This window comes from Dreissena polymorpha, chromosome 7 (assembly GCF_020536995.1).
Source record: "Dreissena polymorpha isolate Duluth1 chromosome 7, UMN_Dpol_1.0, whole genome shotgun sequence".
In the NCBI taxonomy this organism is placed as follows: domain Eukaryota; kingdom Metazoa; phylum Mollusca; class Bivalvia; order Myida; family Dreissenidae; genus Dreissena; species Dreissena polymorpha.
Window position 1 is genome coordinate 78,750,551 of NC_068361.1, and position 119,321 is coordinate 78,869,871.

Below are 119,321 nucleotides of genomic sequence, written 5' to 3' on the forward strand. Positions count from 1 at the left end.
GGTGGGCAAGGTAAGGTATCAACTGACATGCCTTTCAACATAAGTGGTGGGGATATATATGTGGTAGCTTTAGACTCATTAGCAATGAAAAAAGACGTTCGCGTGGACAAATATATGTGGGTAAATAACGGTCGCAGACGCTTTCCAAAGAAAAAACCAACGATGTTTAAGTCATTTTTCAAATTAAATTAGTCGAAAACCAACATTCACAATCTTTTCAAAAGCATATATACGAACGCTTAGAAAATGGAAAATTTGCAATTATACATTACCTTGGAGACCCCCACCATATATACACCACTAGCACATGGGAATTCTAAGAGTAAGGAAACGGTGTTTATAAGAACAAATCCTTCTGTTATTGAACATATCAAGTCACGTGCTGATGATGAAACCGTTAGTGCTAATTTTATAGACAAAGAATTGAAATGCAAAGCTGAGAAAGGTACAGATTTTGGTGTAAAAACAGCAAAAAACGTTCGCCAGGTAAAAAATCATTTATACAAAGTAGAAGTGAAAAACGTTATAGCAACGACGAAATATATAATCTCTGTGAAATTTCAATAGATTTAGAAAATTTTAACAAACAAATTGACGTCTTTCCATCCCTGGTGTGCATATCGGGGTTGGAAGAAATACTGACAGAATTCAATGAATTACTAATGTTCGACTCCGATACACCCCTAAAAATGTTTTATGACACAACTTATAAATGGGGCACTTGTTTGTTAGTGTTCTGTCATATCAACATATTGTTGTTTGAAGGCAATAAATAGTGCCCGTAGCATTCATGATGCACGAACGGCGAGACGCAAAATTCCATGAAAGGTTTTTCAGTGTTTTAAAGGAACATATTCCAAATTTAAAAAGAACACATTTTCCGCTAATTTGTGATCGCGAGGCCGGAATAAAATTAGCAATTCAGAATTCGCTACCCAACATACAAATTATTCACTGCTGGAATCACATACGAACAGACGTAACTACTTGGCTTAAGAAAACTAATGCAAAAAGTGATGATTTCTCCGTGTACACTAAACATGTGCAAGACTTAATGAAATGTGCAACTGAAGACGATTACACTGACCATAAATCTAAAATAGAACAAGAGTGGAGCCAGGAATTTAAGAACTATTTTGACAGACATTTGCATCAAACCATTTTGAATAATTCTGGTCGTTGGGTGTTAGAAAAATTAGGCATATACAATCCCTACTCAGGAATAACCAGTAACCCCGCCGAATCAATTAATAATATGATAAAAGCAATACAACACAGGAAAGAGCTACCGGTAGATTTAATATGTTTAAACTTACTAATGTGTCAAAAATCAGTTTATGCAGACATACAATGTGGTCGAGCAGGATTTGGTAATTTTAAATTAAGAAAAGACTGTGAATACGCCAGATTAGACAGAAGTGAAATTAATGTACCCCACATATCCGGTACACCGGATGATATTTTAAGACAAGCGAAAGAAGCACTAGAGCATTTCCAAAAATCAGGTGAAATTACTGATAAACCGATTGAAACCAATTTAATAACAAGAGAAAATGTCATCGACGGAGAAAAAATAATTTGGAAATATTTAAAGATAAAAACATTACTTGTATTGACGATAAGGAATTAGGGGAAAGGAAGGGTATTGAAAAGAATATGTCCCAAAAAAGCTTTGGCGGAATTTATTATAAATAATGATAAAATAAAATTAATCCCATCCATGAAAACCTTTATTGTTGAGGGAATACATGGCTCCAAACGTTTGGTGACAATCATGCCAAAAGAAACATGTAGTTGTCCGTCAACTGGACTTTGTTATCACCTACTAGCGGTTAAAATGACTCTGAATATTGATGGAATCTGTGATAAACGCACGGTTAAAAATCTCACGCTTCTTCGAAAAAATAGCAAACCGCGTGTTGCCAAAAAAACGGGACAAAAGAAACCGAAAAAAGCCGACTTCGAAATTAACCCAGCACCCGATTCAATACTCATGACACCAACTGGAAAATCATGCGACACATCGCTGAAACAAAAGCTCGCCAATTTAATAGCATCAACCCCAAAAACACCAACGTCTAAAAAAAGAAGCCGGAACACCAACAATTCATTCACTTCTTGTAAACAAATAAAGTTTGACAACAATTTAAGTTCAATTGCAGAAGACGTTCTCGAAGAAGAAAACCATTTAAATATAAGCAGCGATGATTCATTTACCAGTGAACAGACGTGTTTTAATCAAATGATCATTGATGACGCGGAAGACGATAATGTAGAAATTGCAAATATATCTACAATAGATTTAGAGCTAGTTAAAAATCCATCCGGGTGGCTGAACGACCCAATAATAAACAAATGTCAGCAAATGCTAAAAGAACAATTCGCGCTTGACAGTGGGATGCAGAACACACTTCTTGCTCCGTACTTTAATCATGATTTAGGTACCTGGGATATAAATAAACGTTTAACGAAACAAAATCCCCCGTCCGCCCAAATACATTACAACGCCAGTAATCACTGGGTATTATCATACCAATCACAGAAAGATCGACATGTTATTGTGGTGGACAGTTTAAAATCTCCAAGAACTCTAAACAGTAGTATTTCAATTCAAATCGCTCAAATCTATGAAAATGGAGAGCGCAGTGTACAAGTACAAATACCCGACGTACAACGTCAACCTAATTACACAGATTGTGGTGTTTTTGCTATTGCCAATCTTACTGAGGTGTTACACAACAATTATGATGTAGATTTTTCAATTATCAGATATGATATACCAAGAATGAGAGCACATTTATTAGAATGTATTACTAAACAACAGTTTACAACATTTCCAAAAATAGAAAAAATGCCAAAAATGCCGTGTAAAGTAGCAAAAAGTTGTTCTATTAAGATTTTTTGCGCTTGTAAGTTGCCTGATATAGTTGGCGATATGGTGGAATGTGACAATAAAAGATGCAAAATGAATAGATGGTTTCACAAAAGATGTGTTGGGTACACAATGACAAACCAAGATGAAAAATGGTTGTGTCCATACTGCACATGGTAATTTGAGATGAACAAGCACTGAGATAAAGGTATGTGATTATGGTACAACAATTATATCTTAATGTTTATAAATATGATATCTATTTAGATATAATGTAATGATATCCTCCAGTACAGTTACTTTTATGGTGTCATTTCCATTATAACAAATTAATCTATCTCGTCCAATAAAATGCAATTTATGCCTTCGACATCCAGCCCCGGAAAAAGGGGGGGGGGATAACTTCCTATATACGGGTATATAGGGATGTGCCGAAAATACGGGGTGAGTTTTTCGACTAAAATTACTGATATGGGTATGGTTTTGAGAATCTAAGTATAGATATGTGTATTGAAATCCGAACTTTGCTTGTATTTAAATGCATATATATTTGAAAGTATTTTAAGTATCAAAATGGGTTTGATAAATTTCATACTGGATTTACAAATAGACAGATAATTCAATAAGTATACTGGACAAATCGTCATTGATTGCATTGGACTCCGAATATACAACGAAAAAAAGTCTAAAGGTATATTTACAATGATATGCACAACCATTTTTGTACTTCAGTCACTTTTTCGCAATTTAATTTAAACCACACCATTATTGATAACGTTTGTTTCGAACGCTAACCATTCTGACCATTTTTTTACAAACCCGCGATCACGTAGAAGCGAGTTATTTTATGCCTATGGAAGTTTTCTAGTATGCATGACAAACACAAGATCCAAAATGCGTTTTGGGCTCGTTCGAATTTTTAACAAATATTTTACTGTTAACTAAAATGCCACGTCCGACTTGTCATTAAAATCCAGAGAGTCAAACGAAATGCACATCCACATTATGCTCTCTTTCAATTTATCTTACATTTTTTTAACCACATACACATGTCTGCTCTTTTTTTAATCTTATCGAAGTTTACAATAATGCATGACAAACAAACAATCCTAAATACGTTTTGCATTTGATGATGCTTTGAATAAATAATTAACTGTTAAAAACAAACCACGTTCATATGTCGTCGCTAATTCTATCGAAAATGCGTTTAAACTATGTGTCGTATTCTGAGAAAACTGGGCATAATGCATGTGCGTACAGTGTCGTCCCAGATTAGCCTGTGCAGTTCGCACAGGCTTATGAGGGACGACACTTTCCGCCTTAATGGTATCTTTGCTAAGAAGAGACTTCATTTAAACGAAAAATGTCATAACAGCGAAGAGTGTCGACCCTGTTTAGCCTGTGTGGACTGTATGTTAAATATTTTGAGGTTAAACTAGTTTTTTTCGTCACTGAAATGACCACACACGATATACGTCACAAATCTCCTAATTTAAATGTAAAGCTACAAGGCAATGCAAAATTAATAAAACATTATCTTATGAAAATGAATGAAGATGTTTCGATTAAAGATTTATAAATTTACGGAAAAAGATTTTATGTTAGTCAATTGTGTTTTGCTATGAGCAGGGATGTGCGAATAACTGTAAACTTTTGCTGAGCAAGTCATTCATGCTATAATACAGAATTGCAGTTTACCTACATATTTTTCAAAAGGTCAGATAGCTTAATTGGTAGAGCAACCCAGGCCGGTATCATTAGATGGCTCATGGGTGGGTTCGGGTTCGAATCCCGATCTGAACTTCGTAGGTAAACTTGTGGTTGCAAGGCTGGAAACGGATAGTGTGACAATTTGTTTTCGGCGGGGTTTTGGGCTAACCGTTCAGTTCATCAGTTCGTCTAGTCACATGAAACCGTTTAATATGGCCTGTTTGTTGTTTAATTGCTGATTAACATATTTGACACAAATCGTGCAGTCCCGCTTTAACTCCTTATTTATGTTGGCTATATTGCACTTTACCGGTACGCTGCCATCATGGATTCCGAAATTTGCGCAACTTAACACTAATTATAAGGGCTTGGGTTATAGTGCGTACCGGTAAAGTGCAATTGCCCCGGACTGTTTAGTTGCTCTTATCCGCAGATGGTATTCGAACCATATATACTTCAGATGAGTGCAGACATAAGGTGATTTTATCTATTTTACAAACAGCAGCTTTTGTGCGATTTTAAAACAAAAAAGTTACTTAGTTACAAGGACTGTTATGTTGCTCTTATCTGCAGTTGGTTTTCGATCCATAAATGTTTCTTCCCGATTTGTGCAAAATAAGGGTTTATATGAACTACACGGTCGGCAAATTATCACCATTTTACAAACGGAAGCTTTTGTGGGCTTTTCAAACATTGCCTCGTGTGACCTTTTAAACTGCAAATATATCGTTCTAAATCATAAAACAATTTCAATGAAATGTACATGTAATTCTTTGGAAACGTTTTTCTAAGCAAGTTAATCATGCTATTCAACAGCATTGCAGTTTACCCATATATTTTTCAAAAGGTCAGAATAGCTTAATTGGTAGAGCAACCCAGGCCGGAATCATATCTTATTTAGATGGCTAATGGGTGGTTTCGGGTTCGAATCCCGATCTGACCTTCGTAGGTAAATTGTGGTTGCAAGGATGGCAACGAATAGGATGACAATCTGTTTTGGGCGGGGTTTTTGGGCTAACAGTTCAGTTCATTAGGTCACATGAAACCCTTTAATATGGCCCGTTTGTTGTTGAATTGCTGATTAAAGTAATAATTGAAAGTTCATTTCCTTACTTTTTAATAAAAGTCTTTACGAACTCCAGGTTCTTCTGCTAGAAGTGCCTTTAATGATTTAATTCAAATATTTTCTGTATATAAGTTGTGAGTTAGTTTCTTCACGGTGCGTATATTGTATATTGTCATCTAGATTTGCGTGTGTAAAAAAAACCGTTAAAACAGGCCGACTTTGTCCGCGATTTACAGGCCGACTACGACCCTGCCATACAATATTTTGATATGGTTAGAATCTGTAGAGGATCTTCTTTACAACGGTACCATTATAATTAATATCGGACGAATAATAATGCATTTATAACCATTTATATCGGTTCCGGGTTTTCTTTACGGCATTAGCGTGTGTAAAAAAAAACCGTTAAAACAGGCCGACTTTGTCCGCGATTTACAGGCCGACTACGATCCTGCCATAAAATATTTTCATATGGTTAGAAAATGTAGAGGATCTTCTTTACAACGGTACCATTATAATTAATATCGGACGAATAATAATGCATTTATAACCATTTATATCGGTTCCGGGTTTTCTTTACGGCATTTGCGTGTGTAAAAAAACCGTTAAAACAGGCCGACTTTGTCCGCGATTTACAGGCCGACTACGACCCTGCCATACAATATTTTGATATGGTTAGAATCTGTAGAGGATCTTCTTTACAACGGTACCATTATAATTAATATCGGACGAATAATAATGCATTTATAACCATTTATATCGGTTCCGGGTTTTCTTCTCGGCATTTGCGTGTGTAAAAAAAACCGTTAAAACAGGCCGACTTTGTCCGCGATTTACAGGCCGACTACGACCCTGCCATACAATATTTTGATATGGTTAGAATCTGTAGAGGATCTTCTTTACAACGGTACCATTATAATTAATATCGGACGAATAATAATGAAGTCATAACCATTTATATCGGTTCCGGGTTTTCTTCTCGGCATTTGCGTGTGTAAAAAAAAACGTTAAAACAGGCCGACTTTGTCCGCGATTTACAGGCCGACTACGACCCTGCCATAAAATATTTTGATATGGTTAGAATTTGTAGAGGATCTTCTTTACAACGGTACCATTATAATTAATATCGGACGAATAATAATGAAGTTATAACCATTTATATCGGTTCCGGGTTTTCTTTTCGGCATTTGCGTGTGTAAAAAAAAACGTTAAAACAGGCCGACTTTGTCCGCGATTTACAGGCCGACTACGACCCTGCCATAAAATATTTTGATATGGTTAGAATCTGTAGAGGATCTTCTTTACAACGGTACCATTATAATTAATATCGGACGAATAATAATGAAGTTATAACCATTTATATCGGATCCGGGTTTTCTTTTCGGCATTTGCGTGTGTAAAAAAAAAACGTTAAAACAGGCCGACTTTGTCCGCGATTTACAGGCCGACTACGACCCTGCCATAAAATATTTTGATATGGTTAGAATCTGTAGAGGATCTTCTTTACAACGGTACCATTATAATTAATATCGGACGAATAATAATGAAGTTATAACCATTTATATCGGATCCGGGTTTTCTTTTCGGCATTTGCGTGTGTAAAAAAAAACGTTAAAACAGGCCGACTTTGTCCGCGATTTACAGGCCGACTACGACCCTGCCATAAAATATTTTGATATGGTTAGAATCTGTAGAGGATCTTCTTTACAACGGTACCATTATAATTAATATCGGACGAATAATAATGAAGTTATAACCATTTATATCGGATCCGGGTTTTACCATAAAGATTTCCGGATAGTTCCGGGTTTTATACCTCCCCGCATTGGTATACTAGTTCATTCTATACATAGATGGTGACGTCACTACGTTATTGTCAGTAAGAACGGTGTGACACAATGAGTTGGGATCCCATTCATAATTTCTGACTAAAAATAACTCATTTCGCGTCTGAGACGCTTTATAATTTTCAGGTTTTCAAATCGTCAAAAGTTGCATTTAATGGAGATTTTAGAGCATGGAAACAATTTGGTATTTTTTTTATCGTGTAAGTACCTATTATCGAACAGAACCTGATATCGGACGGTTTGTTTTGGTTCTATATGCGCATGCGCAAAGTGCGCATGACGTCACATCCATAAACAAATGGTCATTTATGAAGTCCGTGACCTACTTGTCCACTAAGCTTGCAACAAATGCGCCGAAAACAGGTAAAAGAAATGCATTTATTGTTATTTACACGGTTTTATGTATTTTTTGCTATTACTTTTTGAATGCATTTATCAAAACGTGCATTTACACACCAAAAAGCGTATTTCCATTTGCAATTTTGGTTGCAGCAGACGTAGATTTTTTCGTCGAGTCCGGGTCACGTGACAGTCATGTGATAGTCATGTGACTTTGTTTTATTATCGCTCTTAGAGCTACAGCACAGTTCCGAAAAAATATTCCAGCTTTTCTTTCTTGACAATTGATCATCATAAAGTTAAGTTTGTTTTTCTTTTTTTTCAGTCTAATCCTAAGAAGATAATTAAACACAGAGGTCTTTACTCACCAACAGCTCTTCACAATGCATACCTTAAAGTAAAAGACAGTGGCTTGCCAGTAAGAACTGTTGCAAAACAGTATGGTGTTCCTCATACTACACTATGGGACCGTGTGAAAGGGGTTATTGACCCTGAATGCCTCAAACCCGGACCAGCTCCACTCTTCTCTCAGGAAGAAGAGGTCAAACTAGTTGACCATGTCAAGACAATGGCTGCCCTTGGGTATGGTTATACCATCAGTGAAGTTGTAGCAAGTGCTACAAACTATGCAGTGTTCCTTGGTAAAAGGCCAAATGATAAACCTTTGTCTGTGAAATGGTTTAAGGGTTTCCAGCAGCGATGGCCTGAGTTGCGAGTTGTTCGTCCGAGGGCACTGTCCAACTACAGAGCTGAAGCCACATCAGAGGCCAATGTTCATGAATATTTCAACAATTTGATGAGCGTTGTTGAAAAACATGACCTCCACAACAAACCTGAGTGTGTCTATAACATTGACGAAAAAGGTATCCAAACAGAGCATACCCCACCATTCATAATAAGTGGCACATTGAAGGCACCAGCAGTTACTTCGTCAAGGTCCTGCGTTACAACAATAATTGGATGTGGAAACGCATTAGGCACACAGCTTCCACCATTCTTTGTTTTCAAAGGGAAACGCCTGAATGCAGATCTGTTACAAGGGTCTACACAAGGGTCATCAGGGTGTATGTCTGACAGTGGCTGGTCAAATTCAGCTGTGTTTTTACACTACATGGACACCCATTTCCTCAGATATGTGCAAAGAGTGGACAAGTCACAGCCTATCCTTGTTCTGCTTGATGGTCATAAAAGCCACATAAATGTTCCAGTGCTGGATTGGGCAAAGAAGAATAACATTATTCTATTCATCTTACCGGCCCACACAAGCCATGTCCTTCAACCCCTTGATGTGGGTTGTTTTGGACCCCTTCAAAAAATCTACAACTCCATGTGTCACAGATTTATCAGAGAAAATCCCTCTACAAAAATAACAAGGTACAATGTTGCTCCTCTTGGATCTGCTGCATACGTAGCAGCATTGTCTGTGGAAAATCTTCGATCTGCCTTCAAGAAATCAGGTGTTTTTCCTGTTGACGAGTCAGCTGTTAGCAAGGAGCATTTTACCACTTCGCTACCATATGTTGCTGAACCATCTGTTCCTGAAATCAACAAAAACATGCATGAAAGAAATCCTGATGTTTTCTTCTATGAAGCAGAAGTTGTCATTAACAAAAAGAAAGAATTCAACAATGCAAAGAAAAAGAATAACATTCTTGAATTTACATCTGGCAAAGAAATAACAGATCCGATAATTGAACAGAAACTCAGGGAAAGAGCTGAAACAACAAATGAACAGAAAAACAAGCAACAAACTGAACAATCCAACAAACATTCGAAGCTTATGCCCACAAAAGAAACAGCTTCACAAACAAGGAACAAACAACTGAAAAAAAAACAATCAACAAAACAACACACTTACCCAGAGCCTGGACCCTCCCATCTAAACACTGATGTTGAATCCTCTGAAGATGAAGATGATGATGAAACTTGTTGTGTATGCAGCCTCTTTCAGCCAAAAGAACTTGCTAACTGCGTATCATTGATATTTGTAAAGTGGGCCAAGTGTGACTTTGATAACTGTAGCCACTGGGTGCACTTGCAGTTTTGCACAGCCACAAATGTTGTTAGGAGAAATGACCCGTTCTATTGTCCTTGCCACAATATTGCAGAGGAATAGACTTGTGTTTTTGTGTTCAAAGCTACATGCTTTTCTAATTTTGTTAATTTTCATGTTTCAAAAAAAAATGTTCAGTTTCATGTTTGTTTATATTCACTGGAGTAGTATTTATGAACTGTTCGGTAATAGGTCATGTTTACATCGGCCGCCATTTTGTTTTGTCTGCTAGAGGTGACAATAAACAAGGAATCATTGTTATGAATTCTTGACGGATATTTGCTTGAAAATTTTACAGATAAGTTATTTAATGATTGAACTGTTAGTTATTTGTTAAAACAAATTGTTTTTGTTATTTTAAGTGTTTGCAAATTTAACTTAATTTCTTAGGTGTTCGATAACTGGTTCGTCCACCATAAATACAAATATCATGTTTTCAATGAAAATTTGCAAATCCGAAACATTTTTATTCAATTTTGTCAATTTATCAAAGTGTGAACAAATCCCTTTAACAAAGATACCTGAACTTCTTCCAACCATAGCATTGTTAGGAGTGGTAGGTTTTGTATGTTTAGTGCAAGAAAATGAATATATGGATTCAATACGAAAATATAGATGTCTAGACGGGTTGTCTGGGGTTGTTTTGGAGATGCTCAATATGTAATCAGCCTGAGCGTTCAGCTTTGACGATGTATAGAAGATTAATGTGTAATGTATCATTAAATTTCAGGAATTTATCAAAGATTGCTGTGGAGTCTTAAGATATTGGTAATATGTTAAACCATACCATGACTTAATATAGGCATTAATAGGTATGCGAAATTATATTGGTATCTGCTGTTTTCCATCAGTTATACTGTTAATGTCATGACAAAAAGACATTTCTATGAAATGTAAAATGTTTTTTTACATGTTAGCAATCCACTTTGTAAATGTATTTACCTTTAAAAAGATTATATTTGATTGTTTTGGGGGTAATTTATTATAATAATTTATCAAAAAATGTGAAAATAGCAAAATACTTATTTTTACGAGCGCTTTTGCAAATACACATTTGCAAAGTTTCTCATTTTACTAACAATATATATACGGTATTACTAAGAGCAAACACATTTCCCTTTTTTATTTAATACTTTTGTTTATTAATTCGTGTTTGTATTTTTCTTGAAATGTTTCTTCAGACATGTTATCCGCGTACTGTTTTGTCATATAGTCCTAGTACAGATCAACTTTCCAGTGGCGTGCTGGATATAATTGCATACTTATAATAAGGATTTATACCTTACAATTCTGAATATACCGAGATGTTTATTATCGTTTCTGTTATCATTTTGAAATAAATCGGCAAACGTATAATAATAAAATGAATACTTTACATGGCGATCTCATGATCTATTCGTTCTTGTTGGCATAATTTAGAAATATGATTCGTTTGGATTGTCTTATAAATATAATATGTAAGCACGTTCAGCTGTGAACAACACATGTGTTACTAAGAACGCTATTTACCATATCAGCACAAACAAGCCACTATCGGACACACAACCAAGTCAATAAAGTATATGAGATCAGACGCGTTAATACAATACTTGAAGAAACGATGATTTCAAATTTCTCACGCCAGATGGGTCTTATAATAGTTCTTTTTCAGCATTCCATATCAATGACCATGACGAAACAATCAGCCAGAAAAACGTGCGTTGTCTACGCCCTTAACATTACCTATCTTTCAGCCTAGTGTCATGACTTATATTTTACATAACTTTGCAGATATAATTTGCATTTTGTTCAAACTGGTATATTTCAAACTCCGAAATATATATACGGAATATTACGCTAGTCAATTGTTTCAAAAGTTTGTATTCAGTCGAGTGGCTTGTGTGATGACGTATCACACGAGAGGCGGAGCCTCGAGTGTGATGCAAAATAACACAAGCCACGAGACTGAATACAAACTCTTGGAACAATGACTAGCGTAATATTCCTTTTATAATATACACAACTAACGAAAACAGTTAACAATTGTATTTTTGCTTTAACAAAACTGACAAAACAATGACTTCAACGGTACGCCATAGTTTATTTAAGACGCGTATGAATACAGTATATGTAAATTACCGTGTAAACATTTGAACCGGGAAAACACAGGATTCCGACACGCTTACCTTAATGACATCGTTAATCCAATGTTTATAACAACTAAGTTGATAACTTTGATTCGATGTTTATAACAAAAGCGTTGAAACGATATGCACTTCCACTTCTATTCTTCCATGTCTCTATCGACACTATCTTATTGTATTCCAATCGAAATTTATATTGATGCATGATAAACACACACTCTGAAAAACGTTCTGCATTCGTTCGTTTTAAACAAATAGTTTACTCTGATTATACTCCTTTAATTGACGTTTCGGCATAATGCATTTATCAAAACATTGGAAATTATATGTTAACTACATTTTTACGTCTTTTGACTGCACAATTTAAATAACCTTATTTAAATTGTGCAGTCAAAAGACGTAAAAATGTAGTTAACATATAATTTCCAATGTTTTGATAAAGACATTATGCCGAAACGTCAATTAAAGGAGTATAATCAGAGAGTTATAATTATTTAATATCCCTTCGGATAATTCAACTGAGCTTAAATAGTTTACTGTTAAAAACACCACGTCCGACTGTCCTTAAATTCCAGAGATTTAAATAAAACTATTGTATTTCGTCACAGAAATGACGTAACACGATGTTCTACGTAATATATAGCGTAATATGGGGGGGGGGGGGTTTCCTATTTTCGGTGAGCATTATGTGACGTCATTAAATGGATCGAAGAAAGTAGTCCGGCTAGTATGGTAATACGGAATTGGAAACGGCGAGAGGCGTAATACGGGATTTTTTATTTCAACGATTGATACAACCTGTATTTTGTTAAAAGCATTAAACAGGTATATAATAAATCTGTTTATCATAGCATCAATAACATCAATTATAACATGACCTACGCTCCAGGAGTGAAATAACGTAATGCTCAATTTTGTTTATGACACGGGTGTTATTACACTTGTTATATAACTGTGAAATGACGACATTTTTGTGACGAAATGACGTCATTTTTCCAACGAATTTCTTCAGTCAAACTCTTTAACAATGTGAATAAACGGTGAAAAAAAAACATAAAAGAAAATATGTTGGTCATGTTATAAATAGAATCTTAGATTCGTGGTCATTTTGTAATGAATTTATTAAACTCATCATCTAAATAAAGACAAAAACTCGGCAAGCCTCGTTTTTTTCTTGATTTAGATGACTCGTAAAAAATTCAATACAAAACGACCACTCATGCAAGATCCTATATATATCGAAAGCAAGAATTGATAATATTTTTTGAAATAATGGGACAATTGGTCGGCCAATTTCTTTTACCAAAAATATCAGATATACATCTTTCAGATATAAAGGGTGTTAAATAAGAAGCCGGTTTTTGAAAATCCCCATACCTTGACTATTGATTTTTATTTGTAACATCAAAAACAAACAAACACATCTGTACAGTTTCCTCTACTATTGCACATCGCACTGATGTTATGGAGACACACATATTTAACAATATAAAAATTGTACTATTTTTTTCAAGACACGGTCGACCTAAACAGTTTATACGATGTTGTTACAACAATTTTAAGACAACTGCTACTATATACTGTTGCATCTCAATAATTTCATCGCGTGTTGGTTTTTTCTGGACACAAAAATGTTAATCCCAAAACGTCGACCGTTATTGCTTTAATTAATGTCATATCATCAAACGGCATAGCAATTAAAGTCGACTATACACTCCATGCGTTAGAATAAAGCTGTAATGAAACAATATAATGATAGTAACTCGTGTTACAATAAGTTATTTTAATTCGGTAGAGGAATATCATCAAACAGAACGTTAGTTAAATTATTAAAGATTGAACCAACGCCTTGGAACGAATCATTGGCGGACTTCAACCGATTGTATTGCTAGCCTTACCTCAAACGTATCGGCAAGCCTCGCTTTTAGTTTTTCTAAGCCTCACCTGGTATATTACAAAATAAAAGGGCAGTGACGTGTTATTGTATATGTATCAACACATTATGCCATATATATTATAATATCATCATCTGGCAATAAACATGTCCGAAAAGATCTCTAATGTTTTTATCATAACGTTACTTATATTTTTTTAATAAAGGTCAGAGTCATATAAAGGTTTGTGGGAGCTATACTAAAATGAGTAACGTATTCAAATGGTTGATTAACAACTGAAAATAATCAATGCATTGAATAGAAATTTTAACTCTGTCGACAACAAACGTGACATTTTATTCATGTGTGTTTACTATTCGAATGATTGAGTTAAACGCGGCAGAAACCACTGGTTAATGGAATAAAAAAACAATATAATTAAACGCATTGGCAATCATTCGGCTGTAACCATTTTTCACATTTTCGCAATCTTAGGTTGGACAGTCCAGGCTTATCAGGGACGACACTTTACGCTTTTATGATATTTGTCGTATAAAGAAAGTATCTTCTTAGCAAATATCCAGTTTAGGCGGAAAGTGTCTCCATTATTTGCCTATGCGGATTGCACAGGCTTATCTGGGACGACACTTTACGAAAAGCATTAAACCCCTTTTTTCAGAGCGAGGCCTTTTTATGATAGAACACATTATGAAAACGATAAAAACTGGAATCACATTCCATATACGGGTAAAGTAAAATGGGCATGATAAGACACTAGTCAAATAACATATTAAAATATGTAATGCAAATAATCAAATACTTAAGTAAACATATTCACATATTTGCTAGTTTGAGTTTAGCACATAAGAACCATTTCTGACCGGACGTGGAATGTTAATTATCTACTCGAGATTTACGACAATTGGCAAGGATGCAGATGATGATTGCGATGATGACAAGGAGTACAAAGACAATCACTAAATACCAGTACCAAGCAAATTCCGAGCAATCGTCGGATGCTCTACAATATAGAAAAATAATCCGAAATAAAACATTTGTATCTCATTTATTCATTCACTACGTTTCAGTAATACCAGTACACGAACAATATAAAAATCGTTCCGTTGCATGAGGATAACTTTAGTTAATAGTTTTAAGGTTGTTTGAATAACGTCTTCTTGTTTCATCTTTCTAGACCCTGTCTAAACCATAATACGCGACACCAGTGTGCCTACGAGAGCAACCATCGTGCACAGAGGTTTCGAAGCAACTGTATAACGCAAAACATAATCACATGGTCAACGGAACTGTTAAGGGTCAAAGCAAACAATGACACCTATATGACATTTAGAATTTGACATTTCGACATGGGTAATATATAATTATGCGTAGTAATAGTAAGAAAGCAGGAACATAATACACGTGCGTTATACCGAAACTAGCGCGTAACCCATTTATGCCTAGTGGACTCTCCCATCCTTCTAAATTGGATCAATTTATTTCCAAAATTAGGGATGTCTAATACATTTATTTCTATATTTAGAATATTTCTTACAGAAATGACTTTAAGCAAACAGCGCAGACCCTGATGAGACGCCGCATCATGAATATAGACATACGATATGAAGTCGACATTGAAATTTGGCGATGAATTCCCATTTTCCGTAAACTAGTACCTTTTTCTGCCAAAACACCTAGCGCGTCTACGCAACATAAATACTTTCGAATGATATGTTACGGGTACCGTATAGCGAGACGCTCACAGGTGTCGACCTCAAATAAATAAAAACAATGAGCCACTATTCGGATTCTGTACGTACCCCATTGTGTACACACCGGTCTTACTGACAATAACGTAGTGACGTCACCATCTATGTATAGAATGGTACGTACCCAGCATTAATTCTCACTGTAATCCGTCTACTTGATCTAGAACACTAGAATACAGTCAGAAGTACATTAGAAGAAATCAGAAAAATCGAATGCACATTCATCTTACACAATAATCACAGTACTTGTGTAAAATTAAACAAAGCGCCAATTTGCAATAAGTGCCATGTACAAGTCATAGGCGCTCGATGTCAATCACAATGTTTTTTTTTCAAATTTATTCATTTAATTTTTAGTTACCCGTTGTTTATTATAATGCATACACATACTAAATTAATAAAAATCTTCCGACAAAACGTCTTCTTAAAAAAAGATAGTTCGACTATGCATGTATAGATATTGACAAGGTAAATCACTCGCCATTTTCTAAAGCAACGGAAGTGCGTCATTATGCATAATTAAGTCGCTGTTACCCCCGCTCGCTTATTGAAATGCGCGCGCAGGCCGGGAACCTCGCTCTTTATACACAATAACAGCCACTAAACACTATGAGCGCCAGATTTGATTTTTGACGTGCTGATTTTTTTTCTGGAAATCACCATGGCAGACGAAATCAAGTTAAATAATTGGTAAGGAATAATTCATGTGTATGCAATTTACAATATCTTTTGTTGATTGCCCCCATTAATTGAGTGAAACAATAGTTTCTGTTGAAACTGAAAGTAGATAGAGAATGAGCGAGGTTCCCGGCATGTGCGCGCATTTCAATAAGCGAGCGGGGTGACAGCGATTTAATTATGCATAATGACGCACTTCCGTTGCTTAAGAAAATGGCGAGTGATTTACCTTGTCAATATCTATGTACATAGTCGAACTATCTTTTTTTAAGTGGAAGTTTTGTCGGAAGATTTTTATTAATTTAGTATGTGTATGCATTATAATAAACAACGGATAACTAAAAAAACATATAAATAAATAAATAAAACAACAACATTGTCATTGACATCGAGCGCCTATGGTACAAGTTTAAATTTCATAGTGACATGTGTTTTTAATATTTTATTCATCAGTCAGTGGATTGAGTTTTTTCGGGGAAAAACGCCCGCAACATTTTGAATTCATTATAACATATGTCATTTTGAAATTAGTTTTAATATTATGTAATCATTATGTTAAGGCCTTATAAGTTAGTAGGTATTGGCGAGAGCACATATTAATTAAGCTTCTACCAATATACAAAGTTGGAGCATATACATTTTCGTTGATGTATCCTTGATCGATACATAGAAAACTATTTTGAGTTACACTGGAAACATTTAAGTTCCAGCTTCACTTCAAAGGCACCAACGTTTGCACAAATGAAAATGCCATGACCATGATGAAATTGGGAATTTAAGATGTTGCATAAATTTATTAAATATATCGTATTTATATACAATCTATCATAAACTGCTTACACGCATGAATAACCCGTACTGCTTCATAAAATCTATATCATTGAACACATCACGATACGAGCTTCATTGCTATGTTATTAAAATATCACAGTATTAGCTTCCTTTCTATAGCATTGAACACATCACGATACGAGCTTCATTGCTATGTCATTGAAATATCACAGTGTTAGCTTCCTTTCTATAGCATTGAACACATCTAGATACGATCTTCATTGCTATGTCATTGAAATATCACAGTATTAGCTTCCTATCTACATGTATATTATTGAACACATCACAGTGTCATCGTCCTTCCTGTATAATCGAACACATCACGGAGTAAATCTTCCTGCTATTTCATTGAAACAGAATTTAGCAATTACTCAAAATTGAACTTCGCGATCGAATGCTGTACTTCACATTAAAAAAAACTAGTATTTCCTCGGTCAGATAGTCCAAGGACAGGAATGAATATGCGAAACCTTTTATATTTCTCCTCGTACCCTTATTTGCAAAGGTCTTCACCAACACCTGCCTCGAAAGATCTTCTTGATCCGCGGGCTAGATTAGATCACCAACGAAGAAATATTGGAAAGTGATAGGCCACACCCGTCGCAGGCCTGCATCTAAAACGACAAGGAAATCTCTCAAGTGGAACCCCCAAGGGGAATGGAAGAGAGGGCGACGTAGAAACACATGGCGCCACAAATTGGATGCAGATGCTTAGCACTGGACGCAGTTGACGAGACTCGCCCAGAACCGACACTTTTTGCGGAGGCTGGTTGGCGGCCTATGTTCCGTTCCAGCAGGGACCATAGGCAAAGAGGATGCGATGAGGGACCCTTATTTGTACGTGCAGAACGGTGACATCACACTTGTACCGGGTCGATTAGTGACGGATACATGGTTTTAATGCGTGTGTATATTCCGTTCCAGCAGGGACCATAGGCAAAGAGGATGCGATGAGGGACCCTTATTTGTACGTGCAGAACGGTGACATCACACTTGTACCGGGTCGATTAGTGACGGATACATGGTTTTAATGCGTGTGTATATAAATACTTCAAAACCTCAATGTGTGATATATGAAATATATATGAGCACAGAGAAAGAGGTTTAATGCATGTTCATTAAGTTTCGTCCAAAATTGGCCCCAGCAGTGCGCGTAGGCCAATGAGGACTACACTTTCCGCATAAACTAGGTTTTCGCTAAGAAGAGAAAATTTCCAGAAAAGCGAAGTGTCCTTCCTGCGGACATTACCCCATGCGGACTACAAAGGCTAATCTGGGACGACACTACGCACATTTACGATCAGGCCCGTCACTTTCATTTTAGTGTGATGCCGCCAGATAAATGTTAACTGTCATTCAAATTCTTCTTCTTCTTCTTATTATTATTAGTTCAAAATAGCCGTTTCTGACAAATTATCCTTTTATGATACCCCTCTTCGGCTGCGATGTATCAGTGTATACAATAGAAAAACACACACGATAATACAGTTTATCCTGCCTCTATTGCAAACATTGACCAAATAAAGCAGGGTCGAATACATTTTCCTATCTCCGTTCAACAGGAAGTAGTGCTTTCCTACGCACGCTGTGACGATTAACATGTTCTAATATTTTAAACACTTTATTGGAGACGAGAACAGTTGAACTTGAAAACGAAGAAATGTTAGTGATTTGTTAACTTTAGGATGTGTTTTTCTGATTCAAATGGACACTATGCTGATGTGTTAAGCTAATACATAAACATTTGCGAACTGTAAACAGTGCTGTTTTTGTGGGCTTAATTGCTGCAATAATGGTATCGAAAAACTCTTGAAAAATCTCAATCATGAATAAATCCTCAGGGCCTGACCAAATTAGACCAATAGTTCTTAAAAATCTTAGTAAAGAACTTGTCCCAATCCTGTTAGAGTTATTAACAAAATCACTGCAGCATGGCTCCCTCCCTGAAATATGGAAAATGGCAAATGTGGCCCAAGTTTACAAAAAAGGCTCCAGGTCAGACCCAGCTAACTGACATCTCTCTAACCTGTATCCTGTGTAAAACCCTGGAACACAAAGTATCATCTAGCATCACTAAGCACTTCACAAAATCTAATCTTTTCTATGAACTGCAGCACGGGTTTCGAGAAAAGAGGTCATGTCTATCCCGACTCCTAACACTCAGTAATGATATTCTTAAGGCTGTAAACCTATGAAGCCAAGTTGACCTCATATTGCTTGACTCCTCGAAGGCGTTCGATATGGTTAATCATGAAAAACTACTTAATAAGCTGCACTACCATAGAATAAGGGGCCATATCCCTGTCTCCTTCGGTGTACCCCAGTGCTCGGTCCTCGGACCTCTCCTATTCCTTATCTATATAAATGACCTTCCTAAATATGCCCGCTCCTCTAAAGTAAGACTCTTTGCTGATGATACTTCCATCTATCTCTCCCTAACCGTTGCTTCTCACTCTAGCCTACTCCAACAAGATCTACAACAACTCGAACAATGGGAAACAATGTGGGACATGGAATTCAATCCATCAAAATGTAAAGTCATCCAAATCACAAAAATCGCAAAACAGTCTTACCAACACAATATCTCTTACATAACACCATTCAAGAATCTGTCCCTTCTGCTCAATACCTCGACGTCACTATATCTCATGACTTTGCTTTCAATACACACATCGACAACATCACAAAAAAGCAAATCAAACACAAGGTTTTCTAAGACGCAACCCCAAAGTACATTCACCAGAACTCAAATCCACCGCATACAAGACACTGGTCAGAACCTAGCTGGAGTACAGTTTCTCCGTGTGGTCCCCGCATACCGCGACTCGCATTGAAGCTTGCGTCAGTTCAGCGTAGGGCTGCCCGTTTGGCCAAACAGGACTTCAGTAGGCTGTCCAGTGTCACAGACATGCTTACTTCCTTAAACTGGCGACGCCTTGACCTCCGCCATATTGACCAGCGCCTGGTTATTTTTCACAACATCTTGCATAACCAGGTAGCCATTCCGATACCTGACTACTTCAAACCAATCACTAGACCATCAAGAACCTCCCATACAAAAGCATTCCAGAACATCCAAACCACAACCGATTATCATAAGTTTTCCTTCTTTTCCAGAACAACCATCCACTGGAAAGCTCTACCTCCTGACATTGTCACCCTACTTGGACCTGAGTTCAGCCTGGCTGTTAGCCGGGTTGAACATTCCTCTATATTTTATATCCTTTTTTCAGTCTTACAAACTTTCTTGTCGGTTGACGCGCGACATGTCTTTGTCCCCAGACAATTGGACGATTTTGCAACGTCACGACGTCATTGACGTCATTGGCGTCATTGACGTTACTGTCGTTAGAAACGCATTAAGCAATACAAGAGAACGGACGCAACGACACATCAAGAAATATTTAAATAAACGCAAATGTACGATATAGCATTGAATCAAGAGACGCGCAATTTATTCCAGCCTACCCCAGTTGGAAGGTATTTCGTATCTCAAGGGGGTTATCCAGCTTTCGTGAACGACGTGATTATGCCCATGATAGCGAAACTTGCAGTCGAACTTCACGAAGCACGAGTAGCATGCAGTGAGATGTACCCAATAGTTCGACGGCGAGTGCAGAACTACGTACTCGAAGAGGCTACAAAAGAAGGATTTCTATGCGCCAGGCCGCGTCGCAGAATAAGGCGTACGTTTTATCGTAGATCTTTGATTAAATGTTATATAATTCCGCTCTTACACGTCAAATATAATGCAAATTTATCGTCTTAATCGATGTTCATTTGATATCATTTCATAAAGTATTTTAAAAATAAATATCCTTATTTAATGTCTCTATGAGGCCCCGAAAATCATCTGTAGTTCTTAATTCTAAATTGTATTGCACTGTTGCAAGTTTGTTCGTGTCCTCTTTACCAGATAATGTTCTGAATGGGAAATAACGACTTACTCACCGTTTGTTAAAATCCTATAACTTCGTTATTTCGAAAACCGTTAATCCGAATTTCTGATTATTTCGAACTTCGAAGTAATGCTTTGTGAATTGTATCTTTCGTTAGTTAATTAGAAAATTTAATGCTTAAGTCGAACTCCGGTTTTCCTTATTATCGCGTTTTCAAACCCGGTCCTATCTCGAGTTATCATGGCTCGATTGCTCATTCTCGGCATAGGTATTACTTAAAAACTACCCCGGATACTTATAATTATATTGCAAAGAACCCAGTGTATGGAACATAAACTAAAAAGTACCCCGGAGTATGACCGGGTGCTTCTCAACGTAGTTTCCATACACGGTTATCAATTTAAGAGAACCAGATGTACTTTAAAGTAGTGCCCGAGACAACAACCAATGGAGACTTAAAAGGCTTAATTTTCAAATGAAAAAGAATTCAGTTGTTCCTCTGTTTTCTACAATTATTTTTCAAATGATAACTCGTCCAGTTCCAAGTCTATTTTTCACACCTTTTGATACAAACACACGCCTTCCTCTTGATTTCACAGATCAGAACAGAAAAGAACAGGGCTGCACAGATGACAAGCGCTGCGCAGATGGCAAAAGCTGCGCAGATGACAAAGGCTGTGCAGATTTCAAAGGCAGCTCAAATGACAAGGGCTGCACTAATGACAAGGGCTGCGGAGATGACAAAAGCTGCACAGATGACAAAGGCTGCGCAGATGACAAAGACTTCGCAGATGACAAGGGCTCCACAGATGACACGGGCTGCGCAGATGAAAATGGCTGCGCAGATGACAATGGCTGCGCAGAAGACAAAAGCTGCGCAGATGACAAAGGCTGCGCAGATGACAAAGGCAGTGCAGATGACGAGGCATGCACAGATGACAAAGGCTGTGCAGATGACAAAGGCTGCGCAGATGAAAAAGGCTGCGCAGATGAGAAAGGCTGCGCAGATGACAAGGGTCTCAGAGATGACAAGGGATGCACAGATAACACGGGTTGCGCAGATGACAAAGGCGACGCAGATGACAAAGGCTGCGAATATGACAAAGGCTGTGCAGATGACAAAGGCTGCGCAGATGACAAAAGCAGTGCAGATGACAAAGGCTGCGCATTTGACAAAGGCAGTGCAGATGACAGTGCAGATGACAAAGGCTGCGTAGTTGACAAAGGCAGTGTAGATGACAAAGGCTGTGCAGATGACAAAGGCTGCGCAGATGACAAATGCAGTGAAGGTGACAATGGCTGCGCATATGACAAAAACTGCGCATATGACAAATGCTACGCCGATGACAAAGGCTGCGAAGATGACAAAGGCTGTGCAGATGACAATGGCAGTGCAGATGACAAAGGCTGCGAAGATGACAAAGGCTGCGAAGATGACATAGACTGCGCAGATGATAAAAGCTGTGCAGATGACAAAGGCTGCGCAGATGACAATGGTTGTACAGATAACACGGGCTGCGCAGATGACAAAGGCTACGCAGATGGCAAAGGCTGCGAAGATGACAAAGACTGCGCAGATGACAAAGGCTGTGCAGATGACAAAGGTTGGGCAGATTACAATGGCTGCACAGATAACACGGGCTGCGAAGAAGACAAAGGCTACGCAGATGAAAATGGCTGCGAAGATGACAAAGGCTGCGCAGATGACAATTGCTGCGAAGATGACAAAGCCCGCGAAGATGACAAAGGCTGCGCAGATGACAATGGCTACACAGGTGACAAAGGCTGCGAATATGACAAAGGCTGCGAAGATGACAAAGGCTGCGAAGATGACAAAGGCTTCGCAGATGGCAAAAACTGTGCAGATGACAAAGGCTGCGCAGATGACAAATGCTGCACAGATAACACGGGCTGCGCAGATGACAAAGGCTACGCAGATGACAAAGGCTGCGAAGATGACAAAGACTGCGCAGATGACAAAGGCTGCGCAGATGACAAAGGCTGTGCAGATGACAAAGGCTGCGCAGATGACGAAGGTAGTGCAGATGACAAAGGCTGCGCAGATGACAAAGGCTGCGCAGATGACAAAGCCTGTGCAGATGGCAAAGGCTGTGCATACGACAAAGGCTGCGCAGATGACAAAGGGTGCGCAGATGACAAAGGCTGCGCAGATGACAAAGGCTGTGCAGATGACAACGCATGCACAGATGACAAAGACTGTGCAGATGACAAAGGCTGCGCAGATGATAAAGGCTGCGCAGATGACAATGGCTGCGCAGATGACACGGGCTGCGCAGATGACAATGGCTGCGCATATGACAAAGACTGCGCAGATGACAAAGGCTACGCATATGACAAAGGCTGCGAAGATGACAAAGGCTGCGAAGATGACAAAGGCTGCGAAGATGACAAAGGCTTCGCAGATGGCAAAAACTGCGCAGATGACAAAGGCTGCGCAGATGACAATTGCTGCACAGATAACACGGGATGCGCAGATGACAAAGGCTACGCAGATGACAAGGGCTGTGAAGATGACAAAGACTGCGCAGATGACAAAGGCTGCGCAGATGACAAAGGCTGTGCAGATGACAAAGGCTGCGCAGATGACGATGGTAGTGCAGATGACAAAGGCTGCGCAGATGACAAAGGCTGCGCAGATGACAAAGCCTGTGCAGATGGCAAAGGCTGTGCAGATGACAAAGGCTGCGCAGATGACAAAGGCTGCGCAGATGACAAAGGCAGTGCAGATTACAACGCATGCACAGATGACAAAGGCTGTGCAGATGGCAAAGGCTGCGCAGATGATAAAGGCTGCGCAGATGACAATGACTGCGCAGATGACACGGGCTGCGCAGATGACAATGTCTGCGCATATGACAAAGACTGCGCAGATGACAAAGGCTACGCAGATGACAAAGGCTGCGAAGATGACAAAGGCTGCGCAGATGACAAAGGCTTTGCAGAAGACAAAGGCTGCGCAGATGACAAAGGCTGTGCAGATGGCAAAGGCTGTGCATATGACAAATGCTGTGCAGATGACAAAGGCTGCGCAGATGACAAAGGCTGCGCAGATGACAAAGGCAGTGCAGATGACAAGGGCCTCGCATATGACAAAGGCTGCGCAGATGACAATGGCTGCAATGATGATGACAACGGGATTGAGGATTGCGTGCTCCTGGGTGATGACAAGAACCGCTCTGACGAAAAGAACCCGCAGCCATATAAGGACGACGCCAATAGTGGCTTAGCAAAGAAGAAAGCGTCGGGCACAGGACGGCAACTCCTAAAACGAATCCATGGAGTATTAAAACGATTGTGTTGCATTCAGAAAATCAAATACTAACTTGACAAAAAAATTGTTCACTTCCATTTATTATAATTTTTTATAGTTATTTCATTTGAATAAAGTTTGACCAACATATTTATCTTCATAAAATTTCTTATATTATTTAATTAACCAAATATGAATTATATGCAACCATGCAAGTGAATTTACATGAATCGCAGAAACACAGGTTTGTTCCTTCGAAATGTAATTCATGTTATAAGTATGCGATGTTAAAATACATAAAAAAACACAACAATACCAACAGCCTATTGCCGTCGTAATAAACCCGCCTGTATTTTTAAATTTAACGTAATATTTTCGGTCTTATGATGACATGTACCGGTAAACGTGCTTACAAAGGAACCGATACCATATAAATACTTCTTTGCCAGTTAATTGAAATACTAGCAACCTCGTTGTTTATTTATTCCTTATTTAATCGCTTGCCAATGTGAGATATAGGTGGTGATGTTCAGATTTATTGACGTTTCTTAACCTCAGATCAGTACTTAACTGATTGATTGATTCATAGACGGAAAAAGGGTGTATACTGCGTATTTTTATGTGATGTCGGATTTTTAGCTTTCTATACCCGTTATTAAATTCTAAACATATTCATACAAATTGACATTGCTGTAAAACGTGAATGCAGTAAAGCTGTATTAAATGCGTTGACTTCGTTTAGGTAGAATAGTTGTGATTAGCGCTAATTGTTAACAACTTCATTACCCACAGTGCGAGTGTGTTTTTGAGTGGTATTTTTGCAGATAATACAGTCATCACAGGACCGTACGCAGGAAATGTTTGACTGGGGGAGCCCAACAAGGGAGGGTGCAGCAGGGATCTCCGCTCCCGAATTTTAACATTGTTGAATTCGGTATTTTTCAATGTGAATTTTAATGCTTAAAATATTTTGTGATATAAATTTATGGAATATAATAAGTAGATGTATTGTAAAGTGATCAAACAAGATTCAATGCGACTGAAACGTTGTACAATTCATTTTCGCATCGCTATGAGTGTTGCTATTTGGCAATATTCTGCATGTTTCTCGATAAGCTGTAATGATTCAAGTAATATCAATTAATTGTCGGATATGTGTTTACGTCAGTGTCGTTATTGTACATGTGCATAACTTAATTGGACAAGTGAGTAGAAAGTTGTTGTTCAATTCCTATTTCAAATACCATGACTCGTTATGACCAAACTACAGCTGAAAAATATCAACACATTTCAATGCATGGTTAAACAAATTTAATAATGGTATATAGCTTATCGTCAAAATAAGCTTTTATACGGCGCACTTTCGGTCACTTAATTAGGCTTCATGCTTGTCCGTTAAGTGTCGTTCCAGATTAGCCTGTGCATTCCGCAAAGGCTTATAACGGACCAAACTGTCAACTTTTATGGCGTTTTTTGTAACGTAAGCCTCTTCTTGACTAAAATCTGGTTGAGGCGAAAAGTGTCGTCGCTGATTAGCCTATGTGGACTGCACAGGCTAATATTGGACGACAATTTGCGCACATGCATTAAGTTTGTCCATTAGTTAAATCTCACCAAATTCGTACCTTTCACAGCCAAACATCATCCCATATCTGCGAAAAGTATGATAGGCAATTTTGGCTTTCAATACTCGAGTTATTGAAGACCTTGCAAGACAGATACTGCAACGTTCGTCCGATTTCAATGTACAATCTAGGAGATAAAAGCACAAACTCTGCCTCTTTAGTTGACACGAGACGAAAAGAAAAGGAACAAGAATATAATAAAACATCTCAAATTTGTATTCTGTATTCCATGTATAAAATGTGCCGTTCAATTCACAACAGAAATTGAACAGGCGTCCAAGATATCGTGATTATATTTAACACATTCTAAAAGCATTTGAGCCTCGTTCTGGAAAAATATGGCTTAAAGCATGTGCCCGGAATTCCCAGAGAAGGGTTTATTTATAATAATGTAAATGGCACAAAATCATCTACAAAGTATAACTTTAACAGAGAAAGAAAGTAGGAAAATAATATACACATTTTGCAGATCGAAACAATAAGGCAACATTGGTCCTGTATTGCTTGTCTGATTGTAAGGCAACAACCCATTTGATTAATATCTATATCTATAAAGCAAGAACAATGACACTAAACAATACAATAAAATTCTCGTGAAAATACAAGGTTAAATGTAGATATTTTTAAATTCCGAGACACATTTTGACAGATTGTGTGTTTAAAATGTATACATAAATTTCAACATATATTTAAACATGACAATCTCAATACAAATATACAACATTGAACTTTTTGATAGATGGCTCAGGAGGGATGATGGTAACAACACAAGGGTAACACAAGTAGGGAAATGTTTAAGGGTAACACAAGTGGTGGAATATTAAAGGGTAACACAATTGGGGAAATGTTAAAGGGTAACACAAGTGGGGGAATGTTAAAGGGTAACAAAAGTGGGGGAATGTTAAAGGGTAACACAATTGGGGGAATGTTAAAGGGTAACACAATTTGGATGTTAAAGGGTAACACAATTGGGGGAATGTTTAAGGGTAACACAAGTGGGGGTGTTAAAGGATAATACAAGATGGGGAATGTTAAAGGGTAACGCAATTGGGAGAATGTTAAAGGGTAACACAAGTGGGGGAATGTTAAAGGGTAATACAAGTGGGAAAATGTTAAAGGGTAACACAAGTGGGGGGAATGTTAAAGGGTAACACAATTAGGGGAATGTTAAAGGGTAACACAATTGGGGAAATGTTAAAGGGTAACACAATTGGGGGAATGTTAATGGGTAACACAAGTGGGGGAGTGTAAAAGGGTAACACAAGTGGGGCAATGTTAAAGGGTAACACAAGTGGGTGTTGTTAAAGGGTAACACAAGTGGGAGAATGTTAAAGGGTTACACAAGTGGGAACATGTTAAAGGGTAACACAAGTGGGAGCATGTTAAAGGGTAACACAAGTGCAGGCATGTTAAAGGGTAACACAAGTGGGGGGCGTGTTAAAGTATCAGTGAGTAAATGACAGGTACTTGATAAATTGTACAACTAAAGAAGTAATTGTTGATAACTTTATAACTTCGGAATGATTTGAAGCCCTGAGTTTATTTTTTTATTCATCAACATACCTTCTAACATGTTTTAATTTAAAGGCTGCATTGTATATACAATTAAACAAACCATTACAATATACCTGAATATCAAACTGTGAAATAATAACAACAGATTTTAAAAGTGTCAGAACACCTATAAATAAAAAACTTGACCATTTAAGCAGACAAATAAGACTTCATATCATGGTATTCATTAATATTTTCTAATATAAAAAGTAATATGTAAGGGTTATAGGTAAGGTATTGCATAGGTATGGTACAAGTTAACCAGAAATAAAATAAGCTATTTCATGCCATGCCATTTTCACAAATCAACAACAGTTCTTATAACAAGACCACAATATGATATGTATTCGTTTGAAAGAGGTATTTATTACAAATGACAATCCTAGAGTTTAACTATAGAAATTAGATTTTTAATTTGATTCAATGTATATCTTTTAATAGATTGAAAAAAGCATATACCAGTAAATATATTTTTATACAAATACTTCAGTTAACACAAATAAAGTACAACAATATTTGATGAATGCCCATTCATAGGCAAAATCATACATATAGATGCATCTAACACATATAACAATCATACATATAGATGCATCTAACACATATAACAATCATACATATAGATGCATCTAACACATATAACAAAACGTAAATGAAGATGATAACAGAGTTGATACTTACTGAGTAGCTTCCTACTTATCTTTGAAAAAGTGCAACCTTGTTATAGTGAAGTTAAATCTAACATTGTTACAAGTAAAAAGGATATCTAGATGCTTAAATGAAAAGTCCCATTAAATTACGGCTGTGCTTCCATTCATTAGGGGTGGTATTCCAAAGACATCTTAAGTAATTTCTTAAATAATTTCACTTAAGGTCAAAATTACAATGTTTTGTATTTCTTTACTAAATAAGGAAATACATCATTTTTTGGTATTCCTAAAATAACATTGACATAATGAAGTTATTTTCATGTAAATTTTGATGCCAAACAATTGCAATATGAAATGAAACACTTAAAAATTTATCCCACTTTAAGGATAAGAATACAATTTAACTTAAGATGCTTCTGGAATACGACCCCTGAGCATTTAAATAAATGAACAGCCCTCTGGGAAATTGTATGTGCCTAAAGTGTCGATCCAGATTAGCTTGTGCAGCCCTTACAGGCTAATCTGGGAAGACACTTTTTGCTTAGACTTTATTTTTGTTAAGAAGAGACTACCTTTATGTTCTTTCCAATTTAGCAGAAAGTGTCGTCCCTGATTATCCTGTGCAGACCCCAGGGACTAATCTGGGACCACACATTACACAATGCATTAAGCCCTGTTTTGCCAAAAGAAGGGCTAGAACAATGTTCCAAGTGTGTATAAGAGGAAAACCTTATTCATTGAAAAACCAGGCTTAACATCTGGTTTTAAATTGTAAATCTGAGGCACAGAAATCAAAATTTGCACAAGCCATGTACAGATAAGTTTTCGATAGAGCTTTCTCACTTTTCCTATATGCAGGCTTGTAACATATGTTGCTCTCAAATAAGAATATTATCAGCACTCAGAGTAAACAGGACTTTATGCATTTGTGAAAAGTGTTGTCACAGATTAGCCTGTGGAGTGCTGACTGCATATGCTCATCTGGGACAACTCTTCACGCACACTCGGAAAGCCCAGTTTTTTCACAGAGAAGGCCATATAGGAATTAAGGCTTGCTTAGTCGCACCATGAATTGGCATGATTGCAATATACTTTGAAGGTATGCAAACACTTAAAAAACAAAGTAAAACCGACAAATATAACAATAAAAGCTATCACCAAATATATACAATCAAAATCCATATAAATAACAAATGATTCTAACAGAAACTCCAGAAATAGCCAATATAGTAAGGCAACAAATGAACGTGGAACAAATTTAACATAATTTACAAAACCCTTTCACAACTCCTTGTAAAAAAATATTTTTAATAATTAATACCTAGAACATGATGAAACATGGCAAATAATATTATGAATTATCACATATGAAAAGCTGTCCAGCAGCATTTTTACTAAAAACAACACAATTAGAGCTTTTAATTAAAATTATTAAAATAATAAATAAACTAAAGCAATACCCTTGACAAATGGCTATATTATTCTCCAATTGCATAGTTTTATCATTGTCATTTCTAGGAAATTGTACTTATTTAATCAGTATTTAGTGTTAGTTTGAATTTGTACTTTTTATAATGTCTAACTTCACTAACCTTTGGGTGAGAAGGAACACGATGGAATGTATATTTGCACTTTGAGGTAATACATGGCATATAAAGCTTTTGCTAGATGGAAACTTGTTATTAACACTCAAAAGTAAATCTGGTATGTGTTGAGCAGCACTCTATCAAAAGAGCGAGAGCACAGCAAAGGATTAATAAAATTGCTCCAAAATGTGTTAAAAAACCCATAATAATGTTGCATAAAAATTGTACCATTAAACAACAAAGCATTTTCTGACTGCGTACTTAAACAAGAATGAGTATATTATATAAATACAAGTCAAAATATAGAACAAATTGCGCCCTAAAAGTTGCCGTAATTTCTCTATGATGTATTTCAACCCTGTAATTGTAAACACAACAGTTCTTTGATATTTTTGGTGGAAATATTATCTTGGTTTGCGCATATGCATGTATAATTTTGTATTAAAAAAACCCACACCATTTAATGCATAGAAAATACAAAATACATATGAGCCGCACTCTGGGGAAACAATGTTTGATGCATGTGCGTAAAGTGTCATCCCAGATTAGAGAAGACACTTTCCACTTCAATTGTATTTTTGGCTAAAAAGGAGTTTCTTTTTCAGTCTATGCTGGAATGTGTAGGCTAATCAGGGACGACACTTTACGAACATGCATGAAGCCCCATTTTACCATAACTCGGCTCATTTGGAACGCTATAGTTTAGTTTCTTATATGAATGAGATCACAACTAATTATCACAGGCAGAAAGTGCGGTCTTTCCGGCACATGCCGACAAACCACAAATACATGTGATGATTCTTCTGTTTGATTCTGAAGACCAAAGGCATCTGTATCTGGATTCTCTGGGCTCCATGTTAAAGCTGCCTCGTGTCCCTGAAAAAGGACACAAACAAACAATATTAAAGTCAAGTAAAAAATAAATGTCATTGAAAAGTTATTAAGCCTTCAACACTCTGATTCACACTTTGATGCAAGTTTAGTCACTTAAAAATCAAAATAAATTTAAGACCTTGTTCACTAAGTTTTTAAGGCTTCATTTCCAACCCTAAGATACTGATGAGCAGCAAACAGCATAAAAACTGAACGCATGTGACTTTCAGACTTTTCTGGTTTTTATGCTGCAGGTTTCATACAGCCATTTTCACTTTGCATCTGAGCCGGAAAGGGTTAAGTGACTGTGGCTATGCTTTATTCAAAGGTGTTGAAAAATAACAATTATATTTTTATGACATTTACTTACATCAAATTCAGAGAAAACAAAGCTAACCTCATTTTACCAAAATGGTTGAAGACAACTCAAAATATTTTTTTGATTTGTCTACATACTACGAGACAAGCTGGGTAATATAGATATGCTGAATTTAAACCTTCTCATTAAAGCTCAATTGCATCAAAAGCAGCTTTCTAAGACACTCTTGGGCCTGTTTCCTGGGTAAAACCAGTACTTGGTGTCTTAAGAGAAGACTTTGAGAACACTTGAAGAGCCTGGCTTTAACATGTGACCCCTGACCGCTAGGCAGGGGACACCATATCAACACGCCACTTTGACCTCATACAAATGAGCTGTGCTCTGGGAAAACGGGGCTTAATGCATGTGGGTAGTGTCACCCCAATTAGCCTGTGTAGTCCACACACCCTAAACAGGGACAATACTTACTGCTTTAATGAAATTTTTTCTTTAAAGGAAGTCACTTCTAAACGAAATTCCAGGCAAGGCGAAAAGTTATGTCCCTGATAAGCCCGACTTCGACCTCTTACAAATACTAGTGCGACTTACAATGGCAGGAGGTATGAGCCTGCGACAGCCGCCCCTGTTGTAGTGTTCTAGGTAGGCCTCCTTCAAGGTCACCTTCTGGGAGGCGTGCAGGCACTGGGTGCACAGCGCACACCGCTGAAAGTAACATGTGGGAATACACATTTTAGCAATGTCACTGATGACATTCCAAAACTTGGATATATTATATTGAATTGTTACCTCGATCTTTAACTTAGGGACCTAATTCTTAAGCCTCACAATCCACCTCATCATGCTGATAGCTTATGCAGTCATTGAAAAACCATCCATGGTGGACAAAATAATGCTTGGGGCTAATATTTCCAGATGAGCACACTGGGTACATTGATACAGACTGAGCACTGCCACTGATGATTACAGATTGTAATTCTTAATAATAGGATCACAGGACACACCGCTTAAAGCAAGATGCAGACATGAATCTTTGAAACTATGATGCTGGTACAGAGTGCACAACAATGGGAGAAATGGGAAAACAGAAAATAGGGGGCTAAGCCATCACACAGACACCAGTTGTCCACATTTCTGAACTTTCTGTATCCACTAGCCCAATCCATTTTTCCGTCATAATGAAGAGCCGTTTCAGTTAGCCCTTAGGTCATTATGAAAGCTTTCTCGTGGTGGCTATCCCAATACAGATCAACAAAGGTGTCAATCCCATCCAACTTCAACCTAATTGCTTTAGGAATCTTTATGCAAATGCATTATGTCCAGATTTCCCAGAGCAAGGCTCAAATCTCCCAAATCTCTGTAACCATGACACCTACTCACCAGATTACCACATCCCTGTTTGCTGGCACATTCTGGCATAGAACACCACTCTGAAAACACAGTGATCTCCCGGTCAGACGCCAGCATCTCATCTGTGTCAGCATCGCTGTCAAATCAGACAGGCAACTCTGGGAAAACAAGGCTTATTTTGTTGCTACGAGCAGGTCTATCCTCTATACCCAAGCTAATTATTGGGTTGCTGAATATGATCCCCAAGGCCACAAGACTGTCTAAACGGTAAATGTGCACATAAAACTCCATTAAAAAAATTTGGCACACATTATACATTTTAAAAGGCATTTATTAGGTAATGGCAGACACAAGCATACTATAACAAATCAAGGTTAAATCAAGGTGAATGTCACTGCGGTGTAGTGTATATGGTGTTCGCAAACGACGGGGAGTTCACAGGTTTGTTCCGTACTGTAGAAGCATTCATTAGATCTCCCATATAGACACCAATTACTGGCTCTACCCAGAAAACAGACTTGAGAGCATGTCAATAAGCCTAAGGCTTTAAATGCAATTTAGCTAAAAATAAAAAGGTTTAAACTAAGGTGAAAATACATGAGCGGCGCTCTGTGAAAAGGGGGTTTAATGCATGTGCGTATAGTGTCTTCCCAGATTAGCCTGTGCAATCTGCACAGGCTAATCACAGACAACACTTTCAGCTATTATGATATTTTTCTTTTAAAGAAAGTCTCTCCATCCCGAAAATCTATTTAAGACAGAAAGTGTTGTTCCTGATTAGCCTGTGCAATTGAGGGACGACACTTTACGCACATGCATTAAACTCCCTTTTCACAGAGCGCAGCTCATATATTTTCACCTTAGTTTAAACCTTTCAGCTATTATGATATTTTCCTTTTAAAGAAAGTCTCTCTATCCCTTAAATCTATTTAAGGCAGAAAGTGTTGTTCCTGATTAGCCTGTGCACTTGAGGGACGACACTTTACGCACATGCATTAAACTCCCTTTTCACAGAGCACTGCTCCTACTTTTTTGATAGATATAACTAATGGCTATACCTAAACGTTTGAAAACTGATTGTAGACCATGGAAGCTATCCGGGACACTCGTAGAACATTGTAGATGACGTGCTGGTACAAGCGTTTGTTTCCCATAAAATGATTGGTGGACAGGTTGGGAGACATGTTCACCTAACAACAGAGCAAAAACAAACCTTGAAAAACATGTTATGATGTCATCTTGTTCTACACTCTGAATACTAAAGATAGTCTTCTGATACGAGACTCTCTATGGGAATCTGAGCTTAATACAAGTGCATAAAGTGTCATCTCAGATTAGCCTGTGCATTCCATACAAGCTAATCAGAGACGACACTTTCCGCCTAAACTAGATTTTTTTGTTGTGGTGACACTTCCTTCAAACAAAAAAATCCAGAAGAGCTTTACGTGTTGTCCGTGATTAGCTGTGTGGACTGCACACGTTGATCTGGGACCACATTTCATGCTCATGAATTAAGCCCTTTTTTCACAGAATGAAGCTCATATTTTATTTTACAGAATGCCAGACGTTTTCCCCCCAAGACGTTTCCTCCCCAAGACGTTTCTCCCCCAAGACGTTTCCTCCCCAGATGTTTCTCCCCCATTTTAGTTTTAGTGCAGACGTTTCCCCCCCAAATAAATGTATCATTGTTTGGTTGAAGTATATTCTTGATTTATTATGAAAATGATTATTTTGCTTATAAAGATTTTAATTAACTGTATCTATGAAGCATCTTGTTTGAATTTTTTTTGTTTTAGAAATCTTTTTTGGGGGTTTAACTGGTAACTAGTGTTTCTTTTAATAAGGATAGCTATTTGTATTCAATTAAATTTATGAACTTCAAATATAATATATTTAGATGTTCTCAGATTTTGGTTGTTTTGTTTGTTTATTTCATAAATTACTATTGAAACATAAATGTGCTTATGTTTGTCTTTATTATAAACAATATCTTATGATTGTTTTATGTCTCAAAATTATTAATTTTGTTTAATTCTAAATCAATCTTATACGATGGTTTATATTTGTTTAAAACAGCATTTATTTCTTAAATGTGTATATTTAAATAATTGTGGTATTGGAAACATTATTTTGGATTTTTTTTTTAATTTTCATATGATACCATATTCATTTTCTTAATTGGCAATAAAATAATAAAATGCCAAACATGACCTGCGTGTTACATTAACAGTCAACAAAATAACAAGACAATACCTAAAAACACCCTTATTTCACACCTAACAATAAACAGATAACAATCTGTCAGGCATTCAGAGCTAATCAATGCTGATATTGCCTGTATATTGCACCTGTTATAAAAGCCGCTGTTGTGTAATACACTTGCTAATCTAATCAACACTTGTATATTGTACCATTAGTGCCTAATATCTCGTAGTTGTGTAATTAATATACCATATTTGCCTTGTAACTCAGGGCTTTTTTCAGCTGATTTTATAGCTGTTATTCAGTCATATTTTTAATGGAAAAACTTCTTTTATCCCAATTAAAGTCCAGTAAAAAAATCACAAAGGCATACATGTACCTGTCAAGGGACTTAAGTTTACATGGAATTGTAGTGCTCCAGTATACACATATGATGAGAAATAGAATTCTAACATTATATAATTATCTATATTGACTTACCAGTTCCACATGTGTGGTGCTGCCACTTGTGACATAAATCACATTCAATAGCTTCTTCATGTTCACTTACAATGTTCTTACGATCTTAACAAAGATCCGACATCATGAATTCTTACACAAGAACACTAATAAAATATTATATCCAATTCACAAACTCCGAAAATGTCAATCACTATGATACGTATGAATAATATTATTGCAGGAAATTCTAATAACAGAATGAATCAGTGTAAAATGTTTTTAGTATATATAGGTATAATTGAATTTGTTTGTAGCAAAATGAATTCATTAATTCAATAATTATAATTGTTTACTTTGTAACATACTACATTTGTACTCCACTTAAAATGACCATCAAAGAACATCAAAGGTGCGCTTTTACTCAATTCATTAATTCAATAATTATAATTGTTTACTTTGTAACATACTATTCCACTTAAAATGACCATCAAAAAACACTTTTTCAATGAGCGCAAGACAAATTTCAGGCACACAATTATAATTAGATCTATTTAATTGGTAAAACTTGTTAGAGGCTTCCATAAACAACCATATAATATATTTAATTAATATTTTAATCAGTCAAGACTTAACTTACATCTATTTTTTTTTAAGCATTTATTATTAAGACACATAAAATGCACTCAATTTTAATACTAATCGATAAAGTTATTTTGTTTTCACTTTATTACAAATACTACTAATATACATTTACATATTATGCAGACGTTTCACCCCCCAAATGGGGGTGAAACGTCTAGGGAGGAAACTTCTGGGGAGGAAACGTCTTGGGGGGGAAACGTCTGCAAAGTCAAATAGACATAGTTGTCTGGACTGTGAAAGTTCATCTGTACAATTATTACATTGACACCCTTAATTTGTCAATAATTTCATTATTAGTTTTGTAATTTGAACTGTTGACCTCGTATAATTCTAAAACCTAATCAGGCATCTTTGCAAGTAAATTTTTCCACAAAAAAAACATTCTTCGAACATTTTTACTTTATTGTTGAAAAAAAGATCCACATTTTTGTAATTGATTTTTATTTATTCTTTGAAAAAGAATCATCAAAGACACTTTTTTCTGTAAAATTACAATTCCTTTTATCATAGTGCTGAAACCCTTTAAATCTAAAGATTATTATTTGAAATAAAACCAATAGAATTCCTATTTACCTCCATCAAGTACAGCTTGAGATTCTCATCCAACATGAAGTCAAACCTCACCAGCTCAAAGAAGTTCCTAGAATAAGAACATGCAATGGCATAATAAATGCAATATGACAATAATAACAGAGTTCAAAATACGCACACCAGCCTTTAGCTCTGCACTGGACAATTTTACGTCCTCCCAGGCATTTACAAGTAACGGAGGTAAAACGACATCAAAACGGATAAACACACACACACACACAACCCACAGAATGACAAACACATCTTTAAGGGCAAACAAATCAAGACTGGAAAAATGCTCCAAACAACGATCGAATAGAATTAACGGTATATCCGTGTTTGATTTAGCGCTAATCAACTGCAGATATCGCCCCATTGGTGCAAAAAGGTACCATGTGCCTTCTATTTTCAATGTCACGTGGTACCTTTTTGCACCAAGGGGACGATATATACCCATCATGCACTCTTTCTAACCAACCTTGCTTTTGTGGCAACACTTTGGAGCTAAACGGCGGCGACAGACCAACGGCATGCCATACAGGTGTTGTCGAGCCCTTTTGTTGTACGCGGCGCTAACAAGGTACTTCCAGGCGATGTCCTTGTATAAAAGAGCAATCAAGGTAAGGATTGATGTGGTCACCGAAGTGGATAATGCCGTTTATGTAGCTTCGCAAGCATGCCCACTTTAATCAACACTCTGGTAATGTTATCAACTTTTCAACACAAGACACCATGATGTACAGTACTGTACTGGTTCAGCCCAAAGGACAGGAAGGACTCTCAATCACCCTTAGGTTTTGTACACAATCAAGATAATTGAACAAACTTTAAACGGTTTAGATCCAGAAAGGCCGAAAACCAAAAAGGCCGCATACCAAAAAGACCGAATACCAAAAAGGCCTTACCAAAAAGGCCTCAAAGCGTACCAAAAAGGCCGAAAATTGAACTAAAAAGGCCTTAAAGCAATTATTGTTTTTTTAGGCTTCAAACTGTGTTTACAAAGAAATACACATAAATTAAAAGGGAATAAGACCTAAAACAGGTATGATTTTTTTATTTTCTTTATTTGTTGATTATGTTTAAATATATATTTACGATTTATACAGTCAATGAACATGCACAGTCACACAATTTATATAACAAAATTTACATAATCAAGCAAACATTTACAGACAATATACAGTCACACTGACAAAATACAACTTAATTACATCATATTATTCTTAAAAATGTTTTTTTTTGTCTTTATTACACAATATACATATTTTCAATTAATTTCAATTACATAATAATATGGTTTAACATTTAAATTATATTTTCTATTAAATCAAAATTGAGTGCTAAACTATGAATGAACATTTTAATTTTCTTTATTACAAAAAATACATGTACGAGAAAAAAATACAGACAATGTACAACATATACAACATAATTTACAATACTGCGCTCGATCCCTAGGTAAAATCAATGTACCTATGCGATTTTTGTGCACATATATCGCACTCAACTGCACGCTGGCGGGGCCGCACCTCCTTACCGCATCCTACACAAGGATAGGAGGCCATACCACAACACTCAACGATATAAATACACTATAATTTAAACGCCAAATAAAGTCCGGTATACTTTCCAATTTAACGAATAAAAAAGCTACTACTATTATCCACTCTGACACCTGAACGGGTTATATATTTCTCAATAATTCTGGATCTTATATATATCTGGCCGCCACGTAGTTTACAACACCTTCATTACTAATTTGTTACACTTTTAGATGCAAACAGCAAGTTCAAAGAAATAAATCGGCGATAATTATGCCGACTTTGATTACAAAATGAACGGTTTTTAGTTAAAAAAGGAGGTATCTTCTCAAGGATACATATTGTAACTAACGAACAATACATATGCGATAATTGGCGATAATTTTGCCATCTTTGATTACAAAATTAACGGCTTTTTATTCAAACACTGAAATATCTACTCAAGGAAAATATTGCAGCTAACGAACAATTTTTGCCGACTTTGATTATAAAATTAACGGCTTTAAAGTAGACTAAAAGTTAAAACCAGAATTAAAATGACTATTTAATATATATGATAATAAAATATCAGCATAACTAATCAATGATAGTACAAAATGTTGTATGGCCTTTCTGGTATACCATGAGGCCTTTTTGGTTCACTTATGCGGCCTTTTTGGGAAGGCCTTTTTGGTAAACGGCCTTTCTGGTACTATACCCTTTAAACTACAGCTTAAGTATATAAATGACTTTCTATATGTCTAGATACATTGTGTTTGCATAAAATCTTCTTTTTAAAAGTGATCTTCCCTGCGTACCTCAGTGACTGCAGAATGAGCCTTACAGTCGATGCCGTATCTCTGGACGAGCTGCATAGCGAAAGAGATGGCCTCGATCACGGACTCTAGATTACAATATACACTCCGTGCCTCGATGTAGTATCGGTTGTTGTCCCACCCACACTCAATCAGACCGGCGGATGAGAGAAATTAATGGGCTCTCGTCAACTTTTGAATTCGAAAAAAAAGTCGTTGGAACATCCTGGGCTCCGATTTTTGAAATATTCCCAGTTTTGTGTTACCGTAACAAGCGTTCCGTGCAGAAATGTTCATTGTACGAGATAGACTAGTGTGCGTTATACATTGATACAACGTTATTCTGACTGCTAATTTGCGAAAAATACCTTGTGAAATCGTAAATATCCATTATTGGCGCCATGCTTGCTGTTGTTGTACTCTTTTGAAAGGGCTGTTGTCGACATACCGAATATCGGTTACTAGGGGCATTTGATGGCACTGATTTTTGAGAAGAGCAAAGATATAAGCCAAGTGATTTAGTACGTTGTTATTTATGTATTTATTCTATGTGATATGTTGACATGTTAATTTGCTAAGTTAGTGAGCAAAGTAATGTAATTGCGGATGTGTGCCAGTAAAGTGAAAGTGAAAGGGGCAAGTTAAACGTTGCGAAAGGAAAGTAGACGTGGATGTGGAAAGTAGTTCCAAGCGGAGTTCGTATTGTCTTTTGAATGCTTTGTTAATGAGCGGTGATGATACGCGCAAGAAATGCGTGAATGTATGTTGTGTGCACGTGAATGTATGTTGTGTGCACTTGTGAAACGTTGCGTATGTGTTTGTTGTGGGCATGCGCGTATGGCTGGTTAATTGTGTTAATTTTTATGCTAATAGACTGATCCCGGAAAAGCACAGTTTAGAAAAACCCACTAATCAGCCCGGTACAAACAACGCTGGTCCATTAAATCAACCAATGATAGCTTACTTTAAATACTAACGGTTGATGCGGTGTGTGATTTTGAAAGAATTATAAATGGGTCATGTTTATTTGTACCAGCAGATTAGTGGGATTTTCCAAAAATCTTTTTCCGGGATAAGTATATTTACACCATTGTGTACATACCGTTCTTACTGACAATAACGTAGTGACGTCACCATCTATGTATAGAATGAATTTCCGGAAATAATCGATGCATCACGATTGGCTCTTTTATGGTGAAAAAACACTAAGATATTTGCTTCATGTGGTGATTGTCGAAAGTAGTGCCTATTTGTAAAACGTTCTCTTTCTCTTCTGGATGAAAAGCCATTTCGCGATCGTGCCCATTCCTTTAGTGGTTATCAACTGTTTCCTAAGTGTGTCTGCAACATGTATTTCATTGGCAGCGACGTTGACAGACGAGCGTTTGTGGTGCATTTATTGAAGTAAAGGGATTTTGTCGAAATCTCACTGCCGAATCCCCGAGTTCGCTCGCTTGCATTTGGGCGAATGGGATTTTCTTAGAAGCTGCGTGATATACGTTTTTAATTGCATCTTTCGGAATAAGATATTGATCTTTTAAACGGATAATAGCCTGGCACATTCTGATGCAAAGAAAAGCCATAAACGTCGGGCGTTCCATATTTGGGTATCAGATGCAGTGTCAACTAAGTAGGGCTGTCACGATTCACCGGTATACCGGTATATCGCGGTGCATGTCGTGAAAAAAATCGCACCGCGGTACGGCGTTGCCGCACCGGTTTTTTTAATATTATTATATTAGCACAGATATAAATACATTACATAATTATTTTGATATAGATATCGTTTTGAAAACTGTAGAAGCGATTCAAAAGGGCTAAATAAATAATCCGTTAATATCCAGGTCAAGCAAGCGCTTCCACTGGTAGATGTTTAACTTTCACGTTTAAAATACGGCGATGTATGGGTCCGTACCTTTTTTGGAATTTGGGACAGATTTCCTTTGCAAATAAATTCATAATTATCCAAAAGATGTTTACTCTATTTTTTATTTTCTTTCTTTAGTATATCGATCGTTCAAAGCATGCCACTTCCGAATCATGTTATCTTAAGATTATGAATAAGTCGAGGAAGAGTCAGAACGCTGCGGATTTTCAATACTGGGCCTGCTGACTCCGCATTTTAAACATGCCCTTGAAGCGTTCGATTTACACAGATTGTAGTCACAGCTATTGTAGACAACATGGCGGACATTTTAGAAAAAGACGCGAATAACAATAACAATAACAATGACTACTTCTATCAAGTTTATTACAGTTTCTTTTACAGTTTCTAGTCAAACTATGATACCAGTGTTTTCTGATTATCGAGTTTAATAAAGTTTGTAAAACTTGTTATTCTGCTGTTTTCTTCACAGATACATATTCTGTAAAATATCGCGGTACGTACCGCGATACAGTGTTACAGTACCACGATATACCGCGGTACGCTCATGGCGTATCGTGACAGCCCTACAACTAAGTAATAACTGCGTAAATATAATCTTGACCAGTCAGGCAACCCCAAATCGTATATTGACCGAAGCCGCATACAGTTTGAGGCTGCCTGGCTGGTCACTATTATGCCGCTGGACCCGACGTGGGATGTGTACCGAACATTTTGTCCTGTGTATCAATCAGTGTATAATCAACGATTTTAATAGCAATCAATTCCGGTTGCTCCTTTAAAGTGATATTATGGGCATCTAACAGTGTATAGGTGTCTATCGCAACCGTTGTTTATTTCTGGTGTTTTCACTTCATACACATGTATTTTTGTTAATGCAGCATCAACATACTAAAACAATATCCCGGAAAGAGAAAAATAATGCATTTGAATATCAATCGTACTTTCGTTTTGACAACTGACGACAGAAATGATTCGATGTACGATGTCAATCTCAATTTAGTTTTAGTGCAGATCCGTTCATACGACACAAAGACACTATTTTGTTTTACGGATCATTTCGGCTTAGAGGACTGGGTGAGTCATGTAAAATATCGAATATAATTTATATACTTTTTTTATAAACAACTTGTAGAAAGATGAGTTGCAGATACTTGGTCTGCTTCCACATTTTAACTAACTCTTTTGACCAGTTAATTCTTTTCAGCTCAATTCATCAGTGAAACTGCCCATAATATCACTTTAAAGAACACACTGATAATGTCGTCGTCAGAGATTCGAAACTAACGACCGCGTTGTAGAACATCGGGCCAAGACTCACCCATGGAAACCATTCGGCAAACCTATTTTGCTTTTCGAGTTGAAATTCGAAACACCTGCATTAGATATGAGTCGCATAATGGGGAAAAAACGGGCTTTATGCATGTGCGTAAAGCGTCGTCCCAGATTAGCGTGTGCAAGCCATGTTTTCCTATCACGCGACCCTCGCATATCTATATATCAGCTGTCAAGAAATCACTATCAGTAAGTGCTGCATCAGCACAATTCATTTGAAAGACAAAATCAGCCTCGCTCTGGGAAAACACATGTGCATGTCCTTTCAGCGCCGTTGTTGGTATACACGCTTCTCACCAAGGTGATCCGGGTTCAAGCCCAGACTCATTTTTTGGCATGATGCGAGTGATTAAGTTTCTTAACTAAATTGTATACGTTTGTTTTATAATGCAGAACTGTTGGAAAAAATTAAGAACATGATATTGAAGCGATATATGCGGAATGTTATGTCCGTAACATTTAAAACATAAATAAATAATTTATTTATTTAAGAAAATAGCGTTGAAATAAAATAAACAGATGTTTAAATCTATATGCCTATGACCACGCTGATCACGAATTCGTTAGAATTTTTGAGATATCTAAAGCCGTTCAAAAGTTATCAATTTTAAAACAAAACATCAAAAAATACATATGTATCATATAATGAAAATAAAAAATAAAAAAATGTTTTTAATAAAACATAAACAGTTTATAGTGTTGTTTAAAAGTTTGAAAACAAAATTGAAAACAAAATAAAAGTAAAAAAGTTATAATCAATAAATGTTCTGCATTAAGCACCCTTTCTCATGATGTCCAATTTACGTGCACAGATGAAATACGCTCGCTCGATAGCTTGTTCGCTCCAACGAAATCAAACAATAAGATAGTGAACTCTCTATGAATTTGTGTCGCTGAGTACGAATCCGGTGTTAATTTTAATTTTAATTGTTAATTCGTTGAAGAATTATTTAGTTTAAATGGTGCATTTCGATAAGAATGCAGCACCCTTTTGACAGAAGCGCAAAACCCAGTACACCTTACATTCCAGTGAAATAAAACAAAAAGATAGTCCAATCTATGTGATTTTGTCTTCCTAAATCCGAATCCGTGGCTACTTTTCCGATATCTGGACCCCTTAAAGAATTATTGATGTTAAATGGTGCCGCTTGACTGATTGGAGGTTAAGTCTAACCATTATATTTAAGCATTTGTTGTATTTTGAACTACGGAAAATAATACATTTCATTACATCTAATCGCTGCATTCAAGATTTGAGAGTTATTTATCTCACTAACACCGATGATCATGTTGATAAATGAATGGATGAATAGATAAATGAATGAATGGATGGATGGATGGATAGATGAATAGATAAACAAGACAATGTGAATATAAACAATTGTTAAGCTTCCAACACAAAGCACAGGGAGAACCCAGGGACGCATTTCCAGTAGTTTCGATACGCTCATTATAATGCCTTAATGGTAAAGAATACATGTTAAATAGATGCATATAAATCACTTATTTAGTCAGTCACTCAATCGTTCAGTCAGTCAGTCACTCACTCCTTCACTCAATCACTCCCTCACTCAGTCAGTCACCCAATCACAAAGTCACTCACTCAGTCAATCAGTCATTTAGTTTCGCGGATCAAGATTTTGGAAAAAAATAATTTCAGTGTCGTCCCTGATTCGCGATGCGAACTGCATAGGCTAATCTGGAACTCCACTTTACGCACATGAATTAAGACCCGTTCCCGGTTTATAGCACGTTTACTTCTTATTAATTCAATTCGTAAACCCATTGGTAAGATATGTTGTGAATCGGGGTTCAAAATCTCGATTTCATCTGATATTGCATAAATGAGGTTAATATTAATATTTTGGCAAGTTTTTAATAATAAGATACATTAATTATAAAATTTGGTATACGTGAGCATGACGTTAAACAATATGCAGCCATTTTGAAAGTGATTTGGATTTTTACCTGAACAATCAACACTTTTGTGGACTAAACTACTAGTAAACAAATGGCAGATACACGTAGGAAGAATAAGTGTACCTTTTCCGACAATATCCTGCTAAAACAAAGCATTTTCGATACGACGCAATTGTAACAATTATACAGTATCATTTTTTCGGACGGGAATAATTCCGTACAATGTACAACATAATATATGGAAATGTACATTGCCGTGCTGACCAAACAGAGCATCACTATATTCAACTTGAACATGGTTCTGATATTCACTGAGATGATTATTATCAACGATCTACCCGTGTATCCGCGATAACGCTTGTTAATATAATTGTCTAAGGAATTGGCTTTAAATATTTACAGAAAACTGCAAACGGACCACGGTCATTATGTTAGCTAATGTACGATTGGACGATTTTGCAACGTCACGACGTCATTGACGTCATTGGCGTCATTGACGTTACTGCCGTTAGAAACGCATTAAGCAATACAAGAGAACGGACGCAACGACACATCGAGAAATATTTAAATAAACGCAAATGTACGATATAGCATTGAATCAAGAGACGCGCAATTTATTCCAGCTTACCCCAGTTGGAAGGTATTTCGTATCTCAAGGGGGTTATCCAGCTTTCGTGAACGACGTGATTATGCCCATGATAGCGAAACTTGCAGTCGAACTTCACGAAGCACGAGTAGCATGCAGTGAGATGTACCCAATAGTTCGACGGCGAGTGCAGAACTACGTACTCGAAGAGGCTACAAAAGAAGGATTTCTATGCGCCAGGCCGCGTCGCAGAATAAGGCGTACGTTTTATCGTAGATCTTTGATTAAATGTTATATAATTCCGCTTTTACACTTCAAATACAATGCCAATTTATCGTCTTAATCGATGTTCATTTGATATCATTTCATAAAGTATTGTCATGACCCCATGTTGACATTTTTATTAAATAGGTCACAAGAACATGTTTGTTTTTATGACCATGTTTTACATTTTAAACTCTATGTCAAGTGTTATTTCTTATTGCATTCAAAACTAAACATCTTATTATCAACATCTACTATGCTTAATTTACCGTTTGTATGGTTCATATCCGTGTAAAATCCATTTTTGTTGGTCACTACAATCACATGTTTGTATAGACGCCATATTTAAAGGAAGTGACTTATGACCTTTTGTTGAATTATGGGTAGTGTACATTGACGACCTCTGTCAAACTTTGTCAGCAGACAGTTAAATCTCGTATTTTCGTACTAGATTTATGCATCATGCGAAGGTTTGATTTTTATCAAATAATTACAGTCATGTGTATTTATATGTTCTAAACCTTATTATAATGCTTAAAGAAACATTTCCAGTCATTTTAATAAAGTTTTTACTGTTTAAACTTTAGGCGGTAACTCTGTTTATTTTGAGGTGATCTGTTACGCTCGGAAGACGCGCGGATGGTGCGCGGTTGAGTTATTGCTCGGATTAATGTTATGACCGCGCAAGGCTCGGACCTGCTCGGAGCCCTAGTATATAAACCCTGGTAATTTCACAGTCAGGGACTCTGATTTTTTTGGAATTAAAGGCACATTCTGATTACTAAGTTTTTCTCTAATAAATATTATTTTTAGGCATTTTCATTAAAAGTAAGTTAGAAACATTATTCATATTTTTGCATATAATAGAGTTTTTGAATAAGATTTAAGACTAAGGTATAGGGATATTTAATCCTACAGTTTTAAGATTGATTGAGCATTGTAAATGTGAGTTTGAGAATTGTATTATTCATGATATACTATTGATGCAAGTTAGTTAAGAATAAAATTTGTTGAATTTTATTTGGTTGTTTATTATAATTTTTATTTGAGAGTCATTAAATGACTCAGGCTATTATCTTCAGTTTATTTTAACAGAGTCCATTTTATTTAAAATGTTTAAATACAACTTAATGAAAGAAAAGTTGGTTTGACACCAAGAGTAGGCCCGCTATCACATTGCAATAAGGAAAAGAAAAAGAAGAACCGCTCGGCTCGTTACATATTTATGGTGGCAGCTGCGGGGATAAAGTAACATCTTTATTCCAGTGATCGAATTCACACCTCAAACGAAAATGTCAGATACTGACACAGATCAAGAAAATGAAGTTTTCTTCAGGGATGAATTACAGCAAAGGGAAAGACCAACTAGTCATCAAGATGAGAACCAAGTCCATGAAGAACAAGAACCTACTGAACAGGATGATCAATGGTTAAAGGCAGCGTTTGGAAAATTAGTACACATGCAAGGCCAGATGGTTGAAACACTAGAAGGAGTCAATAAGATGATATCAAACATTCAAAGGCAAAATGAAAGTACAGTTCTTGTACAGAATAGCAACATTCAGCAACAAAATGATCTCCCCTCTCTTCATAGAAACAATAATTTTGCAGGAGAACCTGCCATACAGCACAACATGTTACCTAGGTCAAGCATAAGCTACTCCAATCATAAATGTAATAACAGCACTAAAATTCCACCTTTCAATGGGAAGGATGAATGGAAAGTATGGTTCAACCGATTTGAAACTATTGCAAATAGACAAGGTTGGAATGATGAAGAAAAGCTAGACCATCTTCTACCAAAACTACAAGGATCAGCAGGGGAATTTGTTTTCACACAACTACATAGAGAGACCTTAGATAATTATGATGAACTAGTTAGGGAAATCAACAATAGATTCAGAATAATAGAAACTCCGAGAACGTTTGCAGCCAAATTTAGTCAAAGAGACCAGAAACAAAATGAAACAGCAGAAGAATACGCCGCTGAACTCAAGAGGCTGTATGATCGAGCGCACAAGCGTCGGGATGGAGCAACGAGAAAAGAAGATTTGGTAAGAAGGTTCCTTGACGGACTTCGAGAGGAAGATGTAAGGTGGGAGGTAGAGTATGTGAAAGAGCCCAGGGATATCGATGAGGCAGTTTATCACGTAGTTAACTACATTCAAACTAGGAAGCGTCATCAAGTAGGCTCTAATCGGAGACAACGCCCCGTTCGCAGGACAGGTGGCACAGAGGCAGATGTAGCAGACAGTGAAAGTGAAAGCGATTCCGATACAGTTGAGTATGCATTCAGGGTGCCAAACATGAGACAATTCAAGCGTCGCGAAAAGACTGAAACCAAGAGAAAAGAGAATCAAACAGTAAGGAAAACAAGTGTCAATCAGGCTCAGACCAAAACAGAGGTCAAAGAAGATGTATTACAAGCTTTGATACAAAAAATAGAAGAACTAAGCAAGAAGGTGGAGACGGTAAATAATAAATCAACAAAAGATGACAACCGCAGAAGCTTTGTGAGATGTTACAACTGCAACGGAGAGAACCACTTTGCAAGAGAGTGTCCAAATAAACATCAGCAAGTAAACAGACCATTATACCACAGTTTTGGCCCTAACAACAGAAATAACCTCTACCCAAACCCGAAACAAAGCAATCAGCCATTAAACCCAAATGCGCAGACTTTTCAACAACCTTTAAACTACAAAGGACCCAACCAAACGGCCGGGGGGAGGTCCCAATAGAAAAAAATGGCCTAGATCAACAAAAGAAAGAAGAGCAAATAATAAGAAGAAGAAAGCCTGATAGTAGTGGGGTATATGTCAAAGGCAGTATACAAGGGATGAATTTGACCTTTACAGCCGACACAGGAGCTACAAGAACAATAATTTTGATAGAATTTACAACAAGATCGATCCCAAGAAAAGGCCGGAATTAAGAAAAACAGCTTGTTTAACAGGGGCAGGGGGAACTAGATTAAAAGAGTATGGAAAAGCAAACTTCAACATTATATTGGGGGACATCAGCTTGACAAGGGAAATAATAGTAGCAGAAATAGAAGATGATGCATTGCTAGGAATAGACATCTTACAAAATGATGAAGGAGGGCCAGCAGACCTATTACTGTCAAGAGGAGTGATTCTTTTTCAAGGGAAAGAAATACCATGTATTCAAGTGGGCCTGAAAGAAGAAATCAGAAAAGTTCGAGCTGCAGATAATTTTACCATACCGGGACAGAGCGAGGCCATAATAGATGTCATGGTAGACAGATTAGAAAGCGACGACCTCATGCAAGACACAGAACTCATTATAGAAGCAACAGATCATTTCAAAGAGACATACCCTGTGCACATGGCATCTGTTTTGGTTGACATCAATACTGCACCGACATGCAAAATCAGGATATTGAACCCTTTTCTTACAAGTTGGTCGATAAAACAAGACACCATTATAGGGCAAGCAGAAAAGATAGACCATATTAAAGGGACAGTAGTAGAAAAAGAGCATAGTGACGAGGAAGACAACTTTATAAGCGTACGAAGAGTTACTATCAAACAAGATGAGCCTACAATAACAAGAGCCACAGAGATGAACACCAAGAAGAGCTTTGAGGTGCCAAGCCACTTACAAAGTATGTATGAAAATGCATGTAAAAATAGGAGTCCTGAAGAAAAGTTAGAAATTGCAAATCTACTTTGCCGCTTCAAAGATAGTTTTTCCAAAGATGACCTTGACCTTGGTGTAACCCACCTAACAGAACATTCAATCAATACAGGAAATGCAGCACCTATTAGACAGCAACCAAGACGCGTCCCAATGGCATTTGCTGATGCTGAAAAGAAAGCTATACAAGAGCTTCTAGACAAGGGAGTCATCAGAAAAAGCACATCTCCATGGGCAAGTCCAATAGTACTTGTCAAGAAGAAAAACGGGGAAGTACGACCGTGCGTGGACTACAGAAAGGTCAATGAACTAGTCAAACCAGATGGTTTCCCTATCCCCCGGGTACTAGATTGCTTAGATGCAGTTGCAAATGCCACTTTATTTAGTACTTTTGACCTCACAAGTGGATATTTCCAAATCCCACTTAAGGAAGAGGACATCCCAAAGAGTGCCTTTGTGTGCAAGTATGGACAATTTGAAATGCTCCGACTGCCATTTGGTCTAAACTCAGCGGCTAGTACTTTTCAAAGAACTATGGAGTTAGCATTACAAGGTTTGCAATGGGAAACCTGTCTGATCTATATTGATGATATTATCGTGTTTGGCTCTGACTTCAGGCAACATATGGAAAGAATTCAACAAGTTCTAGAGAGAATGGAGGCAGCAGGACTCAAGTTACGCCCAGACAAATGTGAGATGTTGAAAGAGGAAGTGGTATTCTTGGGACACATTGTTTCAAAAGAGGGAGTTCGGCCAAACCCTGAAAACATTGCAAAAATAGTAGAATGGCCAGTACCAAAGAATGCAAAAGAAGTAAGGCAGTTCACAGCCATGGGTTCATACTACAGAAGGTTTGTGAAAGATTTTGCAAGCAAAGTTAAGCCAATGACAGAATTGACAAAGAAAGACAAGAAGTTCAAGTGGGATGACAGGTGTCAGCAGTCATTTGAAGAACTCAAGAGAGAACTGATCAGCCCAGAAATCATGGGGTACCCAATAAATGATGGCGGAGAATTTCGACTAGATGTAGATGTCAGTGACCTTGGAATTGGGGCAGTCTTACATCAAGTACAAGGAGACAGAGAAAGAGTGATAGCGTATGCAAGTAGAGCTTTAAACAAAGCCGAGAAAAACTACTGCATTACAGAAAAAGAATTATTAGCAATACGTTTTTTGTAGAATATTTCAGGCAGTATCTACTAGGCCGACATTTCATGGTTAGGAGTGACCATCAAGCTTTAACGTGGTTGTTCAAATTCAAAGAACCTCGAGACAAGATAGCTAGATGGATTGAAATTCTCTCCTACTATGATTTTACAATAGAGTATAAACCCGGAAAGAAACAGGGACACTGTGATGCTTTGTCTAGGTGTGAAAACCCGAAAGATTGTACATGTCCGGAGCAGGACACTAATGAGATTTTAAAATGTGGACCATGCAGAAAGTGTATCCGGCGCTCACACAACATGATTGCATCGGGAGTGTATGCAAAGATCTTAGGAAAAGAGAGTACACTGGTACCAAACAATGATTCCAAAGAGTCCAATGCAGTTAGAGCAGTCAACAATGACCGAGATAACCTACCAAGTACCTCTAAAGCACCAGACGATACAAGTAAAAGGGAGAGAATAATTTCTCAAGTAGTGTCTTTCGCCTCAATAGGAGGGCGGTCAACAAAACAATTAACTCAATTACAAAACGAAGATACAGACATTGGACCTATACTTCAAGCGAAAAGTAATGACACCAAAATCACAAGTGAATAGTTGCTATCAATGAGCCCTGCATCAAGACAATATTCGTTACTGTGGGACACATTGGAAGTTAGAGATGGATTACTGTATAAAAGATTCATAAAGCAGAACAAAACTGGGGAATTTTGGCAGTTTATAGTACCTCACGGTCTCAGGAAGGAAGTCTTATTTGAGAACCATGATTCAATAATAGCAGGGCACTTTGGAGTTAAGAAAACATGTGAACGCATTAAACAGAATTTCTATTGGTATGGGATGAAAGGGGATATTGAGCTATATGTCCGTCATTGTGATACATGTGCATCAGACAAGAAACCACCCAAGACACCCAGAGCACCTCTTGGTACAATTAAAGTAGGCGCTCCAATGGATATTATAGCAACAGACTATCTGGGTCCTTTTCCACAGACAAGTCAGGGAAACCGATATATTCTTGTGTTGACAGATCACTTCTCTAAGTATGTAGAAATTTTAGCTGTTCCTGATCAAACAGCAGAAACTTGTGCATCAAGGATTCTCAATGATTTCATTGCTAGGTGGGGATGCCCATTGTCAATACTTAGTGACCAGGGGCGGAACTACGAAAGTTCAGTTTTCAGAGAGTTATGCAAAATTCTCGAGATAAAGAAGATACGAACCAGCCCTAAGAACCCCAAGTGCAACGGACAGGCAGAAAGGTTCAACAGAACCCTGGTAAGAATGATCAAGGCATACCTCTGTGGTGAGCAGGACCAGTGGGACAAAAACTTAGGATGTCTAGCTGCAGCCTACCGGTCGACACCCCATGAATCAACTGGCATGACACCAAACCTTTTGATGATGGGAAGAGAAGTGAGACTCCCGTCAGAGCTGGTATTCAGCAGGAACCCCAGCAGTGAAGAAACCACGTCGTATGTTGACTACGTTGCAGCACTTAAAGAAAAGATGCACCACGCCCACCAGGTGGCAAGGGAACATTTATCTGTAGCAACAAAGAGACAGAAAGAAATATATGACAAAAGACAATGTGTGCATTCATACGAGCCTGGAGACTTTATATGGCTTCTTGAAGAGTCAAGGAAACCTGGGATTACACATAAACTGGAGATGTCTTACGAAGGCCCTTTTGTTGTAAAGCAGTCGCTGTCCAACGTCAACTTCAGAATACAGTTGGATCGCCATGGAAAAGAAAAAGTAGTCAATCACAACAAGTTGAAGCCGTATGAGGGCACCAACGCACCAAAGTGGCTGCAAACTGAAAGAAGAAAATTCAAGATGAATAAGGAATAATGTGATTTTGAAAGTTCATGACAATTTGATGTTCAAATACTTGACATTTTGTACTGTATATAGATGATTGCTAGATATTGGTTCTACAAATTTCATGCAAGTTTACAGATGCGATGTAAAGTACAAGTTTTGTTTGTTTTGGTGTTCAAATTGCTATTTTACGGATGTCATGTACGATGAAGTTTCTTCACAATTACATGAAGATGTTAATAAATGTCAGTTTGTAATGAAAATATCACTTCACATTTTTATGTGTACTTCAGGAGATATGTATTTGCTGCAACTATACTGTGTTATTGCGCCATTAATAATGTGTTTAACTGCTGTAAACAATGCTCAATCAGATGTTATAATTTGCATATATGGGACCAGTACTTTTAAAATACAACTAATGTAAAGCTGTTATGAAGGCACATGTGAAAAGTAGAAGAACAAGAATCCTGTGATACAATGATGTTTGGCGAGATAAATAGGGAAATTGTATATGCTTGGGGAAAAGAACAGTATGACGGAGAGCAGTATGAGAGTGATACAGTTTGGGCATAAATATTATAAGGAGTAGTCGACAGGATGTTTGCTGGTGCAAACGGGGTGAGAAAATTGCAAGGAGTACAGAGAGAGAGAAAGAGAGAAGAGAAAGGACTTAAAGAGCGAGCAACTATTCCGTCCAGATACTGCATATGTAACAGATTTAATGCAAAACGCTAGTACAAGTTGGTAAAAGTAAATTCAATCTTCTGTTTTAGAATCATGGAAGAGCAGACGAAGTCAGGCCACGGCTGGAGCGACAGGAAACGGTACCAGTGTCTGCGCTGCTACCATGTGACTGGTGAGGAGAGAGTTGGTCCCCGGTACCGGATCATGGACCATTTTCTACGCCAGCACCTTTCACTGGATCAGGTGCCTTTCCATTGCAAGCTGTGCCTGTTTCGCTGCTACCAGTTTGAGGATCTGCAGCGGCATGCCAACAATTTTCCTCGGCACAGGATGTTGTTACGAGAGAAGGGGATCGAGGATAGTGAAAGCTATCTAGTAAAGAACCCGAACCCATACACCGTGGGACCTAGGGATGTTGCTCCAGTGGCCGAAGACACGCTGTCACGGGCAGTGGAAATCACCTTCCCTGACGGATTGGACTTTCTGGACAACATGATAGAGGCACAGCCATGTACGCCAGGACCTTACACCCCTGCAAGGCTGGAAACACCAAGGCCAAAGGCGAGTACGCCATCTTTAGTACGCCACGCAGCACCATCTCCAGCAATCCTGGACAGCCTTCCAACTATCGAGGAGTGCAGACAGCTGAAGGGGAACAAATCAGATGCCTCCTCCTCATCGTCATCATCCTCTTCAAGCAAGACTTCATGCGAAGGCTGTCGTCAAATAATGAAGGAGATGGAAATCATGAAGGGCATGCTGCGAGGTATTCAGAGCCAGTTGGAGACACAGGGCACCACAAACCAGCAGTTGGCCATGACCATGGTCAATCTTGCGGGAGCCATCACATCTATGCGTGCACAGCCTGTCCAGATGCCTCATGCCATTCCCGTGACACAGCCTACAATGCAGACAGAGGCTCCACATCGGAGAGTAGAAGAAGGAATCAGGGAGCGCGGTCGTCATCAGGACCATAAAGAAAACAGGCGGCCACAGTGGCACAAGGAGAACAGCAACCACTACCACCGCCGGGATCGCAGTCCATTGCACAGAAAATAGAAGATTATAAAATGATGTTAATGAACATTGATCACATAGTTTATGGTTTTATCACAGTCAGTGTAAGGCACAATTAAATATCTAAATGGTATCACAGTTATTTATAATAATGAAACTTAACTTTGTAAATTTTATCACAGACATTGCTATATACTACACTAATATCTAATGTATGTGTATCCTGTGCAGTAATAAATGATCTCCTTTATATCTAGAAGATAATAAGTATTATAATTGTATTGTGAATTTAAAGATGCTTAAAGGAAAATCCAGTTTTTTAAGTGCACAAAGTTGGTGCTGACATTTTGTAAATATTTTAAAGATGTTGAACTTTGTTGTTAAAGTTTAAATATTGTTATACATGTATGTGTGTGTAACCATGAGTTTAAAAGTTTTTTAGGCATTAAAGAGGGACCTTTAATGTTAAGGAGGGGGTAATGTCATGACCCCATGTTGACATTTTTATTAAATAGGTCACAAGAACATGTTTGTTTTTATGACCATGTTTTACATTTTAAACTCTATGTCAAGTGTTATTTCTTATTGCATTCAAAACTAAACATCTTATTATCAACATCTACTATGCTTAATTTACCGTTTGTATGGTTCATATCCGTGTAAAATCCATTTTTGTTGGTCACTACAATCACATGTTTGTATAGACGCCATATTTAAAGGAAGTGACTTTTGACCTTTTGTTGAATTATGGGTAGTGTACATTGACGACCTCTGTCAAACTTTGTCAGCAGACAGTTAAATCTCGTATTTTCGTACTAGATTTATGCATCATGCGAAGGTTTGATTTTTATCAAATAATTACAGTCATGTGTATTTATATGTTCTAAACCTTATTATAATGCTTAAAGAAACATTTCCAGTCATTTTAATAAAGTGTTTACTGTTTAAACTTTAGGCGGTAACTCTGTTTATTTTGAGGTGATCGGTTACGCTCGGAAGACGCGCGGATGGTGCGCGGTTGAGTTATTGCTCGGATTAATGTTATGACCGCGCAAGGCTCGGACCTGCTCGGAGCCCTAGTATATAAACCCTGGTAATTTCACAGTCAGGGACTTTGATTTTTTTTGGAATTAAAGGCACATTCTGATTACTAAGTTTTTCTCTAATAAATATTATTTTTAGGCATTTTCATTAAAAGTAAGTTAGAAACATTATTCATATTTTTGCATATAATAGAGTTTTTGAATAAGATTTAAGACTAAGGTATAGGGATATTTAATCCTACAGTTTTAAGATTGATTGAGCATTGTAAATGTGAGTTTGAGAATTGTATTATTCATGATATACTATTGATGCAAGTTAGTTAAGAATAAAATTTGTTGAATTTTATTTGGTTGTTTATTATAATTTTTATTTGAGAGTCATTAAATGACTCAGGCTATTATCTTCAGTTTATTTTAACAGAGTCCATTTTATTTAAAATGTTTAAATACAACTTAATGAAAGAAAAGTTGGTTTGACACCAAGAGTAGGCCCGCTATCACATTGAAATAAGGAAAAGAAAAAGAAGAACCGCTCGGCTCGTTACAGTATTTTAAAAATGAATATCCTTATTTCATGTCTCTATGAGGCCCCGAAAATCATCTTTAGTTCTTAATTCTAAATTGTATTGCACTGATGCAAGTTTGTTCGTGTCCTCTTTACCAGATAATGTTTTGAATGGGAAGTAACGACTTACTCACCGTTTGTTAAAATCCTATAACTTCGTTATTTCGAAAACCGTTAATCCGAATTTCTGATTATTTCGAAGTAATGCTTTGTGAATTGTGTCTTTCGTTAGTTAACTAGAAAATTTAATGCTTAAGTCGAACTCCGGTTTTCCTTATTATCGCGTTTCCAAACCCGGTCCTATCTCGAGTTATCATGGCTCGATTGCTCATTCTCGGCATTGGTATTACTTAAAACTACCCCGAATACTCATAATTATACTGCAAAGAACCTAGAGTGCTTCTAAACGTATTTTTCATACACGGTGTTCAATTTAAGAGAACCAGATGTACTTCAAAGTAGTGCCTGAGTCGACAACAACCAATGGAGAGTTAAAAGGCTTAATTTTCAAATGAAAAAAAAATCAGTTTTTCCTCTGTTTTCTACAATTATTTTTCAAATTATAACTCGTTCAGTTCCAAGTCTATTTTCACACCTTTTGATACAAACAAACGCCTTCCTCTTGATTTCACAGATCAGAACAGAAAAGAACAGGGCTGCACAGATGACAAGGGCTGCGCAGATGGCAAAAGCTGCGCAGATGACAAATGCTGCACAGATGACAAAGGCTGTGTAGATTACAAAGGCAGCGCAAATGACAAGGGCTGCACTAATGACAAGGGCTGCGAAGATGACAAAAGCCGCACAGATGACAAAGGCTGCGCAGATGACAAAGACTTCGCAGATGACAAGGGCTCCACATATGACACGGGCTGCGCAGATGAAAATGGCTGCGCAGATGACAATGGCTGCGCAGAAGACAAAAGCTGCGCAAATGACAAAGGCTCTGCAGATGACAAAGGCAGTGCAGATGACAAGGCATGCACAGATGACAAAGACTGTGCAGATGACAAAGGCTGCGCAGATGAAAAAGGCTGCGCAGATGACAAAGGCTGCGCAGATGACAAGGGTCTCAGAGATGACAAGGGATGCACAGATAACACGGGTTGCGCAGATGACAAAGGCTACGCAGATGACAAAGGCTGCGAATATGACAAAGGCTGTGCAGATGAAAAAGGCTGCGCAGATGACAATAGCAGTGCAGATGACAAAGGCTGCGCATTTGGCAAAGGCGGTGCAGATGACAGTGCAGATGACAAAGGCTGCGCAGTCGACAAAGGCAGTGTAGATGACAAAGGCTGTGCAGATGACAAAGGCCTCGCAGATGACAAATGCAGTGAAGATGACAATGGCTACGCAGATGACAAAGGCTGCAAATATGACAAAGGCTGCGCAAATGAAAAAGGCAGTGTAGATGACAAAGGCTGTGCAGATGACAAAGGCTGCGCAGATGACAAATGCAGTGAAGATGACAAAGGCTGCGCAGATGACAAAGGCAGTGCAGATTATAAAGGCTGCGCGGATGAAAAAGGCTGCGCAGATGACAAAGGCTGCGCAGATGACAAAGGCTGTGCAGATGGCAAAGGCTGTGCAGATCACAAAGGCTGCGCAGATGACAAAGGCAGTGCAGATGACAAGGCATGCACAGATGACAAAGGCTGTGCAGATGACAAAGGATGCGCAGATGACAAGGGCTGCGAAGATGACAAAGGCTGCGCAGATGACAAGGGTCACAGAGATGACAATGGCTGCACAGATAACACGGGCTGCGCAGATGGCAAAGGCAACGCAGATGACAAAGGCTGCGCATATGACAAAGGCTGCGCAGATGACAAAGGAAGTGCAGATGACAACGCATGCACAGATGACACAGACTGTGCAGATGACAAAGGCTGCGCAGATGATAAAGGCTGCGCAGATGACAATGGCTGCGCAGTTGACACGGGCGGCACAGATGACAATGGCTGCGCATATGACAAAGACTGTGCAGATGAAAAAGGCTACGCAGATGACAATGGCTACGCAGATGACAAAGGCTGCGAATATGACAAAGGCTGCGAAGATGACAAAGGCTGCGAAGATGACAAAGGCTTCGAAGATGGCAAAAACTGTGCAGATGACAAAGGCTGCGCAGATGACAATTGCTGCACAGATAACACGGGCTGCGCAGATGACAAAGGCTACGCAGATGACAAAGGCTGCGAAGATGACAAATACTGCGCAGATGACAAAGTCTGCGCAGATGACGATGGTAGTGCAGATGACAAAGGCTGCGCAGATGACAAAGGCTGCGCAGATGACAAAGCCTGTGCAGATGGCAAAGGCTGTGCATATGACAAAGGCTGCGCAGATGACAAAGGCTGCGCAGATGACAAAGGCTGCGCAGATGACAAAGGCAGTGCAGATGACAGCGCATGCACAGATTGCAAAGGCTGTGCAGATGACAAAGGCTGCGCAGATGATAAAGGCTGCGCAGATGACAATGACTGCGCAGATGATACGGGCTGCGAAGATGACAAAGGCAGTGCAGATGACAAAGACTGCGCAGATGACAAAGGCTACGAAGATGACAAAGGCTGTGCAGATGACAAAGGCTGCGCAGATGACAAAGGCTGCGCAGAAGACAAAGGCTGCGCAGATGACAAAGTCTGTGCAGATGGCAAAGTCTGTGCATATGACAAAGGCTGCGCAGATGACAAAGGCTGCGCAGATGACAAAGGCTGCGCAGATGACAAAGGCAGAGCAGATGACAACGCATGCACAGATGACAAAGGCTGTGCAGATGACAATGGCTGCGCAGATGATAAAGGCTGCGCAGATGACAATGACTGCGCAGATGATATGGGTTGCGCAGATGACAATGGCTGCGCATATGACAAAGACTGCGCAGATGACAAAGGCTACGCAGATGACAAAGGCTGCGAAGATGACAAAGGCAATGCAGATGACAAAGGCTGTGAATATGACAAAGGCTTTGCAGAAGACAAAGGATGCGCAGATGACAAAGGCTGTGCAGATGGCAAAGGCTGTGCATATGACAAAGGCTGCGCTGATGACAAAGGATGTGCAATTGACAAAGGCTGCGCAGATGACAAAGGCAGTGCAGATGACAAGGGTCTCGCATATGACAAAGGCTGCGCAGATGACAATGGCTGCAATGATGATGACAACGGGATTGAGGATTGCGTGCTCCTGGGTGATGACAAGAACCGCTCTGACGAAAAGTACCTGCAGCCATATAAGGAAGACGCCAATAGTGGCTTAGCAAAGAAGAAGGCGTCGGGCACAGGACGGCAACTCCTAAAACGAATCCATGGAGTATTAAGACGATTGTGTTGCATTCAGAAAATCAAAGACTAACTTGACAAAAAAATTGTTCTCTTCCATTTATTATATAGTTATTTCATTTGAATAAAGTTTGATCAACATAATTATCTTCATAAAATTTTTGATATTATTTAATTAACCAAATTTGAATTATGTGCAACCATGCAAGTGAATTTACATGAATCGCAGAAACACAGGTTTGTTCCTTCGAAATGTAATTCATGTTATAAGTCTGCGATGTTAAAATACAAAAAATTACACAACAATACCAACAGCCTATTGCCGTCGTAATAAACCCGCCTGTATTTTTTAATTTAACTTAATATTTTCGGTCTTATGATGACATGTACCGGTAAACGTGCTTACAAAGGAACCGAAACCATATAAATACTTCTTTGCCAGTTAATTGAAATACTAGCATACTCGTTGTTTAATTTATTCTTTATTTAATCGCTTGCCAATGTGAGATATAGGTGGTGATGTTCAGATTAATTGACGTTTCTTAACCTCAGATCAGTACATAACCGATTGATTGATTCATAGACGGAAAAAGGGTGTATACTGCGTATTTTTATATGTGATGTCGGATTTTTAGCTTTCTATACCCGTTATTAACTTCTAAACAAATTCATACAAATTGACATTGCTGTAAAACGTGAATGCAGTAAAGCTGTATTAAATGCGTTGACTTCGTTTAGGTAGAATAGTTGTGATTAGCGCTAATTGTTAACAACTTCATTACCCACAGTGCGAGTGTGTTTTTGAGTGGTGTTTTTGCAGATAATACAGCCATCACAGGGCCGTACGCAGGAAATGTTTGACTGGGGGAGCCCAACAAGGGAGGGTGCAGCAGGGATCTCCGCTCCCGAATTTTAAAATTGTTGAATTCGGTATTTTTCAATGTGAATTTTAATGCTTAAAATATTTTGTGATATAAATTAATGGAATATAACAAGTAGATGTATTGTAAAGTGATCAAACAAGATTCAAAGCGACTGAAACGTTGAACAATTCATTTTCGCATCGCTATGGGTGTGTTTATTTGGCAATATTCTGCATGTTTCTCGATAAGCTGTAATGATTCAAGTAATATCAATTAATTGTCGGATATGTGTTTACGTCAGTGTCGTTATTGTACATGTGCATAACTTAATTGTACAAGTGAGTAGAAAGTTGTTGTTCAATTCCTATTTCAAATACCATGACTCGTTATGACCAAACTACAGCTGAAAAATATCAACACATTTCAATGCATGGTTAAACAAATTTATTAATGGTATGTAGCTTATCGTCAAAATAAGCTTTTATACGGCGCACTTTCAGTCACTTAATTAGGCTTCATGCTTGTCCGTTAAGTGTCGTCCCAGATTAGCCTGTGCATTCCGCAAAGGCTTATAACGGACCAAACTGTCCACTTTTATGGCGTTTTTTGTAACGAAAGCCTCTTCTTGACTAAAATCTGGTTGAGGCGAAAGGTGTCGTCGCTGATTAGCCTGTGTGGACTGCACAGGCTAATATTGGACGACATTTTGCGCACATGCATTAAGTTTGTCCATTAAGTTAAATCTCACCGAATTCGTAACTTTCACAGCCAAAAATCATCCCATATCATATCTGTGTAAAGTATGATAGGCCATTTTGGCTTTCAAAACGCGAGTTATTAAAGACCTTGCAAGACAGATACTGCAACGCTCGTCCGATTTCAATGTACAATCTCGGAAATAAAAGCACAAACTCTGCCTCTTTAGTTGACAAGAGACGAAAAGAAAAGGAACAAGAATATAATAAAACATCTCAATTTTGTATTCTGTTTTCCATGTATAAAATGTGCCGTTCAATTCACAACAGAAATTGAACAGGCGTCAAAGATATCGTGATTATATTTAACACATTCTAAAAGCATTTGAGCCTCGTTCTGGAAAAACAGGGCTTAAAGCATGTGCCCGGAATTCCCAGAGCAGGGTTTATTTATAATAATGTAAATGGCACAAAATCATCTACAAAGTATAACTTTAACAGAGAAAGAAAGTAGGTAAATAATATACATATTTTGCAGATCGAAACAATAAGGCAACATTTGTCCTGAATTGCTTGTCTGATTGTAAGGCAACAACCCATTTGATTAATATCTATATCTATAAAGCAAGAACAATGACACTTAACAATACAATAAAATTCTCGTGAAAATACAAGGTAAATGTAGATATTTGTAAATTCCGAGACACATTTTGACAGATTGTGTGTTTAAAATGTATACATAAATTTCAACATATATTTAAACATGACAATCTCAATACAAATATACAACATTGAACAAATAACTTTTTGATAGATGGCTCAGGAGGAATGATGGTAAAAACACAAGGGTAACACAAGTAGGGGAATGTTAAAGGGTAACACAAGTGGGAGAATGTTAAAGGGTGACACAAGTGGGAGACTACTGTGGGAACATGTTAAAGGGTAACACAAGTGCAGGCATGTTAAAGGGTAACACAAGTGCAGACATGTTAAAGGGTAACACAAGTGGGGGCATGTTAAAGTACATATCAGTGGGTAAATGACAGGTACTTGATTAAGTGTACAACTAAAGAAGTAATTGTTGATAACTTTTTAACTTCGGAATGATTTGAAGCCCTGAGTTTATTTGTTTATTCAACAACATACCTTCTAACATGTATTAATTTAAAGGCTGCATTGTATATACAATTAAACAAACCATTACACTATACCTGAATATCAAACTGTGAAATAATAACAACAGATCTAAAAAGTGTCATAACACCTATAAATAACAAACTTAGCCATTTAAGCAGACAAATAAGACTTCATATAATGGTATTCATTAATATTTTCTAATATAAAAAATAATATGTAATGGTTATAGGTAAGGTATTGCATAGGTATGGTACGAGTTAACCAGAAATAAAATAAGCTATTTCATGCCATGCCATTTTCACAAATCAACAACAATTCTTATAACAAGACCACAATATGATATGTCTTCGTTTGAAAGAGTTATTTATTACAAATGACAATCCTAGAGTTTAACTAGAGAAATTAGATTTTTAATTTGATTCAATGTATATCTTTTAATAGATTGTAAAAAGCATATACCAGTAAATATATATTAAAACAAATACTTCAGTTAACACAAATAAAGTACAACAATATTTGATGAATGCCCATTTATAGGCAAAATCATACATATAGATGCATCTAACACATATAACAATCATACATATAGATGCATCTAACACATATAACAATCATACATATAGATGTATCTAACACATATAACAATCAAACATATAGATGCATCTAACACATATAACAATCATACATATAGATGCATCTAACACATATAACAATCATACATATAGATGCATATAACAAATATAACAATCATACATATAGATGCATCTAACACATATAACAATCATACATATAGATGCATCTAACACATATAACAATCATACATATAGATGCATCTAACACATATAACAATCATACATATAGATGCATCTAACACATATAACAAGACGTAAATGAAGATGATAACAGAGTTGATACTTACTGAGTAGCTTCCTACTTATCTTTGAAAAAGTGCAACCTTGTTATAGTGAAGTTAAATCTAACAAGTAAAAAGGATATCTAGATGCTTAAATGAAAAGTCCCATTAAATAACGGCTGTGCTTCCATTCATTAGGGGTGGTATTCAAAAGACATCTTAAGTAATTTCTTAAATAATTTCACTTAAGGTCAAAATTACAATGTTTTGTATTTCTTTACTTAATAAGGAAATACATCATTTTTTGGTATTCCTAAAATAACATTGACATAATGAAGTTATTTTCATGTAAATTTTGATGCCAAACAATTGCAATATGAAATGAAACACTTAAAAATTTATCCCACTTTAAGGATAAGAATACAATTTAACTTAAGATGCTTCTGGAATACGACCCCTGAGCATTTAAATAAATGAACAGCCCTCTGGGAAATTGTATGTGCCTAAAGTGTCGATCCAGATTAGCTTGTGCAGCCCTTACAGGCTAATCTGGGAAGACACTTTTTGCCTAGACTTTATTTTTGTTAAGAAGAGACTACCTTTATGTTCTTTCCAATTTAACAGAAAGTGTCGTCCCTGATTATCCTGTGCAGACCCCAGGGGCTAATCTGGGACCACACATTACACAATGCATTAAGCCCTGTTTTGCCAAAAGAAGGGCTAGAACAATGTTCCAAGTGTGTATAAGAGGAAAACCCTATTCATTGAAAAACCAGGCTTAACATCTGGTTTTAAATTGTAAATCTGAGGCACAGAAATCAAAATTTGCACAAGCCATGTACAGATAAGTTTTCAATAGAGCTTTCTCACTTTTCTTATATGCAGGCTTGTAAATTGTTGCTCTCAAATAAGAATATTATCAGCACTCAGAGTAAACAGGACTTTATGCATTTGTGTAAAGTGTTGTCACAGATTAGCCTGTGGAGTGCTAACTGCATAGGCTCATCTGGGACAACTCTTCACGCACACTCGGAAAGCCCAGTTTTTTCACAGAGAAGGCCATATAGGAATTAAGGCTTGCTTAGTCGCACCATGAATTTGCATGATTGCAATATACTTTGAAGGTATGCAAACACTTAAAAAACAAAGTAAAACCGACACATATAGCAATAAAAGCTATCACCAAACATATAAAATAAAAATCCATATAAATAACAAATGATTCTAACTAAATTTTCATGATCTGAAACTAGTACAATAGCCAATATAGTAAAGCAACAAATGAACGTGGAACAAATTTAACATTGTTTACAAAACCCTTTCACAACTACTTGTACAAAAATATTTTTAATAATTAATACCTAGAACATGATGAAACATGGCAAATAATATTATGAATTGTGACATATGAAAAGCTGTCCAGCAGCATTTTTACTAAAAACAACACAATTAAATCTTTTAATTAAAATTATTAAAATAATAAATAAACTAAAGCAATACCCTTGACAAATGGCTATATTATTCTCCAATTGCATAGTTTAACCACGAGTCATTGTCATTTCTAGGAAATTGTACTTATTTAATCAGTATTTATTGTTAGTTTGAATTTGTACTTTTTATAATGTCTAACTTCACTAACCTTTGGGTGAGAAGGAACACAATGGAATGTATATTTGCACTTTGAGGTAATACATGGCATATAAGCTTTTGTTAGATGGAAACTTGTTATTAACACTCAAAAGTAAATCTGGTATTTGTTGTACAAGATGGTGTGCGTTATACATTGATACAACGCTATTCTGACTGCTAATTTGCGAAAAAGTTCATTGTGAAATCGTAAATATCCATTATTGGCGCCATGCTTGTTGTTGTTGTACTCTTTTGAAAGGGCTGTTGTCGACATACCGAATATCGGTTACGAGGGGCATTTGATGGCACTGATTTTTGAGAAGAGCAAAGATATAAGCCAAGTGATTTAGTACGTTGTTATTTATGTATTTATACTATGTATGTGATATGTTGACATGTTAATTTGCTAGGTGTGTGAGCAAAGTAATGTAATTGCGGATTTGTGCCAGTAAGTGAAAGTGAAAGGGGCAAGTTAAAAGTTGCGAATGGAAAGTAGACGTGGATGTGGAAAGTAGTTCCAAGCGGCGTTCGTATTGTGTTTTGAATGCTTTGTTAATGAGCGGTGATGATACGCGCAAGAAATGCGTGAATGTATGTTGTGTGCACGTGAATGTATGTTGTGTGCACTTGTGAAACGTTGCGTATGTGTTTGTTGTGGGCATGCGCGTATGGCTGGTTAATTGTGCTAATTTACAGCACTGTGTACACACCGTTCTTACTGACAGTAACGTAGTGACGTCACCATCTATGTATAGATTGAATTTCCGGAAATAATCGATGCATCACGATTGGCTCTTTTATTATATTATCGTGAAAAAGACTACGATATTTGCTTCATGTGGTGATTGTCGAAAGTAGTGCCTATTTGTAAAACGTTCTCTTTCTCTCCTGGATGAAAAGCCATTTTTCGATCGCGCCCATTCCTTAAGTGGTTATCAACTGTTTCCCAAGTGTGTCTGCAACATGTATTTCATTGGCAGCGACGTTGACAGACCAGCGTTTGTGGTGCATTTATTGAAGTAAAGGGATTTTGTCGAAATCTCACTGCCGAATCCCCGAGTTCGCTCGCTTGCATTTGGGCGAATGGGATTTTCTTAGAAGCTGCGTGATATACGTTTTTGATTGCATCTTTCGGAATAAGATATTAATCTTTTAAACTGATAATAGCCTTGCACATTCTGATGCAAAGAAAAGCCATAAACGTCGGCCGTTCCATATTTGGGAATTAAAGGCAGTGTCAACTAAGTAATAACTGCGTAAATATAATCTTGACCAGTCAGGCAACCCCAAATCATATATTGACCGAAGCCGCATACAGTTTGAGGCTGCCTGGCTGGTCACTATTATGCCGCTGGACCCGACTTGAGTTTGTACCGAACATTTTGTCCTGTGTATCAATTAGTGTATAATCAACGATTTTAATAGCAATCAATGCCGGTTGCTCCTTTAAAGTGATATTATGGGCATCTAACAGTGTATAGGTGACTATCGCAACCGTTGTTTATTTCTGGTGTTTTCACTTCATACACATGTATATTTGTTAATGCAGCATCAACATACTAAAACAACATCCCAGAAAGAGAAAAATAATGCATTTAAATATCAACCGTACTTTCGTTTTGACAACTGACGACATAAATGATTTGATGTACGATGTCAATCTCAATTTAGTTTTAGTGCAGATCCGTTCATACGACACAAAGACACTATTTTGTTTTACGGATCATTTCGGCTTAGAGGACTGGGTGAGTCATGTAAAATATCGAATATAATTTATATACAATTATATACTTTTTTTATAAACAACTGGTAGCAAGATTAGTTGCAGATACTTGGTCTGCTTCCACATTTTAACTAACTCTTTTGACCAGTTAATTCTTTTCAGCTCAATTCATCAGTGAAAAAATGCCCATAATATCACTTTAAGAACACACTGATAATGTCGTCGTCAGAGATTCGAAACTAACGACCGCGTTGTAGAACATCGGGCCAAGACTAACCCATGGAAACCATTCGGCAAACCTATTTTGCTTTTCGAGTTGAAATTCGAAACACCTGCATTAGATATGAGTCGCATAATGGGGAAAAAACGGGTTTATTGCATGTGCGTAAAGCGTCGTCCCAGATTAGCGTGTGCAAGCCATGTTTTCCTATCATGCGACCCTCGCATATATCTTTATATCAGCTGTCAAGAAATCATTATCAGTAAGTGCTGCATCAGCACAATTCATTTGAAAGACAAAATCAGCCTCGCTCTGGGAAAACACATGTGCACATCCTTTCAGCGCCGTTGTTGGTATACACGCTTCTCACCAAGGTGATCCGGGTTCAAGCCCAGACTCATTTTTTGGCATGCTGCGAGTGATTTAGTTTCTTAACTAAATTGTATACGTTTGTTTTATAATGCAGAAAGGTTGGATAGAATTAAGAACATGATATTGAAGCGATGTACGCGGAATGTTATGTCCGTAACATTTAAAACATAAATAAATAATTTATTTATTTAAAAAAACTCAGCGTTGAAATAAAATAAAGAGATGTTTATGTCTATATGCCTTTGACCACGCTGATCACGAATTCGTTGGAATTTTAAAGATATCTAAAGCCGTTCAAGAGTTATCAATATTAAAACAAAACGTCAAAAAATACATATGTATCTTAAAAGAAACAACGAATGTTTTTAATAAAACATAAACAGTTTATAGTGTTGTTTAAAAGTTTGAAAACAAAATTGAAAACAAAATAATAAAAAAAGTTATAATCAATAAATGTTTTGCATTAAGCACCCTTTTCTTATGCCGTCCTATTTACGTGCACAGATGAAATACGCTCGCTCGATAGCTCGTTCGCTCCATCGAAATCAAACAATAAGATAGTGAAATCTCTATGAATTTGTGTTGCTGAATACGAATCCGGTGTTAATTTTAATTTTAATTTTTAATTAGTTGAAGAACTATTGAGTTTAAATGGTGCATTTCGATAAGAATGCAGCACCCTTTTAACAGAAGCGCAAAACCCAGTACACCTTACATTCCAATGAAATAAAACAATAAGATAGTCCAAACTATGTGATTTTGTCTTCCTTAATCCGAATCCGGTGCTACTTTTCCGATATCTGGACCCATTAAAGAATTTTTTATGTTAAATGGTGCCGCTTGACTGATTGGTGGTTAAGTCTAACCATTATATTTAAGCATTTGTTGTATTTTGAACTACGGAAAATAATACATTTCATTACATCTAATCGCTGCATTCAAGATTTGAGAGTTATTTATCTCACTAACACGGATGATCATTTTGATAAATGAATGGATGAATAAGATAAATTAATGAATGAATGGATGGATGGATGGATAGATGAATAGATAAACAAGACAATGTGAATATAAACAATTGTTAAGCTTCCAATACAAAGCACAGGGAGAATCCAGGGACGCATTTCCAGTAGTTTCGATACGCTCATTATAATGCCTTAATGGTAAAGAATACATTTTAAATAGATGCATATCAATCACTCATTTAGTCAGTCAGTCAATCGTTCAGTCAGTCACTCACTCACTCCTTCACTCAATCACTCCCTCACTCAGTCAGTCACTCAATCACAAAGTCACTCACTCAGTCAATCAGTCATTTAGTTTCGCGGATCAAGATTTTGGAAAAAATTTATTTCACAGTGTCGTCCCTGATTCGCGATGCGAACTGCACAGGCTTATCGGGAACGCCACTTTACGCACATGAATTAAGCCCCGTTCCCGGTTTATAGCACGTTTACTTCTTATTAATTCAATTCGTAAACCCATTGGTAAGATATGTTATGAATCGGGGTTCAAAATCTCGATTTCATCTTATATTGCATAAATGAGGTTAATATTAATATTTTGGCAAGTTTTTAATAATAAGATACATTAATTATAAAGTTTGGTATACGTGAGCATGACGTTAAACAATATGCAGCCATTTTGAAAGTGATTTGGTTTTTTACCTGAACAATCAACACTATTGTGGACTAAACTACTAGTAAACAAAAGGCAGATACACGTAGGAAGAATAAGTGTACCTTTTCCGACAATATCCTGCTAAAACAAAGCATTTTCGATACGACGCAATTGTAACAAGTATACAGTATCATTTTTTCGGACGGGAATAATTCCGTACAATGTACAACATAATATACGGAAATGTACATTGCCGTGCTGACCAAAGAGAGCATCACTGTATTCAACTTGAACATGGTTCTGATATATTCACTGAGATGATTATTATCAACGCTCTACCCGTGTATCCGCGATAACGTTTGTTAATATAAATGTCTAAGGCATTGGCTTTAAATATTTACAGAAAACTGCAAACGGACCACGGTCATTATGTTAGCTTATGTACGATTGGACGATTTTGCAACGTCACGACGTCATTTGACGTCATTGGCGTCATTGACGTTACTGCCATAAGAAACGCATTAAGCAATACAAGAGAACGAACGCAACGACACATCGAGAAATATTTAAATAAACGCAAATGTACGATATAGCATTGAATCAAGAGACGCGCAATTTATTCCAGCTTACCCCAGTTGGAAGGTATTTCGTATCTCAAGGGGGTTATCCAGCTTTCGTGAACGACGTGATTATGCCCATGATAGCGAAACTTGCAGTCGAACTTCACGAAGCCCGAGTAGCATGCAGTGAGATGTACCCAATAGTTCGACGGCGAGTGCAGAACTACGTACTCGAAGAGGCTACAAAAGAAGGATTTCTATGCGCCAGGCCGCGTCGCAGAATAAGGCGTACGTTTTATCGTAGATCTTTGATTAAATGTTATATAATTCCGCTTTTACACTTCAAATACAATGCAAATTTATCGTCTTAATCGATGTTCATTTGATATCATTTCATAAAGTATTTTAAAAATGAATATCCTTATTTCATGTCTCTATGAGGCCCCGAAAATCATCTTTAGTTCTTAATTCTAAATTGTATTGCACTGATGCAAGTTTGTTCGTGTCCTCTTTACCAGATAATGTTTTGAATGGGAAGTAACGACTTACTCACCGTTTGTTAAAGTCCTATAACTTCGTTATTTCGAAAACCGTTAATCCGAATTTCTGATTATTTCGAAGTAATGCTTTGTGAATTGTGTCTTTCGTTAGTTAACTAGAAAATTTAATGCTTAAGTCGAACTCCGGTTTTCCTTATTATCGCGTTTCCAAACCCGGTCCTATCTCGAGTTATCATGGCTCGATTGCTCATTCTCGGCATTGGTATTACTTAAAACTACCCCGAATACTCATAATTATACTGCAAAGAACCCAGTGTATGGAACATAAACTAAAAAGTACCCCGGAGTACGGCCGGGTGCTTCTAAACGTATTTTCCATACACGGTGTTCAATTTAAGAGAACCAGATGTACTTCAAAGTAGTGCCTGAGTCGACAACAACCAATGGAGAGTTAAAAGGCGGCTTAATTTTCAAATGAAAAAAAATCTGTTTTTCCTCTGTTTTCTACAATTATTTTTACATATTATAACTCGTCCAGTTCCAAGTCTAGTTTCACACCTTTTGATACAAACAAACGCCTTCCTCTTGATTTCACAGATCAGAACAGAAAAGAACAGGGCTGCACAGATGACAAGGGCTGCGCAGATGGCAAAAGCTGCGCAGATTACAAAGGCTGCACAGATGACAAAGGCTGTGTAGATTACAAAGGCAGCGCAAATGACAAGGGCTGCACTAATGACAAGGGCTGCGAAGATGACAAAAGCCGCACAGATGACAAAGGCTGCGCAGATGACAAAGACTTCGCAGATGACAAGGGCTCCACATATGACACGGGCTGCGCAGATGAAAATGGCTGCGCAGATGACAATGGCTGCGCAGAAGACAAAAGCTGCGCAAATGACAAAGGCTCTGCAGATGACAAAGGCAGCGCAGATGACAAGGCATGCACAGATGACAAAGGCTGTGCAGATGACAAAGGCTGCGCAGATGAAAAAGGCTGCGCAGATGACAAAGGCTGCGCAGATGACAAGGGTCTCAGAGATGACAAGGGATGCACAGATAACACGGGTTGCGCAGATGACAAAGGCTACGCAGATGACAAAGGCTGCGAATATGACAAAGGCTGTGCAGATGAAAAAGGCTGCGCAGATGACAATAGCAGTGCAGATGACAAAGGCTGCGCATTTGACAAAGGCGGTGCAGATGACAGTGCAGATGACAAAGGCTGCGCAGTCGACAAAGGCAGTGTAGATGACAAAGGCTGTGCAGATGACAAAGGCTGCGCAGATGACAAATGCAGTAAAGATGACAATGGCTACGCAGATGACAAAGGCTGCGCAAAAGAAAAAGGCAGTGTAGATGACAAAGGCTGTGCAGATGACAAAGGAAGTGCAGATGACAACGCATGCACAGATGACACAGACTGTGCAGATGACAAAGGCTGCGCAGATGATAAAGGCTGTGCAGATGACAATGGCTGCGCAGTTGACACGGGCGGCACAGATGACAATGGCTGTGCATATGACAAAGACTGTGCAGACGACAAAGGCTACGCAGATGACAATGGCTACGCAGATGACAAAGGCTGCGAATATGACAAAGGCTGCGAAGATGACAAAGGCTGCGAAGATGACAAAGGCTTCGAAGATGGCAAAAACTGTGCAGATGACAAAGGCTGCGCAGATGACAATTGCTGCACAGATAACACGGGCTGCGCAGATGACAAAGGCTACGCAGATGACAAAGGCTGCGAAGATGACAAATACTGCGCAGATGACAAAGTCTGCGCAGATGACGATGGTAGTGCAGATGACAAAGGCTGCGCAGATGACAAAGGCTGCGCAGATGACAAAGCATGTGCAGATGGCAAAGGCTGTGCAGATGACAAAGGCTGCGCAGATGACAAAGGCTGCGCAGATGACAAAGGCTGCGCAGATGACAAAGGCAGTGCAGATGACAGCGCATGCACAGATTGCAAAGGCTGTGCAGATGACAAAGGCTGCGCAGATGATAAAAGCTGCGCAGATGACAATGACTGCGCAGATGATACGGGCTGCGCAGATGACAAAGGCAGTGCAGATGACAAAGACTGCGCAGATGACAAAGGCTACGAAGATGACAAAGGCTGTGCAGATGACAAAGGCTGCGCAGATGACAAAGGCTGCGCAGATGACAAAGGCTGCGCAGAAGACAAAGGCTGCGCAAATGACAAAGGCTGTGCAGATGGCAAAGTCTGTGCATATGACAAAGGCTGCGCAGATGACAAAGGCTGCGCAGATGACAAAGGCTGCGCAGATGACAAAGGCAGAGCAGATGACAACGCATGCACAGATGACAAAGGCTGTGCAGATGACAAAGGCTGCGCAGATGATAAAGGCTGCGCAGATGACAATGACTGCGCAGATGATATGGGTTGCGCAGATGACAATGGCTGCGCATATGACAAAGACTGCGCAGATGACAAAGGCTACGCAGATGACAAAGGCTGCGAAGATGACAAAGGCTGTGCAGATGACAAAGGCTGTGAATATGACAAAGGCTTTGCAGAAGACAAAGGATGCGCATATGACAAAGGCTGTGCAGATGGCAAAGGCTGTGTATATGACAAAGGCTGCGCTGATGACAAAGGATGTGCAGTTGACAAAGGCTGCGCAGATGACAAAGGCAGTGCAGATGACAAGGGTCTCGCATATGACAAAGGCTGCGCAGATGACAATGGCTGCAATGATGATGACAACGGGATTGAGGATTGCGTGCTCCTGGGTGATGACAAGAACCGCTCTGACGAAAAGTACCTGCAGTCATATAAGGAAGACGCCAATAGTGGCTTAGCAAAGAAGAAGGCGTCGGGCACAGGACGGCAACTCCTAAAACGAATCCATGGAGTATTAAGACGATTGTGTTGCATTCAGAAAATCAAAGACTAACTTGACAAAAAAATTGTTCTCTTCCATTTATTATATAGTTATTTCATTTGAATAAAGTTTGATCAACATAATTATCTTCATAAAATTTTTGATATTATTTAATTAACCAAATTTGAATTATGTGCAACCATGCAAGTGAATTTACATGAATCGCAGAAACACAGGTTTGTTCCTTCGAAATGTAATTCATGTTATAAGTCTTCGATGTTAAAATACAAAAAATTACACAACAATACCAACAGCCTATTGCCGTCGTAATAAACCCGCCTGTATTTTTTAATTTAACTTAATATTTTCGGTCTTATGATGACATGTACCGGTAAACGTGCTTACAAAGGAACCGAAACCATATAAATACTTCTTTGCCAGTTAATTGAAATACTAGCATACTCGTTGTTTAATTTATTCTTTATTTAATCGCTTGCCAATGTGAGATATAGGTGGTGATGTTCAGATTAATTGACGTTTCTTAACCTCAGATCAGTACATAACCGATTGATTGATTCATAGACGGAAAAAGGGTGTATACTGCGTATTTTTATATGTGATGTCGGATTTTTAGCTTTCTATACCCGTTATTAACTTCTAAACAAATTCATACAAATTGACATTGCTGTAAAACGTGAATGCAGTAAAGCTGTATTAAATGCGTTGACTTCGTTTAGGTAGAATAGTTGTGATTAGCGCTAATTGTTAACAACTTCATTACCCACAGTGCGAGTGTGTTTTTGAGTGGTGTTTTTGCAGATAATACAGCCATCACAGGGCCGTACGCAGGAAATGTTTGACTGGGGGAGCCCAACAAGGGAGGGTGCAGCAGGGATCTCCGCTCCCGAATTTTAAAATTGTTGAATTCGGTATTTTTCAATGTGAATTTTAATGCTTAAAATATTTTGTGATATAAATTTATGGAATATAACAAGTAGATGTATTGTAAAGTGATCAAACAAGATTCAAAGCGACTGAAACGTTGTACAATTCATTTTCGCATCGCTATGAGTGTGTTTATTTGGCAATATTCTGCATGTTTCTCGATAAGCTGTAATGATTCAAGTAATATCAATTAATTGTCGGATATGTGTTTACGTCAGTGTCGTTATTGTACATGTGCATAACTTAATTGTACAAGTGAGTAGAAAGTTGTTGTTCAATTCCTATTTCAAATACCATGACTCGTTATGACCAAACTACAGCTGAAAAATATCAACACATTTCAATGCATGGTTAAACAAATTTATTAATGGTATATAGCTTATCGTCAAAATAAGCTTTTATACGGCGCACTTTCGGTCACTTAATTAGGCTTCATGCTTGTCCGTTAAGTGTCGTCCCAGATTAGCCTGTGCATTCCGCAAAGGCTTATAACGGACCAAACTGTCCACTTTTATGGCGTTTTTTGTAACGTAAGCCTCTTCTTGACTAAAATCTGGTTGAGGCGAAAGGTGTCGTCGCTGATTAGCCTGTGTGGACTGCACAGGCTAATATTGGACGACATTTTGCGCACATGCATTAAGTTTGTCCATTAAGTTAAATCTCACCGAATTCGTAACTTTCACAGCCAAAAATCATCCCATATCATATCTGTGTAAAGTATGATAGGCCATTTTGGCTTTCAATACGCGAGTTATTAAAGACCTTGCAAGACAGATACTGCAACGTTCGTCCGATTTCAATGTACAATCTCGGAAATAAAAGCACAAACTCTGCCTCTTTAGTTGACAAGAGACGAAAAGAAAAGGAACAAGAATATAATAAAACATCTCAATTTTGTATTCTGTTTTCCATGTATAAAATGTGCCGTTCAATTCACAACAGAAATTGAACAGGTGTCAAAGATATCGTGATTATATTTAACACATTCTAAAAGCATTTGAGCCTCGTTCTGGAAAAACAGGGCTTAAAGCATGTGCCCGGAATTCCCAGAGCAGGGTTTATTTATAATAATGTAAATGGCACAAAATCATCTACAACGTATAACTTTAACAGAGAAAGAAAGTAGGTAAATAATATACATATTTTGCAGATCGAAACAATAAGGCAACATTTGTCCTGAATTGCTTGTCTGATTGTAAGGCAACAACCCATTTGATTAATATCTATATCTATAAAGCAAGAACAATGACACTAAACAATACAATAAAATTCTCGTGAAAATACAAGGTAAATGTAGATATTTGTAAATTCCGAGACACATTTTGACAGATTGTGTGTTTAAAATGTATACATAAATTTCAACATATATTTAAACATGACAATCTCAATACAAATATACAACATTGAACAAATAACTTTTTGATAGATGGCTCAGGAGGAATGATGGTAAAAACACAAGGGTAACACAAGTAGGGGAATGTTAAAGGGTAACACAAGTGGGAGAATGTTAAAGGGTGACACAAGTGGGAGACTACTGTGGGAACATGTTAAAGGGTAACACAAGTGCAGGCATGTTAAAGGGTAACACAAGTGCAGACATGTTAAAGGGTAACACAAGTGGGGGCATGTTAAAGTACATATCAGTGGGTAAATGACAGGTACTTGATTAATTGTACAACTAAAGAAGTAACTGTTGATAACTTTTTAACTTCGGAATGATTTGAAGCCCTGAGTTTATTTGTTTATTCAACAACATACCTTCTAACATGTATTAATTTAAAGGCTGCATTGTATATACAATTAAACAAACCAATACACTATACCTGAATATCAAACTGTGAAATAATAACAACAGATCTAAAAAGTGTCAAAACACCTATAAATAACAAACTTAGCCATTTAAGCAGACAAATAAGACTTCATATAATGGTATTCATTAATATTTTCTAATATAAAAAATAATATGTAAGGGTTATAGGTAAGGTATTGCATAGGTATGGTACAAGTTAACCAGAAATAAAATAAGCTTTTTCATGCCATGCCATTTTCACAAATCAACAACAATTCTTATAACAAGACCACAATATGATATGTCTTCGTTTGAAAGAGTTATTTATTACAAATGACAATCCTAGAGTTTAACTAGAGAAATTAGATTTTTAATTTGATTCAATGTATATCTTTTAATAGATTGTAAAAAGCATATACCAGTAAATATATATTAAAACAAATACTTCAGTTAACACAAATAAAGTACAACAATATTTGATGAATGCCCATTCATAGGCAAAATCATACGTATAGATGCATCTAACACATATAACAATCATACATATAGATGCATCTAACACATATAACAATCATACATATAGATGTATCTAACACATATAACAATCAAACATATAGATGCATCTAACACATATAACAATCATACATATAGATGCATCTAACACATATAACAATCATACATATAGATGCATCTAACACATATAACAATCATACATATAGATGCATCTAACTCATATAACAATCATACATATAGATGCATCTAACACATATAACAATCATACATATAGATGCATCTAACACATATAACAATCATACATATTGTAATGACCCACCCCCACACCCATTATATGCTTAAATGCTTTATTGTTTACTGTTATACTTACGTGGAATGCAGTTTCCAAAGTTATACTACTAATGATTATGATGATGATGATGATAATTGCACTTACCTTGTTATTCGTGTAAGGCTTGCAATGTCCATTGTTTACATCCTTTTAACACAATAATCCATTTCATTTCCATGACTTATTCCGTAATACCACGAATTATTAACTGCACTAACAGAACTATTAGTATTATGTGTATTGTTTCCATTTCGATCCTGTTGTTTATTGACAAGCCATATTTATGCATTATTATGTAAATGTTATGCATAAATCTGACCTGTCATGGCCGCTATGACACAGAATTTGCCAGCATCATTGTGGATTCTGACGGATTCTGTTGGATGATTCCCGAGCTGTCAGAATCCTATTGGTTTATTGTTATTATGCTGGCAGGCTGTCATATGGTCATTGGTCAGTTAAGGTCACGTGGGCACTTTCCAGAAAGTATATAAGGGCGCTAGAATTTGAATTTGACAGCACAACTTCCATCTTGGTAGCTCCACTTGTCTGGGCAGTAAAGTGAGTAAAAACATCTTGGGTAACTAAAAATAACTTGTAACGTGTTTCCGAGAAAGTGTCCACCAAACTTGTCTAATTTTGCAATAACATATTAAACCTACTAAATAAATATATTATTTAAACTGCCGCCAGTCTTGTTGTAAGAATATAACTCACAAAGAAAACGAATAAACCCATCCTGACGGACGCCACAATATAGATGCATCTAACACATATAACAAGACGTAAATGAAGATGATAACAGAGTTGATACTTACTGAGTAGCTTCCTACTTATCTTTGAAAAAGTGCAACCTTGTTATAGTGAAGTTAAATCTAACAAGTAAAAAGGATATCTAGATGCTTAAATGAAAAGTCCCATTAAATAACGGCTGTGCTTCCATTCATTAGGGGTGGTATTCAAAAGACATCTTAAGTAATTTCTTAAATAATTTCACTTAAGGTCAAAATTACAATGTTTTGTATTTCTTTACTTAATGAGGAAATACATCATTTTTTGGTATTCCTAAAATAACATTGACATAATGAAGTTATTTTCATGTAAATTTTGATGCCAAACAATTGCAATATGAAATGAAACACTTAAAAATTTATCCCACTTTAAGGATAAGAATACAATTTAACTTAAGATGCTTCTGGAATACGACCCCTGAGCATTTAAATAAATGAACAGCCCTCTGGGAAATTGTATGTGCCTAAAGGGTCGATCCAGATTAGCTTGTGCAGCCCTTACAGGCTAATCTGGGAAGACACTTTTTGCCTAGACTTTATTTTTGTTAAGAAGAGACTACCTTTTATTTTCTTTCCAATTTAACAGAAAGTGTCGTCCCTGATTATCCTGTGCAGACCCCAGGGGCTAATCTGGGACCACACATTACACAATGCATTAAGCCCTGTTTTGCCAAAAGAAGGGCTAGAACAATGTTCCAAGTGTGTATAAGAGGAAAACCTTATTCATTGAAAAACCAGGCTTAACATCTGGTTTTAAATTGTAAATCTGAGGCACAGAAATCAAAATTTGCACAAGCCATGTACAGATAAGTTTTCAATAGAGCTTTCTCACTTTTCCTATATGCAGGCTTGTAAATTGTTGCTCTCAAATAAGAATATTATCAGCACTCAGAGTAAACAGGACTTTATGCATTTGTGTAAAGTGTTGTCACAGATTAGCCTGTGGAGTGCTGACTGCATAGGCTCATCTGGGACAACTCTTCACGCACACTCGGAAAGCCCAGTTTTTTCACAGAGAAGGCCATATAGGAATTAAGGCTTGCTTAGTCGCACCATGAATTTGCATGATTGCAATATACTTTGAAGGTATGCAAACACTTAAAAAACAAAGTAAAACCGACACATATAACAATAAAAGCTATCACCAAACATATAAAATAAAAATCCATATAAATAACAAATGATTCTAACTAAATTTTCATGATCTGAAACTAGTACAATAGCCAATATAGTAAAGCAACAAATGAACGTGGAACAAATTTAACATTGTTTACAAAACCCTTTCACAACTACTTGTAAAAAAATATTTTTAATAATTAATACCTAGAACATGATGAAACATGGCAAATAATATTATGAATTGTGACATATAAAAAGCTGTCCAGCAGCATTTTTACTAAAAACAACACAATTAAATCTTTTAATTAAAATTATTAAAATAATAAATAAACTAAAGCAATACCCTTGACAAATGGCTATATTATTCTCCAATTGCATAGTTTAACCACGAGTCATTGTCATTTCTAGGAAATTGTACTTATTTAATCAGTATTGGTGTTAGTTTGAATTTGTACTTTTTATAATGTCTAACTTCACTAACCTTTGGGTGAGAAGGAACACAATGGAATGTATATTTGCACTTTGAGGTAATACATGGCATATAAAGCTTTTGCTAGATGGAAACTTGTTATTAACACTCAAAAGTAAATCTGGTATTTGTTGTGCAGCACTCTATCAAAAGAGCGAGAGCACAGCAAAGGATTAATAAAATTGCTCCAAAAATGTGTTAAAAAAACCATAATAATGTTGCATAAAAATTGTATTATTAAACAACAAAGAATTTTCTGACTGCGTACTTAAACAAGAATGAGTATATTATATAAATACAAGTCAAAATATAGAACAAATTGCGCCCTAAAAGTTGCCGTAATTTCTCTATGATGTATTTCAAGTTCTTTGACATTTTTGGTGGAAATATTATATTAGTTTGCCCATATGCATGTATAATTTTGTATTAATATAAATAATTAAAAAAATACCATTTAATGCATAGAAAATACAAAATACATATGAGCCGCACTCTGGGGAAACAATGTTTGATGCATGTGCGTAAAGTGTCATCCCAGATTAGAGAAGACACTTTCCACTTCAATTGTATTTTTTGCTAAAAAGGAGTTTCTTTTTCAGTGCATGCTGGAAGCGCTGTATGTGAAGGCTAATCAGGGATGACACTTTACGCACATGCATGAAGCCCCATTTTACCATAACTCGGCTCATTTGGAACGCTATAGTTTAGTTTCTTAAATAAATGAGATCACAACTCATTATCACAGACAGAAAGTGCGGTCTTTCCAGCACATTCCGACAAACCACAAATACATGAGACGATTCCTCTCTGTTTGATTCTGAAGCCCAAAGGCATCTGTATCTGGATTCTCTGGGCTCCATGTTAAAGCTTCCTCATGTCCCTGAAAAAGGACACAAACAAACAATATTAAAGTCAAGTAAAAAATAAATGTCATTGAAAAGTTATTAAGCCTTTAACACTCTGATTCACACTTTGATGCAAGTTTAGTCACTTAAAAATCAAAATAAATTTAAGACCTTGTTCACTAGTCTAAGTTTTTAAGGCTTCATTTCCAACCCTAAGATACTGATGAGCAGCAAACAGCATAAAACCTGAACAGGCTGCATGTGACTTTCAGACTTTTCTGGTTTTTATGCTGCAGGTTTCATACAGCCATTTATACTTGGCATCTGAGCCGGGAAGGGTTAAGTGACTGTGGCTATGCTTTATTCAAAGGTGTTGTAAAATAACAATGATATTTTTATGACATTTACTTACATCAAATTCAGAGAAAACAAAGCTAACCTCATTTTACCAAAATGGTACATTTGCACTTTTTTCTGGTTAGGTTTAATTGACTTTTTGTTCTTTTCACTAAGTAAAAACAAATTAAAGCATGTTAGAATCTACCGGTAAATAAATTTAACAGAATTATATTGATTATACCGGTATTTATGAATATATACCATACTAATTCTATGTTTTTGTATACTGTATGTTTGAAGACAACTCAAAATGTACCCAAATAAATAGAACATTCTGATTATTCTTTTTTATATTTGTCTACATACTATGAGACAAGCTGGGTAATATAGATATGCTGTATTTAAACCTTCTCATTAAAGCACAATTACATCAAAAGCAGCTTTCTAAGACACTCTTGGGCCTGTTTCCTGGGTAAAACCAGTACATGTCTTAAGAGAAGACTTTGAGAACGCTTGAAGAGCCTGGCTTAAACATAAGACCCCTGACCGCTAGGCAGGGGACACCATATCAACACGCCACTTTGACCTCATACAAATGAGCTGTGCTCTATGAAAACGGGGCTTAATGCATGTGGGTAAAGTGTCACCCCAATTAGCCTGTGTAGTCCACACACCCTAAACAGGGACAATACTTCCTGCTTTAATGTATTTTTTTCTTTAAAGGAAGTCACTTCTAAACGAAATTCCAGGCAAGGCAAAAAGTGATGTCCCTGATAAGCCTGACTACGACCTCTTACAAATACAAGTGCGACTTACAATGGCAGGAGGGATGAGCCTGCGACAGCCGCCCCTGTTGTAGTGTTCCAGGTAGGCCTCCCTCAAGGTCACCTTCTGGGAGGCGTGCAGGCACTGGGTGCACAACGCACACCGCTGAAAGTAACATGTGGGAATACACATTTTAGCAATGACACTGATGCAAGCAAATATGACATTCCAAAACTTGGATATATTATACTGAATTGTTACCTCGATCTTTAACTTTGGTACCTAATTCTTAAGCCTCACAATCCGCCTCATCATGCTGATAGCTAATGCAGTCATTGAAAAACCATCCATGGTGGACAAAATAATGCTTGGGGCTAATATTTCCAGATGGGCACACTGGGTACATTGATACAGACTGAGCGCTGCCACTGATGATTACAGATTGTAATTCTTAATAATAGGATCATAGGACACACCGCTTAAAGCAAGATGCAGACATGAATCTTTGAAACTATGATGCTGGTACAGAGTGCACAACAATGGGAGAAATGGGAAAACAAAAAATAGGGGGCTAAGCCATCACACAGACACCAGTTGTCCACATTTCTGAACTTTCTGTATCCACTAGCCCAATCCATTTTGCCGTCACAATGAACAGCCGTTTCAGTTAGCCCTTAGGTCATTATGAAAGCTTTCTCGTGGTGGCTATCCCAATACAGATTAACAAAGGTGTCAATCCCATCCAACTTCAACCTAATTGCTTAAGGAATCTTTATGCAAATGCATTATGCCCAGATTTCCCAGAGCAAGGCTCAAATCTCCCAAATCTCTGTAACCATGACATCTACTCACCAGATCACCACATCCCTGTTTGCCGGCACATTCTGGCGTAGAACACCACTCTGAGAACACCGTGATCTCCTGGTCAGACGCCAGCATCTCATCTGTGTCAGCATCGCTGTCAAAACAGACAGGCAACTCTGGGAAAACAAGGCTTATTTTGTTGCTACGAGCAGGTCTATCCTCTATACCCAAGCTAATTATTGGGTTGCTGAATATGATCCCCAAGGCCATAAGACTGTCTCAACGGTAAATGTGCACATAAAACTCCATAAAAAAAATTTGGCACACATTATACATTTTAAAAGGCATTTATTAGGTAATGGCAGACACAAGCATACTATAACAAATCAAGGTAAAATCAAGGTGAATGTCACTGCGGTGTAGTGTATATGGTGTTCGCAAACGACGGGGAGTTCACAGGTTTGTTCCGTACTGTAGAAGCATTCATTAGATCTCCCATATAGACACTAATTACTGGCTCTACCCAGAAAACAGACTTGAGAGCATGTCAATAACCTAAGGCTTTGAATGCAATTTAGCTAAAAATAAAAAGGATTAAACTAAGGTGAAAAAACATGAGCGGCGCTCTGTGAAAAGGGGGTTTAATGCATGTGCGTATAGTGTCTTCCCAGATTAGCCTGTGCAGTCTGCACAGGCTAATCACGGACAACACGTTCAGCTATTATGATATTTTTCTTTTAAAGAAAGTCTCTCTATCCCTAAAATCTATTTAAGACAGAAAGTGTTGTTCCTGATTAGCCTGTGCACTTGAGGGACGACACTTTACGCACATGCATTAAACTCCCTTTTCACAGAGCACTGCTCCTACTTTTTTGATAGATATAACTAATGGCTATACCTAAACGTTTGAAAACTGATTGTAGACCATGGAAGCTATCCGGGACACTCGTAGAACATTGCAGATGACGTGCTGGTACAAGCGTTTGTTTCCCATAAAATGATTGGTGGACAGGTTGGGAGACATGTTCACCTAACAACAGAGCAAAAACAAACTTTGAAAAACATGTTATGATGTCATCTTGTTCTACACTCTGAATACTAATGATAGTCTTCTGATACGAGCCTCGCTATGGCAATCTGAGCTTAATACAAATGCATAAAGTGTCATCTCAGATTAGCCTGTGCATTCCATACAAGCTTATCAGAGACGACACTTTCCGCCTAAACTAGATTTTTGTTGTGGTGTCACTTCCTTCAAACAAAAAAATCCAGAAGAGCGTTACGTGTTGTCTGTGATTAGCTGTGTGGACTGCACACGTTGATCTGGGACCACATTTTCATGCGCATGAATTAAGCCCTATTATCACAGAATGAAGCTCATTTTGTATTTTACATAGTTGTCTGGACTGTGAAAGTTCATCTGTACAATTATTACATTGACACCCTTAATTTGTCAATAATTTCATTATTAGTTTTGTAATTTGAACTGTTGACCTCGTATAATTCTAAAACCTTAACAGGCATCTTTGCAAGTAAATTTTTCCACAAAAAAAACATTCTTCGAACATTTTTACTTTATTGTTAAAAAAAGATCCACAAGATGGCATAATAAATGGTCAAAATACACACACCAGCTTTTAGCTATGCACTGAACAATTTTACGTCCTCCCAGGCATTTACAAGTAACGGAGATAAAACGACATCAAAATGGATAAACACACACACACCCAACCCACAAACACATCTTTAAGGGCAAACAAATCAAGACTGGAAAAATGCTCCAAACAACGATCGAATAGAATTACCGGTATATCCGTGTTTGATTAAGCGCTGATCAACTGCAGATATAAACCCATCATGCACTCTTTCTAACCTACCTTGCTTTTGTGGCAACATCGTGCACTTTGGAGCTAAACGGCGGCGACCCATCAACGGCATGCCATACAGGTGTTGTAGAGCCCTTTTGTTGTACGCGGCGCTAACAAGGTACTTCCAGGCGATGTCCTTGCATAAAAGAGCAATCAAGGTAAGAATTGATGTGGTCACCGAAGTGGATAATGCCGTTTATGTAGCTTCGCAAGCATGCCCACTTTAATCCACACTCTGGTAAAGTTATCAACTTTTCAACACAAGACACCATGATGTACAGCACTGGTTCAGCCCAAAGGACAGGAAGGACTCTCAATCACCCTTAGGTTTTGTACACAATCAAGATAATTGAACGAACATTAAACTACAGCTTAAGTAAATAAATGACTTTCTATATGTCTAGATCCATTGTGTTTGCATAAAATCTTGTTTAAAAGTGATCTTCCCTGCGTACCTCAGTGACTGCAGAGCGAGCCTTACAGTCGATGCCGTATCTCTGGACGAGTTGCATAGCGAAAGAGATGGCCTCGATGTAGTATCGGTTGTTGTCCCACCCACACTCAATCAGACCGGCGGATGAGAGAAATTAATGGGCTCTCGTCAACTTTTGAATTCGAAAAAAAGTCGTTGGAACAACCTGGGCTCCGATTTTTGAAATATTCCCAGTTTTGTATTACCGTAACAAGCGTTCCGTGCAGAAATGTTCATTGTACAAGATGGTGTGCGTTATACATTGATACAACGCTATTCTGACTGCTAATTTGCGAAAAGTTCATTGTGAAATCGTAAATATCCATTATTGGCGCCATGCTTGTTGTTGTTGTACTCTTTTGAAAGGGCTGTTGTCGACATACCGAATATCGGTTACGAGGGGCATTTGATGGCACTGATTTTTGAGAAGAGCAAAGATATAAGCCAAGTGATTTAGTACGTTGTTATTTATGTATTTATACTATGTATGTGATATGTTGACATGTTAATTTGCTAGGTGTGTGAGCAAAGTAATGTAATTGCGGATTTGTGCCAGTAAAGTGAAAGTGAAAGGGGCAAGTTAAAAGTTGCGAATGGAAAGTAGACGTGGATGTGGAAAGTAGTTCCAAGCGGCGTTCGTATTGTGTTTTGAATGCTTTGTTAATGAGCGGTGATGATACGCGCAAGAAATGCGTGAATGTATGTTGTGTGCACGTGAATGTATGTTGTGTGCACTTGTGAAACGTTGCGTATGTGTTTGTTGTGGGCATGCGCGTATGGCTGGTTAATTGTGCTAATTTACAGCACTGTGTACACACCGTTCTTACTGACAGTAACGTAGTGACGTCACCATCTATGTATAGATTGAATTTCCGGAAATAATCGATGCATCACGATTGGCTCTTTTATTATATTATCGTGAAAAAAGACTACGATATTTGCTTCATGTGGTGATTGTCGAAAGTAGTGCCTATTTGTAAAACGTTCTCTTTCTCTCCTGGATGAAAAGCCATTTTTCGATCGCGCCCATTCCTTAAGTGGTTATCAACTGTTTCCCAAGTGTGTCTGCAACATGTATTTCATTGGCAGCGACGTTGACAGACCAGCGTTTGTGGTGCATTTATTGAAGTAAAGGGATTTTGTCGAAATCTCACTGCCGAATCCCCGAGTTCGCTCGCTTGCATTTGGGCGAATGGGATTTTCTTAGAAGCTGCGTGATATACGTTTTTGATTGCATCTTTCGGAATAAGATATTAATCTTTTAAACTGATAATAGCCTTGCACATTCTGATGCAAAGAAAAGCCATAAACGTCGGCCGTTCCATATTTGGGAATTAAAGGCAGTGTCAACTAAGTAATAACTGCGTAAATATAATCTTGACCAGTCAGGCAACCCCAAATCATATATTGACCGAAGCCGCATACAGTTTGAGGCTGCCTGGCTGGTCACTATTATGCCGCTGGACCCGACTTGAGTTTTGTACCGAACATTTTGTCCTGTGTATCAATTAGTGTATAATCAACGATTTTAATAGCAATCAATGCCGGTTGCTCCTTTAAAGTGATATTATGGGCATCTAACAGTGTATAGGTGACTATCGCAACCGTTGTTTATTTCTGGTGTTTTCACTTCATACACATGTATATTTGTTAATGCAGCATCAACATACTAAAACAACATCCCAGAAAGAGAAAAATAATGCATTTAAATATCAACCGTACTTTCGTTTTGACAACTGACGACATAAATGATTTGATGTACGATGTCAATCTCAATTTAGTTTTAGTGCAGATCCGTTCATACGACACAAAGACACTATTTTGTTTTACGGATCATTTCGGCTTAGAGGACTGGGTGAGTCATGTAAAATATCGAATATAATTTATATACTTTTTTTATAAACAACTGGTAGCAAGATTAGTTGCAGATACTTGGTCTGCTTCCACATTTTAACTAACTCTTTTGACCAGTTAATTCTTTTCAGCTCAATTCATCAGTGAAAAAATGCCCATAATATCACTTTAAAGAACACACTGATAATGTCGTCGTCAGAGATTCGAAACTAACGACCGCGTTGTAGAACATCGGGCCAAGACTAACCCATGGAAACCATTCGGCAAACCTATTTTGCTTTTCGAGTTGAAATTCGAAACACCTGCATTAGATATGAGTCGCATAATGGGGAAAAAACGGGTTTATTGCATGTGCGTAAAGCGTCGTCCCAGATTAGCGTGTGCAAGCCATGTTTTCCTATCATGCGACCCTCGCATATATCTTTATATCAGCTGTCAAGAAATCATTATCAGTAAGTGCTGCATCAGCACAATTCATTTGAAAGACAAAATCAGCCTCGCTCTGGGAAAACACATGTGCACATCCTTTCAGCGCCGTTGTTGGTATACACGCTTCTCACCAAGGTGATCCGGGTTCAAGCCCAGACTCATTTTTTGGCATGCTGCGAGTGATTTAGTTTCTTAACTAAATTGTATACGTTTGTTTTATAATGCAGAAAGGTTGGATAGAATTAAGAACATGATATTGAAGCGATGTACGCGGAATGTTATGTCCGTAACATTTAAAACATAAATAAATAATTTATTTATTTAAAAAAACTCAGCGTTGAAATAAAATAAAGAGATGTTTATGTCTATATGCCTTTGACCACGCTGATCACGAATTCGTTGGAATTTTAAAGATATCTAAAGCCGTTCAAGAGTTATCAATATTAAAACAAAACGTCAAAAAATACATATGTATCTTAAAAGAAACAACGAATGTTTTTAATAAAACATAAACAGTTTATAGTGTTGTTTAAAAGTTTGAAAACAAAATTGAAAACAAAATATAAAAAAAAGTTATAATCAATAAATGTTTTGCATTAAGCACCCTTTTCTTATGCCGTCCTATTTACGTGCACAGATGAAATACGCTCGCTCGATAGCTCGTTCGCTCCATCGAAATCAAACAATAAGATAGTGAAATCTCTATGAATTTGTGTTGCTGAATACGAATCCGGTGTTAATTTTAATTTTAATTTTTAATTAGTTGAAGAACTATTGAGTTTAAATGGTGCATTTCGATAAGAATGCAGCACCCTTTTAACAGAAGCGCAAAACCCAGTACACCTTACATTCCAATGAAATAAAACAATAAGATAGTCCAAACTATGTGATTTTGTCTTCCTTAATCCGAATCCGGTGCTACTTTTCCGATATCTGGACCCATTAAAGAATTTTTTATGTTAAATGGTGCCGCTTGACTGATTGGTGGTTAAGTCTAACCATTATATTTAAGCATTTGTTGTATTTTGAACTACGGAAAATAATACATTTCATTACATCTAATCGCTGCATTCAAGATTTGAGAGTTATTTATCTCACTAACACGGATGATCATTTTGATAAATGAATGGATGAATAAGATAAATTAATGAATGAATGGATGGATGGATGGATAGATGAATAGATAAACAAGACAATGTGAATATAAACAATTGTTAAGCTTCCAATACAAAGCACAGGGAGAATCCAGGGACGCATTTCCAGTAGTTTCGATACGCTCATTATAATGCCTTAATGGTAAAGAATACATTTTAAATAGATGCATATCAATCACTCATTTAGTCAGTCAGTCAATCGTTCAGTCAGTCACTCACTCACTCCTTCACTCAATCACTCCCTCACTCAGTCAGTCACTCAATCACAAAGTCACTCACTCAGTCAATCAGTCATTTAGTTTCGCGGATCAAGATTTTGGAAAAAATTTATTTCACAGTGTCGTCCCTGATTCGCGATGCGAACTGCACAGGCTTATCGGGAACGCCACTTTACGCACATGAATTAAGCCCCGTTCCCGGTTTATAGCACGTTTACTTCTTATTAATTCAATTCGTAAACCCATTGGTAAGATATGTTATGAATCGGGGTTCAAAATCTCGATTTCATCTTATATTGCATAAATGAGGTTAATATTAATATTTTGGCAAGTTTTTAATAATAAGATACATTAATTATAAAGTTTGGTATACGTGAGCATGACGTTAAACAATATGCAGCCATTTTGAAAGTGATTTGGTTTTTTACCTGAACAATCAACACTATTGTGGACTAAACTACTAGTAAACAAAAGGCAGATACACGTAGGAAGAATAAGTGTACCTTTTCCGACAATATCCTGCTAAAACAAAGCATTTTCGATACGACGCAATTGTAACAAGTATACAGTATCATTTTTTCGGACGGGAATAATTCCGTACAATGTACAACATAATATACGGAAATGTACATTGCCGTGCTGACCAAAGAGAGCATCACTGTATTCAACTTGAACATGGTTCTGATATATTCACTGAGATGATTATTATCAACGCTCTACCCGTGTATCCGCGATAACGTTTGTTAATATAAATGTCTAAGGCATTGGCTTTAAATATTTACAGAAAACTGCAAACGGACCACGGTCATTATGTTAGCTTATGTACGATTGGACGATTTTGCAACGTCACGACGTCATTTGACGTCATTGGCGTCATTGACGTTACTGCCATAAGAAACGCATTAAGCAATACAAGAGAACGAACGCAACGACACATCGAGAAATATTTAAATAAACGCAAATGTACGATATAGCATTGAATCAAGAGACGCGCAATTTATTCCAGCTTACCCCAGTTGGAAGGTATTTCGTATCTCAAGGGGGTTATCCAGCTTTCGTGAACGACGTGATTATGCCCATGATAGCGAAACTTGCAGTCGAACTTCACGAAGCCCGAGTAGCATGCAGTGAGATGTACCCAATAGTTCGACGGCGAGTGCAGAACTACGTACTCGAAGAGGCTACAAAAGAAGGATTTCTATGCGCCAGGCCGCGTCGCAGAATAAGGCGTACGTTTTATCGTAGATCTTTGATTAAATGTTATATAATTCCGCTTTTACACTTCAAATACAATGCAAATTTATCGTCTTAATCGATGTTCATTTGATATCATTTCATAAAGTATTTTAAAAATGAATATCCTTATTTCATGTCTCTATGAGGCCCCGAAAATCATCTTTAGTTCTTAATTCTAAATTGTATTGCACTGATGCAAGTTTGTTCGTGTCCTCTTTACCAGATAATGTTTTGAATGGGAAGTAACGACTTACTCACCGTTTGTTAAAGTCCTATAACTTCGTTATTTCGAAAACCGTTAATCCGAATTTCTGATTATTTCGAAGTAATGCTTTGTGAATTGTGTCTTTCGTTAGTTAACTAGAAAATTTAATGCTTAAGTCGAACTCCGGTTTTCCTTATTATCGCGTTTCCAAACCCGGTCCTATCTCGAGTTATCATGGCTCGATTGCTCATTCTCGGCATTGGTATTACTTAAAACTACCCCGAATACTCATAATTATACTGCAAAGAACCCAGTGTATGGAACATAAACTAAAAAGTACCCCGGAGTACGGCCGGGTGCTTCTAAACGTATTTTCCATACACGGTGTTCAATTTAAGAGAACCAGATGTACTTCAAAGTAGTGCCTGAGTCGACAACAACCAATGGAGAGTTAAAAGGCGGCTTAATTTTCAAATGAAAAAAAATCATGTTTTTCCTCTGTTTTCTACAATTATTTTTACATATTATAACTCGTCCAGTTCCAAGTCTAGTTTCACACCTTTTGATACAAACAAACGCCTTCCTCTTGATTTCACAGATCAGAACAGAAAAGAACAGGGCTGCACAGATGACAAGGGCTGCGCAGATGGCAAAAGCTGCGCAGATTACAAAGGCTGCACAGATGACAAAGGCTGTGTAGATTACAAAGGCAGCGCAAATGACAAGGGCTGCACTAATGACAAGGGCTGCGAAGATGACAAAAGCCGCACAGATGACAAAGGCTGCGCAGATGACAAAGACTTCGCAGATGACAAGGGCTCCACATATGACACGGGCTGCGCAGATGAAAATGGCTGCGCAGATGACAATGGCTGCGCAGAAGACAAAAGCTGCGCAAATGACAAAGGCTCTGCAGATGACAAAGGCAGCGCAGATGACAAGGCATGCACAGATGACAAAGGCTGTGCAGATGACAAAGGCTGCGCAGATGAAAAAGGCTGCGCAGATGACAAAGGCTGCGCAGATGACAAGGGTCTCAGAGATGACAAGGGATGCACAGATAACACGGGTTGCGCAGATGACAAAGGCTACGCAGATGACAAAGGCTGCGAATATGACAAAGGCTGTGCAGATGAAAAAGGCTGCGCAGATGACAATAGCAGTGCAGATGACAAAGGCTGCGCATTTGACAAAGGCGGTGCAGATGACAGTGCAGATGACAAAGGCTGCGCAGTCGACAAAGGCAGTGTAGATGACAAAGGCTGTGCAGATGACAAAGGCTGCGCAGATGACAAATGCAGTAAAGATGACAATGGCTACGCAGATGACAAAGGCTGCGCAAAAGAAAAAGGCAGTGTAGATGACAAAGGCTGTGCAGATGACAAAGGAAGTGCAGATGACAACGCATGCACAGATGACACAGACTGTGCAGATGACAAAGGCTGCGCAGATGATAAAGGCTGTGCAGATGACAATGGCTGCGCAGTTGACACGGGCGGCACAGATGACAATGGCTGTGCATATGACAAAGACTGTGCAGACGACAAAGGCTACGCAGATGACAATGGCTACGCAGATGACAAAGGCTGCGAATATGACAAAGGCTGCGAAGATGACAAAGGCTGCGAAGATGACAAAGGCTTCGAAGATGGCAAAAACTGTGCAGATGACAAAGGCTGCGCAGATGACAATTGCTGCACAGATAACACGGGCTGCGCAGATGACAAAGGCTACGCAGATGACAAAGGCTGCGAAGATGACAAATACTGCGCAGATGACAAAGTCTGCGCAGATGACGATGGTAGTGCAGATGACAAAGGCTGCGCAGATGACAAAGGCTGCGCAGATGACAAAGCATGTGCAGATGGCAAAGGCTGTGCAGATGACAAAGGCTGCGCAGATGACAAAGGCTGCGCAGATGACAAAGGCTGCGCAGATGACAAAGGCAGTGCAGATGACAGCGCATGCACAGATTGCAAAGGCTGTGCAGATGACAAAGGCTGCGCAGATGATAAAAGCTGCGCAGATGACAATGACTGCGCAGATGATACGGGCTGCGCAGATGACAAAGGCAGTGCAGATGACAAAGACTGCGCAGATGACAAAGGCTACGAAGATGACAAAGGCTGTGCAGATGACAAAGGCTGCGCAGATGACAAAGGCTGCGCAGATGACAAAGGCTGCGCAGAAGACAAAGGCTGCGCAAATGACAAAGGCTGTGCAGATGGCAAAGTCTGTGCATATGACAAAGGCTGCGCAGATGACAAAGGCTGCGCAGATGACAAAGGCTGCGCAGATGACAAAGGCAGAGCAGATGACAACGCATGCACAGATGACAAAGGCTGTGCAGATGACAAAGGCTGCGCAGATGATAAAGGCTGCGCAGATGACAATGACTGCGCAGATGATATGGGTTGCGCAGATGACAATGGCTGCGCATATGACAAAGACTGCGCAGATGACAAAGGCTACGCAGATGACAAAGGCTGCGAAGATGACAAAGGCTGTGCAGATGACAAAGGCTGTGAATATGACAAAGGCTTTGCAGAAGACAAAGGATGCGCATATGACAAAGGCTGTGCAGATGGCAAAGGCTGTGTATATGACAAAGGCTGCGCTGATGACAAAGGATGTGCAGTTGACAAAGGCTGCGCAGATGACAAAGGCAGTGCAGATGACAAGGGTCTCGCATATGACAAAGGCTGCGCAGATGACAATGGCTGCAATGATGATGACAACGGGATTGAGGATTGCGTGCTCCTGGGTGATGACAAGAACCGCTCTGACGAAAAGTACCTGCAGTCATATAAGGAAGACGCCAATAGTGGCTTAGCAAAGAAGAAGGCGTCGGGCACAGGACGGCAACTCCTAAAACGAATCCATGGAGTATTAAGACGATTGTGTTGCATTCAGAAAATCAAAGACTAACTTGACAAAAAAATTGTTCTCTTCCATTTATTATATAGTTATTTCATTTGAATAAAGTTTGATCAACATAATTATCTTCATAAAATTTTTGATATTATTTAATTAACCAAATTTGAATTATGTGCAACCATGCAAGTGAATTTACATGAATCGCAGAAACACAGGTTTGTTCCTTCGAAATGTAATTCATGTTATAAGTCTTCGATGTTAAAATACAAAAAATTACACAACAATACCAACAGCCTATTGCCGTCGTAATAAACCCGCCTGTATTTTTTAATTTAACTTAATATTTTCGGTCTTATGATGACATGTACCGGTAAACGTGCTTACAAAGGAACCGAAACCATATAAATACTTCTTTGCCAGTTAATTGAAATACTAGCATACTCGTTGTTTAATTTATTCTTTATTTAATCGCTTGCCAATGTGAGATATAGGTGGTGATGTTCAGATTAATTGACGTTTCTTAACCTCAGATCAGTACATAACCGATTGATTGATTCATAGACGGAAAAAGGGTGTATACTGCGTATTTTTATATGTGATGTCGGATTTTTAGCTTTCTATACCCGTTATTAACTTCTAAACAAATTCATACAAATTGACATTGCTGTAAAACGTGAATGCAGTAAAGCTGTATTAAATGCGTTGACTTCGTTTAGGTAGAATAGTTGTGATTAGCGCTAATTGTTAACAACTTCATTACCCACAGTGCGAGTGTGTTTTTGAGTGGTGTTTTTGCAGATAATACAGCCATCACAGGGCCGTACGCAGGAAATGTTTGACTGGGGGAGCCCAACAAGGGAGGGTGCAGCAGGGATCTCCGCTCCCGAATTTTAAAATTGTTGAATTCGGTATTTTTCAATGTGAATTTTAATGCTTAAAATATTTTGTGATATAAATTTATGGAATATAACAAGTAGATGTATTGTAAAGTGATCAAACAAGATTCAAAGCGACTGAAACGTTGTACAATTCATTTTCGCATCGCTATGAGTGTGTTTATTTGGCAATATTCTGCATGTTTCTCGATAAGCTGTAATGATTCAAGTAATATCAATTAATTGTCGGATATGTGTTTACGTCAGTGTCGTTATTGTACATGTGCATAACTTAATTGTACAAGTGAGTAGAAAGTTGTTGTTCAATTCCTATTTCAAATACCATGACTCGTTATGACCAAACTACAGCTGAAAAATATCAACACATTTCAATGCATGGTTAAACAAATTTATTAATGGTATATAGCTTATCGTCAAAATAAGCTTTTATACGGCGCACTTTCGGTCACTTAATTAGGCTTCATGCTTGTCCGTTAAGTGTCGTCCCAGATTAGCCTGTGCATTCCGCAAAGGCTTATAACGGACCAAACTGTCCACTTTTATGGCGTTTTTTGTAACGTAAGCCTCTTCTTGACTAAAATCTGGTTGAGGCGAAAGGTGTCGTCGCTGATTAGCCTGTGTGGACTGCACAGGCTAATATTGGACGACATTTTGCGCACATGCATTAAGTTTGTCCATTAAGTTAAATCTCACCGAATTCGTAACTTTCACAGCCAAAAATCATCCCATATCATATCTGTGTAAAGTATGATAGGCCATTTTGGCTTTCAATACGCGAGTTATTAAAGACCTTGCAAGACAGATACTGCAACGTTCGTCCGATTTCAATGTACAATCTCGGAAATAAAAGCACAAACTCTGCCTCTTTAGTTGACAAGAGACGAAAAGAAAAGGAACAAGAATATAATAAAACATCTCAATTTTGTATTCTGTTTTCCATGTATAAAATGTGCCGTTCAATTCACAACAGAAATTGAACAGGTGTCAAAGATATCGTGATTATATTTAACACATTCTAAAAGCATTTGAGCCTCGTTCTGGAAAAACAGGGCTTAAAGCATGTGCCCGGAATTCCCAGAGCAGGGTTTATTTATAATAATGTAAATGGCACAAAATCATCTACAACGTATAACTTTAACAGAGAAAGAAAGTAGGTAAATAATATACATATTTTGCAGATCGAAACAATAAGGCAACATTTGTCCTGAATTGCTTGTCTGATTGTAAGGCAACAACCCATTTGATTAATATCTATATCTATAAAGCAAGAACAATGACACTAAACAATACAATAAAATTCTCGTGAAAATACAAGGTAAATGTAGATATTTGTAAATTCCGAGACACATTTTGACAGATTGTGTGTTTAAAATGTATACATAAATTTCAACATATATTTAAACATGACAATCTCAATACAAATATACAACATTGAACAAATAACTTTTTGATAGATGGCTCAGGAGGAATGATGGTAAAAACACAAGGGTAACACAAGTAGGGGAATGTTAAAGGGTAACACAAGTGGGAGAATGTTAAAGGGTGACACAAGTGGGAGACTACTGTGGGAACATGTTAAAGGGTAACACAAGTGCAGGCATGTTAAAGGGTAACACAAGTGCAGACATGTTAAAGGGTAACACAAGTGGGGGCATGTTAAAGTACATATCAGTGGGTAAATGACAGGTACTTGATTAATTGTACAACTAAAGAAGTAACTGTTGATAACTTTTTAACTTCGGAATGATTTGAAGCCCTGAGTTTATTTGTTTATTCAACAACATACCTTCTAACATGTATTAATTTAAAGGCTGCATTGTATATACAATTAAACAAACCAATACACTATACCTGAATATCAAACTGTGAAATAATAACAACAGATCTAAAAAGTGTCAAAACACCTATAAATAACAAACTTAGCCATTTAAGCAGACAAATAAGACTTCATATAATGGTATTCATTAATATTTTCTAATATAAAAAATAATATGTAAGGGTTATAGGTAAGGTATTGCATAGGTATGGTACAAGTTAACCAGAAATAAAATAAGCTTTTTCATGCCATGCCATTTTCACAAATCAACAACAATTCTTATAACAAGACCACAATATGATATGTCTTCGTTTGAAAGAGTTATTTATTACAAATGACAATCCTAGAGTTTAACTAGAGAAATTAGATTTTTAATTTGATTCAATGTATATCTTTTAATAGATTGTAAAAAGCATATACCAGTAAATATATATTAAAACAAATACTTCAGTTAACACAAATAAAGTACAACAATATTTGATGAATGCCCATTCATAGGCAAAATCATACGTATAGATGCATCTAACACATATAACAATCATACATATAGATGCATCTAACACATATAACAATCATACATATAGATGTATCTAACACATATAACAATCAAACATATAGATGCATCTAACACATATAACAATCATACATATAGATGCATCTAACACATATAACAATCATACATATAGATGCATCTAACACATATAACAATCATACATATAGATGCATCTAACTCATATAACAATCATACATATAGATGCATCTAACACATATAACAATCATACATATAGATGCATCTAACACATATAACAATCATACATATTGTAATGACCCACCCCCACACCCATTATATGCTTAAATGCTTTATTGTTTACTGTTATACTTACGTGGAATGCAGTTTCCAAAGTTATACTACTAATGATTATGATGATGATGATGATAATTGCACTTACCTTGTTATTCGTGTAAGGCTTGCAATGTCCATTGTTTACATCCTTTTAACACAATAATCCATTTCATTTCCATGACTTATTCCGTAATACCACGAATTATTAACTGCACTAACAGAACTATTAGTATTATGTGTATTGTTTCCATTTCGATCCTGTTGTTTATTGACAAGCCATATTTATGCATTATTATGTAAATGTTATGCATAAATCTGACCTGTCATGGCCGCTATGACACAGAATTTGCCAGCATCATTGTGGATTCTGACGGATTCTGTTGGATGATTCCCGAGCTGTCAGAATCCTATTGGTTTATTGTTATTATGCTGGCAGGCTGTCATATGGTCATTGGTCAGTTAAGGTCACGTGGGCACTTTCCAGAAAGTATATAAGGGCGCTAGAATTTGAATTTGACAGCACAACTTCCATCTTGGTAGCTCCACTTGTCTGGGCAGTAAAGTGAGTAAAAACATCTTGGGTAACTAAAAATAACTTGTAACGTGTTTCCGAGAAAGTGTCCACCAAACTTGTCTAATTTTGCAATAACATATTAAACCTACTAAATAAATATATTATTTAAACTGCCGCCAGTCTTGTTGTAAGAATATAACTCACAAAGAAAACGAATAAACCCATCCTGACGGACGCCACAATATAGATGCATCTAACACATATAACAAGACGTAAATGAAGATGATAACAGAGTTGATACTTACTGAGTAGCTTCCTACTTATCTTTGAAAAAGTGCAACCTTGTTATAGTGAAGTTAAATCTAACAAGTAAAAAGGATATCTAGATGCTTAAATGAAAAGTCCCATTAAATAACGGCTGTGCTTCCATTCATTAGGGGTGGTATTCAAAAGACATCTTAAGTAATTTCTTAAATAATTTCACTTAAGGTCAAAATTACAATGTTTTGTATTTCTTTACTTAATGAGGAAATACATCATTTTTTGGTATTCCTAAAATAACATTGACATAATGAAGTTATTTTCATGTAAATTTTGATGCCAAACAATTGCAATATGAAATGAAACACTTAAAAATTTATCCCACTTTAAGGATAAGAATACAATTTAACTTAAGATGCTTCTGGAATACGACCCCTGAGCATTTAAATAAATGAACAGCCCTCTGGGAAATTGTATGTGCCTAAAGGGTCGATCCAGATTAGCTTGTGCAGCCCTTACAGGCTAATCTGGGAAGACACTTTTTGCCTAGACTTTATTTTTGTTAAGAAGAGACTACCTTTTATTTTCTTTCCAATTTAACAGAAAGTGTCGTCCCTGATTATCCTGTGCAGACCCCAGGGGCTAATCTGGGACCACACATTACACAATGCATTAAGCCCTGTTTTGCCAAAAGAAGGGCTAGAACAATGTTCCAAGTGTGTATAAGAGGAAAACCTTATTCATTGAAAAACCAGGCTTAACATCTGGTTTTAAATTGTAAATCTGAGGCACAGAAATCAAAATTTGCACAAGCCATGTACAGATAAGTTTTCAATAGAGCTTTCTCACTTTTCCTATATGCAGGCTTGTAAATTGTTGCTCTCAAATAAGAATATTATCAGCACTCAGAGTAAACAGGACTTTATGCATTTGTGTAAAGTGTTGTCACAGATTAGCCTGTGGAGTGCTGACTGCATAGGCTCATCTGGGACAACTCTTCACGCACACTCGGAAAGCCCAGTTTTTTCACAGAGAAGGCCATATAGGAATTAAGGCTTGCTTAGTCGCACCATGAATTTGCATGATTGCAATATACTTTGAAGGTATGCAAACACTTAAAAAACAAAGTAAAACCGACACATATAACAATAAAAGCTATCACCAAACATATAAAATAAAAATCCATATAAATAACAAATGATTCTAACTAAATTTTCATGATCTGAAACTAGTACAATAGCCAATATAGTAAAGCAACAAATGAACGTGGAACAAATTTAACATTGTTTACAAAACCCTTTCACAACTACTTGTAAAAAAATATTTTTAATAATTAATACCTAGAACATGATGAAACATGGCAAATAATATTATGAATTGTGACATATAAAAAGCTGTCCAGCAGCATTTTTACTAAAAACAACACAATTAAATCTTTTAATTAAAATTATTAAAATAATAAATAAACTAAAGCAATACCCTTGACAAATGGCTATATTATTCTCCAATTGCATAGTTTAACCACGAGTCATTGTCATTTCTAGGAAATTGTACTTATTTAATCAGTATTGGTGTTAGTTTGAATTTGTACTTTTTATAATGTCTAACTTCACTAACCTTTGGGTGAGAAGGAACACAATGGAATGTATATTTGCACTTTGAGGTAATACATGGCATATAAAGCTTTTGCTAGATGGAAACTTGTTATTAACACTCAAAAGTAAATCTGGTATTTGTTGTGCAGCACTCTATCAAAAGAGCGAGAGCACAGCAAAGGATTAATAAAATTGCTCCAAAAATGTGTTAAAAAAACCATAATAATGTTGCATAAAAATTGTATTATTAAACAACAAAGAATTTTCTGACTGCGTACTTAAACAAGAATGAGTATATTATATAAATACAAGTCAAAATATAGAACAAATTGCGCCCTAAAAGTTGCCGTAATTTCTCTATGATGTATTTCAAGTTCTTTGACATTTTTGGTGGAAATATTATATTAGTTTGCCCATATGCATGTATAATTTTGTATTAATATAAATAATTAAAAAAATACCATTTAATGCATAGAAAATACAAAATACATATGAGCCGCACTCTGGGGAAACAATGTTTGATGCATGTGCGTAAAGTGTCATCCCAGATTAGAGAAGACACTTTCCACTTCAATTGTATTTTTTGCTAAAAAGGAGTTTCTTTTTCAGTGCATGCTGGAAGCGCTGTATGTGAAGGCTAATCAGGGATGACACTTTACGCACATGCATGAAGCCCCATTTTACCATAACTCGGCTCATTTGGAACGCTATAGTTTAGTTTCTTAAATAAATGAGATCACAACTCATTATCACAGACAGAAAGTGCGGTCTTTCCAGCACATTCCGACAAACCACAAATACATGAGACGATTCCTCTCTGTTTGATTCTGAAGCCCAAAGGCATCTGTATCTGGATTCTCTGGGCTCCATGTTAAAGCTTCCTCATGTCCCTGAAAAAGGACACAAACAAACAATATTAAAGTCAAGTAAAAAATAAATGTCATTGAAAAGTTATTAAGCCTTTAACACTCTGATTCACACTTTGATGCAAGTTTAGTCACTTAAAAATCAAAATAAATTTAAGACCTTGTTCACTAGTCTAAGTTTTTAAGGCTTCATTTCCAACCCTAAGATACTGATGAGCAGCAAACAGCATAAAACCTGAACAGGCTGCATGTGACTTTCAGACTTTTCTGGTTTTTATGCTGCAGGTTTCATACAGCCATTTATACTTGGCATCTGAGCCGGGAAGGGTTAAGTGACTGTGGCTATGCTTTATTCAAAGGTGTTGTAAAATAACAATGATATTTTTATGACATTTACTTACATCAAATTCAGAGAAAACAAAGCTAACCTCATTTTACCAAAATGGTACATTTGCACTTTTTTCTGGTTAGGTTTAATTGACTTTTTGTTCTTTTCACTAAGTAAAAACAAATTAAAGCATGTTAGAATCTACCGGTAAATAAATTTAACAGAATTATATTGATTATACCGGTATTTATGAATATATACCATACTAATTCTATGTTTTTGTATACTGTATGTTTGAAGACAACTCAAAATGTACCCAAATAAATAGAACATTCTGATTATTCTTTTTTATATTTGTCTACATACTATGAGACAAGCTGGGTAATATAGATATGCTGTATTTAAACCTTCTCATTAAAGCACAATTACATCAAAAGCAGCTTTCTAAGACACTCTTGGGCCTGTTTCCTGGGTAAAACCAGTACATGTCTTAAGAGAAGACTTTGAGAACGCTTGAAGAGCCTGGCTTAAACATAAGACCCCTGACCGCTAGGCAGGGGACACCATATCAACACGCCACTTTGACCTCATACAAATGAGCTGTGCTCTATGAAAACGGGGCTTAATGCATGTGGGTAAAGTGTCACCCCAATTAGCCTGTGTAGTCCACACACCCTAAACAGGGACAATACTTCCTGCTTTAATGTATTTTTTTCTTTAAAGGAAGTCACTTCTAAACGAAATTCCAGGCAAGGCAAAAAGTGATGTCCCTGATAAGCCTGACTACGACCTCTTACAAATACAAGTGCGACTTACAATGGCAGGAGGGATGAGCCTGCGACAGCCGCCCCTGTTGTAGTGTTCCAGGTAGGCCTCCCTCAAGGTCACCTTCTGGGAGGCGTGCAGGCACTGGGTGCACAACGCACACCGCTGAAAGTAACATGTGGGAATACACATTTTAGCAATGACACTGATGCAAGCAAATATGACATTCCAAAACTTGGATATATTATACTGAATTGTTACCTCGATCTTTAACTTTGGTACCTAATTCTTAAGCCTCACAATCCGCCTCATCATGCTGATAGCTAATGCAGTCATTGAAAAACCATCCATGGTGGACAAAATAATGCTTGGGGCTAATATTTCCAGATGGGCACACTGGGTACATTGATACAGACTGAGCGCTGCCACTGATGATTACAGATTGTAATTCTTAATAATAGGATCATAGGACACACCGCTTAAAGCAAGATGCAGACATGAATCTTTGAAACTATGATGCTGGTACAGAGTGCACAACAATGGGAGAAATGGGAAAACAAAAAATAGGGGGCTAAGCCATCACACAGACACCAGTTGTCCACATTTCTGAACTTTCTGTATCCACTAGCCCAATCCATTTTGCCGTCACAATGAACAGCCGTTTCAGTTAGCCCTTAGGTCATTATGAAAGCTTTCTCGTGGTGGCTATCCCAATACAGATTAACAAAGGTGTCAATCCCATCCAACTTCAACCTAATTGCTTAAGGAATCTTTATGCAAATGCATTATGCCCAGATTTCCCAGAGCAAGGCTCAAATCTCCCAAATCTCTGTAACCATGACATCTACTCACCAGATTACCACATCCCTGTTTGCCGGCACATTCTGGCGTAGAACACCACTCTGAGAACACCGTGATCTCCTGGTCAGACGCCAGCATCTCATCTGTGTCAGCATCGCTGTCAAAACAGACAGGCAACTCTGGGAAAACAAGGCTTATTTTGTTGCTACGAGCAGGTCTATCCTCTATACCCAAGCTAATTATTGGGTTGCTGAATATGATCCCCAAGGCCATAAGACTGTCTCAACGGTAAATGTGCACATAAAACTCCATAAAAAAAATTTGGCACACATTATACATTTTAAAAGGCATTTATTAGGTAATGGCAGACACAAGCATACTATAACAAATCAAGGTAAAATCAAGGTGAATGTCACTGCGGTGTAGTGTATATGGTGTTCGCAAACGACGGGGAGTTCACAGGTTTGTTCCGTACTGTAGAAGCATTCATTAGATCTCCCATATAGACACTAATTACTGGCTCTACCCAGAAAACAGACTTGAGAGCATGTCAATAACCTAAGGCTTTGAATGCAATTTAGCTAAAAATAAAAAGGATTAAACTAAGGTGAAAAAACATGAGCGGCGCTCTGTGAAAAGGGGGTTTAATGCATGTGCGTATAGTGTCTTCCCAGATTAGCCTGTGCAGTCTGCACAGGCTAATCACGGACAACACGTTCAGCTATTATGATATTTTTCTTTTAAAGAAAGTCTCTCTATCCCTAAAATCTATTTAAGACAGAAAGTGTTGTTCCTGATTAGCCTGTGCACTTGAGGGACGACACTTTACGCACATGCATTAAACTCCCTTTTCACAGAGCACTGCTCCTACTTTTTTGATAGATATAACTAATGGCTATACCTAAACGTTTGAAAACTGATTGTAGACCATGGAAGCTATCCGGGACACTCGTAGAACATTGCAGATGACGTGCTGGTACAAGCGTTTGTTTCCCATAAAATGATTGGTGGACAGGTTGGGAGACATGTTCACCTAACAACAGAGCAAAAACAAACTTTGAAAAACATGTTATGATGTCATCTTGTTCTACACTCTGAATACTAATGATAGTCTTCTGATACGAGCCTCGCTATGGCAATCTGAGCTTAATACAAATGCATAAAGTGTCATCTCAGATTAGCCTGTGCATTCCATACAAGCTTATCAGAGACGACACTTTCCGCCTAAACTAGATTTTTGTTGTGGTGTCACTTCCTTCAAACAAAAAAATCCAGAAGAGCGTTACGTGTTGTCTGTGATTAGCTGTGTGGACTGCACACGTTGATCTGGGACCACATTTTCATGCGCATGAATTAAGCCCTATTATCACAGAATGAAGCTCATTTTGTATTTTACATAGTTGTCTGGACTGTGAAAGTTCATCTGTACAATTATTACATTGACACCCTTAATTTGTCAATAATTTCATTATTAGTTTTGTAATTTGAACTGTTGACCTCGTATAATTCTAAAACCTTAACAGGCATCTTTGCAAGTAAATTTTTCCACAAAAAAAACATTCTTCGAACATTTTTACTTTATTGTTAAAAAAAAGATCCACAAGATGGCATAATAAATGGTCAAAATACACACACCAGCTTTTAGCTATGCACTGAACAATTTTACGTCCTCCCAGGCATTTACAAGTAACGGAGATAAAACGACATCAAAATGGATAAACACACACACACCCAACCCACAAACACATCTTTAAGGGCAAACAAATCAAGACTGGAAAAATGCTCCAAACAACGATCGAATAGAATTACCGGTATATCCGTGTTTGATTAAGCGCTGATCAACTGCAGATATAAACCCATCATGCACTCTTTCTAACCTACCTTGCTTTTGTGGCAACATCGTGCACTTTGGAGCTAAACGGCGGCGACCCATCAACGGCATGCCATACAGGTGTTGTAGAGCCCTTTTGTTGTACGCGGCGCTAACAAGGTACTTCCAGGCGATGTCCTTGCATAAAAGAGCAATCAAGGTAAGAATTGATGTGGTCACCGAAGTGGATAATGCCGTTTATGTAGCTTCGCAAGCATGCCCACTTTAATCCACACTCTGGTAAAGTTATCAACTTTTCAACACAAGACACCATGATGTACAGCACTGGTTCAGCCCAAAGGACAGGAAGGACTCTCAATCACCCTTAGGTTTTGTACACAATCAAGATAATTGAACGAACATTAAACTACAGCTTAAGTAAATAAATGACTTTCTATATGTCTAGATCCATTGTGTTTGCATAAAATCTTGTTTAAAAGTGATCTTCCCTGCGTACCTCAGTGACTGCAGAGCGAGCCTTACAGTCGATGCCGTATCTCTGGACGAGTTGCATAGCGAAAGAGATGGCCTCGATGTAGTATCGGTTGTTGTCCCACCCACACTCAATCAGACCGGCGGATGAGAGAAATTAATGGGCTCTCGTCAACTTTTGAATTCGAAAAAAAGTCGTTGGAACAACCTGGGCTCCGATTTTTGAAATATTCCCAGTTTTGTATTACCGTAACAAGCGTTCCGTGCAGAAATGTTCATTGTACAAGATGGTGTGCGTTATACATTGATACAACGCTATTCTGACTGCTAATTTGCGAAAAGTTCATTGTGAAATCGTAAATATCCATTATTGGCGCCATGCTTGTTGTTGTTGTACTCTTTTGAAAGGGCTGTTGTCGACATACCGAATATCGGTTACGAGGGGCATTTGATGGCACTGATTTTTGAGAAGAGCAAAGATATAAGCCAAGTGATTTAGTACGTTGTTATTTATGTATTTATACTATGTATGTGATATGTTGACATGTTAATTTGCTAGGTGTGTGAGCAAAGTAATGTAATTGCGGATTTGTGCCAGTAAAGTGAAAGTGAAAGGGGCAAGTTAAAAGTTGCGAATGGAAAGTAGACGTGGATGTGGAAAGTAGTTCCAAGCGGCGTTCGTATTGTGTTTTGAATGCTTTGTTAATGAGCGGTGATGATACGCGCAAGAAATGCGTGAATGTATGTTGTGTGCACGTGAATGTATGTTGTGTGCACTTGTGAAACGTTGCGTATGTGTTTGTTGTGGGCATGCGCGTATGGCTGGTTAATTGTGCTAATTTACAGCACTGTGTACACACCGTTCTTACTGACAGTAACGTAGTGACGTCACCATCTATGTATAGATTGAATTTCCGGAAATAATCGATGCATCACGATTGGCTCTTTTATTATATTATCGTGAAAAAAGACTACGATATTTGCTTCATGTGGTGATTGTCGAAAGTAGTGCCTATTTGTAAAACGTTCTCTTTCTCTCCTGGATGAAAAGCCATTTTTCGATCGCGCCCATTCCTTAAGTGGTTATCAACTGTTTCCCAAGTGTGTCTGCAACATGTATTTCATTGGCAGCGACGTTGACAGACCAGCGTTTGTGGTGCATTTATTGAAGTAAAGGGATTTTGTCGAAATCTCACTGCCGAATCCCCGAGTTCGCTCGCTTGCATTTGGGCGAATGGGATTTTCTTAGAAGCTGCGTGATATACGTTTTTGATTGCATCTTTCGGAATAAGATATTAATCTTTTAAACTGATAATAGCCTTGCACATTCTGATGCAAAGAAAAGCCATAAACGTCGGCCGTTCCATATTTGGGAATTAAAGGCAGTGTCAACTAAGTAATAACTGCGTAAATATAATCTTGACCAGTCAGGCAACCCCAAATCATATATTGACCGAAGCCGCATACAGTTTGAGGCTGCCTGGCTGGTCACTATTATGCCGCTGGACCCGACTTGAGTTTTGTACCGAACATTTTGTCCTGTGTATCAATTAGTGTATAATCAACGATTTTAATAGCAATCAATGCCGGTTGCTCCTTTAAAGTGATATTATGGGCATCTAACAGTGTATAGGTGACTATCGCAACCGTTGTTTATTTCTGGTGTTTTCACTTCATACACATGTATATTTGTTAATGCAGCATCAACATACTAAAACAACATCCCAGAAAGAGAAAAATAATGCATTTAAATATCAACCGTACTTTCGTTTTGACAACTGACGACATAAATGATTTGATGTACGATGTCAATCTCAATTTAGTTTTAGTGCAGATCCGTTCATACGACACAAAGACACTATTTTGTTTTACGGATCATTTCGGCTTAGAGGACTGGGTGAGTCATGTAAAATATCGAATATAATTTATATACTTTTTTTATAAACAACTGGTAGCAAGATTAGTTGCAGATACTTGGTCTGCTTCCACATTTTAACTAACTCTTTTGACCAGTTAATTCTTTTCAGCTCAATTCATCAGTGAAAAAATGCCCATAATATCACTTTAAAGAACACACTGATAATGTCGTCGTCAGAGATTCGAAACTAACGACCGCGTTGTAGAACATCGGGCCAAGACTAACCCATGGAAACCATTCGGCAAACCTATTTTGCTTTTCGAGTTGAAATTCGAAACACCTGCATTAGATATGAGTCGCATAATGGGGAAAAAACGGGTTTATTGCATGTGCGTAAAGCGTCGTCCCAGATTAGCGTGTGCAAGCCATGTTTTCCTATCATGCGACCCTCGCATATATCTTTATATCAGCTGTCAAGAAATCATTATCAGTAAGTGCTGCATCAGCACAATTCATTTGAAAGACAAAATCAGCCTCGCTCTGGGAAAACACATGTGCACATCCTTTCAGCGCCGTTGTTGGTATACACGCTTCTCACCAAGGTGATCCGGGTTCAAGCCCAGACTCATTTTTTGGCATGCTGCGAGTGATTTAGTTTCTTAACTAAATTGTATACGTTTGTTTTATAATGCAGAAAGGTTGGATAGAATTAAGAACATGATATTGAAGCGATGTACGCGGAATGTTATGTCCGTAACATTTAAAACATAAATAAATAATTTATTTATTTAAAAAAACTCAGCGTTGAAATAAAATAAAGAGATGTTTATGTCTATATGCCTTTGACCACGCTGATCACGAATTCGTTGGAATTTTAAAGATATCTAAAGCCGTTCAAGAGTTATCAATATTAAAACAAAACGTCAAAAAATACATATGTATCTTAAAAGAAACAACGAATGTTTTTAATAAAACATAAACAGTTTATAGTGTTGTTTAAAAGTTTGAAAACAAAATTGAAAACAAAATATAAAAAAAAGTTATAATCAATAAATGTTTTGCATTAAGCACCCTTTTCTTATGCCGTCCTATTTACGTGCACAGATGAAATACGCTCGCTCGATAGCTCGTTCGCTCCATCGAAATCAAACAATAAGATAGTGAAATCTCTATGAATTTGTGTTGCTGAATACGAATCCGGTGTTAATTTTAATTTTAATTTTTAATTAGTTGAAGAACTATTGAGTTTAAATGGTGCATTTCGATAAGAATGCAGCACCCTTTTAACAGAAGCGCAAAACCCAGTACACCTTACATTCCAATGAAATAAAACAATAAGATAGTCCAAACTATGTGATTTTGTCTTCCTTAATCCGAATCCGGTGCTACTTTTCCGATATCTGGACCCATTAAAGAATTTTTTATGTTAAATGGTGCCGCTTGACTGATTGGTGGTTAAGTCTAACCATTATATTTAAGCATTTGTTGTATTTTGAACTACGGAAAATAATACATTTCATTACATCTAATCGCTGCATTCAAGATTTGAGAGTTATTTATCTCACTAACACGGATGATCATTTTGATAAATGAATGGATGAATAAGATAAATTAATGAATGAATGGATGGATGGATGGATAGATGAATAGATAAACAAGACAATGTGAATATAAACAATTGTTAAGCTTCCAATACAAAGCACAGGGAGAATCCAGGGACGCATTTCCAGTAGTTTCGATACGCTCATTATAATGCCTTAATGGTAAAGAATACATTTTAAATAGATGCATATCAATCACTCATTTAGTCAGTCAGTCAATCGTTCAGTCAGTCACTCACTCACTCCTTCACTCAATCACTCCCTCACTCAGTCAGTCACTCAATCACAAAGTCACTCACTCAGTCAATCAGTCATTTAGTTTCGCGGATCAAGATTTTGGAAAAAATTTATTTCACAGTGTCGTCCCTGATTCGCGATGCGAACTGCACAGGCTTATCGGGAACGCCACTTTACGCACATGAATTAAGCCCCGTTCCCGGTTTATAGCACGTTTACTTCTTATTAATTCAATTCGTAAACCCATTGGTAAGATATGTTATGAATCGGGGTTCAAAATCTCGATTTCATCTTATATTGCATAAATGAGGTTAATATTAATATTTTGGCAAGTTTTTAATAATAAGATACATTAATTATAAAGTTTGGTATACGTGAGCATGACGTTAAACAATATGCAGCCATTTTGAAAGTGATTTGGTTTTTTACCTGAACAATCAACACTATTGTGGACTAAACTACTAGTAAACAAAAGGCAGATACACGTAGGAAGAATAAGTGTACCTTTTCCGACAATATCCTGCTAAAACAAAGCATTTTCGATACGACGCAATTGTAACAAGTATACAGTATCATTTTTTCGGACGGGAATAATTCCGTACAATGTACAACATAATATACGGAAATGTACATTGCCGTGCTGACCAAAGAGAGCATCACTGTATTCAACTTGAACATGGTTCTGATATATTCACTGAGATGATTATTATCAACGCTCTACCCGTGTATCCGCGATAACGTTTGTTAATATAAATGTCTAAGGCATTGGCTTTAAATATTTACAGAAAACTGCAAACGGACCACGGTCATTATGTTAGCTTATGTACGATTGGACGATTTTGCAACGTCACGACGTCATTTGACGTCATTGGCGTCATTGACGTTACTGCCATAAGAAACGCATTAAGCAATACAAGAGAACGAACGCAACGACACATCGAGAAATATTTAAATAAACGCAAATGTACGATATAGCATTGAATCAAGAGACGCGCAATTTATTCCAGCTTACCCCAGTTGGAAGGTATTTCGTATCTCAAGGGGGTTATCCAGCTTTCGTGAACGACGTGATTATGCCCATGATAGCGAAACTTGCAGTCGAACTTCACGAAGCCCGAGTAGCATGCAGTGAGATGTACCCAATAGTTCGACGGCGAGTGCAGAACTACGTACTCGAAGAGGCTACAAAAGAAGGATTTCTATGCGCCAGGCCGCGTCGCAGAATAAGGCGTACGTTTTATCGTAGATCTTTGATTAAATGTTATATAATTCCGCTTTTACACTTCAAATACAATGCAAATTTATCGTCTTAATCGATGTTCATTTGATATCATTTCATAAAGTATTTTAAAAATGAATATCCTTATTTCATGTCTCTATGAGGCCCCGAAAATCATCTTTAGTTCTTAATTCTAAATTGTATTGCACTGATGCAAGTTTGTTCGTGTCCTCTTTACCAGATAATGTTTTGAATGGGAAGTAACGACTTACTCACCGTTTGTTAAAGTCCTATAACTTCGTTATTTCGAAAACCGTTAATCCGAATTTCTGATTATTTCGAAGTAATGCTTTGTGAATTGTGTCTTTCGTTAGTTAACTAGAAAATTTAATGCTTAAGTCGAACTCCGGTTTTCCTTATTATCGCGTTTCCAAACCCGGTCCTATCTCGAGTTATCATGGCTCGATTGCTCATTCTCGGCATTGGTATTACTTAAAACTACCCCGAATACTCATAATTATACTGCAAAGAACCCAGTGTATGGAACATAAACTAAAAAGTACCCCGGAGTACGGCCGGGTGCTTCTAAACGTATTTTCCATACACGGTGTTCAATTTAAGAGAACCAGATGTACTTCAAAGTAGTGCCTGAGTCGACAACAACCAATGGAGAGTTAAAAGGCGGCTTAATTTTCAAATGAAAAAAAATCATGTTTTTCCTCTGTTTTCTACAATTATTTTTACATATTATAACTCGTCCAGTTCCAAGTCTAGTTTCACACCTTTTGATACAAACAAACGCCTTCCTCTTGATTTCACAGATCAGAACAGAAAAGAACAGGGCTGCACAGATGACAAGGGCTGCGCAGATGGCAAAAGCTGCGCAGATTACAAAGGCTGCACAGATGACAAAGGCTGTGTAGATTACAAAGGCAGCGCAAATGACAAGGGCTGCACTAATGACAAGGGCTGCGAAGATGACAAAAGCCGCACAGATGACAAAGGCTGCGCAGATGACAAAGACTTCGCAGATGACAAGGGCTCCACATATGACACGGGCTGCGCAGATGAAAATGGCTGCGCAGATGACAATGGCTGCGCAGAAGACAAAAGCTGCGCAAATGACAAAGGCTCTGCAGATGACAAAGGCAGCGCAGATGACAAGGCATGCACAGATGACAAAGGCTGTGCAGATGACAAAGGCTGCGCAGATGAAAAAGGCTGCGCAGATGACAAAGGCTGCGCAGATGACAAGGGTCTCAGAGATGACAAGGGATGCACAGATAACACGGGTTGCGCAGATGACAAAGGCTACGCAGATGACAAAGGCTGCGAATATGACAAAGGCTGTGCAGATGAAAAAGGCTGCGCAGATGACAATAGCAGTGCAGATGACAAAGGCTGCGCATTTGACAAAGGCGGTGCAGATGACAGTGCAGATGACAAAGGCTGCGCAGTCGACAAAGGCAGTGTAGATGACAAAGGCTGTGCAGATGACAAAGGCTGCGCAGATGACAAATGCAGTAAAGATGACAATGGCTACGCAGATGACAAAGGCTGCGCAAAAGAAAAAGGCAGTGTAGATGACAAAGGCTGTGCAGATGACAAAGGAAGTGCAGATGACAACGCATGCACAGATGACACAGACTGTGCAGATGACAAAGGCTGCGCAGATGATAAAGGCTGTGCAGATGACAATGGCTGCGCAGTTGACACGGGCGGCACAGATGACAATGGCTGTGCATATGACAAAGACTGTGCAGACGACAAAGGCTACGCAGATGACAATGGCTACGCAGATGACAAAGGCTGCGAATATGACAAAGGCTGCGAAGATGACAAAGGCTGCGAAGATGACAAAGGCTTCGAAGATGGCAAAAACTGTGCAGATGACAAAGGCTGCGCAGATGACAATTGCTGCACAGATAACACGGGCTGCGCAGATGACAAAGGCTACGCAGATGACAAAGGCTGCGAAGATGACAAATACTGCGCAGATGACAAAGTCTGCGCAGATGACGATGGTAGTGCAGATGACAAAGGCTGCGCAGATGACAAAGGCTGCGCAGATGACAAAGCATGTGCAGATGGCAAAGGCTGTGCAGATGACAAAGGCTGCGCAGATGACAAAGGCTGCGCAGATGACAAAGGCTGCGCAGATGACAAAGGCAGTGCAGATGACAGCGCATGCACAGATTGCAAAGGCTGTGCAGATGACAAAGGCTGCGCAGATGATAAAAGCTGCGCAGATGACAATGACTGCGCAGATGATACGGGCTGCGCAGATGACAAAGGCAGTGCAGATGACAAAGACTGCGCAGATGACAAAGGCTACGAAGATGACAAAGGCTGTGCAGATGACAAAGGCTGCGCAGATGACAAAGGCTGCGCAGATGACAAAGGCTGCGCAGAAGACAAAGGCTGCGCAAATGACAAAGGCTGTGCAGATGGCAAAGTCTGTGCATATGACAAAGGCTGCGCAGATGACAAAGGCTGCGCAGATGACAAAGGCTGCGCAGATGACAAAGGCAGAGCAGATGACAACGCATGCACAGATGACAAAGGCTGTGCAGATGACAAAGGCTGCGCAGATGATAAAGGCTGCGCAGATGACAATGACTGCGCAGATGATATGGGTTGCGCAGATGACAATGGCTGCGCATATGACAAAGACTGCGCAGATGACAAAGGCTACGCAGATGACAAAGGCTGCGAAGATGACAAAGGCTGTGCAGATGACAAAGGCTGTGAATATGACAAAGGCTTTGCAGAAGACAAAGGATGCGCATATGACAAAGGCTGTGCAGATGGCAAAGGCTGTGTATATGACAAAGGCTGCGCTGATGACAAAGGATGTGCAGTTGACAAAGGCTGCGCAGATGACAAAGGCAGTGCAGATGACAAGGGTCTCGCATATGACAAAGGCTGCGCAGATGACAATGGCTGCAATGATGATGACAACGGGATTGAGGATTGCGTGCTCCTGGGTGATGACAAGAACCGCTCTGACGAAAAGTACCTGCAGTCATATAAGGAAGACGCCAATAGTGGCTTAGCAAAGAAGAAGGCGTCGGGCACAGGACGGCAACTCCTAAAACGAATCCATGGAGTATTAAGACGATTGTGTTGCATTCAGAAAATCAAAGACTAACTTGACAAAAAAATTGTTCTCTTCCATTTATTATATAGTTATTTCATTTGAATAAAGTTTGATCAACATAATTATCTTCATAAAATTTTTGATATTATTTAATTAACCAAATTTGAATTATGTGCAACCATGCAAGTGAATTTACATGAATCGCAGAAACACAGGTTTGTTCCTTCGAAATGTAATTCATGTTATAAGTCTTCGATGTTAAAATACAAAAAATTACACAACAATACCAACAGCCTATTGCCGTCGTAATAAACCCGCCTGTATTTTTTAATTTAACTTAATATTTTCGGTCTTATGATGACATGTACCGGTAAACGTGCTTACAAAGGAACCGAAACCATATAAATACTTCTTTGCCAGTTAATTGAAATACTAGCATACTCGTTGTTTAATTTATTCTTTATTTAATCGCTTGCCAATGTGAGATATAGGTGGTGATGTTCAGATTAATTGACGTTTCTTAACCTCAGATCAGTACATAACCGATTGATTGATTCATAGACGGAAAAAGGGTGTATACTGCGTATTTTTATATGTGATGTCGGATTTTTAGCTTTCTATACCCGTTATTAACTTCTAAACAAATTCATACAAATTGACATTGCTGTAAAACGTGAATGCAGTAAAGCTGTATTAAATGCGTTGACTTCGTTTAGGTAGAATAGTTGTGATTAGCGCTAATTGTTAACAACTTCATTACCCACAGTGCGAGTGTGTTTTTGAGTGGTGTTTTTGCAGATAATACAGCCATCACAGGGCCGTACGCAGGAAATGTTTGACTGGGGGAGCCCAACAAGGGAGGGTGCAGCAGGGATCTCCGCTCCCGAATTTTAAAATTGTTGAATTCGGTATTTTTCAATGTGAATTTTAATGCTTAAAATATTTTGTGATATAAATTTATGGAATATAACAAGTAGATGTATTGTAAAGTGATCAAACAAGATTCAAAGCGACTGAAACGTTGTACAATTCATTTTCGCATCGCTATGAGTGTGTTTATTTGGCAATATTCTGCATGTTTCTCGATAAGCTGTAATGATTCAAGTAATATCAATTAATTGTCGGATATGTGTTTACGTCAGTGTCGTTATTGTACATGTGCATAACTTAATTGTACAAGTGAGTAGAAAGTTGTTGTTCAATTCCTATTTCAAATACCATGACTCGTTATGACCAAACTACAGCTGAAAAATATCAACACATTTCAATGCATGGTTAAACAAATTTATTAATGGTATATAGCTTATCGTCAAAATAAGCTTTTATACGGCGCACTTTCGGTCACTTAATTAGGCTTCATGCTTGTCCGTTAAGTGTCGTCCCAGATTAGCCTGTGCATTCCGCAAAGGCTTATAACGGACCAAACTGTCCACTTTTATGGCGTTTTTTGTAACGTAAGCCTCTTCTTGACTAAAATCTGGTTGAGGCGAAAGGTGTCGTCGCTGATTAGCCTGTGTGGACTGCACAGGCTAATATTGGACGACATTTTGCGCACATGCATTAAGTTTGTCCATTAAGTTAAATCTCACCGAATTCGTAACTTTCACAGCCAAAAATCATCCCATATCATATCTGTGTAAAGTATGATAGGCCATTTTGGCTTTCAATACGCGAGTTATTAAAGACCTTGCAAGACAGATACTGCAACGTTCGTCCGATTTCAATGTACAATCTCGGAAATAAAAGCACAAACTCTGCCTCTTTAGTTGACAAGAGACGAAAAGAAAAGGAACAAGAATATAATAAAACATCTCAATTTTGTATTCTGTTTTCCATGTATAAAATGTGCCGTTCAATTCACAACAGAAATTGAACAGGTGTCAAAGATATCGTGATTATATTTAACACATTCTAAAAGCATTTGAGCCTCGTTCTGGAAAAACAGGGCTTAAAGCATGTGCCCGGAATTCCCAGAGCAGGGTTTATTTATAATAATGTAAATGGCACAAAATCATCTACAACGTATAACTTTAACAGAGAAAGAAAGTAGGTAAATAATATACATATTTTGCAGATCGAAACAATAAGGCAACATTTGTCCTGAATTGCTTGTCTGATTGTAAGGCAACAACCCATTTGATTAATATCTATATCTATAAAGCAAGAACAATGACACTAAACAATACAATAAAATTCTCGTGAAAATACAAGGTAAATGTAGATATTTGTAAATTCCGAGACACATTTTGACAGATTGTGTGTTTAAAATGTATACATAAATTTCAACATATATTTAAACATGACAATCTCAATACAAATATACAACATTGAACAAATAACTTTTTGATAGATGGCTCAGGAGGAATGATGGTAAAAACACAAGGGTAACACAAGTAGGGGAATGTTAAAGGGTAACACAAGTGGGAGAATGTTAAAGGGTGACACAAGTGGGAGACTACTGTGGGAACATGTTAAAGGGTAACACAAGTGCAGGCATGTTAAAGGGTAACACAAGTGCAGACATGTTAAAGGGTAACACAAGTGGGGGCATGTTAAAGTACATATCAGTGGGTAAATGACAGGTACTTGATTAATTGTACAACTAAAGAAGTAACTGTTGATAACTTTTTAACTTCGGAATGATTTGAAGCCCTGAGTTTATTTGTTTATTCAACAACATACCTTCTAACATGTATTAATTTAAAGGCTGCATTGTATATACAATTAAACAAACCAATACACTATACCTGAATATCAAACTGTGAAATAATAACAACAGATCTAAAAAGTGTCAAAACACCTATAAATAACAAACTTAGCCATTTAAGCAGACAAATAAGACTTCATATAATGGTATTCATTAATATTTTCTAATATAAAAAATAATATGTAAGGGTTATAGGTAAGGTATTGCATAGGTATGGTACAAGTTAACCAGAAATAAAATAAGCTTTTTCATGCCATGCCATTTTCACAAATCAACAACAATTCTTATAACAAGACCACAATATGATATGTCTTCGTTTGAAAGAGTTATTTATTACAAATGACAATCCTAGAGTTTAACTAGAGAAATTAGATTTTTAATTTGATTCAATGTATATCTTTTAATAGATTGTAAAAAGCATATACCAGTAAATATATATTAAAACAAATACTTCAGTTAACACAAATAAAGTACAACAATATTTGATGAATGCCCATTCATAGGCAAAATCATACGTATAGATGCATCTAACACATATAACAATCATACATATAGATGCATCTAACACATATAACAATCATACATATAGATGTATCTAACACATATAACAATCAAACATATAGATGCATCTAACACATATAACAATCATACATATAGATGCATCTAACACATATAACAATCATACATATAGATGCATCTAACACATATAACAATCATACATATAGATGCATCTAACTCATATAACAATCATACATATAGATGCATCTAACACATATAACAATCATACATATAGATGCATCTAACACATATAACAATCATACATATTGTAATGACCCACCCCCACACCCATTATATGCTTAAATGCTTTATTGTTTACTGTTATACTTACGTGGAATGCAGTTTCCAAAGTTATACTACTAATGATTATGATGATGATGATGATAATTGCACTTACCTTGTTATTCGTGTAAGGCTTGCAATGTCCATTGTTTACATCCTTTTAACACAATAATCCATTTCATTTCCATGACTTATTCCGTAATACCACGAATTATTAACTGCACTAACAGAACTATTAGTATTATGTGTATTGTTTCCATTTCGATCCTGTTGTTTATTGACAAGCCATATTTATGCATTATTATGTAAATGTTATGCATAAATCTGACCTGTCATGGCCGCTATGACACAGAATTTGCCAGCATCATTGTGGATTCTGACGGATTCTGTTGGATGATTCCCGAGCTGTCAGAATCCTATTGGTTTATTGTTATTATGCTGGCAGGCTGTCATATGGTCATTGGTCAGTTAAGGTCACGTGGGCACTTTCCAGAAAGTATATAAGGGCGCTAGAATTTGAATTTGACAGCACAACTTCCATCTTGGTAGCTCCACTTGTCTGGGCAGTAAAGTGAGTAAAAACATCTTGGGTAACTAAAAATAACTTGTAACGTGTTTCCGAGAAAGTGTCCACCAAACTTGTCTAATTTTGCAATAACATATTAAACCTACTAAATAAATATATTATTTAAACTGCCGCCAGTCTTGTTGTAAGAATATAACTCACAAAGAAAACGAATAAACCCATCCTGACGGACGCCACAATATAGATGCATCTAACACATATAACAAGACGTAAATGAAGATGATAACAGAGTTGATACTTACTGAGTAGCTTCCTACTTATCTTTGAAAAAGTGCAACCTTGTTATAGTGAAGTTAAATCTAACAAGTAAAAAGGATATCTAGATGCTTAAATGAAAAGTCCCATTAAATAACGGCTGTGCTTCCATTCATTAGGGGTGGTATTCAAAAGACATCTTAAGTAATTTCTTAAATAATTTCACTTAAGGTCAAAATTACAATGTTTTGTATTTCTTTACTTAATGAGGAAATACATCATTTTTTGGTATTCCTAAAATAACATTGACATAATGAAGTTATTTTCATGTAAATTTTGATGCCAAACAATTGCAATATGAAATGAAACACTTAAAAATTTATCCCACTTTAAGGATAAGAATACAATTTAACTTAAGATGCTTCTGGAATACGACCCCTGAGCATTTAAATAAATGAACAGCCCTCTGGGAAATTGTATGTGCCTAAAGGGTCGATCCAGATTAGCTTGTGCAGCCCTTACAGGCTAATCTGGGAAGACACTTTTTGCCTAGACTTTATTTTTGTTAAGAAGAGACTACCTTTTATTTTCTTTCCAATTTAACAGAAAGTGTCGTCCCTGATTATCCTGTGCAGACCCCAGGGGCTAATCTGGGACCACACATTACACAATGCATTAAGCCCTGTTTTGCTAACAACTGGAGGGCATCCGAACATGTCCCCCATCTTAAGCCAGAGCCAGGCAGCGGCGAAGAGCCTTGGGAGAGTTATATTTCCCATTTTGAGGATTGCGCCGAGCTTGGTGTTTGGAGCCAGAGGAGCCGTGTTTTATTCCTAGCATCCAGTCTTCGAGGAAAGGCGAGGCAGTTTTATATGAGCCTGGACGAGTACGAGCGCCGCGATTATTGTACGTTGGTAAAACGTATGAAACAACGATTCGGCAGCAGTGTACATGAATCGAAGTACCTTGGGATGTTGGAAAATAGACAGCGCCGGCCCGGAGAAGCATCATCTCTCTTTGTGACGACATAAGACAACTCACAAAGAAAGCGTACAGTCAATTGAACACACAATCACAGGACATTGTTGCTTTAAATCAACTGTATAAATAATTTCACCCGAAATGAAGTGTCGCTGTATCGACAACAACTGTTCCAGTATTCACGAGGCCGCTGCAGTGATCGATAAGTATGAGTCGATCCTCGGGTATGATCAACAAAGATCCAGCCGTGTCGAGCCGTAGACACCAACGGCATAGACCGGAAGTTGTCAGGTCTCATTAAGGGTCTCGACTCCCGCCTGGAGCGTCTTGAAAGCGTGTCTCTGGCAAGATCAACGCAACAGTCACCCAAAACAAAGAGCGAGTCGCGCAAGTGCTTCAAGTGCCGCTCGGAAGCGCATCTCTTCCGGGACTGTCCTCAGCGTGAACGTCAATCGTTTGGCGAAGTTTCTCGAAACGTTCCTGCACATTTGTCTCAGGGAAACGGATCACGGTCGACCCAGTAGGTCATGTGTCGACTGAATCCAATCAAAATCGGCCTGCTGGGAATGTAATTCGCACCGGTAGTTTTTCTGATAAAGTTTGGACAATGGTTTTTTACGTGTCAGGCAAACTTGATGTTCAAGAAGTAGAATTTTTAATTGATTCCGGTGCAACATGCTCCATTTATCAAGTACCGTTTATCAAAATATGCCTAAGCTTTCAAAATACTTATTAACTCCATTTGCAACCCCTGTATTCGATGCCGGTTCAAATCAAATTAACTGTCATGGCCAAACTGCTTTAGAAGTTACATTAAATGGTTGTAATTTCAACATCGAGGTCTTAGTTTGTGACATTTCGCAAGATGGCATAATAGGCCAGGATTTTCTCTTGAAATATGTTGAAATTATTGATTACAAAGCGGTAAACTTGTTACCCATTGTAATGAGATCCCGTGCTTTGTGGGCTCTGAACAATCTTTTTCATGTCGCGTTATTGTGCGCAGGACAATTGTAATTCCTGCCAATTCCGCAGCTTTTGTATCCGTCGGCATTTCTAATAAAGATAAACTGACAAAGTACTCGCTGGCGGAACCTATCGGCTCTGCAAATCCTCACTGTCTTATGTTGCCTGGTGTGTTAACTACAAACGATAGTGACCTTAAAATTAATTATGTAAACTGTTCCGACAGCTCTGTAACTTTACACGAAAACCAATCAGTTGGCACTTGTGAACCATACATTGATCAAGAAATTTTTAATAAGTTCAAGTACGATCAGTGACACCAACTAGTGAAAATAAATTGTAACCCCAGTAGAACTGATTTGCCTGAGCATTTAAAAGATCTTTATGATAGAAGCTCGAAATTTCTAGCTAAGAAGAGTGTCATCAGTAGCATTATTATTATTAAAATACAGTTCTGTTTTTGCAAACATTCTAGTGACTTGGGAAAATGTAACCGGGTACAACATCGTATTAATACTGGTCAAGCGCTACCAATTAAACAACCGTTGCCGTCGATTACCATGGCAAAACAGGAAGCTGAGCGAAATGAAGTCAAGAAAATGCTCGAACAGGATGTCATTGAAGCCTCCAAAAGTCCTTGGGGCCTCTCCTGTTGTCATTGTAACAAAGAAGGACTCTACCGTTAGGTTTTGCTGTGACTACAGGCAACTTAATGATGTTACCGTTAAGGACGCGTACCCCTCTTCCTAGAACAGATGCCTGTTTGGATTCATTAGCCGGTGCGACCTGGTTCAGCCAAATGGACTTGTGTTCCGGTTTCTGGCAGATTGAAATGGCACCAGAGGACCGTGAAAAGACGGCCTTTGCCACATCACTGGGATTGTACCAGTGGTGTATGTATGCCGTTCGGCCTCGCGAATTCTCCATCAACCTTTCAACGTTGCATGGAGGATGTTCTACGCGGTTTGCAGTGGGTTAGAACTAGTCCTCTACATGGATGATATAACCTCGCCAGCAAACACCATCTCTGAAGGCCTGGAGCGTGTTTGTCCCGTATTTTTGACAGACTCGTTGATGCAATCTAAAGTTAAAGCCTTCCAAATGTGCTTTCTTTCAAAAGAAAATAACTTTTTTAGGCCACATAGTGTCTGAGGAAGGAGTTTCCACTGACCCGGAAAAGATAAAAGCTGTCCATAGTGGCCGGCCAACGTCAGTCAAAGAAATGCGAAGTTTTCTTGGTCTTGCCTCATATTATCGACGTTCTGTGGAAGGTTTTGCTAAAATAGCTCGACCTCTCCACAAGTTATGTGAAAAAGGTATTAAATTTTGTTGGAATGAGGACCGCAAATAGTGCATTTGAAACATTAAAACAGGCGCTAACGTCAGCACCCATATTAGCTTATCCAATAACGGGATTATCATACATAATAGATTGTGATGCTAGTGACTTAGCAGTTGGGGGTGTATTATCCCAGGTGCAAAACGGTCATGAACGTGCAATTGCTTACATGAGCAAAGGTCTTAGTAAATGCGAGAAAAAATTATTGTGCAACAAGAAAAGAACTTTTGGCCGCCGTAATGGCTTCAAGAACTTTTCCACCCCTACATATATGGTCAGAAAAACATTGCTTAGAACTGATAACGCAGCTGTAAGTTGGATCAAAAAGCTGAAAACCCCGTCAGGTCAAATGGCAAGATGGTTACAGGAACTAGAAACATATGACTTGATGTTGTTCATTCGGGCTGGGCTCAAACATACAAATGCTGACGCTTTAAGTAGACGACCATGTTAAAGTTGTGAAAAAAGACAAGAGAATTTAATAATGAAGATATGGACAGTGATTGTGATAATAATTTAATCATAAACCAAAATAACAGTGTAACTATACGACAATCAACAAGACGCACAATAGTTATAAATGGCTGGACCCCTGATGACCTTTTAGTGGCCCAATTAAATGACCCAAATATTAGTCCTATTCTTAATGCTAAGACAAACCAATTAGATAGGCTTCATGGGATCAATATCAGATGGTACTTCTTTTCTTAAAACACTTTGGCGCATGTGGGATAGACTTAAAGTAATTAACCAAATATGTATTGTATTTTCATAGAACACGGAAACTGGCTTCGAACAAAATTTACTTATTGTACCGTAACGAAACGAGATGAATTATTAAGTATTCGCATGACATTCCGTCTGTGGACACTTGGGTTTAGAAAAGTCCTTACATAGGCTTAAACAATCTTTCTATTGGCCAGGTATGAAAGAGGATGTTTATAAGTATATCACTAAATGCGATAAATGTGCATGTTGTAAGTCTAATACAGCTCCTAAAGCCCCAATGAGAAATTATATCAATGGTGAACCAATGGAGAGAATTTCCATTGACGTGTAGGTCCTTTAAGTACAACACTGAAAGGCAACAAATATATTTTAGTAGTAGTGGACAATTTTACAAAATGGACGAGGCTTATCCCCTGCCTAACCAAGAAGCAAAAAAACTATTGCTGATGTTTTAGTAAATAATTTCATTTGTCGGTTTGGTTGTCCTCAACAAATTTTAAGTGATAAAGGGACACAATTTCACTTCACGCTTTTTCAAGATATTTGTGATTTCTTCACATCGACAAAGTAACAACAAGTTCGCTTCGACCCCAAAGTAATGGTTGTCCAGAACGATCAACAGAACTCTTCAATCCATGTTGGCCATTTTTGTGAAGATGACCAACAGAGATGGGATGAGTACCTTCCACAGCTAACCATGGCTTATCGTGCTTCCGTGCACAGCAGTACTGGGGTAAACTCCCAACAAAATGGTGTTTGTGGCGTGGCGTAGTACCCTACCAGTAGAGGCATTTATCGGGTCACCAAATTCTTCAATTGAGGCACGTGATCCAGAGTCATATTGTAGCCAGTTACAGACGGTCCTGGTGAGCTGTCATACAATTGCGAGGAAGTCTCTTCGTAAGAACACAGCATATCAGAAGCGTCATTATGACATCAAGGCGAAAAAGAGGTCTTTTTCGGTCGGCCAAGCTGTTTGGTGGTAGTAACCCGATTCGCGTATTGAGTCTGGTTCGAAATTGACCTGTAAATGGAAAGGTCCATATGAATAACAAGGAAAAATTAGACGACATAACCTATTTTAGTAAAGAGTGGACTAAAGTTAAAGCCAAAAAGGTATCACATAGACAGATTAATTCCTACAAAGGAAACCATTCCATCTGGTTTGCTCATTCTGCAATTAGTCAAGTGCCAGATTTCGAATATAAATAAGAATAAGTAATATGACTTAATTTTTATATCACTATATTGTGTGTCGGTTTGATCAAAATATATAGTTTATGAGCTGCTGCAAAAGTGGGGAGAATCAGCTAAGTTGCTCATGAAGTTGTGGTGACCGTGTAAAGGCACCATAGTTGTGATGATATGGGCTATATATCACATGTTTTGATTTGAATGGGCCTGCGCAACCAATTCGTTATCGGTTATTCTTTCATATTTTAAATAAATATGATGTTTTATATATTTGGAGCAGACGTTTCAAAATAGTGCTATTAAAAGTAATTAGTCGTTTTTAGAGTAATGTGTGATACTTTGAGTACTTGTGTTGCCTTTTATTAGGATGGTGGACACTTTTCGTTGATACCTGAAACAAATAAACTTGCTTTTTGCATATAACATTTTGATTTGTGTGTGAACTATATCTATGTGTACAATAGCATGCAATTTGAACAGAACATTATTGGCTGCTGTTTAAACATTCAGACATTTGTAAAATTCTTAAAGTGTAAAACACATATATTTGAGTTATGGAGTGTTATGTATAAATGACTCATATAACTTTTTTTATGAAGATGAAAATAAGTAAGCGAGAACATATAAAGTAGCAAATTTCAAACTTATAAAATGTTATAACCTTTTTGGTAAATTTACAGAATGAAACACCAAAATTGTTGGTTGTGCCATGCCACATTGGCACTCAACGTCAATTTGAGAGACATGTCGAGACTGTACATCAGCGCTTAGGAGTGGAGTGTCCATTTTGCCATGTAACCATTAAACGCGCAGCTGATATGAAACGCCACATCCTTACGGTTCACCCAGACGAAGGTCCGAGACAGCCTTCCATGTCAGGGAGATGGCTTGCTTAGAAAGTCGCTCGAGGAATCGGAGTTGGGGGTGAGCACATTACTTCAATCAAATTCAACCATGTCCCATCTTCGTCTTGGTATCGGATGATTTGTCAGGTGGCTCAACTCCACTTGGAG

General features: G+C 37.6%; 4 protein-coding genes across 24 annotated transcripts; 2 read left to right on the forward strand and 2 right to left on the reverse strand.

Moving 5' to 3' along the window:
• Positions 1-7,719: 7,719 nt before the first annotated feature.
• LOC127838983 (uncharacterized) lies at positions 7,720-11,268 on the forward strand. Its single transcript, XM_052367128.1, has 2 exons — positions 7,720-7,858; positions 8,160-11,268. The coding sequence occupies exons 1-2, from the start codon at positions 7,844-7,846 to the stop codon at positions 9,948-9,950; spliced, it is 1,806 nt and encodes a 601-aa protein (XP_052223088.1). The 5' UTR covers positions 7,720-7,843; the 3' UTR covers positions 9,951-11,268.
• A 9,217-nt stretch (positions 11,269-20,485) lies between these two features.
• On the forward strand, positions 20,486-108,893 carry LOC127836946 (prestalk protein-like). 12 transcript variants are annotated; one of them, XM_052363604.1, is made up of 7 exons: positions 20,486-20,848; positions 21,661-22,350; positions 22,801-23,097; positions 68,815-69,690; positions 69,961-70,410; positions 89,071-89,412; positions 108,074-108,893. In XM_052363604.1, exons 1-7 carry the CDS (start codon positions 20,581-20,583, stop codon positions 108,820-108,822), a joined length of 3,672 nt encoding a protein of 1,223 aa, XP_052219564.1. In that variant the 5' UTR covers positions 20,486-20,580; the 3' UTR covers positions 108,823-108,893. The 12 variants fall into 12 exon arrangements, with proteins under 12 accessions (XP_052219564.1, XP_052219558.1, XP_052219561.1 ...); XM_052363601.1 differs by having other exon boundaries at positions 20,487-20,848; positions 69,763-70,410; XM_052363599.1 differs by having other exon boundaries at positions 20,487-20,848; positions 22,801-22,935; positions 23,008-23,097; positions 68,815-70,410.
• LOC127836947 (uncharacterized) lies at positions 30,035-101,155 on the reverse strand. Of its 10 annotated transcripts, none has more exons than XR_008029013.1 (7): positions 100,782-101,155; positions 100,336-100,462; positions 99,356-99,487; positions 98,506-98,611; positions 97,705-97,818; positions 92,516-96,584; positions 59,544-60,487 (listed from the first exon to the last, which is right to left on the reverse strand). XR_008029013.1 is itself a non-coding variant. In XM_052363617.1 (6 exons), exons 4-6 carry the CDS (start codon positions 98,590-98,592, stop codon positions 30,450-30,452), a joined length of 375 nt encoding a protein of 124 aa, XP_052219577.1. In that variant the 5' UTR covers positions 98,593-98,611; positions 99,356-99,487; positions 100,336-100,462; positions 101,005-101,155; the 3' UTR covers positions 30,035-30,449. The 10 variants fall into 10 exon arrangements, 8 of the variants coding, with proteins under 8 accessions (XP_052219577.1, XP_052219574.1, XP_052219573.1 ...); XR_008029012.1 differs by having other exon boundaries at positions 59,544-59,768; positions 91,798-96,584; XM_052363617.1 differs by lacking the exons at positions 59,544-60,487; positions 92,516-96,584 and adding an exon at positions 30,035-30,623 and having other exon boundaries at positions 101,005-101,155.
• LOC127836949 (uncharacterized) lies at positions 72,570-81,969 on the reverse strand. The gene is made up of 6 exons (XM_052363619.1): positions 81,779-81,969; positions 81,333-81,459; positions 80,354-80,485; positions 79,504-79,609; positions 78,703-78,816; positions 72,570-77,582 (listed from the first exon to the last, which is right to left on the reverse strand). Exons 1-5 carry the CDS (start codon positions 81,833-81,835, stop codon positions 78,771-78,773), a joined length of 468 nt encoding a protein of 155 aa, XP_052219579.1. The 5' UTR covers positions 81,836-81,969; the 3' UTR covers positions 72,570-77,582; positions 78,703-78,770.
• Positions 108,894-119,321: the final 10,428 nt, after the last annotated feature.

Bases quoted from the DNA above. Each gene is read 5' to 3' on its own strand.
- LOC127836947 (XM_052363614.1), bottom strand. From the start codon at position 100,838: ATGCAACTCGTCCAGAGATACGGCATCGACTGTAAGGCTCGCTCTGCA. The intron at 32,423-33,344 runs GTATAGCCATTA...CTGATTTGACAG, and splicing joins ATCAGTTTTCAAACGTTTAG to CGATGCTGACACAGATGAGA. The intron at 31,642-32,316 runs GTGAGTAGGTGT...TGTTACTTTCAG, and splicing joins AACAGGGATGTGGTAATCTG to CGGTGTGCGCTGTGCACCCA.
- LOC127836946 (XM_052363597.1), top strand. From the start codon at position 20,581: ATGTACGATATAGCATTGAATCAAGAGACGCGCAATTTATTCCAGCCT. The intron at 20,849-21,660 runs GTACGTTTTATC...TTGATTTCACAG, and splicing joins GCCGCGTCGCAGAATAAGGC to ATCAGAACAGAAAAGAACAG. The intron at 89,413-108,073 runs GCTGTGAATATG...CAGATGACAAAG, and splicing joins AGGCTGTGCAGATGACAAAG to GCTGCGCAGAAGACAAAGGC.
- LOC127836949 (XM_052363619.1), bottom strand. From the start codon at position 81,835: ATGCAACTCGTCCAGAGATACGGCATCGACTGTAAGGCTCGCTCTGCA. The intron at 79,610-80,353 runs GTATAGCCATTA...CTGTTTTGACAG, and splicing joins ATCAGTTTTCAAACGTTTAG to CGATGCTGACACAGATGAGA. The intron at 78,817-79,503 runs GTGAGTAGATGT...TGTTACTTTCAG, and splicing joins AACAGGGATGTGGTGATCTG to CGGTGTGCGTTGTGCACCCA.